Below are 144,179 nucleotides of genomic sequence, written 5' to 3'. Positions count from 1 at the left end.
GAGTGCCAGGCGCGTGGGTGCTGTGGTCGTTGCAGAGTGCCAGGCGCGTGGGTGCTGTGGTCGTTGCAGAGTGCCAGGCGCGTGGTGCTGTGGTCGTTGCAGAGTGCCAGGCGCGTGGGTGCTGTGGTCGTTGCAGAGTGCCAGGCGCGTGGGTGCTGTGGTCGTTGCAGAGTGCCAGGCGCGTGGGTGCTGTGGTCGCTGCAGAGTGCCAGGCGCGTGGGTGCTGTGGTCGCTGCAGAGTGCCAGGCGCGTGGGTGCTGTGGTCGCTGCAGAGTGCCAGGCGCGTGGGTGCTGTGGTCGTTGCAGAGTGCCAGGCGCGTGGGTGCTGTGGTCGTTGCAGAGTGCCAGGCGCGTGGGTGCTGTGGTCGTTGCAGAGTGCCAGGCGCGTGGGTGCTGTGGTCGTTGCAGAGTGCCAGGCGCGTGGGTGCTGTGGTCGTTGCAGAGTGCCAGGCGCGTGGGGGCTGTGGTCGTTGCAGAGTGCCAGGCGCGTGGGGGCTGTGGTCGTTGCAGAGTGCCAGGCGCGTGGGGGCTGTGGTCGTTGCAGAGTGCCAGGCGCGTGGGGGCTGTGGTCGTTGCAGAGTGCCAGGCGCGTGGGGGCTGTGGTCGTTGCAGAGTGCCAGGCGCGTGGGGGCTGTGGTCGTTGCAGAGTGCCAGGCGCGTGGGGGCTGTGGTCGTTGCAGAGTGCCAGGCGCGTGGGGGCTGTGGTCGTTGCAGAGTGCCAGGCGCGTGGGGGCTGTGGTCGTTGCAGAGTGCCAGGCGCGTGGGGGCTGTGGTCGTTGCAGAGTGCCAGGCGCGTGGGGCTGTGGTCGTTGCAGAGTGCCAGGCGCGTGGGGGCTGTGGTCGTTGCAGAGTGCCAGGCGCGTGGGGGCTGTGGTCGTTGCAGAGTGCCAGGCGCGTGGGGGCTGTGGTCGTTGCAGAGTGCCAGGCGCGTGGGGGCTGTGGTCGTTGCAGAGTGCCAGGCGCGTGGGGGGCTGTGGTCGTTGCAGAGTGCCAGGCGCGTGGGGGCTGTGGTCGTTGCAGAGTGCCAGGCGCGTGGGGGCTGTGGTCGTTGCAGAGTGCCAGGCGCGTGGGGGCTGTGGTCGTTGCAGAGTGCCAGGCGCGTGGGGGCTGTGGTCGTTGCAGAGTGCCAGGCGCGTGGGGGCTGTGGTCGTTGCAGAGTGCCAGGCGCGTGGGGGCTGTGGTCGTTGCAGAGTGCCAGGCGCGTGGGGGCTGTGGTCGTTGCAGAGTGCCAGGCGCGTGGGGGCTGTGGTCGTTGCAGAGTGCCAGGCGCGTGGGGGCTGTGGTCGTTGCAGAGTGCCAGGCGCGTGGGGGCTGTGGTCGTTGCAGAGTGCCAGGCGCGTGGGGGCTGTGGTCGTTGCAGAGTGCCAGGCGCGTGGGGGCTGTGGTCGTTGCAGAGTGCCAGGCGCGTGGGGGCTGTGGTCGTTGCAGAGTGCCAGGCGCGTGGGGGCTGTGGTCGTTGCAGAGTGCCAGGCGCGTGGGGGCTGTGGTCGTTGCAGAGTGCCAGGCGCGTGGGGGCTGTGGTCGTTGCAGAGTGCCAGGCGCGTGGGGGCTGTGGTCGTTGCAGAGTGCCAGGCGCGTGGGGGCTGTGGTCGTTGCAGAGTGCCAGGCGCGTGGGGGGCTGTGGTCGTTGCAGAGTGCCAGGCGCGTGGGGGCTGTGGTCGTTGCAGAGTGCCAGGCGCGTGGGGGCTGTGGTCGTTGCAGAGTGCCAGGCGCGTGGGGGGCTGTGGTCGTTGCAGAGTGCCAGGCGCGTGGGGGCTGTGGTCGTTGCAGAGTGCCAGGCGCGTGGGGGCTGTGGTCGTTGCAGAGTGCCAGGCGCGTGGGGGCTGTGGTCGTTGCAGAGTGCCAGGCGCGTGGGGGCTGTGGTCGTTGCAGAGTGCCAGGCGCGTGGGGGCTGTGGCCGTTGCAGAGCGCCAGGCACTGTAGCAGGAGCAGAGCGCCAGGCGCGTGGGTGCTGCGGCCGTTGCAGAGCGCCAGGCGCGTGGGTGCTGCGGCCGTTGCAGAGCGCCAGGCGCGTGGGTGCTGCGGCCGTTGCAGAGCGCCAGGCGCGTGGGTGCTGCGGCCGTTGCAGAGCGCCAGGCGCGTGGGTGCTGCGGCCGTTGCAGAGCGCCAGGCGCGTGGGTGCTGCGGCCGGTGCAGAGCGCCAGGCGCGTGGGTGCTGCGGCCGGTGCAGAGCGCCAGGCGCGTGGGTGCTGCGGCCGGTGCAGAGCGCCAGGCACTGTAGCAGGAGCAGAGCGCCAGGCGCGTGGGTGCTGTGGCGGTTGCAGAGCGCCAGGCGCTGTAGCGGGAGCAGAGCAGCTGCAGACACGTATTGCCTATGTTATTGTGAATATCTGTTCAGCTGGGGGAAACCTGTGCCAGACATTGATTATATGCCATCCTCCACACCCATTGTGGCTGCACTTCTACCAGCCCAATACTGCGCACCTCCAATGGTGTGTCAGGCAGTATTATTGATGTGGATAGATGCAATGTGCTGTTATTGTCATATTGAATCCCCCCCCCCCCCCCTCTCGTATTGATAACTGACATGCTGTGCTTTACCATATTAGCTTTTTGTCATAGTACAGATGCCCTTTATACACGGTCTGAGGGTCTGTGATGGGGGGGGGGGGGGGGGGGTCTATGAAGTAGTATAAAGTGTGTGTCTGTAATGTCAGAGTCCCACAGGGTTTCGTTGTATAACAGATTGCGGGTTTGCGGTGTCCGGTTGCAAATTTCTGAGAAATCGGCCAATTGCTGCTTATTATGTGATTTATAAATAACAACTCCGCCTACAAAATGGCAGCACCCAGGCAAGGTGATAGGTCACTTACTGAATTGATAGGGACTTTCAGGCTGTAGTCTATAGTGCTAGTATGTGGGGTGTAGTGTGACACAGACCTATTTCTGCTTTTGCAGTTCCTGTATGTGTGTGATTGGCCTTCCCCCCCCATTACACACGTTCCACCATCTGTGCCTCATGCCTCTACTATAGGGGAAACTATCAGCAGTGTAATGTGTGATCAGCGTCCCTATTACACACATTCCCCCGTCTGTGCCTCATGCCTCTACTATAGGGGAACACTATCAGCAGTGTAATGTGTGATCAGCCTTCCCCCCATTACACACATTCCCCGTCAGTGTTCCCCTATAGTAGAGGCATGAGGCACAGACGGGGGGGAATGTGTAATAGGGACGCTGATCACACATTACACTGCTGATAGTGCCTCATGCCTCTACTATAGGGGAAACTATCAGCAGTGTAATGTGTGATCAGCGTCCCTATTACACATTCCCCCCCGTCTGTGCCTCAATACCTCTACTATAGGTACCTTTAGATACCTGGGCCTTATAGTGTCCATCAGAACAGCTCCTCTACAGGCCTGATTCGGAACTGCGGTGGGGCACTGGTAAGGCTCAGGTGGTCTGAGACATAATGATTAAAATCAGAATTGAGTCATGCGGAAGATTAGAATAACTCTGTAGCGTTTGTCCATTGGAGTATGAATCGTCCTGTACAGGGATGTCACCAGGCACCGCAGGCTACACGAGACTGCTATGTGTTACACAGGTGTCAGACACAAGCTGCCATATGGAAAAGGAGGGATTTCTACGTATACTACATAAACCCTTATCTTGTGTTTCCACTTGAATTGCTCCAACAGGCACCATCTACTGGCCTTTGGTATGCACAACATTTGAATCCCCCTCATGGAGGTGGGGCGCATTCTTTTAATCATATTGTATGATGTGGACGTAGACTGAATGGGGTTATGTGCAAATTTCCATTAAACATAAAGATGCTGCCACAATGACGAGGCTCTCCGTGGCTGTGGTACCTTAGACCCAAGTTGCTGACACAATGACGAGGCTCTCCGTGCCTGTGGTACCTTAGGCCCAAGATGCTGCCACAATGACGAGGCTCTCCGTGCCTGTGGTACCTTAGGCCCAAGATGCTGCCACAATGACGAGGCTCTCCGTGCCTGTGGTACCTTAGGCCCAAGATGCTGCCACAATGACGAGGCTCTCCGTGCCTGTGGTACCTTAGACCCAAGTTGCTGCCACAATGACGAGGCTCTCCGTGGCTGTGGTACCTTAGACCCAAGTTGCTGCCACAATGACGAGGCTCTCCGTGCCTGTGGTACCTTAGGCCCAAGATGCTGCCACAATGACGAGGCTCTCCGTGCCTGTGGTACCTTAGGCCCAAGATGCTGCCACAATGACGAGGCTCTCCGTGCCTGTGGTACCTTAGGCCCAAGATGCTGCCACAATGACGAGGCTCTCCATGGCTGTGGTACCTTAGGCCCAAGATGCTGCCACAATGACAAGGCTCTCTCTGTGGCTGTGTTACTTTAGGCCCAAGATGCTGCCACAATGACGAGGCTCTCCGTGGCTGTGGTACCTTAGGCCCAAGTTGCTGCCACAATGACGAGGCTCTCCGTGGCTGTGGTACCTTAGGCCCAAGATGCTGCCACAATGACGAGGCTCTCCGTGGCTGTGGTACCTTAGACCCAAGTTGCTGCCACAATGACGAGGCTCTCCGTGGCTGTGGTACCTTAGACCCAAGTTGCTGCCACAATGACGAGGCTCTCCGTGGCTGTGGTTTCTTAGGCCCAAGATGCTGCCACAATGACGAGGCTCTCCATGGCCGTGGTACCTTAGGCCCAAGATGCTGCCACAATGACGAGGCTCTCGCTGTGGCTGTGTTACTTTAGGCCCATGTGTTTCCTATGACTGTAGGTTATCTCTGATCCCTCTGGGAATGGCTGGCTGGGAATTTGAAGTATCGCTATTTGGGTCTAAGAGTGGTCTTTAGTTTTAGTGTTTCCACCAGGCAAGACGCACTTTGGTTCTAGTTGACCTGATTTTGTGACCTTTCCAGACCTAGTCCCCCTATGTACGGTGCTTTCCTGTGATGGGACGAATGGACTCTGTGCTAAACCCAATCCAACCATGCTTTTGTGAGCATAATATGGCGTTTCTTGACCCTCCATTTATTTTCACTAGAACACTTGCAAAGGTTGTTAGATCTGTTGCGGCTACAGGCAGCCGGGGGAACGAAGAGCTGATGAATCACCTAGAACATGAGTATTCCCTGGAAAGACCTCTTTGGGGGTGAGAAGAGCCTTTTTGCTGATGGCCATGAGGATCTAATTCACACATTCCACCTGAAAATGTCAGGCCTGGACTAACCTGTGGGGTCTTCTCCGGTACAGGACAGCGTGAGGACCTCCTGAGAGTTGGGTTTTGGACCAGGAACAATCTGGAGTAAAAGCACTTTCATTCATCAAGGTCCCTACAGAACCGTAAAGGTTCTAAATCGATTGTCCGATATATCGGCCGATAATCGACAATAATTGGCCGATTATCGGTAAAAATCGTCCGATATATCGATCGATCGGAAATCGGACAATCTGCCAAAAATTGTTCTAGTGTGTGGGGGCCTATAGAGACGTTGGGGGGGGGGGGGGGGGTGCTAGTCAGCCATTGAGAAACCCACATTGTCCTCCAATCCGCTTTAGAGACTGTTTATAATTCCCCCACCCCCTCTTTCCAAATTACCAAATATGGCATGGGGTTGTAGAAGTAGCCGCCTAGTGCAGTGATGGCTAACAGCTGGAGTGTCAAAGGTTAGCCATCACTGGCCTAGTGGCACTTAGTTTATATGCTAGCGATGGCATTTATGATTGTAATAATAGTAATTTATAAATTGTACATGTATAAAAGTGTTACACGTGTACGCGGCTCTCCTGTGTGCACCCTGTAGTATAATCTGGGGAGGTGCTGGTATGTGTATACGTAGTATGTTACACGTGTATGCTGCTCTCCGGTGTGCACTCTGTAGTATAATCTGGTGGAGGTGCTGGTACGTGTATACATAGTGTGTTACACGTGTACGCGGCTCTCCTGTGTGCACTCTGTAGTATAATCTGGGGAGGTGCTGGTACGTGTATACATAGTGTGTTACACGTGTACGCGGCTCTCCTGTGTGCACTCTGTAGTATAATCTGGGGAGGTGCTGGTATGTGTATACGTAGTGTTACACGTGTACGCGGCTCTCCTGTGTGCACTCTGTAGTGTAATCTGGTGGAGGTGCTGGCATGTGTATACGGCTCTCCTGTGTGCACTCTGTAGTATAATCCGGATGCAGCGCGGTTTCCATGGAGATGACACGCCTGGAGGAGTGTGAGTCACACTCAGCCTCTGCAGCGGGATTCCCCTTCCTCCTGCTGTTACAGCACCTGGCTATGGAGTGTAACCTCTCTGTGACTGGGGCGGCAGGAATGAAGCTGGGGAGAGGAGCCAGGACACCCTTGCTGAGCCAGTCGGTGTCTAATAAAATGTGAGCCCAATGGCTGCCCTGCGTATTGTCCCAGTCAGGCAGCTAGTCACCGTATTGTCCCCAGGAGCTGCAGCTCTGTCCCCGGTGTCTCCGGCAAGCTTAGTGAGCGCCTCACACAGCACCGGTAACCGCCAGATCCCCTGCGCTGCATCTGCCTGAGACACACGAGTGTCACATACGTTTGTGCGTCTCAGTAATTATTGCGGCAGGGTACGGCAACCCTTCCCATGTCCGCTTCAGGGAGACGGACAGAGTTAGGGGTTCGGTAGTGTGTGCGTCTCGTGCACAAAGGGGGGTGCGGTCGCAAGAGCATCTCATGCACAGTAAAGGACGCATTTGCCAGTTCTCCATGTTACTTACTGGCAAATGCCTCCATTTCATACCCCCACTATCCACATCTAGTGTTCATTCTAGCACCCGCTATCTTTGAAAATCCATGTAGTTCCTCTTCCCTGCCTGGGGTGTCGCTGTCTGCTGTGGTGTTTCTAGCACAGATCTGGTTTGCATATCAGTGCTGATTTACAGACCACACTGTGCTAGAAGCACTACAGAAGACAGCGACACCCCAGGCAGGGAAGAGGAACTGCACGGACATGCTGGGGTACTTCAAAAAGGCATGTTATGAGGCACAGGTGTCATTCTCATGGGTATAGGTTCAGTGCATAAAATGGCCGCCATCAGTGTGTCTGAGATTGAAACACTTTAATACATTTTCTTTTAAGGTCCTTGCGTACCCCAAATGCTCCCTATATGTCTTGTTATGGAGTATATGGCTGTAATAGGGTCCTATATCATCATGGCTACAGGCCGACAACATGGCCGCCACTTCTATATCCGTTACAGCATCACTCTATATGCAGTGTGACTGAGTGAGAAGATGGGGCACAGTAATGGGGTTAGGGGTCACTACCACTGTGGCTGCGGCAGTAAAAAGGGTTAGGGGTCATTACCGCTGTAACCATGGCAGCGTGACGGATGGCACTGCATATGGCAGAATGTGCTCCCCAGATGTGTGTCCTCCTCTGTAAAATCTGTAATGTAGGATATTTCTGATGTATGAAGCGTAATATCCGCCGCTGCTTATGTTTATAATATTTGGCGGCTGATTTATGGTTCTCCGTCTCTTCATTGCAAAACAGCTGGCCCGGGCCTGGGGCGGCTTCCTGTGAGTAAGTGGGGTTATACAGAAATGATAGAACTAGTCCCAGATTACCCCATCACCATGACTGAGTGGTTACTGGCCCTGGGATTACCCCATCACCATGACTGAGCTGTTATTGGCCCCTGTCCCTGGGATTACCCCATCACCATATCTGGGAGCGGTTATGGCCCCTGTCCCTGGGATTTACCCCATCACCATGTCTGGGAGTGAATATTGGCCCCTGTCCCTGGGATTACCCCACCACCATGTCTGGGAGCGGTTCTGGCCCCTGTCCCTGGGATTACCCCACCACCATGTCTGGGAGTTGGTTATTGGGTACCTGTCCCTGGGATTACCCCACCACCATGTCTGGGAGCGGTTATTGGGCCCCTGTCCCTGGGATTACCACATCAGCATGTCTGGGAGCGGTTCTGGCCCCTGTCCCCTGGGATTACCCCACCACCAAGTCTGGGAGTGGATATTGGCCCCTGTCCCTGGGATTACCCCACCACCATGGTCTGGGAGTGGATATTGGCCCCTGTCCCTGGGATTACCCCATCACCATGTCTGGGAGTGGATATTGGCCCCTGTCCCTGGGATTACCCCATCACCATGTCTGGGAGCGGTTCTGGCCCCTGTCCCTGGGATTACCCCATCACCGTGATGGAGCCATTAATTTTCCGCTCACCATCTCAGCACTGAGATACAGACTAGACTGTGCTAGAAGCACCAGAGCAGGGAGTGACAGAATGAACACTAATATACCTGGGTGGTAGGTGTTCCTGGGCCGGAGACCCCTTGTCCTGGGGTACCCGCATTGGAGTATTTGGCAGATGTTAGAAACTGACTGAGCAATGTAACTGTTCGCTGGGAGCCATTGCCTTGTAAATAATGATTGTGATGTCACAGCGTGTTCTGGTGAATGGATGGCGTGGCTCCCAATGGCTGCCACCACCTTGGTGCCCTTATTCTGTCTGCGCAGATGATGAATGTATGACTGGAGCTGAGGGCATCTGTGTGCAATGGTCCAGGTCACAGTCATATGAGCATCTCTGGTCAGGCTGTGTGGGGCTGCTGAGGCTTATGGGAAGTGCTCTGTCACTACACGACGCCATTGGTAAATGCTGTGTTTTGTTTGCAGGGCCGGTGGGGCGGTAGCCGCAGGGCAGAATGCCACCTGGAGTTTACTGCCCAGTGGACTTCTGGGCCAAAGAGGAGAAGCAGAACATTTCAGTGGATTTCCTGCTGCCGACTGGCAATTTACCTCAACTTTCCTGTGCCATGTAACGCCAGCCTAGGGAATATCAAGAAGGTAGGACGTCCGCTGCCCTCATCATTATGTCCTAAATCCGTATACGGGTGGCTCTACCACACGCTAACAGTGGTAAGGTGCCTGTTACACACTGTGGTCACCGGCTAACACACCGTAGTAACTACCGTATATCTGGCGGCTCTACCACACGCTAACAGTGGTAAGGTGCCTGTTAACACACCGCGGTCACCGGCTAACACACCGTAGTAACTACCGTATATCTGGCTGCTCTACCACACGCTAACAGTGGTAAGGTGCCTGTTACACACTGCGGTCACCGGCTAACACACCGTAGTAACTACCGTGTATCTGGCGGCTCTACCACACGCTAACAGTGGTAAGGTGCCTGTTACCGCGGTCACCGGCTAACACACCATAGTAACTACCGTATATCTGGCGTCTCTACCACATGCTAACAGTGGTGAGGTGCCTGTTACACCACTGCGGTCACCGGCTAACACCGTAGTAACTACCGTATATCTGGCGGCTCTACCACATGCTAACAGTGGTAAGGTGCCTGTTACACACCGCGGTCACCGGCTAACACACCGTAGTAACTACCGTCTACCTGGCGGCTCTACCACACGCTAACAGTGGTAAGGTGCCTGTTACACACTGCGGTCACCGGCTAACACACCGTAGTAACTACCGTATATCTGGCGTCTCTACCACACGCTAACAGTGGTGAGGTGCCTGTTACACACTGCGGTCACCGGCTAACACCGTAGTAACTACCGTATATCTGGCGGCTCTACCACATGCTAACAGTGGTAAGGTGCCTGTTACACACCGCGGTCACCGGCTAACACACCGTAGTAACTACCGTCTACCTGGCGGCTCTACCACACGCTAACAGTGGTAAGGTGCCTGTTACACACTGCGGTCACCGGCTAACACACCGTAGTAACTACCGTATATCTGGCGTCTCTACCACACGCTAACAGTGGTGAGGTGCCTGTTACACATTGCGGTCACCGGCTAACATACCGTAGTAACTACCGTATATCTAGCGGCTCTACCACACGCTAACAGTGGTGAGGTGCCTGTTACACACTGCGGTCACCGGCTAACATACCGTAGTAACTACCGTATATCTAGCGGCTCTACCACACGCTAACAGTGGTGAGGTGCCTGTTACACACCGCGGTCACCGGCTAACACACCGTAGTAACTACCGTATATCTGGCGGCTCTACCACACGCTAACAGTTGTAAGGTGCCTGTTACACACCGCGGTCACCGTCTACACACCGTAGTAACTACCGTATATCTGGCGGCTCTACCACACACTAAAGGTGCATACCACACCATACCATTTTTTTGACCAATTTGGTTAAAAGACCTGTCCATTGAACTCAGTGTCCTGGACGAAAGATGTTGACGAAAGATATTAACGACAGACGAAAGATCTAGCTACAGTTTATAGGCTCTTTTTGAAAGATATTCAAATTGAGCTGCGCGCACAGTTGACGAACAATCTTGATGAACAACTGGCGGGTATGGGCATCATCATTCATCGTTTGTTTGTTGTCAATATCTTTTGTCAACATCTTTCAACCAGGACACTGGGTTCAATGGAAATGTCTTTCAACCAAATTGGTCAGTGTGTATGCACCTTAACAGTGGTAAGGTGCCTGTTACTGTGGTCACCGGCGAACACACCGTAGTAACTACCGTATACCTGGCGGCTCTACAACACGCTAACAGTGGTAAGGTGCCTGTTACACACTGCGGTCACCGGCTAACACACCGTAGTAACTACCGTATACCCGGCGGCTCTACCACAAGCTAACAGTGGTAAGGTGCCTGTTACTGTGGTCACCGGCTAACATACCGTAGTAACTACCGTATACCCGGCAGCGCTACCACGCGCTAACAGTGGTAAGGTGCCTGTTACACACTGCGGTCACTGGCTAACATACCGTAGTAACTACCATATACCCGGCAGCGCTACCACATGCTAACAGTGGTAAGGTGCCGGTTACACACAGATGTTGCTGGGTTCCGGTGATATATAACAGCTTCACATCCGCCAGTGGCCAGGCAGCAGCGCCCGGCTCAGTCAGTCTCCCTCATGAATGGTGCTCATCCTTGTCCGTTAGATGTTTTAAGCAGCCATATTTATCTCAGTCCTGACATTCGCCTTGTGGTTTTGTTCATGTCCTCAGTTACTATGGCAACAGGCGCAGCAGGAACCCCTCTTCCAAACACTTGGGTCCCCCAAATCCTACGTCTTCACCTGCATCAACCAGACAGCTGAGCAGCAGGAGCTGGAGGATGAGCAGAGGCGTCTGTGTGACATCCAGCCCTTCCTACCCGTCCTGCGGCTGGTGGCCAGGGAGGGCGACCGGGCCGAGAAGTCTCTTAACTCCCAGATCAGCCTGCTCATCGGCAAAGGTGAAATACGGCAGAGTGGTATATGGAGTGTGAGTGGGTACACATCCACAGTGAGTATCTAGTGAGGTTGGCGTGTGTGTTCCGCTATCCGGGAACTAGTCTCAGCCTGGCTTTGTCATGCTCAGTACTGCGGCTGAGTGTGTGTGTGTGTGTGTGTCCCGCTGTCCGGTAACTAGTCTCCGCCTGGCTCCGTCACGCTCAGTACCGCGGCTGAGTGTGTGTGTGTGTGTGTCCCGCTGTCCGGTAACTAGTCTCCGCCTGGCTCCGTCACGCTCAGTGCCGCGGCTGTGTGTGTGTCGCTGTCCGGGAACTAGTCTCCGCCTGGCTCAGTCATGCTTGGTGCCGCGTCTGTGTGTGTGTGTGTCGCTGTCCGGGAACTAGTCTCCGCCTGGCTCAGTGCCGCGGCTGTGTGTGTGTCGCTGTCCGGGAACTAGTCTCCGCCTGGCTCAGTCATGCTTGGTGCCGCGGCTGTGTGTGTGTGTCGCTGTCCGGGAACTAGTCTCCGCCTGGCTCAGCCATGCTTGTGGCCGTGGCTGTGTGTTGCTGTCCAGGAACTAGTCTCCGCCTGGCTCCGTCACGCTCAGTACCGCGGCTGAGTGTGTGTGTCCCGCTGTCCGGTAACTAGTCTCCGCCTGGCTCCGTCACGCTCAGTGCCGCGGCTGTGTGTGTGTCGCTGTCCGGGAACTAGTCTCCGCCTGGCTCAGTCATGCTTGGTGCCGCGTCTGTGTGTGTGTGTGTGTCGCTGTCCGGGAACTAGTCTTCGCCTGGCTCAGTGCCGCGGCTGTGTGTGTGTCACTGTCCGGGAACTAGTCTCCGCCTGGTTCAGTCATGCTTGGTGCCGCGGCTGTGTGTGTGTGTGTGTGTCGCTGTCTGGGAACTAGTCTCCGCCTGGCTCAGCCATGCTTGGTGCCGCGGGTGTGTGTGTGTGTCGCTGTTCGGGAACTTGTTTCCGTCTGGCTCCTTCATGCTTGGTGCCACGGCTGTGTGTGTGTCGCTGTCCAGGAACTAGTCTCCGTCTGGCTCAGTCATGCTTGGTGCCGCGGCTGTGTGTGTGTCGCTGTCCGGGGACTAATCTCCGCCTGGCTTGTCATGCTTGGTGCCATGGCTGTGCTGATAAACCTATAGATAATTTTAATTTCTGACTTTCAGGTCTCCACGAATTTGACTCTCTAAATGACCCTGAAGTGAATGATTTTCGCTGCAAAATGCGCCAGTTCTGCGAGGATACGGCCGTGCTGCGGGCGCACATGAGTTGGGAGAGCTGGATGGAGTCAAATTTTCCTCTGCAGCTGGAGCATTCCTCCAAAGTCTTCACCAAATCCCCCCAGAGCACCAAGACCCTCATGATCAACATCAAGTTCCAAAGCAGTGAGGTGAGCAGGGTCCCGCGGACTACGTTCTGTCGCATGTTCCTTCACCAACCTCGAACACAAGTGATGTCCCAAATACACACACCTGCCACCCTCTGGTTGGTATCACAGATGGCCCCATTGTAATCTGGCTAAGCCACGAGCAAGGGCATGCTGGGATGTGTATTTTAACAGCTGGGGGGCCGAAGGTTCCTCATCCTTGCTATAGAGTGTAAGCCTACGAGTTGCTCCCTCCCATCCGCTCTGTGCTGGCGACATAACAAGACATAATTATTTACCCCGTCGCTCCGCACAACGTATCCAGCCGCTGTATAATTTTAGGTTGGACGGTTTGAACTGGTGTAAAGTGCCACGAACACGTTTCATTGTGTTCTACACAACCTGGTCAAAGGGAACCTCTGGTAAAGAGACTGTTGATAAAGTTGTGCAGAGAAACGAAACGCGTTAGTGGCACTTTTTAGACGCGTGAGGAAACTTCAATACTACCCCGGCTTCAACCAGCTCCAATCCTCCACCTTCTATTGGGGAAAAGACGCCCCGGACCATCCTCCATCTGGGGTTTCAACATTTCACCGTTATCCATCCGCACATTTGTGAGGTCGCAACTGCGGCTATTGCCACCCATAAGCCTGGTTAAGGATTCCAGTGATACCCTAGATGGGTTTTTTTAAACTTTTTTTTTTTTTTTTTTTATTCTCCATGTGTCCAGTTTTCTGTGAACGTTTTAGATGTGTATATGTAATATTAAATACTATATTATATGATACCAGTTGATCCAGCAGCATCATTTAGTGATATTCTGTCTTCCTTTTGCTATTTAATCTTAGGATATGTACAATTTGTGTATTTAATGTGTGACGAGGCACATCGGGTATTTACCGGGATTTGGCAAAGATTAGGTTTATTACTTAAAAATGTGATTTATTACTATAGCCCATACTGTATCTCTGGGAGCTGACCCGGGAACCTGTGGGCTAGCCGTGTGCTTACCGCAGAAACAGTGGGCTTATAACAGAATAGCTGGGAGCTGACCCGGGAACCTGTGGGCTAGCCGTGTGCTTACCGCAGAAACAGTGGGCTTATAACAGAATAGCTGGGAGCTGACCCGGGAACCTGTGGGCTAGCCGTGTGCTTACCGCAGAGACAGTGGGCTTATAACAGAATAGCCGGGAGCTGACCCGGGAACCTGTGGGCTAGCCGTGTGCTTACCGCAGAGACAGTGGGCTTATAACAGAATAGCTGGGATCTGACCTGGGAACCTGTGGGCTAGCCGTGTGCTTACCGCAGAAACAGTGGGCTTATAACAGAATAGCTGGGAGCTGACCCGGGAACCTGTGGGCTAGCCGTGTACTTACCGCAGAAACAGTGGGCTTATAACAGAATAGCTGGGAGCTGACCCGGGAACCTGTGGGCTAGCCGTGTACTTACCGCAGAAACAGTGGGCTTATAACAGAATAGCTGGGAGCTGACCCGGGAACCTGTGGGCTAGCCGTGCGCTCACCGCAGAGACAGTGGGCTTATAACAGAATAGCCGGGAGCTGACCCGGGAACCTGTGGGCTAGCCGTGTGCTTACCGCAGAGACAGTGGGCTTATAACAGAATAGCCGGGAGCTGACCCGGGAACCTGTGGGCTTATTACAGAATAGCCGGGAGCTGACCCGGGAACCTGTGGGCTTATAACAGAATAGCTGGGATCTGACCCGGGAGCCTGTGGGCTAGCCGTGCGCTCACCGCAGAGACAGTGGGCTTATAACAGAATAGCCGGGAGCTGACCCGGGAACCAGTGGGCTTATAACAGAATAGCTGGGATCTGACCCGGGAACCTGTGGGCTAGCCGTGCGCTCACCGCAGAGACAGTGGGCTTATAACAGAATAGCCGGGAGCTGACCCGGGAACCTGTGGGCTAGCCGTGTGCTTACCGCAGAGAAAGTGGGCTTATAACAGAATAGCCGGTAGCTGACACGGGAACCTATGGGCTAGCCGTGCGCTCACCGCAGAGACAGTGGGCTTATAACAGAATAGCCGGGAGCTGACCCGGGAACCTGTGGGCTTATAACAGAATAGCTGGGATCTGACCCGGGAACCTGTGGGCTAGCCGCAGAGACAGTGGGCTTATAACAGAATAGCCGGGAGCTGACCCGGGAACCTGTGGGCTAGCCGTGTGCTTACCGCAGAGACAGTGGGCTTATAACAGAATAGCCGGGAGCTGACCCGGGAACCTGTGGGCTAGCCGTGTGCTTACCGCAGAGACAGTGGGCTTATAACAGAATGGCCGGGAGCTGACCCGGGAACCTGTGGGCTTATAACAGAATAGCCGGGAGCTGACCTGGGAACCTGTGGGCTAGCCGTGTGCTTACCGCAGAGACAGTGGGCTTATAACAGAATAGCTGGGATCTGACCTGGGAACCTGTGGGCTAGCCGTGTGCTTACCGCAGAAACAGTGGGCTTATAACAGAATAGCTGGGAGCTGACCCGGGAACCTGTGGGCTAGCCGTGTACTTACCGCAGAAACAGTGGGCTTATAACAGAATAGCTGGGAGCTGACCCGGGAACCTGTGGGCTAGCCGTGCGCTCACCGCAGAGACAGTGGGCTTATAACAGAATAGCTGGGATCTGACCCGGGAACCTGTGGGCTAACCGTGTGCTTACCGCAGAGACAGTGGGCTTATAACAGAATGGCCAGGAGCTGACCCGGGAACCTGTGGGCTTATAACAGAATAGCCGGGAGCTGACCCGGGAATCTGTGGGCTTATTACAGAATAGCCGGGAGCTGACCCGGGAACCTGTGGGCTAGCCGTGCGCTCACCGCAGAGACAGTGGGCTTATAACAGAATAGCCGGGAGCTGACCCGGGAACCTGTGGGCTTATAACAGAATGGCCGGGAGCTGACCCGGGAACCTGTGGGCTTATAACAGAATAGCCTGGAGCTGACCCGGGAACCTGTGGGCTTATAACAGAATAGCCGGGAGCTGACCCGGGAACCTGTGGGCTAACCGTGTGCTTACCGCAGAGACAGTGGGCTTATAACAGAATGGCCAGGAGCTGACCCGGGAACCTGTGGGCTTATAACAGAATAGCCGGGAGCTGACCTGGGAACCTGTGGGCTTATAACAGAATAGCCGGGAGCTGACCCGGGAACCTGTGGGCTAACCGTGTGCTTACCGCAGAGACAGTGGGCTTATAACAGAATGGCCAGGAGCTGACCCGGGAACCTGTGGGCTTATAACAGAATAGCCGGGAGCTGACCCGGGAACCTGTGGGCTAGCCGTGTGCTTACCGCAGAGACAGTGGGCTTAGAACAGAATAGCTCTGAGCGTGGCCCCTGCAGTAATGGAATCGGCCCCTTGTTGTGTCGATGGATTATCGGACGCGTTAATGACCGTTGTGTAATGTGTGATCGGCAGGAGAGCTTCACGCTACAAGTGTCCCCCAGAGACTTTCCCATATCTGTGGTCCGCATGGCACTAAGGAAGAAATCCAACGTGTCCGGCCAGCCGTGCCCAGGGCGCCCCGAGGAATACACCCTACAGATCAATGGCTTGCTGGAGTACGTGTATGGAAAGTACCCCCTGTGCCAGTTCAAAGTAAGTGTCCGAAGTACCAAAAATTGTGAAATCCTCCTGAGAACCTGTAAATGTTTTACTGAAAATAAGTTAATTTAGTCAAATAAAGAACACAAAAATATCATCCCTCTTCACTAATGGATAGAATTAATTTCCGGTCATTTTCTTTTCCCTGCGCCCCAAACACGTAGCCTCCTCCTTCCGATTACTATCGGTACTGGCATGCGCAGCGCGATGGAATCATGGTGCCGCCATTATCGGGGAGTCATTTGTGTCCTCTTGTGTTTCAGTACATCAACCAGTGCATTAAAACGAACTGCACAGCGCACCTCACCCTGGTCACCACCATCTCTACGTTACCCAACCAGCAGGGAGACCCCACAATCCTCAGCTCCAAGATACGACACAAACCCCCACCACTACCTACGAAGAAGGTAAGTCTCCGGATCCGGTGACAGTCGGTAGCTCAGGAGAAGCCGGGGCCTGCGGTCTCCCCGCTCCCTTTCTGGCGGCCCGCCTCTCCCTGACATGTTCCTGTATTCTCCCTTCACAGCCGCATCAGTGTTCTCTGTGGAAACTGGAGAAGCCATTTTGTCTGAAGCTCCTGTACGCATATAACGTGAATGCAGATGAAGGTTTGAAGGTGAGGGGCCGGGTTATTATATGTGTGACTACTGGTGAGTGCGCAGTCTTGGCGGTGCGCTATTTGTCCTGTCTGTGAGGCTGCGTTATAGATCCAGTAATAAGTGTTCATAACGCTGTATATAGCATACACTATTGTGTCGGTATGATGACATTACTCTACTGCTTCTAGTTCTCACGCCGACACGGTTTACTATAAAGTACTACTGTGTCGACATTGTCCTGTTGGCATTTGGCTGTGGACCTATGTATTGTACATAGGAACAATCGCCCACCGTCTAACATCCACGTTCCGTGTCCCCTACAGCTATTGGTCCAGTGTGGCCTCTACCACGGCAATGAGCTGCTGTGTAAGACAATGGCCAGTACTGAGGTCAGCGCCTCCTCGGAGCCACAATGGCAGCAGACCCTGGAGTTTGACATTGCGGCGTGTGACCTTCCGCGCATGACCCGGCTCAGCCTGGCGCTGTACGCCGTCGATAAGTCCAAAAAAGCCAAGTCCACCAAGAAGAAGTCCAAGAAGACGGTGAGTTCCCGCTGGCGTGGGGTCGGCTGGCGTGGGTGCCGTGGTTTCCGTGGTGACTGTGTCTCTGCTCTCCGTAGGATTACCCCATAGCCTGGGTGAACACCATGCTGTTTGACTACAAGGACATGCTGAAGTGTGGAGAGTACTCGCTCTGTATGTGGTCGTCCTTCCCAGGTAATTGGCGATCTGCCTGGCAGTGTGGGCACCACAGATCTCACACAATCTGTGCCAGTAATCACTGTCACCTCCCCCCCCCCAGTGTGCTAAGGGAAGGGTGTAAGGAGCGATGACAGACCACGCTGTGTGTGACGTATCACTGACGACTTTATACCAACATGATGGGTTCCTCTCCTGGCCTGACCCACCGTCGGGGGGGGTGTTCCTCTCCCGGCCTGACCCACCGTCGGGGGGTGTTCCTCTCCCGGCCTGACCCACCGTCGGGGGGTGTTCCTCTCCCGGCCTGACCCACCGTCGGGGGATGTTCCTCTCCCGGCCTGACCCACCGTCGGGGGGTGTTCCTCTCCCGGCCTGACCCACCGTCGGGGGGGGTGTTCCTCTCCCGGCCTAATCCCACCGTCGGGGGGGGGGGGGTGTTCCTCTCCCGGCCTAATCCCACCGTCGGGGGGGGGGGGGGGGTGTTCCTCTCCCGGCCTAATCCCACCGTCGGGGGGGTGTTCCTCTCCCGGCCTAATCCCACCACCGGGCTAATCAGTCTCCTATTCTTGTGCATGCCCGTTGTTACAGATGGGAAGAGATGGTGTCTGGGCAGTGCCAGTGGCAGACAGTTGGACCGGCTATATGTGCCAACGTACAGTGTCCTCTGCAGGCCATAACACTGGGCTGTCCTAGGGAGGGGACCATGAGTGGTGAGGCCGCTCTGTGGGACCACCTACACCCAAGTCACATCATCCTGCTCCACCTGCACATGTTGTAGGCCTGACCCTCTGCTCTTCTTCCTGCTGTAGATGAAAAGGGAGATTTACTAAACCCAATGGGAACGGTGCAGTGTAACCCGAACACAGAGAGCGCGGCCACCCTGCGGATCTGCTTCTCCAGCATGTCCGACCACCCGGTGTACTATCCGTCTGCTGAGAAGGTAGGCGGGGAAGGGGTGTGAGCAGGGCGGGGCTCTGTTCTCAGGGGGAGGATGCAGCCAATTGCTGAGATCTGTAAGACGCATGTCGTCCTATTCCCAAACTCTGCCCACAAGTCCCCCCTACAGGCCAGGTTTTCAGGATATCCATACTTAGATGATTAAATCAAACTGACATTGTAGTGAAGTCACCTGTGATTCAGCATGGATATCCTGATCACCTGGACTGTAGAGCTGAGAGACGCTACTTTAAAGGGGGATATATAGTATTTGTTGCCAATTTTTGGGAACCGCTGACCCCTTGTTTTCTACAGTCCTGTTGAGTTGTGTCTCTCACAGTGCGGCGCTTTGGTAAATGATTTTGGGAAAGGGGCACATGGCATAATAAGGGATGGGGTCTGACATAGTGAATGTGGCATAAAGCGACATCTTGACAAAACTCACAAAAACACCCCATTCATTACGCTCACCCTGGCAAGCCTCGTAACCCCAGGGCGGCCATGTTGTGTTTTAGCCCTAATCCGCTGCCTCTTTATCTGTTAGATCCTTGACCTGGGCAGGTTTGGAGACGTGAACACTGCAACTCCTGACGAGGTAACGTGGGACCCCTGAAAGGAGGAATCCAGTATTTTGTGTGACATCTGGGGCCTGCTGTCCCCGTGTGTGTGTGTGTGTGTGTGTGTGTGTGTGTGTGTGTGTGTGTGTGTGTGTGGGGGGGGGGGGGGGGTGTTAGGGTTAAACATTTCACACATTTATCCCCTCAGCAGATTGTACACGTTACGCTGCATTTGCAGAAGTCCCGGCACTTGTTCCTTATTCAGTGTTTGCACTCCAGGATTTTTTATTGTTTTATAATGGATTTTCGGTGCCGTATCCTCTGTAAATAGAACATAGTGTAACTGTTACCTGTAGCAGACACCGGGGGCGTGACCTCACTGCTCCCTCCATCCGCCCCCAGAGTCCTCCTAGCCTTGTCCATTGTGTGCCCCAAGGAAGACCTTTAGTATCTCATTGTCTGTCCCTTGCTCCATCCAGCTTATTCCCTACCGTGCCCGATGGTGGTTGCGGCCTGCCAGTGGGGGAGTACGGACAAACCGCAAGGACGTAGACCGCGTACCAGTGCTGTAGGTTCTGCGTTCCAGCAGTGGGATTATTGCACATAACTTACTCACGCGCCACTTTCTGTAAATGTTACTAAATCGGAATATTTAGATTGCTTCTCACTGCGAAATGGATTTACTGGCATTTAGGGGCCCGCCGTGTTCTTTGCACAGTGCAGTCCTGTACGTATGTCTATAACTTGAAGCTGGTTCTTGTCCCGGACTATACTTCGTAACAACTACTCGAACGATACGCCACCCCCCCAGTGTGCACCATGTCCCTGTGTGGTGTCTCTGTGCACCACGTGAATAGACCCCCACATGGCCTGCTGTCTGAGCGGAGAGATCTGGGTCACTCTGAGTGATGACAAACAGCAGGCGTCTGTCCCTCTCTCCCCCTCTGCAGCGCCAGCAGCTCCAGGAGATTGTGGAGCGGAAAGGCCAAGCCGAGCTGTACGAGCACGAGAAGGAGCTGGTGTGGAAACTGCGGCATGAAATTAGAGACCATTACCCAGAGGCCCTCCCCAAATTGCTGCTGACCACCAAGTGGAACAAACACGAGGATGTGGCGCAGGTACGGACCCAAGCAACGCGTGACAGCGACCAAATGTCTGGTAGCGGGGAGAGATGGGGGGGGGGGAAATGTCGTCCACTAATAACGTCTCTTATTGCGTCTTCAAAAGATGGTGTATTTGCTGCAGACATGGCCGGACCTGCCAGTGCTCACTGCCCTGGAGCTGCTAGACTTCAACTTCCCTGATCGATACGTCGGAGCCTTTACAATGAGTTGCCTGAAGAAATTAACGTAAGTGTGGCCGGAGGGCCCTGCCTGGTTGGTCGGGGACTGTAGGGTGGGTGAACGCGGAATGCTGGAGATGAGTAGGTAATGCTAATCTGCCTTCTCTATAGGAACGAAGAGCTTCGTCAGTACCTTCTGCAGCTGGTGCAAGTTCTCAAGTATGAATCGTACCTGGACTGTGAGCTGACCATGTTCCTCCTGGAACGGGCGCTGATCCACCGCAAGATCGGGCACTTCTTGTTCTGGCACCTTCGGTAAGAAGTGGTCTGTGTAGATGATGGGACTTTTGTGGTTGGTGGGACCACTGCAGGTGGGTGGAGGGTCTGTGGAGGTAACATTGGGCATTCGGTTACTAGACAAGCAATGAGAGAGCAGATTGTTCTGCGCACACAGCATTCCAAACCCGTCCTCAAACCTTCATGTATATTCCTTACCTGCCACAACATCTGTGGGTCCAAGTGTCCTCCCCAACCACTCTACTCCTTCCACTGTAGGTCGGAGATGCATGTTCCTGCTGTGGCCTTGAGATTTGGGCTCATTCTGGAAGCGTACTGCCGGGGAAGCACCTACCACATGAGGGTACTAATGAAACAGGTAAATATATATAAAAATACAATATGGCCTTCGTCTTGCGCTAAAGGATTTTTATAAGCTGCTACTCCAATAAGGCTCTCCTGTTAGTGAGAGTCTGACAACAGAGATACACAAAAAGATGGATTTATCGGAGAGCGCTGGACTTGGTACCACCTAGTCAATCCTACAATAATGACTGAACGATAAATCAATCACACTTCATATGAGAATTCTTTGTCCCCTTCCAGAATGACACATGAAATTCGTTCAGGATAAAAGTTCTTTATTGAAACCCAACGCGTTTCCTCAGAACGACTTCATCAGGCGTATGACAAAAAGAATGAATTATTGGGCCTGTGTGGCAACTAATGTTTCATTCGGACAAGATAAAATCAATGAGATTATAGATTTTGGGGAAGCCAATCTGGCTTAGTATTCTAGATATTTCTGTAAGGATGAGGTCCTTAAATATCGGACTTACAGGGCCGTATTCATACGGATGCACCCTATATGATGCCTTATGAAGTCGTTCTGAGGAAACGCGTTGGGTTTCAAAAAAGAACTTTTATCCTGAACGAATTTCACGTGTCATTCTGGAAGGGGACAAAAATGTCATATGAAGTGTGATTGATGTATCGTTCAGTCATTATTGTAGGATTGACTAGGTGGTACCAAGTCCAGCGCTCTCCGATAAATCCATCTTTTTAGGTAAATATGTATATGTACACACTATAGCGTCATTGCTGTGAGGAGGGATAATTACTAATTAGAGGCCTCCCATTATTGTTGGTATAAAAAAAGTCTGAGCTGGCATTGAGTGATTGTGCCATGCGGTATGGTTCATTCCACCGCAACACTCATGTTAAATTGAATTGGCTCCTCCCTCCGCGCTATACTGCCAACGTCGCACTACATGTTTTATGCAGCAGTTTGTGAGATGGACTTGGCAGCACCGGAGTTGCCCCTTAGGGCTTGATTTACGGGATGTAGCTAAAATGCCAACATTCAGGATCCCGGCAGTCCGAATGCTTACTCTTAAGATCTCGACTGCCGACATAACCGTCAGCTGGAATCCCAGCTCACAGGGTCTCTCCCTCGCAGGGGTCCATGACCCCCATAGAGGGGGAATAGAACCCCGTGGTGTGTGGAGAGAGCCACTGTGCCCACAAGGGGCCTCATTGCCGCCGCCCCCCCCCCCACCCCCCCCCCCACGGCCGTGATCACGGCTGTCTGGAAGTCATTCTGAACCCTTTGTTACCAGCCATCGAATAGTTCCCTCTTCTACATTCTAATCGTACATTATAGAAAACCCCGTGCAGCCAATATCTGACAGCGAGAGCAGTTCTGTGTTCTCTGTTACTGCTTTCCATCCCCGTCCCTTGCACCACCAACAGGCCACATGCACAGGAGTTACTCTGTGGCTCGGCCAGTACTGCCACAGACTATCCTGAGGACCTGAGCTGTTGGAGGGTACCTGATGGGGTACCTGAAATAATTGGTGCCTCTCTGCCCCCCGCTGGGCAAATGTTGGGACTGCAACCATGATTTGAATCTATTTAGGAGGAAGATTGTAGTTTCTAATCAAGTCTTTAGGGCAGTTTCTGTGGCAGAGGAGGAGTGGATCGTATGATGCCCCTTATGGGAGTAGTTTTAATCTTCATGGTCTTTTAATCTTCATGGTCCTGCGATAATGACCCCTATGACCTGTGTACTGCAGGGAGATGCTCTGTCCAAGCTTAAGGGTCTCAATGACTTTGTGAGGTCCAGCGTGCAGAAGACCAGCAAGGCCCAAGCCAAGGAGGCGATGCACATGTGTATGAGGCAGGAGACCTACCTGGAGCCCCTGTCCCACCTCTACTCTCCTCTGGACCCGAACCTCATTCTCACAGATGTCTGGTGGGTACAATGGTGATCTGTGCGGGGGGCGTATGGTACAAACAGTGCACTGTTATACGCACAGGATGAAGGCCCCATAGCGCCTGTGCTTTCGTTTATACAGGAAGGCTGTGTTAAACGGGGAGTGAGGTGTGGCCCCTGTCCTCTGGGTCTCCGTTAATGGGGAGTGAGGTGAGGCTTCTGTCCTCTGGGTCTCCGTAAATGGGGAGTGAGCTGAGGCTTCTGTCCTCTGGGTCTCCGCTATACGCACAGCCAGATGCAGCCTCTGTCCTCTGGGTCTCTGTTAATGGGGAGTGAGGTGCGGCCTCTGGGTCTCTGTTAATGGGGAGTGAGGTGCAGCCTCTGGGTCTCTGTTAGCGGGGAGTGAGGTGCGGCCTCTGGGTCTCTGTTAGCGGGAGTGAGGTGCGGCCTCTGGGTCTCTGTTAGCGGGAGTGAGGTGCGGCCTCTGGGTCTCTGTTAGCGGGGAGTGAGGTGCGGCCTCTGGGTCTGTGACAGCGGGGAGTGAGGTGCATCCTCTGGATCTCTGTTAGTGGGGAGTGAGGTGTGTCCTCTGGGTCTCTGTTAGTGGGGAGTGAGGTGGGGCCTCTGTCCTCTGGGTCTCTGTTAGCGGGGAGTGAGGTGCGGCCTCTGGGTCTGTGTTAGCGGGGAGTGAGGTGCGTCCTCTGGGTCTCTGTTAGTGGGGAGTGAGGTGCGGCCTCTGTCCTCTGGGTCTCTGTTAGCGGAGAGTGAGGCGCGTCCTCTGGGTCTCTGTTAGCGGGCAGTGAGGTGCGGCCTCTGGGTCTCTGTTAGCGGGCAGTGAGGTGCTGCCTCTGGGTCTGTGTTAGCGGGCAGTGAGGTGCGGCCTCTGGGTCTGTGTTAGCGGGGAGTGAGGTGCGGCCTCTGGGTCTGTGTTAGCGGGGAGTGAGGTGCGGCCTCTGGGTCTGTGTTAGCGGGGAGTGAGGTGCGGCCTCTGGGTCTCTGTTAGCGGAGAGTGAGGTGCGGCCTCTGGGTCTCTGTTAGCGGGGAGTGAGGTGCGGCCTCTGTTCTCTGGGTCTGTGTTAGCGGGGAGTGCGGCGCGGCCTCTGGGTCTGTGTTAGCGGGGAGTGAAGCGCGGCCTCTGGGTCTGTGTTAGCGGGGAGTGAGGTGCAGCCTCTGGGTCTGTGTTAGCGGGGAGTGAGGTGCAGCCTCTGTCCTCTGGGTCTCTGTTAGCTGGGAGTGAGGTGCGGCCTCTGTCCTCTGGGTCTGTGTTAGCGGGGAGTGAGGTGCGGCCTCTGGGTCTGTGTTAGCGGGGAGTGAGGTGCGGCCTCTGGGTCTGTGTTTGTGGGGAGTGAGGTGCGGCCTCTGTCCTCTGGGTCTGTGTTAGCGGGGAGTGAGGTGCGGCCTCTGGGTCTCTGTTAGCGGGCAGTGAGGTGCTGCCTCTGGGTCTGTGTTAGCGGGGAGTGAGGTGCTGCCTCTGGGTCTGTGTTAGCGGGCAGTGAGGTGCGGCCTCTGGGTCTGTGTTAGCGGGGAGTGAGGTGCTGCCTCTGGGTCTGTGTTAGCGGGGAGGGTACTTGTGAGTTATCCGGGCGTCCGATTTTAAAATCGGGTCGGATCGGGACATCGCATCGCATCGCATGCGACCATCGGATGCGATGCGATGCGATGACCCGATTTTTCCATAGGAATCAATGTTAAAATGGACTGAGTCCATTTTAACATGGAATTCAATGGGAAAAAGGGGTCCTTTTCATACCCCTACTATCCAAGTGGGCATGGAGTTGGATATAAACCTGTGGCGAGCGTAGCGAGCCACCGAGCCCGAAGCGTGGCGAGCGGACACGGAATACCGTCCCCTCGCGGGGCTCGCTTCGCTCGCCACGCTTCGGGCTCGGTGGCTCGCTACGCTCGCCACAGGTTTATATCCAACTCCATGCCCACTTGGATAGTAGGGGTATGAAAAGGACCCCTTTTTCCATAGGAATCATTTTAACATTGATTCCTATGGAAAAATCGGGTCATCGCATCCGATGCGATATCGTATCGCATCGCATCGGATTGTATGCCTTAACTTAAGGCATACAATCAAAAAATCGGGAGCCCGGATAACTCACAAGTACCGCGGGGAGTGAGGTGCTGCCTCTGGGTCTGTGTTAGCGGGCAGTGAGGTGCGGCCTCTGGGTCTGTGTTAGCGGGCAGTGAGGTGCGGCCTCTGGGTCTGTGTTAGCGGGAAGTGAGGTGCGGCCTCTGGGTCTGTGTTAGCGGGGAGTGAGGTGCGGCCTCTGGGTCTCTGTTAGCGGGGAGTGAGGTGCGGCCTGTACGACTGGGCGCCATTGACCCTTATGTTAGACACAGGCCGCTTGCTCTCAGGCGTTAGATGTGGCGAGCAGGTTGTAGGTCCTCGTCCATTATACATCCAGAGACTCAGTCTTCTGTCTCGTTGACAGTGTGGAGCTTTGCACTTTTATGGAGTCCAAGATGAGGCCGCTGTGGATCGTGTACAATAACGAGCTGTCCGGCGGAAGTAGAGTCGGCATCATCTTTAAGAATGGAGACGGTAAGAGCGGTTCCATGGGGCAGTGTGCCACCTAGGAGGGCCCCTGGCCTGTGTCATAGTAATCTGTACGGAATATTCTCTGATTTACACAGACCTGCGGCAGGACATGCTGACTCTACAGATGATTAAACTGATGGATGTTCTGTGGAAGAAGGAAGGCCTGGACCTCAGGTACTTACCTAGAAGGCTTAAGGGGTGGCCCCAACCAGCCTGGGGCCTGCGTCAACCCAAAGTACCATGATCGCCACGTACGGAAAGTTAGAAATGTTTTATAGAGGTGGGAATGAAATACTGCACATATTGTTTCATGATTTGGTGACCGTGCCCCTTGTGGTCAGTCTAGGTGACTGCCCCTTGTGGTCCATCCCTGTAACTATAGGCTTATGTGACCATGCCCCTTGTGGTCCGTCTAGGTAACTACAGGTTTAGGTGACCGTGCCCCTTGTGGTCAGTCTAGGTAACTACAGGTTTAGGTGACCGTGCCCCTCGTGGCCAGTTTAGGTAACTAAAGGCTTTGGTGACCGTGCCCCTTGTGGTCAGACTAAGTAACTGCAGGCTTTGGTGACCGTGCCCCTTGTGGTCAGTCTAGGTAACTAAAGGCTTTGGTGACCGTGCCCCTTGTGATCAGACTAAGTAACTGCAGGCTTTGGTGATCGTGCCCCTTGTGGTCAGTCTAGGTAACTACAGGCTTTGTTGACTGTGCTCCTTGTGGTCAGTCTAGGTAACTACAGGCTTTGGTGACCGTGCCCCTAGTGGTCAGACTAAGTAACTACACTGACAGCCAAAAGCGTGATCCATTATATGGTTGGTGGTTATTTGCCCCTTTGGGGGTTTTGTGATGGCAGCTGGGTGCAGTTTCTAGGGCAGTAAGTAATGTGACGGTCTCTCTCTTATAGGGTGACACCTTATGGATGCCTATCAACAGGGGATAAGACTGGTCTTATCGAAGTCGTCATGCACTCTGACACCATCGCCAACATCCAACGAAACAAAAGCAACATGGCGGCTACCGCAGCCTTTAATAAAGACGCCTTGCTGAACTGGTTAAAGAGCAAGAACCCTGGGTGAGTTCCAGGCGGTAACAGCGGGCATAGGGGCTGTACTAATACCTTGTGGCATCTGATGGTATAGCGACTGGCACTAAACCAGAGCAAAATAAATATTAGAAAACTAATTTAATTGATGGTCCCGAACGCAAAATGTCTACAAGTGCGTGGCTCATACGCAACATGGGTCCATAAACAGGATTATTATGGCAAGAACTGCTACTGACCCAAAGAGTAACCCTTCCCATTGTCCTCCATTGTCTTATGTCTGTGTAACAGGGAAGCTCTGGAGCGCGCCATCGAGGAGTTCACGCTGTCCTGCGCCGGCTACTGTGTAGCGACGTACGTCCTGGGCATAGGTGACCGCCACAGCGACAATATCATGATACGTGAAACCGGACAGGTAGGTGGTCCCGCCGGTGAGCCCTACTTCTACCTGCCCTAACGCCAACATTACTGGAATGCATTTGGATGAGGTTACCCCGGTGTTTGCCCGGTTGGGGCCACTCTGATATTTAGGGATGAGGGTGAAGCTGGGTTCAGTATTCATTTATTAGTGATGTTGTGGCTCATTAGGTGTCAGCGATTCCGGGCCTGTGGCTATTGTGTGATATTAGTTATTGGGGATATACAACACGCCGTCGCAACATGGTTGTAACCTGGGCTGTCCTGGGACTTTCACGCCATTGCCGCAGGAAATAAATAAACAGAGGCGGCTATGGTGTGATTAAACCAGGCTTATACGCTGATCCTATAGCCCTGTCTGCGCTTATCGCAGAGGCAGTGGGGAGCGAGAGGTCGGCCATATTTGGTGCCAGTAAATCAATCAACAAGAATCCATGAGCGGGAGGAGAGTTGTGCAGCGACACCATTACACAACACCCTGCTCCTCACCTATAATAGGATTGAACCCTAAATCTGACAGTCACAATGTTACCTACAGATCCCCCATTAGCCATGCCTCCCCTCACCATGCTAACATCCATGTTCTCCTCTTCCAGCTCTTCCACATAGATTTCGGTCACTTCCTCGGAAATTTCAAGACTAAGTTCGGCTTTAACCGAGAACGTGTTCCCTTCATCCTGACGTACGACTTTGTGCATGTTATCCAGCAGGGGAAGACTAACAACAGCGAGAAGTTCGAGAGGTGAGAGAACATTTAGCCCTGAAACTCCGAATACAGGACCATTACAGGTCGCCCCCTGACCGGTCTGTTGCGTTTCCCTGTCTGCACAGGTTCCGGGATTACTGCGAGAAAGCGTACACGATCCTGCGATGCCACGGGGCCCTATTCCTTAATTTGTTTGCACTGATGAAAGCGGCGGGTCTGCCGGAACTCACCTGTTCAAAGGATATCCAGTATCTCAAGGTGAGCTCCTGATATCCCCATTGTCTGCGTAGGGTATCGAGATCCGCTTTGTTGTGTAACGGCAGGCAGTCCGCATGGGAACCGAGAAGGATGGGGCCTAATACTGATCTGTTCCTCGCGGACTCGCAATGCGCACGATACCAGGTACAAGTGATATAATAAAGGGTCCGGCCGGTCTGTATCCAGTGAGGAGACTTCTCCGTTCTGTGAGAACCACGTCTTTTATTTATTGATGTGTCTATGGCGGGATCTGGATCACTCACAGACGATGTCTAGGTCGACAGTCACAGAAGTTTGATGCATGACCTGGAGCATAGCTAGGCGTTACACTATTAGGGGGTCTACGTGCTCCTGGGTTGACGCAGACAACAAAAAACCCAGAAAAACTTGACCTTTTTGGCTGTCAACCTTTTTGGCTGTCAACCTTTTTGGCTGTCAACCTTTTTGGCTGTCAACCTTTTTGGCTGTCAACCTTTTTGGCTGTCAACCTTTTTGGCTGTCAACCTTTTTGGCTGTCAACCTTTTTGGCTGTCAACCTTTTTGGCTGTCAACCTTTTTGGCTGTCAACCTTTTTGGCTGTCAACCTTTTTGGCTGTCAACCTTTTTGGCTGTCAACCTTTTTGGCTGTCAACCTTTTTACTGTCTACCTAGGTATTGTCTGAGAGGTACTCCGCACCCTTACTTGGTGTCTGTGTTACAGTCGAACAAAAATGGAATAAATGGATGGGAATAGGACTCGTGTACAATGGAGATGGAGGGGACCGTTGAGGCATTAGACGCCTCATGTCTCCGGTCACCTTGAAGTGACACCCACTCTAACCTATCGGACCCCTGCATACCTGTAAACATAGGGCGGTCATTGGGTCATGCCATGTAACGCTGTGAAAAAAAAAAAATACAATTCACATAAATTATTATAGTACAACAATGTGCGTTTTCCCTCCAAGAATAGTTTTTCTTAGCTAGTAGCATCATTGTTGCTATGGCAACCATCTTGCTTCAGGCTGGCTTTAAATGGAATAAGAGACTTCGAAAATTTACTTTGAATTCTGGTGTTTTCAAATGTTAAGAATACATGAAAAACCATACGGGTCACTTCATTTGTAGATCATAATCTGGAAATCGTTTTTAGTAAGTTAAGGGGTGTACACACGGAGCGATTTTTGTCTATGGGCAATATTTACTATACTAGAATTCACATACTTGGTTGGTCTTCGTTGCAGATCGCATGGTGAATATCTCCCTCAGCCGAGAACACCAGCGATTTTGATTAGACAGCCAGTGATCTAGTCCAAATATTCCTGCCTGGCAACTTTTTTTTACTAAGCGATATTATAGGGAGATTTGTCACCGTGACAGATCTTTACTAACCTTCTAAGCGCTTTTGACTACGTAGTCAAAATCGCTTAGAAGGATCGCTCCGTGTGTACACCCCTTAAGTTTACTTTATATAGCGCACTTTCTCCAACAGGACTCAAGGCACTAGTAACATTACTATCCATATTCAAAACACTTTAAGAGTTCTGGCATTCCTAATGAGCACAACCCCAACTGTGTAACGTGAGTTACCTAAAATATTACCTTTCATTTAATCTTGCCAGATTGTTGGGAAAAAAATGAATGATTCCATATTTTCCGAACATTAGACCATACTTAGTCCAAAACCACTAGACATTTATTCAATGCAGTAGCGTTACCAAATAAACGAATAAGCCATATGTGTAACGTGAGTTACCATCGTGGTAACTCACGTTACAGCGTGTTACTGTCAGTGGATTTAATGGTGTAAGTTTTATATTCTCTGGAATCTGTCATTGATCTTTATGTTGTAATTTGGGTTTCCATTGGTCTATCTTTGTTTTGTAACATCTTAACTTCCAAATTATAATAAGAAGTGAGCCTTTTCCCAGCAGCAGCTTGGCATTCTGGAGGATTGCATTCATCTGTAATAGTATCAGATTGTCCATACCAAAGAAACTGTAGTTCCTTAGGGATGCGGTCGAAATACTGATGCCAGAATCCCGACCGACCCAATACCAGCACTTTGTCCCTCTATGGGTGTCCACGACACCCATAGAGGGAGAATAAAATAGTGTGCCGAGCGTGGCGGTTGGGATTCTGACTGCTGGGATTTCGTACTGCTCCCATTCCGTACATGTACACCTTGTTGCAAGCATTGCCTCCAACAGTTACAAATGTAAATATCTGGTTAGACGGTCCGAGCTCCCAGTTTAAAAACAGATATATAGCAGAATCCATGGAACCTTTAGAAAAAGACAAGATTGGGCAAATGTGAGAAATAGGAAGTAAAGTTGTCGACGGATCCTCAAAAGTCCAACCAACTTTATTTTAATCCATTACTACAAATGCCAAACTATTAGAGGGAATAAAGCAACTTCTGTGCACCACCTAACAGAGGAAGACGATGAAATCGCTGGCTTTCTGACAACTGAAAAAGCTGAGCGTTCCCTTCGCCTTCATAGAAACTGATGAATTTGCACCAAGGACCCTTTTCAGCTCCGTTCGTACAGACCCCTTTGTTTGCAAGGCGTCCGATGTTTTGCACATACACAGGGTAATTTCTGCGCCTGCGCCCACGGTGAACAAGCTATTCGCTAGATGCACGCACCCATCCGTGAGGGCGCGGGTGGGGCGGCGGTGCTGTCCATTAGCATATGGGAACGCCCAGCATTTCACGAGCATTCCTATGTGAACACCGGGCATTATCATGCTAATGGGGCGATCGTGCCGGCGGGCAGGAAGCTGACCTCACCGGATGTCAGCTGCCCGCCCACTTCCCTCATCCATCTTAGCAACCTTAGATGTGTGTGTGCCTTCCACATCATTCGATGGTCGGTGACCATCGAATGATGTGGGTGTTCCCCCGCAGGCTACAAATGGATGTTTATTGGCTGGCGTACCACCATTCACAAGGCGGGATCTGGTTGATTCTCAAGGATGCAAATTCGCATACGAGAAATTCAACCAGAATAACCCCCCAAAGCTAGATGACTGGGTGGAAGTACTAAATGATGAGAATTTATTTCCAGGAATTGTTATGAATATAGGAAAAAGGGAATATTGAATATAGGAAAAAGGGAATATCGTGTTAACGTCCTGACAAGAGATGGGAAATACTGGAAATGGCCGTCGGTCAAAGATGAAATTTGTTACAAAAAAAAAAATATGCTGAGAAATTTTAGCACCAACAATTGCTGTGTAAACGTGGTTATATCTTGTGAAATATAAATTTTTTGATTTGTTTAATAAATAATATTTGTATGAAAGTAAAGTAACGTGAGTTACCTTTAATGTAACGTGCTGTAGATATATTTTTTATTTTTGGGGGTTATTTTTCATATGCCATGCCTTGGGACATCATCTGTCAATTTTTTTTTTTTTTTTTTTGTTACAAAAAACATATCCTACATCGGAGAGCAGAGATTTCATAATTGCTAATGTATGTTAAAAAGCAACGACAAAGCTTGTAACGTGCGTTACCCGTAGAAAATCAGTCATTTCTTGAAAACTACCAGAAGGTTTAAAAATATTTTATACTACGTTTGGAGTGTGCCTTAATGTTAATTATAATACAAAATAAAAATAAAAAATTTAATTGTACTTTTTCTGTAACATCCAAATGAGCATACACTTCAGAGTCCATTTGTAACGCGAGGTACCATGGAATGTTCTAGGTTCAGTCATACACTGAGCTTTGTATTGTCACATGTTAAATCCACTCTGACCAAACGCCATTCTCTCCTTTGTTCCGGACAGGATTCCTTAGCTCTTGGGAAGAGTGACGAGGATGCGCTGAAGCAGTTCCGGGTGAAGTTTAACGAAGCGCTGCGCGAGAGCTGGAAGACCAAAGTGAACTGGTTCGCCCACACGGTGTCTAAAGATAACCGGCAGTGAGGGGAGACCTCTCGTGTTCCCATGTACAGCGCCCGGGCACATTCCAAGCACTCGGAACAGAGCGTCTGCACTGGCGCCATCTCTAAACGGTCCTTGATGACCACTGTTGCTTGGGGCTGTAATAGGCTGTCGGCTTACGCTGTTGGTTTGCCGACAGGGAGTTTCAGTCCGACATAATGACATCTCAGTGGTTTTAACAGCTCATTGCAAGGAACAAATGATTGGAATGCTGTGCAATCTAGGGGCCCCAGGGGTCCGCCGTGTCCTTCACAAGCTTCCGGCTGTCCTGGCATGTGAGTGTCTTTTCTACCATCGGACCGATTCTCTGATTCCATCGGCATGTTGGTGTCTCCTCTATCTGTACAGTATGATGGGAGGTGTAGTCCTAGCGCACAGCTGTGCAGGCACCTAGCGCTGGGTCGTGGCTCCACGTCTGTACGGATCTCCGTGCTGGGGCGGTGTCAGGCCAAGCTTGTTGCACTGGGAGCAGAGTCTGAAGCCCATAACTGGCAGTTCTTGCACTGACCTATTCTCAGACTGCCGCTCATTCTCCGCAAGTTTCGGACACAGGAACGCCCTTTTAATGACGCATTGTTGCAATAAAACAATTCCCCTTGTAATTATGTTAATAAATGTGTACACTGTTCGTGTTTGGAAATATAGAATTTTTCTTTTATGTCTTTTAATATATTAAACGTGATCGCAATCTGCTGATATCCTGTACGCAGGGTTATATTGGTACTTGTAGTGCGGTTCTAGCTGTACGGGAGGCCTTCAAGCTGGCGCAGGCCCCGAGACTGAGGCCTCCGAGTGCTGGGACCAGGTAATGTGCAGGTAAGAGGTGTCCTGAGTGCCGGAACATTAGTGTCACAGATCTGGATTGGTCGGTGTGGGGTGACCTGCTGTTGTCACCAGTCTTCCCATTCATACCAGTACAGTAGAAGAAATGATCCTTTTATGCGAAATGATGACAGATCTCGGCCTTTAGCAGAGGTTGTTCTCTCCATGTCCGAGTGTTAGATCTGCACAGAGGGATGTTCCGGTGGAACCCTCTCCGGGGGACAGAACGTGGCCCTTGTCCTCATGGGGACCCTAGTATAGCTCTCACGGTGCCCAGTGTCATAGCCCCTGCTAATGGGGTCCTGTTTAAACAGCCTGTATAACTGGAAAATGTCCAGATCTTAAGGATAGCTAGACTTGAGCACAGGTGGCTTAATTATTACCTCCAGTGACAGCCAGGCTTGAGCAAAGATGGTTAAGTCCTAGTATGTAAGGTAGTATGTAAGCCACCTGTGCTCATGTATAAGGAGACAAACTGCTTCCATTCCTGTGTACTACGGCCCAGGGAGGCGTCACACTGGGAGCTCCTATAGGTGAGTCTGTGCTCGCACTGTGGTAAGATGTGGAGGGATTGTCTAATGTCTGTCGTAGTTTTGGTGTTTTTATTTGTGGCCTGTGTGTGTGTTGTTCTGAACCTTGGGTGTGTTTGTGGTGTAATATTCTGCTTTCAAGGCATTTTTTCTCCTTCATCCATAGGGGACACTGGCTGGTCTTTAGACCAAATGTAAAATTGAAAGTGCCAGCTCCCCAATATAGTTTATACCTCATTGTAAAAACCAGCCAGTGAAATTAGAGAAAGGGATTTATTGGAAAGTATCCAAATCCGGTTTAGTTCCTGGTATGGGTGGTTTTTCTGGCCTGTTTTGAGGTTGTAGTTTGTATCTTTTGTTGGTATAGATTCCTTCATTTTTGTGTGGATGGGTATATATGGATTTTGTGTTTGTAATGTGTGCGCTTTTGGATTTGAGTGATTTTTGGGGTATGGATCATTGGACAGACAGCAACTAGATTGATATGACTTAAGGATGACGTGGGGAAAGTTGACGGGTTTTCACTTTTTGTCACAACAATCGACATGGACACTGATACTTAAACGGAACATGTAGTTTCCCAACATCTGGAGGGCCACAGGTTGGAGACCCATGATGTAGAGCAGTGGTTCCCAACCCTGGTTCTCAAGTACCCCCAACAGTGCACGTTCTCCAGGTCACCCGGCAGGTGCACTCATTATTCAGACACATTTTAAAAGATCCACAGGTGGAGCTAATTGTCACTTGTGATTCTGGGTGGAGACCTGGAAAACGTGCACTGTTGGGGGTACTTGAGGACCAGGGTTGGGAACCACTAATGTAGAGCAACCCTGTCCCAGCTGTTGTGAAAGTACACATCCCAGCATGCCTTGCCATAATCTTAACACTCCCTAATAGCAAAACTGTGGCAAGGCATGATGGGACATGTAGTTTCACAACAGCTGGAGGGCCATAGTTTGGATATGTCCATGTGGTAAGACTTTGCTACTGCACACGTGCTGCCATTGATTATAATAACTGGTGGACATGCTACAGTTATTGGGGGGGGGGGCTGTAGAATGTGCGTAGTATTGTACTGGGTCACAGGCGCAAATACAATACTGTCCGGCTCAGAGCGAGGGGGGATAGAAGCCTGATCCAGCACTGAGGGGCAGATGTATTATGAGCGAGGGGGGGGAGAGAAGCCTGATCCAGCACAGAGGGGCCGATGTATTATGAGCGAGGGGGGGGACAGAAGCCTGATCCAGCACAGAGGGGCAGATGTATTATGAGCGAGGGGGGGGGACAGAAGCCTGATCCAGCACAGAGGGGCAGATGTATTATGAGCGAGGGGGACAGAAGCCTGATCCAGCACAGAGGGGCAGATGTATTATGAGCGAGGGGGACAGAAGCCTGATCCAGCACAGAGGGGCAGATGTATTATGAGCGAGGGGGACAGAAGCCTGATCCAGCACAGAGGGGCAGATGTATTATGAGCGAGGGGGACAGAAGCCTGATCCAGCACAGAGGGGCAGATGTATTATGAGCGAGAGGGACAGAAGCCTGATCCAGCACAGAGGGGCAGATGTATTATGAGCGAGGGGGACAGAAGCCTGATCCAGCACAGAGGGGCAGATGTATTATGAGCGAGGGGGGACAGAAGCCTGATCCAGCACAGAGGGGCAGATGTATTATGAGCGAGGGGGACAGAAGCCTGATCCAGCACAGAGGGGCAGATGTATTATGAGCGAGGGGGGGGATAGAAGCCTGATCCAGCACAGAGGGGCAGATGTATTATGAGCGAGGGGGGACAGAAGCCTGATCCAGCACAGAGGGGCAGATGTATTATGAGCGAGGGGGGGGACAGAAGCCTGATCCAGCACAGAGGGGCAGATGTATTATGAGCGAGGGGGGGGACAGAAGCCTGATCCAGCACAGAGGGGCAGATGTATTATGAGCGAGAGGGACAGAAGCCTGATCCAGCACAGAGGGGCCGATGTATTATGAGCGAGGGGGACAGAAGCCTGATCCAGCACAGGGGGGCAGATGTATTATGAGCGAGGGGGGGGAGAGAAGCCTGATCCAGCACAGAGGGGCAGATGTATTATGAGCGAGGGGGACAGAAGCCTGATCCAGCACAGAGGGGCAGATGTATTATGAGCGAGGGGGGGGAGAGAAGCCTGATCCAGCACAGAGGGGCAGATGTATTATGAGCGAGGGGGACAGAAGCCTGATCCAGCACAGAGGGGCAGATGTATTATGAGCGAGGGGGGACAGAAGCCTGATCCAGCACAGAGGGGCAGATGTATTATGAGCGAGGGGGGGACAGAAGCCTGATCCAGCACAGAGGGGCAGATGTATTATGAGCGAGGGGGGGGACAGAAGCCTGATCCAGCACAGAGGGGCAGATGTATTATGAGCGAGGGGGGACAGAAGCCTGATCCAGCACAGAGGGGCAGATGTATTATGAGCGAGGGGGACAGAAGCCTGATCCAGCACAGGGGGGCAGATGTATTATGAGCGAGGGGGGGGAGAGAAGCCTGATCCAGCACAGAGGGGCAGATGTATTATGAGCGAGGGGGACAGAAGCCTGATCCAGCACAGAGGGGCAGATGTATTATGAGCGAGGGGGGGGAGAGAAGCCTGATCCAGCACAGAGGGGCAGATGTATTATGAGCGAGGGGGACAGAAGCCTGATCCAGCACAGAGGGGCAGATGTATTATGAGCGAGGGGGGACAGAAGCCTGATCCAGCACAGAGGGGCAGATGTATTATGAGCGAGGGGGGGACAGAAGCCTGATCCAGCACAGAGGGGCAGATGTATTATGAGCGAGGGGGGGGACAGAAGCCTGATCCAGCACAGCGGGGCAGATGTATTATGAGCGAGGGGGACAGAAGCCTGATCCAGCACAGAGGGGCAGATGTATTATGAGCGAGGGGGGACAGAAGCCTGATCCAGCACAGAGGGGCAGATGTATTATGAGCGAGAGGGACAGAAGCCTGATCCAGCACAGAGAGGCCGATGTATTATGAGCGAGGAGGGACAGAAGCCTGATCCAGCACAGAGGGGCAGATGTATTATGAGCGAGGGGGGACAGAAGCCTGATCCAGCACAGAGGGGCAGATGTATTATGTGCGAGGGGGGACAGAAGCCTGATCCAGCACAGAGGGGCCGATGTATTATGAGCGAGGGGGGACAGAAGCCTGATCCAGCACAGAGGGGCAGATGTATTATGAGCAGAGGGGACAGAAGCCTGATCCAGCACAGAGGGGCAGATGTATTATGTGCGAGGGGGGACAGAAGCCTGATCCAGCACAGAGGGGCCGATGTATTATGAGCGAGGGAGGAGGGGGGACAGAAGCCTGATCTAGCACAGAGGGGCAGATGTATTATGAGCGAGAGGGACAGAAGCCTGATCCAGCACAGAGGGGCAGATGTATTATGAGCGAGGGGGACAGAAGCCTGATCCAGCACAGAGGGGCAGATGTATTATGAGCGATGGGGGACAGAAGCCTGATCCAGCACAGAGGGGCAGATGTATTATGAGCGAGAGGGACAGAAGCCTGATCCAGCACAGAGGGGCAGATGTATTATGAGCGAGGGGGGGACAGAAGCCTGATCCAGCACAGAGGGGCAGATGTATTATGAGCGAGGGGGGGGACAGAAGCCTGATCCAGCACAGAGGGGCAGATGTATTATGAGCGAGAGGGACAGAAGCCTGATCCAGCACAGAGGGGCAGATGTATTATGAGCGAGGGGGGGACAGAAGCTTGATCCAGCACAGAGGGGCAGATGTATTATGAGCGAGAGGGACAGAAGCCTGATCCAGCACAGAGGGGCAGATGTATTATGAGCGAGGGGGACAGAAGCCTGATCCAGCACAGAGGGGCAGATGTATTATGAGCGAGGGGGGACAGAAGCCTGATCCAGCACAGAGGGGCAGATGTATTATGAGCGAGGGGGGACAGAAGCCTGATCCAGCACAGAGGGGCAGATGTATTATGAGCGAGGGGGGACAGAAGCCTGATCCAGCACAGAGGGGCAGATGTATTATGAGTGAGGGGGACAGAAGCCTGATCCAGCACAGAGGGGCAGATGTATTATGAGCGAGGGGGACAGAAGCCTGATCCAGCACAGAGGGGCAGATGTATTATGAGCGAGGGGGACAGAAGCCTGATCCAGTACTGGCTGTAATAAGCAATAAAAAGAGCAAATGTGAGAGTGATAGCTGCAATTGGATGGATGTTTACTCTTTTTTTAAGGCTTAATACATCTGCCCCTCAGTTAGATACACCTCCACGATAAATCACCCACAATAATGGTGCCCAATAACTCAAAATAAACCTCTCAATTACCAATAGTTCATGATAGTGTCCAGCTATTCATTCTCCTAAAAATCAATACTCTCTTTAGTTTTTAAGATTAAAAAAATAATCAGTCTGACTCCATCTAACCCAGCGTCACCTCGTTGCGACCAGCAGCAATGAGACCCATTACGGCTGTAATGTTGGGGGAACAGTCCTGTAAAGAATAACAGTGGCCGTCACACACCAGTAAGGTGCCTCGTTACTAATCCTAATAACACCTGACCAGATTTCCCCGCCTGACTTGTTGCCATCTATTAATTAGATCTGTTAAAACCCATTTATGTAAAGTTACAGGAAATCTCAGACTGTGTCATTTTCCTTTAACAGCAGCTGGGACGATGATAGGGAACAAACACTCCCACAGATATTAGCCCTTTCCAGAGAGTTCATAGCGTCCCCCACGAACTTCCTCATTAACAGGCTGAGTGCCATCGCTCCAAGATCTAGAACCTTAGAGGTTTGGGGAACTGGGATAACCAGGAATCCTCCAGGACCAGTGCAGCATGCTAAGGACAGATTCAGTATAGTAGGAACATGGAACATAGACCAGCACAGCCTGTTAGTATCACTCCCAAAATACCACCAGAGCTGGGCTCCTACCAGGCGGTTCCCAACCTCCCTCTCCAAGACAACTGATACGGGATCACCAGACGGGAAGAGGAAGCTTACAGAGGCCAGATGTACATATAGTGGTAGATGCTCAATTAGTTCAGTAATACCACTCAGGTGCATGAGGGAGGGGCTAATACTGAGTAAGTAAAACAAGACGTAGTTCCCCCAGCTCACTGAATGGTATTAGTAACCAGTGTAGAACACTACATGATAATAGAATTCAGAGATATTGGTTCCATATACCTGCGTTAATCGTAGACCCAATTTAGAATAACGGTGGGGTGGGGTGGGGTGCCCCTGGACTGGTTGGGCTGGGTGGCTTTAGTGCGGCACATACTAACACTTAGCACATTTTTTTCTTTCACCAACACCAGCTTTCTACTATTTTAATTACATTCAATTGTTTTATTTTAACTCTATATCAGCATCGCTCTATATCTACATCTCTCGATGTAGAGAGATGTTGATGTATCTAGATCTCTATATATATATCTATCTATCTCTATATATATATCTATATATGGCTTCAGCTTCCTATCACTAATTATTAACACTTAGTATCTCACTTGCATGCCGCACTGGGCCTCCTAGCTTATGATAGTTTTTGGGGTGCCGCACCCTGCACATAGATATAGCGCTAGGGACCCCCAATATACAGAGAAGCCTTGACGCGGCTTGGGGGCATAGCATACACCTGCGCAGGTATATGTAACCAATATCTCTGAATTCTATTATCATGTAGTGTTCAAGATTGGTTACTAATACCACTCAGTGTGCTGGGGGAACAATGTCTTTTTCACTTTGTATCAAGGGACAGATGTATCAAGCTTTCAAAATGTAATAAAGTGGAGAGTGAATAACTGCCGCGCAATCAGCTCCTACCTGTTGTTTTTCAAACACAGCCTATAACATGAGAGGTAGGAGCTGATTGGCTGGCTGTTTATCACTTTCCATTTTATCACTTTTTGAAGCTTGATACATCTGTCATCTATGTGCGTGGCAGGATCCTTTGCCTTACAATCCTGATTCCTAGCCTAGAGCTGTAAGACACTATGTCCAGCTTACAGAATTGCCATCAGACTACAGAATGGGAAGAATGCAGATGTTAATTATCGACCATCATTACGCCAGGCCACCGGCTCCACCACATTATGTCAGTCGGTTAGGGTGACATTTCTATAAGGAACCCTGACAATGCAGTAAGTAGAAGCACCCATGGAACACTGGATGGAGGAATACTGCCTGCAGTCGCCCTTCTATTACCCAGTGTAACTCCAGTGACACCTAGTGGATTATGGAGAAATAGAAGCCCCATGGAACGCTGGATGGAGGAATACCGCCTACAGTCGCCCTTCTATTCCCCAGTGTAACTCCAGTGACACCTAGTGGATGATGGAGAAATAGAAGCCCCCATGGAACACTGGATGGAGGAATACTGCCTGCAGTCGCCCTTCTATTCCCCAGTGTAACTCCAGTGACACCTAGTGGATGATAGAGAAATAGAAACCCCCCCATGGAATGCTGGAGGAATACTGCCTGCAGTCGCCCTTCTATTCCCCAGTGTAACTCCAGTGACACCTAGTGGATGATAGAGAAATAGAAACCCCCCCATGGAATGCTGGAGGAATACTGCCTGCAGTCACCCTTCTATTCCCCACTGTAACTCCAGTGACACCTAGTGGATGATGGAGAAATAGAAGCCCCATGGAACACTAGATGGAGGAATACCGCCTGCAGTCGCCCTTCTATTCCCCAGTGTAACTCCAGTGACACCTAGTGGATGATGGAGAAATAGAAGCCCCCATGGAACACTGGATGGAGGAATACTGCCTACAGTCGCCCTTCTATTCCCAAGTGTAACTCCAGTGACACCTAGTGGATGATGGAGAAATAGAAGCCCCCATGGAACGCTGGATGGAGGAATACTGCCTACAGTCGCCCTTCTATTCCCCAGTGTAACTCCAGTGACACCTAGTGGATGATGGAGAAATAGAAACCCCCATGGAACGCTGGATGGAGGAATACCGCCTGCAGTCACCCTTCTATTCCCCAGTATAACTCCAGTGACACCTAGTGGACGATGGAGAAATAGCAACCCCATGGAACGCTGGATGGAGGAATACTGCCTGCAGTCACCCTTCTATTCCCCAGTGTAACTCCAGTGACACCTAGTGGACGATGGAGAAATAGCAGCCCCATGGAACGCTGGATGGAGGAATACTGCCTGCAGTCACCCTTCTATTCCCCAGTGTACCTCCAGTGACACCTAGTGGATGATGGAGAAATAGAAACTCCATGGAACGCTGGATGGAGGAATACCGCCTACAGTCACCTTTCTATTCCCCAGTGTAACTCCAGTAACACCTAGTGGATGATGGAGAAATAGAAGCCCCCATGGAACGCTGGATGGAGGAATACCGCCTGCAGTCACCTTTCTATTCCCCAGTGTAACTCCAGTAACACCTAGTGGATGATGGAGAAATAGAAGCCCCCCCCATGGAATGCTGGAGGAATACTGCCTGCAGTCACCCTTCTATTCCCCAGTGTAACTCCAGTGACACCTAGTGGATGATGGAGAAATAGAAGCCCCATGGAACGCTGGAGGAATACTGCCTGCAGTCGCCCTTCTATTCCTCACTGTAACTCCAGTGACACCTAGTGGATGATGGAGAAATAGAAGCCCCCATGGAACGCTGGAGGAATACTGCCTGCAGTCGCCCTTCTATTCCTCACTGTAACTCCAGTGACACCTAGTGGATGATGGAGAAATAGAAGCCCCATGGAACGCTGGAGGAATACTGCCTGCAGTCGCCCTTCTATTCCTCACTGTAACTCCAGTGACACCTAGTGGATGATGGAGAAATAGAAGCCCCCATGGAACGCTGGAGGAATACTGCCTGCAGTCGCCCTTCTATTCCTCACTGTAACTCCAGTGACACCTAGTGGATGATGAAGAAATAGAAGCCCCATGGAAAGCTTGATGGAGGAATACTGCCTGCAGTCACCCTTCTATTCCCCAGTGTAACTCCAGTGACACTTAGTGGATGATGGAGGAATAGAAGCCCCCAAGGAACGCTGGAGGAATACTGCCTACAGTCGCCCTTCTATTCCCCAGTGTAACTCCAGTGACACCTAGTGGATGATGGAGAAATAGAAGCCCCACGGAACGCTGGATGGAGGAATACTGCCTGCAGTCGCCCTTCTATTCCCCAGTATAACGCCAGTGACACCTAGTGGATGATGAAGAAATAGAAGCCCCCCATGGAATGCTGGAGGAATACTGCCTACAGTCGCCCTTCTATTCCCCAGTGTAACTCCAGTGACACCTAGTGGATGATGGAGGAATAGAAGCCCCCATGGAACGCTGGAGGAATACTGCCTACAGTCGCCCTTCTATTCCCCAGTGTAACTCCAGTGACACCTAGTGGATGATGGAGAAATAGAAGCCCCATGGAACGCTGGAGGAATACTGCCGGCAGTCGCCCTTCTATTCCTCACTGTAACTCCAGTGACACCTAGTGGATGATGGAGAAATAGAAGCATCGATGGAACGCTGGATGGAGGAATAGTGCCTGCAGTCGCCCTTCTATTCCCCAGTGTACCTCCAGTGACACCTAGTGGATGATGGAGAAATAGAAACTCCATGGAACGCTGGATGGAGGAATAGTGCCTGCAGTCACCTTTCTATTCCCCAGTGTAACTCCAGTGACACCTAGTGGATGATGAAAGAAATAGAAGCCCCATGGAAAGCTTGATGGAGGAATACTGCCTGCAGTCGCCCTTCTATTCCACAGTGTAACTCCAGTGACACCTAGTGGATGATGGATGAATAGAAGCCCCATGGAACACTGGATGGAGGAATACTGCCTGCAGTCACCCTTCTATTCCCCAGTGTAACTCCAGTGACACTTAGTGGATGATGGAGAAATAGAAGTGACCATGGAACGCTGGATGGAGGAATACTGACTGCAGTCGCCCTTCTATTCCCCAGTGTAACTCCAGTGACACCTAGTGGATGATGGAGAAATAGAAGCATCGATGGAACGCTGGATGGAGGAATACCGCCTAGAGTCGCCCTTCTATTCCCCAGTGTACCTCCAGTGACACCTAGTGGATGATGGAGAAATAGAAGCCCCATGGAACGCTGGATGGAGGAATACCGCCTGCAGTCACCTTTCTATTCCCCAGTGTAACTCCAGTAACACCTAGTGGATGATAGAGAAATAGAAGCCCCATGGAATGCTGGATGGAGGAATACCGCCTACAGTCGCCCTTCTATTCCCCACTGTAACTCCAGTGACACCTAGTGGATGATGGAGAAATAGAAGCCCCCCCCATGGAATGCTGGAGGAATACCGCCTGCAATCACCCTTCTATTCCCCACTATAACTCCAGTGACACCTAGTGGATGATGGAGAAATAGAAGCCCCATGGAACGCTGGAGGAATACTGCCTGCAGTCGCCCTTCTATTCCTCACTGTAACTCCAGTGACACCTAGTGGATGATGGAGAAATAGAAGCCCCCATGGAACGCTGGAGGAATACTGCCTGCAGTCGCCCTTCTATTCCTCACTGTAACTCCAGTGACACCTAGTGGATGATGGAGAAATAGAAGCCCCATGGAAAGCTTGATGGAGGAATACTGCCTGCAGTCACCCTTCTATTCCCCAGTGTAACTCCAGTGACACTTAGTGGATGATGGAGGAATAGAAGCCCCCAAGGAACGCTGGAGGAATACTGCCTACAGTCGCCCTTCTATTCCCCAGTGTAACTCCAGTGACACCTAGTGGATGATGGAGGAATAGAAGCCCCCAAGGAACGCTGGAGGAATACTGCCTGCAGTCACCCTTCTATTCCACTCTATAACTCCAGTGACACCTAGTGGATGATGGAGAAATAGAAGCCCCATGGAACGCTGGAGGAATACTGCCTGCAGTCGCCCTTCTATTCCTCACTGTAACTCCAGTGACACCTAGTGGATGATGGAGAAATAGAAGCCCCCATGGAACGCTGGAGGAATACTGCCTGCAGTCGCCCTTCTATTCCTCACTGTAACTCCAGTGACACCTAGTGGATGATGGAGAAATAGAAGCCCCATGGAAAGCTTGATGGAGGAATACTGCCTGCAGTCACCCTTCTATTCCCCAGTGTACCTCCAGTGACACCTAGTGGATGATGGAGAAATAGAAGCCCCCATGGAAAGCTTGATGGAGGAATACTGCCTGCAGTCACCCTTCTATTCCACAGTGTAACTCCAGTGACACCTAGTGGATGATGGAGGAATAGAAGCATCCCTGGAACGCTGGAGGAATACTGCCTGAGGCGCATCTGGTCTCCTTACATGTTCTAGTGTAATACGAGGGGACACGCCTTTTGGCAATGGTGTGCATGAATGTCATCCCCCTCACCATTCACAGAAAGTATTCATTCTCTCCATACCCATTGTGTCAGCGATGACATGCACACGGCACAACGTCGGGCCACGGCATCACCGTGGGTGCAATGCAAATAACACGAGACGGGCAGCAGGATTTAGAACCAGATATTTATTGTAGCTTATAGACTGTTCAAACGGACCTATCACCAATATACAAATCTGAGAAGTTAATATCCATTGCGCCTACATACAGCATCAGAGAAAGCTTCAGCGGTTGTGTTACACGGGACGCAGAGGCGATAAAGTCTAAGTACAGCAGCTACGGTGATATTAATGGACAGAGCTACACAACATAAACACAGGACAACTGGGCGGAACAAAGGTAACGTTCCACAGGTTACTCAAGAGCTAGCAGTTATGTCATCACAGAAGTCAGTAAAACATTTCCCCGTATCTTACGTAAAAATCTAAGAATTTACATTTATGGTAAACAAAGCCTAAGCCAGCAGGACTGCGGCGCTACTGTATGGAGGATGAGACCCTGAATCCTGTACACCGCTGACCCCTACACAGACGCTCATTTACTCTACAACGTGCAGCGATCAACTCTCACTTATCTTTCCAGCCATCTAACGCAGCTGTCGTCACACAGACACGGTGCCCCCAGCTGGGCACAGACACTGTGCCCCCGGCTGGGCGTAGGCGACAGCCGCCCCAACTTTTTCAACATCACCATCAAATCATCTAAATCTATGTTATTTTAAAATGACAGCGTACAAATAACGCCATTCCAAATAATGACATCATCAACTTACCTGGCACATAACACCTGTTCCTACTTACACCCACATCCCCCCCCCCCCCTCCCAGTGTCAGGGGCCACACAACCTGGAAGCAGAGACATCCTTTAACACAATGCATGCAGACGTTATGCCTAGCGCGGCGGGGAGCTGGTCGCTTTGTGTAACATTATTATACATTAACCATCACCAGTCAGTAGGGCCAGTTGACAGGAAGTCTGATGTGCGTAGGGTAAAATGCTTCCCCTCAATTAAAATTATCTGCAGTTTTAAAAGGTTCCCCAATCTCTAGCACAATTATCTGTGACTGTTACTAGACGGCCATCTGTACATGCAATGGGTTATACTGTAGAGAAGACATCCTTGGCCTAACCCAGCGATCATTGAGGAGGTCATACATAGATGTCCGCAATGGCGGGCAGGGACTGCGTCTGGGGACGGGCCACCCGGCGGCTGTGCTGCAGCGGAAGCCTGCATGCAATGCTGGGTCTTTTAGTTCCACAAGGAGCAGGAGAACGTGGATTTGTGGATACTATACTCTGCCCCATATGGCTGTTGGCATCTCTAGTTACTTCCAAGCCACAGACAGCTGGCACAGGTGCCCATGAGATGCCAGTCACTCAACAAACCTCTCCACCTCATTTACAGGAGAGTTTGGGTTTGTGTTTTTTTTTCTTCAAGCACAATTTACAGAATTACTTAAAGCCAGTTTGGGAAACCATAAAAAGTTACATGTAAACAATATTGGTAATGCCCAGCTGGCAAATGCTGGGCAGGAGAGGATATCTTGTAGGTCTGGTGCTCTCGCCGGCATCTCTCCACCAAAAATGAGCTCAGGAAACCCCCCCACTGGGGGCTGAAAGGTAGACGTACCCAGATGGGTGTAAGCAGAGAACAGAGGCATCTGGGCTGTACTCTCGCCCCGCTGAGGTCTGGTGCGCTGGTGCCACCATTAGGAATAATTACAGCTCTGTGCTTCCCATATACATGTCACCCAGACGCTGCGGGGCAAGTATTAAAGCTGGCATGCACTACCTTGTTTTCCTGCAGACCTCTGCCAGCCATGGAGAATTGCCTCACTGAGGCTGTACAGGACTGGCACAGGTGCCAACCTGCATTCCATGATCCCAATCCCCTTCACACCTATCCACATGGACATAATTACATTAATTCCAACGTATTTACAACAAAATATTAAAAAGTCTTTTACTACTTTTACGAGTCGCCTTCTACTTGCGCCGCCCTCTGCGGTCAGTGGAGCGCTTTGCAATGTCGCCAGGAGAGACTGGCACCGGACAGAGAGCGGGTTCCTGGGTGAATTCTGCCAATATCGGACATGCAGTAATTTGGGTAAAAACAAACAATAAAATCACCAGTCTACATGGAGTCAGTCAGCCACCATTTGTGCAGCGTTTAGAACAGAAATAAGGAATGACGAATGAAGTGTCCCCCCCGAACACTGAGCGCCGGAGAGAACGTGGAAGGAAAGTGCAAGATGGATCCGAAACACTGGCCCCAATCACCAGGAGGGCAGAAGAGGAGGCGCCGTGTCTCCATGTGTTCCGCAGGAAGATGAGTGTGTGCGGTGGTGACGGGGTGGTGATGGCGGCTGAGATCAGTAGGTCAGGGTGGAATCATCCCACTCCAGCTGCTGCTGCCGGTTCACATTCTGCTGGTCCTCTTCCTGCTCGGCACCCTCTTCTTCCTCGCTGCTCTCCGATTCAGCGCTGGTGATGTCGTCATCTTCCCCGTCCTCGCTCTCCTCATCATCATCATCCTCCTCTTCCTCCTCACTGCTGTGCTGGTCTTCATAGGTCTGCAACAGAAGAGCAGGACACATACGATGAAGGCACGGTGCATCATCCCACATGGGCGAGCCTGGCAGTCAGACGCTGCACAGTACACTGCCCATAGGTACTGCAATCAGTCATTGGTTAAATCTAGCCAGGTGCGTCAGCCGGTAACATCGGCACTCACCTTTCCTAGTTTTGGGGTGCCCTATGGCTTGTGACCACATTGTTTAAACAGACATTGTAGGGGCTCTGCACACACTAAATTAACTGCTAATATAATGCAATCAGCCGGCACTTGCTCTCATCTGCTGCTGTCGGTGCCACGGAGGAAAAGAGGTATGTCTACAGGCGAACTCCGGCACTCGTCTCAGAAAAAATCTCACAGCATCACAATTGCAGCTTGCAACGTTTCGAGCCCTTTATTGGCCCGTCGCCAGGCAGTACTGCAATTGGGATGCTGCGAGATTTCTTCTGAGACGAGTGCGTTTGCCTGTGTATATCTATCTATCTATATCTCATCTATCTATCTCTTGCTATATATCATTGTAATAGATGTACTCGCACTAGAATTCAAAGCCTTAAACCACTCCTGAAAATGGAAACAACGCTCGTTTGTGTTGGTAAGACCACGTGCCTGTTAGTGTGGCCAGGACACGGCAGTACACATCATCCGTGGGCTGGTTATGGATTGTATAGTGCTGCTGTTATAGCTGTAAGACCACGGGCCTATCAGTGTGGCCAGGACACAGCGGCGCACATCATCCGTGGGTTGGTTATGGATTGTATAGTGCTGCTGTTATAGATGTGAGACCACGGACCTGTTAGTGTGGCCTGGACACGGCAGCACTCATCCCTGGGCTGGTTATGGATTGTATAGTGCTGCTGTTACAGCTGTGAGACCACAGGCCTGTTAGTGTGGCCTGGACACGGCAGCACTCATCCCTGGGCTGGTTATGGATTGTATAGTGCTGCTGTTACAGCTGTGAGACCACGGGCCTGTTAGTGTGGCCAGGACACGGCAGCGCACATCATCCGTGGGCTGGTTATGGATTGTATAGTGCTGCTGTTATAGCTGTAAGACCACGGGCCTGTTAGTGTAGCCAGGACACAGCAGCGCACATCATCCGTGGGTTGGTTATGGATTGTATAGTGCTGGCCTCATAGCTGTAAGACCACGGGCCTGTTAGTGTGGCCAGGACACAGCAGCGCACATCATCCGTGGGTTGGTTATGGATTGTATAGTGCTGGCCTCATAGCTGTAAGACCACGTGCCTGTTAGTGTGGCAAGGACACAGCAGCGCACATCATCCGTGGGTTGGTTATGGATTGTATAGTGCTGGCCTCATAGCTGTAAGACCACGGGCCTGTTAGTGTGGCCAGGACACAGCAGCGCACATCATCTGTGGGTTGGTTATGGATTGTATAGTGCTGGCCTCATAGCTGTAAGACCACGTGCCTGTTAGTGTGGCCAGGACACGGCAGCGCACATCATCCGTGGGTTGGTTATGGATTGTATAGTGCTGGCCTCATAGCTGTAAGACCACGGGCCTGTTAGTGTGGCCAGGACACGGCAGCGCACATCATCCGTGGGCTGGTTATGGATTGTATAGTGCTGCTGCTATAGATGTGAGACCACGGGCCTGTTAGTGTGGCCAGGAAACGGCAGCGCACATCATCCGTGGGTTGGTTATGGATTGTATAGTGATGCTGTTATAGCTGTGAGACCACGGGCCTGTTAGTGTGGTCAGGACACGGCAGCACACATCATCCGTGGGTTGGTTATGGATTGTATAGTGCTGCTGGTATAGCTGTAAGACCACAGGCCTGTTAGTGTGGCCAGGACACGGCAGCGCACATCATCCGTGGGTTGGTTATGGATTGTATAGTGCTGCTGTTATAGCTGTAAGACCACGGGCCTGTTAGTGTGGCCAGGACACGGCAGCGCACATCATCCGTGGGTTGGTTATGGATTGTATAGTGCTGCTGTTATAGCTGTAAGACCACGGGCCTGTTAGTGTGGCCTGGACACGGCAGCGCACATCATCCCTGGGCTGGTTATGGATTGTATAGTGCTGCTGTTATAGCTGTAAGACCACGGGCCTGTTAGTGTGGCCTGGACACGGCAGCGCACATCATCCCTGGGCTGGTTATGGATTGTATAGTGCTGCTGTTATAGCTGTGAGACCACGGGCCTGTCAGTGTGGCCAGGACACGGCAGCACACATCATCCGTGGGTTGGTTATGGATTGTATACTGCTGCTGTTATAGCTGTGAGACCACAGGCCTGTCAGTGTGGCCAGGACACGGCTGCGCACATCATCCGTGGGCTGGTTATGGATTGTATACTGCTGCTGTTATAGCTGTGAGACCACGTGCCTGTTAGTGTGGCCAGGACACGGCTGCGCACATCATCCGTGGGTTGGTTATGGATTGTATAGTGCTGCTGTTATAGCTAGAAGACCACGGGCCTGTTAGTGTGGCCAGGACACGGCAGCGCACATCATCCGTGGGCTGGTTATGGATTGTATAGTGCTGCTGTTATAGCTGTAAGGCCACGGGCCTATCAGTGTGGCCAGGACACGGCTGCGCACATCATCCGTGGGTTGGTTATGGATTGTATACTGCTGCTGTTATAGCTGTAAGACCACGTGCCTGTTAGCGTGGCCAGGACACGGCAGCGCACATCATCCGTGGGTTGGTTATGGATTGTATAGTGCTGCTGTTATAGCTGTGAGACCACGGGCCTGTTAGTGTGGTCAGGACACGGCAGCACACATCATCCGTGGGTTGGTTATGGATTGTATACTGCTGCTGTTATAGCTGTGAGACCACGGGCCTGTTAGTGTGGCCAGGACACGGCAGCACACATCATCTGTGGGTTGGTTATGGATTGTATAGTGCTGCTGTTATAGCTGTAAGACCACGGGCCTGTTAGTGTGGCCAGGACACGGCAGCGCACATCATCCGTGGGCTGGTTATGGATTGTATAGTGCTGCTGTTATAGCTGTAAGACCACGGGCCTGTTAGTGTGGCCAGGACACGGCAGCGCACATCATCCGTGGGCATGAGATAAGTCACAGATGCACGGTGTTCTCCTATGTAATCATATTGTATTATATAATTATTGTGGTTTTATATTTAATGTTTCCAAACATGACTCGATACACGTGACCATGACCTTTATATATCATTATACCCAGCACTGTTCTGACAGTCTGTATACGCTACATTAACCAGACATGACTTTACAACATCGCTCAATTTACTAGCAATGCCTGGTGTAGAACCCGTAGTATCAGCACCATGCGTATAGTATTACAGCTGATCATACACCTGGACCATGGAAGCGCAACGCTCACCCTGACTGTCCGGGGTCTATACATAGATAAAAGGCGACGCTCTCCATTCTACAGTTATTCTCTATGGTGATGAAGTAGTTATCAACTATGACCCAACTATGCACAATGCCCATGATATGTGTGTCACCCCAGTGTGTCTTGTGAGAACATGGCCTCCACAAATCTCCCCATCGCCCGTACCATGTGCACCTCTCAGTTACTAAAAGGTGCAGTCTGAAGAAGGGTTAGAAGTAACCCGAAACATACATATATTTATATATGGAAATACTGCTCTCAAGGCATTCTATATAAACTTTTTCTGTGACCGTCTAGTGCTGCCTGCAGCTGGGAGAGTAGCAGATGCTGCAGGCCCCTTGGAGGAGTGAAGATATAATCACCAGAAGAGAATGACTGCTCCCAGAGGGCGCTCCGGCACAGCGCTCGACACAGAGGGGGGTTCCGGCACAGCGCTCGCACACAGAGAGGGGGGGGGGCTCCGGGACACAGCGCTCGCACACAGAGGGGGGGCTCCGGCACAGCGCTCGACACAGAGGGGGGGCTCCGGCACAGCGCTCGCACACAGAGGGGGGGGGGCTCCGGCACAGTGCTCGCACACAGAGGGGGGGGGGGGCTCCGGCACAGCGCTCGCACACAGAGGGGGGCTCCGGCACAGCGCTCGCACACAGAGGGGGGCTCCGGCACAGCGCTCGCACACAGAGGGGGGCTCCGGCACAGCGCTCGCACACAGAGGGGGGGCTCCGGCACAGCGCTCGCACACAGAGGGGGGGCTCCGGCACAGCGCTTGCACACAGAGGTCAGACTCTTACCTCCATGGGATTTACAGTGATGGTGAGAGCAGAGTCATCCCAGTCCATCTCATTCTCCTTGCCGCCCTCTTGGTCCCGGACGGTTCGCTGGTGAGCGGCACGGATGCGGAACACTCCCAGAATGATCATGAAGACAAGGAAACTCACGCAGACCACAATCACAATGGTCGCTGCGCTGGGCACAACTGTGGAGGAGAAGATACAGTAAGCTGCCAGCAGAGCCACTAACCCAACGCCTCATCCATTCCAATGCTGTGTGACTGGAAGTATGAGGATACGTGTATCACTGCGTATGGCCGCGCAGACCCCACAGTCACACAGACCCCAGTCACACCCAGCATACAGCCGCACAGACCCCACAGTCACACCCAGCATACAGCCGCACAGACCCCACAGTCACACCCAGCATACAGCCACACAGACCCCACAGTCACACCCAGCATACAGCCGCACAGACCCCACAGTCACACCCAGCATACAGCCGCACAGACCCCACAGTCACACCCAGCATACAGCCACACAGACCCCACAGTCACACCCAGCATACAGCCGCACAGACCCCACAGTCACACCCAACATACAGCCGCACAGACCCCACAGTCACACCCAGCATACAGCCGCACAGACCCCACAGTCGCATACAGCCACACAGACCCCACAGTCACACCCAGCATACAGCCGCACAGACCCCACAGTCACACCCAGCATACAGCCACACAGACCCCACAGTCACACCCAGCATACAGCCACACAGACCCCACAGTCACACCCAGCATACAGCCACACAGACCCCACAGTCACACCCAGCATACAGCCACACAGACCCCACAGTCACACCCAGCATACAGCCGCACAGACCCCAGTCACACCCAGCGTACAGCCGCACAGACCCGACAGTCACACTCAGCATACAGCCACACAGAACCCACACAGTCACACCCAGCATACAGCCGCACAGACCCCACAGTCACACCCAGCATACAGCCGCACAGACCCCACAGTCACACCCAGCATACAGTCACACCCAGCATACAGCCGCACAGACCCCACAGTCACACACCCAGCGTACAGCCGCACAGACCGCAGAGTCACACCCAGCATACAGCCGCACAGACCCCAGTGTCACACCCAGCATACAGCCGCACAGACCCCAGTCACACCCAGCATACAGCCGCACATACCCCACAGTCACACACCCAGCGTACAGCCGCACAGACCCCACAGTCACACCCAGCATACAGCCGCACAGACCCCACAGTCACACACCCAGCGTACAGCAGCACAGACCCCAGTCACACCCAGCATACAGCCGCACAGACCCCACAGTCACACCCAGCATACAGCCGCACAGACCCCACAGTCACACACCCAGCGTACAGCCGCACAGACCGCAGAGTCACACCCAGCATACAGCCGCACAGACCCCAGTGTCACACCCAGCATACAGCCGCACAGACCCCAGTCACACCCAGCATACAGCCGCACAGACCCCACAGTCACACCCAGCATACAGCCGCACAGACCCCACAGTCACACCCAGCATACAGCCGCACAGACCCCACAGTCACACCCAGCATACAGCCGCACAGACCCCAGTCACACCCAGCATACAGCCGCACAGACCCCAGTCACACACCCAGCGTACAGCCGCACAGACCGCAGAGTCACACCCAGCATACAGCCGCACAGACCCCAGTGTCACACCCAGCATACAGCCGCACAGACCCCAGTCACACCCAGCATACAGCCGCACAGACCCCACAGTCACACACCCAGTGTACAGCCGCACAGACCGCAGAGTCACACCCAGCTTAGATTCACACAGTCCTCACACACACCCAGCGTACAGCCGCACAGACCGCAGAGTCACACACCCAGCGTACAGCCGCACAGACCGCAGAGTCACACCCATCTTAGATTCACGCAGTCCTCACAGTCACACACCCAGCGTACAGCCGCACAGACCGCAGAGTCACACCCAGCTTAGATTCACGCAGTCCTCACAGTCACACACCCAGCGTACAGCCACACAGTCCCCAGAGTCATACCCAGCGTACAGTCACACAGTCCCCAGAGTCCCCAGAGTCATACCCAGTGTACAGCCAAACAGACCTCAGTCACACACCCAGTATACAACCACAGTCCCCACAGTCACCCAGCATACAGCCACACAGACCTCGGAGTCACACCCAGACAGACCTCAGTCACACACCCAGTATACAACCACAGTCCCCACAGTCACCCAGCATACAGCCACACAGACCTCGGTGTCACACCCAGACAGACCTCAGTCACACGGTCCGCATAATCATACATTTCCACTATAAACTATATTGGTTTTTCACTATACACTGCTGCAATGTATAGTTATGTGTCCTGTAACAGTATCAGCCATGTAGATGTCCCATTGGACATCAAGCCTATACAATGGGATTATGTAGCGGGATTATGCAACGGCAATGGGATTATGTAACGGCAGCTGGATACAATGGATCGGGGGCACACACTATATGATGTGTACGATATATCACACAATATATCCCGCCTTTCCCACACTCCGACACCAGCAAGATGTTGCGTAAGACTGTGGACAGTTGGTCAGACGAGACCCTCTGTCTGATCCGACAGGTTCCAAACTCTGTGACACAATCGCTGCATGTCACTGCCATCGCAGCAATTGCTGCACTACATGGTAACAGCAGAGGGCGCCAAAACAGAGCAAGTGAGCCGTTGTCTACAGAACAATAGAACGGGTGAGACCAGTGTATACATCCGGCTGACAGCAGAACAATAGAACGGGTGAGACAGATGTATACCTCCAGCTGACGGGTGAGACAGATGTATACTTCCGGCTGATGGCAGAACAATAGAACGGGTGAGACAGATGTATACCTCCGGCTGACGGCAGAACAATAGAACGGGTGAGACGATGTATACATCCGGCTGACGGCAGAACAATAGAATGGGTGAGACAGATGTATACATCTGGCTGACGGCAGAACAATAGAACGGGTGAGACAGATGTATACATCCGGCTGACGGCAGAACGGGTGAGAACGGTATATACATCCAGCTGACGGCAGAACAATAGAATGGATGAGAACAGTGTATACATCCGGCTGACGGCAGAACTATAGAACGGGTGAGACAGATGTATACATCCGGCTGGCGGCAGAACAATAGAACAGGTGAGAACGGTGTATATATCCAGCTGACGGCAGAACAATGGAACGGGTGAGACCGGTGTATACATTCGGCTGACGGCAGAACTAAAGAACGGGTGAGAGATGTATACATCCGGCTGACGGCAGAACAATAGAACGGGTGAGACCGATGTATACATCCGGCTGACGGCAGAACAATAGAACGGGTGAGACCGGTGTATACTTCCGGCTGACGGCAGAACAATAGAACGGGTGAGACAGATGTATACATCCTGCTGACGGCAGAATAATAGAACGGGTGAGACGATGTATACATCCGGCTGACGGCAGAACAATAGAATGGGTGAGACAGATGTATACATCCTGCTGACGGCAGAGACGGCAGAACAATAGAATGGGTGAGACAGATGTAAACATCCGGCTGACGGCAGAACAATAGAACGGGTGAGACCGATGTATACATCCGGCTGACGGCAGAACAATAGAACGGGTGAGACCGGTATATACATCCGGCTGACGGCAGAACAATAGAACGGGTGAGACCTATGTATACATCCGGCTGACGGCAGAATAGAACGGGTGAGACCGGTATATACATCCAACTGACGGCAGAACAATAGAACGGGTGAGACAGATGTATACATCCGGCTGACGGCAGAACAATAGAACGGGTGAGACAGATGTATAATCTGGCTGACGGCAGAACAGGTGAGAACGGTATAGAACGGGTGAGAACGGTATATACATCCAGCTGACGGCAGAACAATAGAATGGATGAGAACAGTGTATACATCCGGCTGATGGCAGAACTATAGAACGGGTGAGACCGATTTATACATCCGGCTGACGGCAGAACAATAGAACGGGTGAGACCGATGTATACATCCGGCTGACGGCAGAACAATAGAACGGGTGAGACCGATGTATACATCCGGCTGACGGCAGAACAATAGAACGGGTGAGACCGGTGTATACATCCGGCTGACGGCAGAATAGAACGGGTGAGACCGGTATATACATCCAACTGACGGCAGAACAATAGAACGGGTGAGACAGATGTATACATCCGGCTGACGGCAGAACGGGTGAGAACGGTATAGAACGGGTGAGAACGGTATATACATCCAGCTGACGGCAGAACAATAGAATGGATGAGAACAGTGTATACATCCGGCTGACGGCAGAACTATAGAACGGGTGAGACAGATGTATACATCCAGCTGGCGGCAGAACAATAGAACAGGTGAGAACGGTGTATATATCCGGCTGACGGCAGAACAATGGAACGGGTGAGATCATTGTATACATTTGGCTGACGGCAGAACTAAAGAACGGGTGAGAGATGTATACATCCAGCTGACGGCAGAACAATAGAACGGGTGAGACTGGTGTATATATCCAGCTGACGGCAGAACAATAGAATGGGTGAGACTGGTGTATAGATCCAGCTGAGGGCAGAACAATAGAACGGGTGAGACTGGTGTATACATCCAGCTGACGGCAGAACAAAAGAACGAGTGAGACCAGTGTATACATCCGGCTGATGGCAGAACAATAGAACGGGTGAGACCGGTGTATACCTCCGGCTGACGGCAGAACAATAGAACTGGTGAGACTGGTGTATACCTCCGACTGACGGCAGAACAATAGAACGGGTGAGACTGGTGTATACCTCCGACTGACGGCAGAACAATAGAACGGGTGAGACTGGTGTATACATCCAGCTGACGGCAGAACAATAGAACGGGTGAGACCGGTGTATACCTCCGGCTGACGGCAGAACAATAGAACGGGTGAGACTGGTGTATATCTCTGACTGACGGCAGAACAATAGAACGGGTGAGACTGGTGTATATATCCAGCTGACGGCAGAACAATAGAACGGGTGAGACTGGTGTATACATCCAGCTGACGGCAGAACAATAGAATGGGTGAGACTGGTGTATATATCCAGCTGACGGCAGAACAATAGAACGGGTGAGACTGGTGTATACATCCAGCTGACGGCAGAACAATAGAACGGGTGAGACTGGTGTATACCTCCGGCTGACGGCAGAACAATAGAACGGGTGAGACTGGTGTATATATCCAGCTGACGGCAGAACAATAGAACGGGTGAGACTGGTGTATATATCCAGCTGACGGCAGAACAATAGAACGGGTGAGACTGGTGTATACATCCAGCTGAGGGCAGAACAATAGAACGGGTGAGACTGGTGTATACATCCAGCTGACGCCAGAACAAAAGAACGGGTGAGACCAGTGTATACATCCGGCTGACGGCAGAACAATAGAACGGGTGAGACCGGTGTATACCTCCGGCTGACGGCAGAACAATAGAACGGGTGAGACCAGTGTATACATCCAGCTGACGGCAGAACAATAAATGATCTTTTTCAGTTCACAAATCCATTAGCCATTAGTAAAGCGTTTGTATGTAGCAATCACACAACATGGGACCGTATCCACCTGTAACGCACCTGACGTTGGGTGAGGATTGGCCAGGTTGTGTCCGGACAGGTCCACCAAGGAATGATGGACGGGATGGACGAACTGTGGCTGAGCAGCGATGTGATTGGGAGACTCGGCGGGGCTGGCGGTGTGAATCACATTCACCTGCAACAGGAACACACAGCGTTACATAGATTACATCATACGTCATAGCATCACGTGTATGATCAGCAGCTGCTACGGAAGCCGGGTGCACCCTGAAAGCCTTTGTCCCCCCAGTTCTAGAACAGTCTGATATCGGACTAACTCTGTGCATGCGAGTGCATCGTGCAGCAGGCGCTCCGTGTGTACCGTCGTGCAGCAGGCGCTCCGTGTTTAACATTGGGCCCTTAGGCAGCGGGAGAAGGCACAGAGCGGGCCCTTAGGCAGCGGGAGAAGGCACAGAGCGGGCCCTTAGGCAGCGGGAAAGGCACAGAGCGGGGCCCTTAGGCAGCAGGAGAAGGCACAGAGCAGGCCCTTAGGCAGCGGGAGAAGGCACAGAGCGGGCCCTTAGGCAGCGGGAGAAGGCACAGAGCGGGCCCTTAGGCAGCGGGAAAGGCACAGAGCGGGGCCCTTAGGCAGCAGGAGAAGGCACAGAGCGGGCCCTTAGGCAGCGGGAGAAGGCACAGAGCGGGCCCTTAGGCAGCGGGAGAAGGCACAGAGCAGGCCCTTAGGCAGCGGGAGAAGGCACAGAGCGGGCCCTTAGGCAGCGGGAGAAGGCACAGAGCGGGTCCTTAGGCAGCGGGAGAAGGCACAGAGCGGGCCCTTAGGCAGCGGGAAAAGGCACAGAGCGGGCCCTTAGGCAGCGGGAGAAGGCACAGAGCGGGCCCTTAGGCAGCGGGAGAAGGCACAGAGCGGGCCCTTAGGCAGCGGGAGAAGGCACAGAGCGGGTCCTTAGGCAGCGGGAGAAGGCACAGAGCGGGCCCTTAGGCAGCGGGAAAAGGCACAGAGCGGGCCCTTAGGCAGCGGGAGAAGGCACAGAGCGGGCCCTTAGGCAGCGGGAAAAGGCACAGAGCGGGCCCTTAGGCAGCGGGAGAAGGCACAGAGCGGGCCCTTAGGCAGCGGGAGAAGGCACAGAGTGGGCTACGTTATCTTAATGATCATTACCCTTTATGTATATGACATCGCACGGTGCCCGCATTGCATTACTTTACAAAGTACATACACAGAGCAGACTCGCAGGACAGAACATTGTAGGTTGTGTGTGTGATGGTGTAAGTGACGGCCCTGCTCACAAGAGCTTACAATCTACAGGGGAGTTATTACAGGATGGGGCCTGGACTGCACACCCCAGCTACTCATAATGGGATGTGCTACCTGCGACAGGACACCATTATATTGTCATTTATTATATATAATATAGGAGGTTTTTGGTCTAGTATTAGCCTGCCAACCGTCTGTCAAGGTAACACCGTCGGTCAGGTCCTTAACATTATAAGGGATCCCCTCTGGGGTGCAGGGTACCTCCTGACCACCCCGGGCCACACCACAAATAAAAAGTAGAGTGAAGTATTAGAGTGTTAGTGTGACAGACGATGACGGGATGATGAGGTTTTGGTCTTCACCTGTACGGAACACTATGACCGTAAGTCCCCCTCCCTGACAGTAAGGTCCAGCTAGCAGGGAATACAGGCCCCGCACACATCACTCATCGGCCCATAGGCTCACCTCCACCTGGAACTCGTTGCTGGTGTAGCGGCCGTTCAGCTCAGAGCAGACCAGTTTAAACTTCCTATCAAACAGCGAGACGGTGTTCCAGTTCCTGTAGCGGACCAGATGCAGCACCTCCTCGTAATGCGCCATTGTGTCCACACCTGTGAGGAATGAAAGGAGCGTTAGTGTGACTGCCGCCGGTACACAACATGTCCCAAGCGGGACTAATATGTGGGGACACTTACCGGTTATAACCACGCCCTGGTTGGAGCTGGTCATCTCCATCCCCTTCTGCTGCAGGTGAGTCAGGTCCAGCTGCAGACTCTCCCTATTGGGATCCAGGTCCTCTCCCACCACAGTGATCTCACATGTGTCCAGGTTATGCATGATCTCCTCCGACACCAGGGACTCTTGTACTAATGTAGACAGAGGACAAGTCACCGGTTAATGTGTCATATACAGGACCCCCAATATAGCCTGACAGGATGGACACAATGTACCGTTCTGCCCCAGAGGTACAGTGGTGAATGTGGTCGCTACCAGAACGGCCCCAGATTGCAGCAGCCGCCATCACTGGAACGGTTGGCTGCATAAAAGGAGTTACTGTAAATCCATTTCCACTTCAGTCACCCATGTATCAGATCTGCAGCTTATTACACAGCAGCTGGAACCACACAGGCGCCCTCCACCAGAGCCACGTACACACCAGCAGTGGGTGCGCAGATACACTGAGAGCTGAGGGTACCGGGAAGGTGCAGGACCAGCGAGAGGGCTCAGGCAGAGGTTTGTTAGGTGGCCAAAAGGTCCATTGCGATCGACTGATCAACCATAGACACAGGACTAGTCGATCGCAATGGACGCAGTCTGCAGCAGCCAGCCCAGTAATACCAATAAGACTCAGGGTGCTTCTTATTGGATAGCTGCAGCAGCCATGGTTGTCGCTGTAGACAGTGGAACACACGAGCACCAGACAGTGGAACACACGAGCACCAGACAGTGGAACACAGGAGCACCAGACAGTGGAACACACGGGCATCAGACAGCGGAACACACGGGCACCAGACAGCGGAACACACGGGCACCAGACAGCGGAACACACGGGCACCAGACAGCGGAACACACGGGCACCAGACAGCGGAACACACGAGCACCAGACAGCGGAACACACGAGCATCAGACAGCGGAACACACGAGCACCAGACAGCGGAACACACGAGCACCAGACAGCGGAACACACGAGCACCAGACAGCGGAACACACGAGCACCAGACAGCGGAACACACGAGCACCAGACAGCGGAACACACGAGCACCAGACAGCGGAACACACGAGCACCAGACAGCGGAACACACGAGCACCAGACAGCGGAACACACGAGCACCAGACAGCGAAACACACGATCACCAGACAGCGAAACACACGATCACCAGACAGCGAAACACACGATCACCAGACAGTGGAACACACCGGCATCAGACAGAGGAACACACCGGCATCAGACAGTGGAACACACGAGCACCAGACAGTGGAACACACGAGCACCAGACAGTGGAACACACGAGCATCAGACAGTGGAACACACAAGCCTCAGACAGTGGAACACACAAGCCTCAGACAGTGGAACACACGAGCACCAGACAGTGGAACACACGAGCACCAGACAGCGGAACACACGAGCATCGGACAGCGGAACACACGAGCACCGGACAGCGGAACACACGAGCACCGGACAGTGGAACACACGAGCATCAGACAGTGGAACACACAAGCCTCAGACAGTGGAACACACAAGCCTCAGACAGTGGAACACACGAGCACCAGAGAGTGGAACACACGAGCACCAGACAGCGGAACACACGAGCATCAGACAGTGGAACACACAAGCCTCAGACAGTGGAACACACGAGCACCAGACAGTGGAACACACGAGCACCAGACAGTGGAACACACGAGCACCAGACAGCGGAACACACGAGCATCGGACAGCGGAACACACGAGCACCGGACAGCGGAACACACGAGCACCGGACAGTGGAACACACGAGCATCAGACAGTGGAACACACAAGCCTCAGACAGCGGAACACACGAGCACCAGAGAGTGGAACACACGAGCACCAGACAGCGGAACACACGAGCATCAGACAGTGGAACACACGAGCATCAGACAGCGGAACACACGAGCACCAGACAGTGGAACACACGAGCACCAGACAGCGGAACACACGAGCATCGGACAGCGGAACACACGAGCACCGGACAGCGGAACACACGAGCACCGGACAGTGGAACACACGAGCATCAGACAGTGGAACACACAAGCCTCAGACAGCGGAACACACGAGCACCAGAGAGTGGAACACACGAGCACCAGACAGCGGAACACACGAGCATCAGACAGTGGAACACACGAGCATCAGACAGCGGAACACACGAGCACCAGACAGCGGAACACACGAGCACCAGACAGCGGAACACACGAGCATCAGACAGTGGAACACACGAGCACCAGACAGCGGAACACACGAGCACCAGACAGTGGAACACACGAGCACCAGACAGCGGAACACACGGGCCTCAGACAGTGGAACACACGAGCATCAGACAGTGGAACACACGAGCATCAAACAGTGGAACACACGAGCACGGTGTAACTGAGCAACAGCTTGAAGCCTAATATATCTGCATATAAATGAGGTTGGATGCACAAACCTGTAGGATCCTCATCCCCTTCTCCTTCTGCCTCCACCTCACGTGTGATGGTGCTGATGAGATGTAGCTCGGGGAACAGAGAAACACCTTCTGTGCTCTCAAACTCTGAGGCTGAACGGGCAAAGTGGTCGATGCCGCTCAGACTGATCTTGGGCTCCTCCGGCTGCAGCACCATGACGTAACCCTCCACATCCGGGACACTGATGCAGGTCTCCTCGTTGAAGCACCTACGGGAGAACACAAGGAGGCTGCAGTGTGACGGGGGTGCAGCAGTCACCTACAAGGCGGCTCATTCCAGCTTTATCTCATTAAAGGGGTTTTATACGCTCAGATATTAAACATACTTTACAGTGGTGGTGACCTTCAGGCGTCTGATGCCCGGGGTGGGGAACTGACGGGAGTTCAGGTAGGAGATATGCTGCATGGCCTGGTCAAACCGGTCAATGTCATCTCCTTCCAGCGTCAGGCTGGACTGGCTGGGACTCAGATTAATCTGCGAGACGAAATTCAGGTCAGTACACACGGCAGCACCTGGTGACGTTCTAGGTGTATACACTCCCCCCTCTATACCCAGCAGACCACCCTGGTGCCCAACTTTGCTTTACTTCTTCCGGTCAGCCACTTTCCCTAGGCTTCTGGAGAGGGGAATGAGTGCGTAGCTTGGGGTACACGGGATGAGGGGGTGCTATACCATACAGTAACAAGCACTGTGCTACAAGTAATAATTGCATTATCATCTATCATCATTTAATGTGACTTAATAATCACATTTCTACAGCGCTGTCTCTACAATAGGAGACTTCGGATGTTGTAAAGTACAAGTGCGGCCAATATTGGGCTTAGACCAACTACATACATTCAGAATAGCAATGATTTGATCTCAGTATACGAAGGTCATTTGTCCTGTAGGCATTACTGCGCTGTCCCCTTACGTCCTACCAGTACGGTCTCACTGCTCCTAGTGTCTGACTCACCTTCATGCCCTTGCCCACTCCGTCTGCAGGAGGGAAATCCAGGCCCTCTTTGCAGGTATACAGACAGTCTATCACCTTCTTGCTATCCAGCTTCCCAGTGCGGATCATCAGTCCTGCCAGGTTTCCACGGAAAAACTGAGCCATGTGCTGCTCGCCACCTGGACAGAGAGAGGAGACAGCCGTCAGTCAGCTGGTGCCGGCACGGAGGCCACCCGCGGGAGAGGTTACAGTATGGCATGCAGGTTAGTAACGTCCAGTCTCTGCCGGTACCACCAGAGGGGAGAGTCATGCAGATGTGCTCTGGGGAGGATAGATGGAAGCATCGGAGATAGGAGGAGGTATGGATCGGGCAAGCCGTGGCAGCTAACCAGCGGTTCCACCATAAGCCTTGTATGGTAAACTTCTGACAGGTATAAAAAGCCAGTCATAAATAGTTATTACAATGGAATGTGAAAGTGGTCAGTGCTACAGTGAAAGAGGGGGGAGTCAGCAGTGGTGGAACTACAAATCCCAGGAAGCAATGCAGTAACCATTGTTCGCCCATATACTGTAGACTTCCCAGTAATACCGCGGAGATGCACAAAGCGCAAGGTTAGCATTGCACCGGTGTTATATGATAGGGGGGGGTCTAGAACCAAAAGAAGGGCAGCAGAAGGCCCAAAAAATAAAAATAAATGGGGCAAGAGTCATGCACGGATGGGTGACATGTCAGTGTGGTTTGGTGGAGATGGATGGGGAGGAATGGACAGCAGACACCTGCATCGCTGTCTGTCATTGGCTCAGTGACATTCCCACTTCCTGAGTACTCTGCAGAACAGTAAGAGAAGGACAAACAGGGGAAGTGACCACAGGGTTAGGGACATTGGAACAACACAACAGCTTAGGACAACAATGCATCGGCTCATCTCACGGACGTCCCACGTCGGCACCGGGTCTGTTAGGGTCGGCGCGCTCTGTCGGCTTACGAAGCACATTGTATGGCTGGCACATAGACAGCAAGCCCCCCCTCCCCCACGGAGACCTGCCCATATTACTACAGTCTACATGCCTACAACAAAACGCAGGACTCCTCCAAACCAGTTGTGTCCCAGGCGGGATGCGGTCATTTGGTCTACTGCATTATGGTTGACAGTCATTAGGTCGAATCCATTAGGTCGAATCCATTAGGTCGACATGCTAAAAGGTCGACATGACTCTAGGTCGACATGGGAAAAGGTCGACATGATTCTAGTTCGAAAGGTCATTAGTTCAAAAGGTCATTAGTTCGACAAGGTCATTAGTTCGACATTGTCTATGTCGACATTCACAAGGTTGACATGGAGTTTTTCACTGTTTTTTGAGCCAACATGTGCCGACAGGCGGTATTTCATGCCCTACCATCCACTAGGGCGTGGTGGGAGAATAAAATAGTGTGCCGAGCGTAGCGAGGCACTGTGCCCGACGCATAGCGAGCGCAGCGAGCGATGCGAGGGGATGCAGTGCACTTTAAACTGTGTCCATGTCGACTGTGTTGACATTCAGGTAAAAAAACAGTGACAAACCCCATATCGACCTTGTGAATGTCGACATAGACAATGTCGAACTAATGACCTTGTCGAACTAATGACCTTTCGACCTAGAATCATGTCGACCTTTTCCCATGTCGACCTAGAGTCATGTCGACCTTTTAGCATGTCGACCTAATGACTTTCGACCATAATGCAATAGACCAAATGATCCCAACCCGTCCCAGGCATGAATATTCATGAGAAATGCAGCCAATCAATTCATTCGGATCTATTGACCAATGAGGGCCCCAGAGAGTACACTACTACATGGACCCGCTGCATCTGCCAATACAGGTTTAGCTGTTTGTACTACACCATGGTATTTGTTACAGAGGTTGCATTATAATGTGTATATAAACACGCGGCACTTTCTATATGCTGCAGAGTGTACCCTATATGTGCCCTAGATGGGTGCCATTACCTTGCCAGCAAGCTCCGACCATGAGCTGGGTGTCCAGCTGTGTAGGGTGTAGCGGGTAGTCCTCAGTCACCGTGAATGGGTCATACAGAACGCCGTCCACGTAGAGGGTGACTGTGGGGACGTCTACTGTGAGGACATAGTGATGCCATTCCTTGTCGCAGGCCTGTAGAGACAGAACGCGGAAGGCCGGTGGCCTGTTATTAGCACCCGATGGATCCCAGCAGCCAAAACCCCCGCCGATCTGCTGTAGGACAAGCTCAGGATTGTAAGTGTGCAACGTGTAACACCACCAGTCCTAAACAGCCACGGGTGGTACAGGACTCACTACATTAGTAGGCACAGGAAATACACACAAGGGAACTGCTACAGAAGTCACATGACGGCATAAAAAGCCGCATGCTCGCCTGTAGTGCGGCCCAGTGGTCTGTATAGAACCCTGTTCATCCGGTGTCAGCCAGTCAGCACTACAGCCTGCGTATGTAGCCGTCCCCTTACTAACCCCAGCAACCAGTGCACATGGGGGTCTGGCACCAGAGCTGGGAGAGAACGGGATCACTGTGGCCATTGCTGCAGGTCATGTCAGACAGACAAGGGCATTATATAATAACTGGAAAGATGCAGGCATGGGCTAACTAGCCGGAACAGTGCCCACAGGATCACACAACCATCCAGTCCCAATGTAGAGACACACAGACGTCACACCTGACCATTATATATAAGGAGGATCCTGCAGGATCACACAACCAACCAGTCCCAATGTACAGACACACAGACGTCACACAGCGAGCACACGTACACCTGACCATTATATATAAGGAGGATCCCGCAGGATCACACAACCAACCAGTCCCAATGTACAGACACACAGCGAGCACAAGTACACCTGACCATTATATATAAGGAGGATCCTGCAGGATCACACAGCCAACCAGTCCCAATGTACAGACACACAGCGAGCACAAGTACACCTGACCATTATATATAAGGAGGATCCCGCCGGATCACACAACCAACCAGTCCCAATGTACAGACACACAGACGTCACACAGCGAGCACAAGTACACCTGACCATTATATATAAGGAGGATCCCGCAGGATCACAAAACCAACCAGTCCCAATGTACAGACAAAACAGACGTCACATAGCGAGCACAAGTACACCTGACCAGTATATATAAGGAGGATCCCGCAGGATCACACAGCCAACCAGTCCTAATGTACAGACACACAGCGAGCACAAGTACACCTGACCATTATATATAAGGAGGATCCCGCAGGATCACACAGCCAACCAGTCCCAATGTACAGACACACAGCGAGCACAAGTACACCTGACCAGTATATATAAGGAGGATCCCGCAGGATCACACAACCAACCAGTCCTAATGTACAGACACACAGACGTCACACAGTGAGCACAAGTACACCTGACCATTATATATAAGGAGGATCCCGCAGGATCACACAGCCAACTAGTCCTAATGTACAGACACACAGCGAGCACAAGTACACCTGACCAGTATATATAAGGAGGATCCCGCAGGATCACACAACCAACCAGTCCTAATGTACAGACACACAGACGTCACACAGCGAGCACAAGTACACCTGACCATTATATATAAGGAGGATCCCACAGGATCACACAGTCAACCAGTCCTAATGTACAGACACACAGCGAGCACAAGTACACCTGACCAGTATATATAAGGAGGATCCCGCAGGATCACACAGCCAACCAGTCCCAATGTACAGACACACAGCGAGCACAAGTACACCTGACCAGTATATATAAGGAGGATCCCGCAGGATCACACAACCAACCAGTCCTAATGTACAGACACACAGCGAGCACAAGTACACCTGACCAGTATATATAAGGAGGATCCCGCAGGATCACACAGCCAACCAGTCCCAATGTACAGACACACAGCGAGCACAAGTACACCTGACCAGTATATATAAGGAGGATCCCGCAGGATCACACAACCAACCAGTCCCAATGTACAGACACACAGCGAGCACAAGTACACCTGACCAGTATATATAAGGAGGATCCCGCAGGATCACACAACCAACCAGTCCCAATGTACAGACACACAGACGTCACACAGCGAGCACAAGTACACCTGACCATTATATATAAGGAGGATCCCGCAGGATCACACAACCAACCAGTCCCAATGTACAGACACACAGACGTCACACAGCGAGCACAAGTACACCTGACCATTATATATAAGGAGGATCCCGCAGGATCACACAGCCAACCAGTCCCAATGTACAGACACACAGCGAGCACAAGTGCACCTGACCATTGTATATAAGGAGTATCCCGCAGGATCACGCAGCCAACCAGTCCCAATGTACAGACACACAGTGAGCACAAGTACACCTGACCATTATATATAAGGAGGATCCCGCAGGATCACACAGCCAACCAGTCCCAATGTACAGACACACAGCGAGCACAAGTGCACCTGACCATTGTATATAAGGAGGATCCCGCAGGATCACACAGCGAGCACAAGTACACCTGACCATTGTATATAAGGAGGCGGAGTAGCCTTACATTCTCTGGAGTGTAACAATAGGGAGATGGTATAAGAGCCCCATATAAGGAGGTAATATTATACAAGGATGCAATGCGTTACACTCTGCAGCTTGGGGCAGTGACCCAGGAAGATGGGCACCAGCGCCATGCCAGTATGGGCACACACCTCACTGGTGACACGTATGGAATGTGCATGTGGTGGAATATTTTGTGCTTATTAAATTATATCAGTTGTATGATACAATATCTGTGCAGCTTGGAGCCAGTTTCTCCCTCCCGTAAGGTTGGTGCACCAGAGCTTTCCCAGTCACGGTACATTTTGCCCATATTCTAGCCTATTTCATGCGGTAATGTACACGGCCCATCGCACCGCAGGGGGCATCGGATTACTCCAGCTGCAGATGTAGATGTGCCCCACAGCATGTATCACCCTCACAGTAAGGACCGGGGAGGGCTCGCTCTCTGTATCGGAAGGGAACCGCAGCGTCAGGGGAGCAGAACTCGCTCATTATGTTACATTGTGAAGACATGAAGTCTGGTGAAATCAGAGCCATTTATAGCAAAGAGAGAGAAGTATAAGACAAGGTCACCGCAGCTCCCGGGGAGGGACCAGGACTATCCGCATCCGAGGGCATCAGTAACAGTAATGAGAGCTTTCACTTATCGCGACCTAATGGTATTCCTGACGCGGCCGCTGATGTTCCCAGATCACACGTTTATTAATGTTGTATAATAATAAATCTTCATAAAAGTCAGAAAACCAATGCCAGACCCAGTTGGTGCTACAAAGATGCCAGAACCAATAGCTGGTGTTCCGATCAGTTGGTGCAACACCAATGCCAGAACCAATAGCCGGTATCCCGATCAGTTAGTGCAACACAGATGCCAGAACCAATAGCCGGTGTCCCGATCAGTTGGTGCAACACCAATGCCAGAACCAATAGCCGGTGTCCCGATCAGTAGGTGCAACACCAATGCCAGAACCAATAGCCGGTATACCGATCAGTTAGTGCAACACCGATGCCAGAACCAATAGCCGGTATCCCGATCAGTTGGTGCAACACCAATGCTAGAACCAGTAGCCGGTATCCCGATCAGTTAGTGCAACACCGATGCCAGAACCAACAGCCGGTGTCTCCATCAGTCAATGCAACACTGATGCCAGAATCAATAGCCGGTATCCCCATCAGTTAGTGCAACACCGATGCCAGAACCAATAGCCGGTGTCCCGATCAATTAGCGCAACACCGATGCCAGAACCAATAGCCGGTATCCCGATCAATTAGCCAGAACCAATAGCCGGTATCCCGATCAATTAGCGCAACACCGATGCCAGAACCAATAGCCGGTATCCTGATCAATTAGCCAGAACCAATAGCCGGTATCCCGATCAATTAGCGCAACACCGATGCCAGAACCAATAGCCGGTATCCCGATCAATTAGTGCAAAAGCGATGCCAGAACCAACAGCCGGTATCCCCATCAGTTAGTGCAACACCGATGCCAGAACCAATAGCCGGTATCCCGATCAATTAGCCAGAACCAATAGCCGGTATCCCGATCAATTAGCCAGAACCAATAGCCGGTATCCCGATCAATTAGCCAGAACCAATAGCCGGTATCCCGATCAATTAGCCAGAACCAATAGCCGGTATCCCGATCAATTAGTGCAACACCGATGCCAGAACCAACAGCCGGTATCCCGATCATTTAGTGTGTGGTGAGCGTATGGCCAGGGTTTGGTTTAGGTGCTATTGGGGAACTTAGGGATAGCCTGCGGGAGGGGAAGTTTGGATTAAGCTTCTAGAAGGAAGGATTGGGGGGGGAAGTGGGTTTAGGATGCCAGCATCGGTATTCTGACAAACGGTTATTTGTATGTATTCCATCTCGCAACCCAACTGGCATCCTGTGTCGGTACTGTATAGTCTAGCTAACCTGTTGCACTAACTGATCGGGACACCGGCTATTGGTTCTGGCATTGGTGTTGCACCAACTGATCGGGACACCGGCTATTGGTTCTGGCATTGGTGTTGCACCAACTGATCGGGATACCTGCTATTAGTTACATGTTTTATGATACATTGTAACTATATTAAATCTGCACAAATCGCTCACTATGCTGAGTACAGGCCAAGCTTAGTCCAAACTCTGCAACTCAGCCACAAACCATTATTTGTCTGAAGCTTTGGAGACGCCATGAGAACACCAACATCTTCATAACACTTCTTGTGTCAGGTTGTGATTCAACACACGGCAAACCGACACCGTGGTTATTCCAGTCTGCGCCCTGCGCTACAGTGTGACATGAACAAGTGTTTACTGCACAGTAACTTGCAGCCCACACCTCCCACGGCAATCTGCTGGAGGACAGGCATAATTATCACACACACGTGTCTTTCTGCAGCAATCTGGGGCTGCAGCCGCTCCCCTCCCCCCCACACCCCACCTTTCATGCCAACAAACGGCAGACGTGTGGAACATTCTCACTGAGGCGTAAAAAGATAGCAAAATGGGAATATTTCATGGGAAAGTCTATGTGTTCTAGAGCTTGGCCAAATTCCAGTTCTTGCTGAAGGTCATTTCCCTCATCGGTCAACTGGTGCTTGTAATTCATCAAATGGGGGTGTGAGTGACTATGGTTCTATTGGCCATAATAATGCAGAAATATCAGGACTGACTAATGAGAGGGTCCATCAGATCATATACAGAAAGAAGAAGGGTCTCTGCCAATCTCTAGTCCGTCGCTTAGGGCAAAGCCCTGGACATGCGGCAGGGACAGGTACATCTGTCCAAGCCCAATACTGGGCAATACTACCCTCTCCCACTGTCCAGCGGTGCATGGCCGCCACTACAGTGTCCTTCTCAGAGCGCACACATTACAGAACAGCTGCTCCTGATAATCACATGCACCTGGCCTGCAGGGACAGCAGCTCCGCTCACCTGGTTTAACTTCCAGTGGAACTCGGCAGGTTTGTAGGTCTTCTGCTCAGAGGGCTCTTGGCGAAGCAGGAATCCCAGCTTGCAGTTGTGAATGTAGAGCGAGTAGTGGTGACGATTCATGTCTAGATAAAGGGCACAAGCTGTAGTCAACAGTGCAGTGATAACAGCGCGGAGCAGCGCGCCTCCAGCAGCAGAAGCATTGTATACACAGCGTTACCAGTATAAGGGGGATGTAGCTACTGTGCCAGTCAGGATCCCTGTGGTTAGGATGCCAACGCCAAGATCATGACTGCCTACATTACCGCCAGCTGGAATCCCGGTGCACAGGGTCTATTCTGGGGTCAACGACGGGAACAGGGAACGGGGGCAATGGGGGCTTAGAACCTTGCACAGTGCAGTTCGCCTTGTTGCGCTATCCCTCTGTGGGGATCCTACTGAACCCGTATAATAGGCTACCGGTACCTGTCTTGTCAGAATTACACAGGATGGTCTCCTTCTCCCGTCCTCCTGGTCCGTGCCTCATCCAGACCGATATCACAAACGGCTCTTTTAGGTCAGTGGTAACAACACCATCGGGGATCTTCACCGCCTGCGTGCCATTAAACTCAAACACCTGGTCACTGTCATGTCCGTTATCTGTAGACAGCCCCACGGTCCAGTTGGAAGTGGCGCTGGGAGTGGGCAGCAGCTCCGCGGTGTTGGACGTGGCCCCTACATAAACACAGAGATGAACATCAGCTTCTCTTGGGGCTTATTAGACTAAGTTCTGATACCGGTGACCCCCACCCCCCCCCCCCCCCCCACCCCCCACAGGACTGCGCCTTGCGGCACGCGATGGCTCAGCCCAGAGAGGTCTGTACCCGTTCCTACATAGATTCTGTTAGGAATATTGCTACTGTGGAGCTTATAAAACACTCAGCGACTTCATCCAGAGACATCATATAGAGAATGTGGTACTTACCGCACAGCCGGTGTAGGGACTTCTCCGAGTAAGTGTCCCTGTCACACCCTTTGCCAATGTGACTGGTTTCCAGCTGTACAGTTGCTTGAATTGAAGTGATTGGCTCATCACAGGTCTCCAGGTGCATGCCAGGGAACAGTGCCAGCGACCCAGTGCCCGGCTCATACTCTATTCTCTTACTCCAACCTACAGTAATAGTAACAGGACAAGGGGTAATGGTGCCCAACCAAAATGTAGCAGGAGATGCCCACTATGTAACGTGCCCACCTCACCACCCAGGGAACAGTGCCAGCGACCCAGTGTCCGGCTCATACTCTATTCTCTTACTCCAACCTACAGTAATAGTAACAGGACAAGGGGTAATGGTGCCCAACCAACATGTAGCAGGAGATGCCCACTATGTAACGTGCCCACCTTACCACCCAGGGGACAGTGCCAGCGACCCAGTGCCCGGCTCATACTCTATTCTCTTACTCCAACCTACAGTAATACCAACAGGACAAGGGGTAATGGTGCCCAACCAACATGTAGCAGGAGATGCCCACTATCTAACGTGCCCACCTCACCTCCCAGGGACACAGTACAGGCACATGCCAGCACCATGGGTGAATCTGTAGATGCCCGTTACGTACCTTGCCAGCTGGCTTTACATGTTGGTTTGATGTTGATCTTCACCAGTATGTCTTCGGTGGCCCTCTTCTTCCCGCAGTCGTACGCCGTCACCGTCAGTTTATACTGGCGCTCCTTGCCGTAATTCAGCTTCTCCGTGTTTTTGATATAACCTGAGCAGTCAGAATTGGGAAAGTGTCAGGCCAGAGTCATGTGATTTACCCATGCAGGGAACGGGAGGACATAGGGCAGACCACTGACGGCCAGAGGCATGTGACTAACCTATGCTGGGGGAAGACACAGGGTGGACCACTGACGGTCAAGATAATGTGAGTAACCCATGCTGGGAACAGGAGGACACAGGGTGGACCACTGATGGCCTAGAGCCATGTGACTAACCCATGGCGGGAAAGGGAGGACACAGGGCGGACCAATGAGGACATCATCCATTCCATAGCGGATGTTAGATCCAGGTGGCTGATCCCATCCCTATACACTCATACCCACATTATCACCAATACTGGGAGTGTAAGAGTCACCGGTTCTAGGGTGGGACCAGCTATTTATCATGTCCCCCCATAGTCACCGGTTCTAGGGCTTGTGTGGGACCAGCTATTTATCATGTCCCCCCATAGTCACCGGTTCTAGGGCTTGTGTGGGACCAGCTATTTATCATGTCCCCCCATAGTCACCGGTTCTAGGGCTTGTGTGGGACCAACTATTTATAATGTCCCCCAATAGTCACCGGTTCTAGGGCTTGTGTGGGACCAACTATTTATCATGTCCCCCCATAGTCACCGGTTCTAGGGCTTGTGTGGGACCAGCTATTTATCATGTCCCCCCATAGTCACCGGTTAAAGGGGTTGTGGGGGACCAGCTATGTATCATGGCCCCATAGTCACCGGTTCTAGGGCTTGTGTGGGACCAGCTATTTATCATGTCCCCCCATAGTCACCGGTTCTAGGGCTTGTGTGGGACCAACTATTTATCATGTCCCCCCATAGTCACCGGTTCTAGGGCTTGTGTGGGACCAACTATTTATCATGTCCCCCCATAGTCACCGGTTCTAGGGCTTGTGTGGGACCAGCTATTTATCATGTCCCCCCATAGTCACCGGTTCTAGGGCTTGTGTGGGACCAACTATTTATCATGTCCCCCCATAGTCACCGGTTCTAGGGCTTTTGTGGGACCAACTATTTATCATGTCCCCCCATAGTCACCGGTTCTAGGGCTTGTAAGGGACCAGCTATTTATCATGTCCCCCCATAGTCACCGGTTCTAGGGCTTGTGTGGGACCAGCTATTTATCATGTCCCCCCATAGTCACCGGTTAAAGGGGTTGTGGGGGACCAGCTATGTATCATGTCCCCATAGTCACCGGTTCTAGGGCTTGTGTGGGACCAGCTATGTATCATGTCCCCATAGTCACCGGTTCTAGGGCTTGTGGGGGACCAGCTATGTATCATGCCCCCATAGTCACCGGTTCTAGGGCCTGTGTGGGACCAGCTATGTATCATGTCCCCATAGTCATCGGTTCTAGGGCTTGTGTGGGACCAGCTATGTATCATGCCCCCATAGTCACCGGTTCTAGGGCTTGTGGAGGACCAGCTATGTATCATGCCCCCATAGTCACTGGTTCTAGGGCTTGTGTGGGACCAGCTATGTATCATGTCCCCCCATAGTCACCGGTTCTAGGGCTTGTGGGGGACCAGCTATGTATCATGTCCCCATAGTCATCGGTTCTAGGGCTTGTGGGGGACCAGCTATGTATCATGTCCCCATAGTCACCGGTTCTAGGGCTTGTGGGGGACCAGCTATGTATCATGCCCCCATAGTCACCGGTTCTAGGGCCTGTGTGGGACCAGCTATGTATCATGTCCCCATAGTCATCGGTTCTAGGGCCTGTGTGGGACCAGCTATGTATCATGCCCCCATAGTCACTGGTTCTAGGGCTTGTGTGGGACCAGCTATGTATCATGTCCCCCCATAGTCACCGGTTCTAGGGCTTGTGGGGGACCAGCTATGTATCATATCCCCATAGTCATCGGTTCTAGGGCTTATGTGGGACCAGCTATGTATCATGTCCCCATAGTCACCGGTTCTAGGGCTTGTGGGGGACCAGCTATGTATCATGCCCCCATAGTCACTGGTTCTAGGGCTTGTGTGGGACCAGCTATGTATCATGTCCCCATAGTCACCGGTTCTAGGGCTTGTGGGGGACCAACTATGTATCATGTCCCCATAGTCATCGGTTCTAGGGCTTGTGGGGGACCAGCTATGTATCATGTCCCCATAGTCACCGGTTCTAGGGCTTGTGGGGGACCAGCTATGTATCATGTCCCCATAGTCACCGGTTCTAGGGCTTGTGGGGGACCAGCTATGTATCATGCCCCCATAGTCACCGGTTCTAGGGCTTGTGTGGGACCAGCTATGTATCATGTCCCCCCATAGTCACCGGTTCTAGGGCTTGTGGGGGACCAGCTATGTATCATGCCCCCATAGTCACCGGTTCTAGGGCCTGTGTGGGACCAGCTATGTATCATGTCCCCATAGTCATCGGTTCTAGGGCTTGTGGGGGACCAGCTATGTATCATGCCCCCATAGTCACCGGTTCTAGGGCTTGTGTGGGACCAGCTATGTATCATGTCCCCATAGTCACCGGTTCTAGGGCTTGTGTGGGACCAGCTTTGTATCATGTCCCCATAGTCACCGGTTCTAGGGCTTGTGTGGGACCAGCTATTTATCATGTCCCTATAGTCACCGGTTCTAGGGCCTGTGTGGGACCAGCTATGTATCATGCCCCCATAGTCACCGGTTCTAGGGCTTGTGGGGGACCAGCTATGTATCATGTCCCCATAGTCATCGGTTCTAGGGCTTGTGTGGGACCAGCTATGTATCATGCCCCCATAGTCACTGGTTCTAGGGCTTGTGTGGGACCAGCTATTTATCATGTCCCCCCATAGTCACCGGTTCTAGGGCTTGTGGGGGACCAGCTATGTATCATGTCCCCATAGTCATCGGTTCTAGGGCTTATGTGGGACCAGCTATGTATCATGTCCCCATAGTCATCGGTTCTAGGGCTTATGTGGGACCAGCTATGTATCATGTCCCCATAGTCACCGGTTCTAGGGCTTGTGGGGGACCAGCTATGTATCATGCCCCCATAGTCACCGGTTCTAGGGCTTGTGTGGGACCAGCTATGTATCATGTCCCCATAGTCATCGGTTCTAGGGCTTGTGGGGGACCAACTATGTATCATGTCCCCATAGTCATCGGTTCTAGGGCTTGTGGGGGACCAGCTATGTATCATGCCCCCATAGTCACCGGTTCTAGGGCTTGTGTGGAAGCAGCTATTTATCATGTCCCCCCATAGTCATCGGTTCTAGGGCTTGTGTGGAAGCAGCTATTTATCATGTCCCCCCATAGTCATCGGTTCTAGGGCTTGTGTGGGACCAGCTATGTATCATGTCCCCATAGTCACCGGTTCTAGGGCTTGTGGGGGACCAGCTATGTATCATGTCCCCATAGTCACTGGTTCTAGGGCTTGTGTGGGACCAGCTATGTATCATGTCCCCATAGTCACCGGTTCTAGGGCTTGTGTGGGACCAGCTATGTATCATGCCCCCATAGTCACTGGTTCTAGGGCCTGTGTGGGACCAGCTATTTATCATGTCCCCCCATAGTCATCGGTTCTAGGGCTTGTGTGGGACCAGCTATGTATCATGCCCCCATAGTCACCGGTTCTAGGGCTTGTGGGGGACCAGCTATGTATCATGCCCCCATAGTCACCGGTTCTAGGGCTTGTGTGGGACCAACTATTTATCATGTCCCCCCATAGTCACCGGTTCTAGGGCTTGTGTGGGACCAGCTATGTATCATGCCCCCATAGTCACCGGTTCTAGGGCTTGTGTGGGACCAGCTATGTATCATGTCCCCATAGTCACCGGTTCTAGGGCTTGTGGGGGACCAACTATGTATCATGTCCCCATAGTCATCGGTTCTAGGGCTTGTGGGGGACCAGCTATGTATCATGTCCCCATAGTCACCGGTTCTAGGGCTTGTGGGGGACCAGCTATGTATCATGTCCCCATAGTCACCGGTTCTAGGGCTTGTGGGGGACCAGCTATGTATCATGCCCCCATAGTCACCGGTTCTAGGGCTTGTGTGGGACCAGCTATGTATCATGTCCCCCCATAGTCACCGGTTCTAGGGCTTGTGGGGGACCAGCTATGTATCATGCCCCCATAGTCACCGGTTCTAGGGCCTGTGTGGGACCAGCTATGTATCATGTCCCCATAGTCATCGGTTCTAGGGCTTGTGGGGGACCAGCTATGTATCATGCCCCCATAGTCACCGGTTCTAGGGCTTGTGTGGGACCAGCTATGTATCATGTCCCCATAGTCACCGGTTCTAGGGCTTGTGTGGGACCAGCTTTGTATCATGTCCCCATAGTCACCGGTTCTAGGGCTTGTGTGGGACCAGCTATTTATCATGTCCCTATAGTCACCGGTTCTAGGGCCTGTGTGGGACCAGCTATGTATCATGCCCCCATAGTCACCGGTTCTAGGGCTTGTGGGGGACCAGCTATGTATCATGTCCCCATAGTCATCGGTTCTAGGGCTTGTGTGGGACCAGCTATGTATCATGCCCCCATAGTCACTGGTTCTAGGGCTTGTGTGGGACCAGCTATTTATCATGTCCCCCCATAGTCACCGGTTCTAGGGCTTGTGGGGGACCAGCTATGTATCATGTCCCCATAGTCATCGGTTCTAGGGCTTATGTGGGACCAGCTATGTATCATGTCCCCATAGTCATCGGTTCTAGGGCTTATGTGGGACCAGCTATGTATCATGTCCCCATAGTCACCGGTTCTAGGGCTTGTGGGGGACCAGCTATGTATCATGCCCCCATAGTCACCGGTTCTAGGGCTTGTGTGGGACCAGCTATGTATCATGTCCCCATAGTCATCGGTTCTAGGGCTTGTGGGGGACCAACTATGTATCATGTCCCCATAGTCATCGGTTCTAGGGCTTGTGGGGGACCAGCTATGTATCATGCCCCCATAGTCACCGGTTCTAGGGCTTGTGTGGAAGCAGCTATTTATCATGTCCCCCCATAGTCATCGGTTCTAGGGCTTGTGTGGAAGCAGCTATTTATCATGTCCCCCCATAGTCATCGGTTCTAGGGCTTGTGTGGGACCAGCTATGTATCATGTCCCCATAGTCACCGGTTCTAGGGCTTGTGGGGGACCAGCTATGTATCATGTCCCCATAGTCACTGGTTCTAGGGCTTGTGTGGGACCAGCTATGTATCATGTCCCCATAGTCACCGGTTCTAGGGCTTGTGTGGGACCAGCTATGTATCATGCCCCCATAGTCACTGGTTCTAGGGCCTGTGTGGGACCAGCTATTTATCATGTCCCCCCATAGTCATCGGTTCTAGGGCTTGTGTGGGACCAGCTATGTATCATGCCCCCATAGTCACCGGTTCTAGGGCTTGTGGGGGACCAGCTATGTATCATGCCCCCATAGTCACCGGTTCTAGGGCTTGTGTGGGACCAACTATTTATCATGTCCCCCCATAGTCACCGGTTCTAGGGCTTGTGTGGGACCAGCTATGTATCATGCCCCCATAGTCACCGGTTCTAGGGCTTGTGTGGGACCAACTATGTATCATGCCCCCCATGGTTTCGGCATTACTGTGCACCCCAGGCACATAGATAATAAGCCCCGCGTCCACGTTAATGGCTTGTCTTACCATCTTTATCAATGGTGAAAGGCACATCAGGCGTTACGATCTCATAGCTGCAGATCTGGCTGAACTGGGGGGAGCAATCCGCATCCACAGCTTCCACCTTCAGGATGTTGTCGTATTTCTTTCCCTCGATGGCCGTTGCTTTGTACGACTTCTCCTTGAAGACTGGAGCGTACTCATTGACGTCATTCACTTGGATGTGCACCGTGGCCCTGCAGCACATGGATGGCACAATGTGTATAGGAACCAAGCAGGTGATGTGTACCGTATCGGCCGATGGATGGAATGGTGTCTAGACAGAACATGTTTGGGTTGACCACGCCTAGTCAAACCCATCTAGTTAGTGTAGATCGGCAGCAACAAAAAGTTAGATGCAAGCGTTAGATGGACGAGAGTATGATTGACAGTCACAAGGTCGAAATGTTTATTTCCCGTATTTTTGGGTGGCTATGTCAACATTGAAACCAAACAAGTGTGCAGTGTCCCCTCGCACGGCTCACTGCGCTCGTCACACTGTTATCATCTAACTCTATGTCCACTTGGATGGTACAATGTGAACCAAGACAGTCTAAAGCGAGAAAAATTAATGTTGACCTTGTGTCTGTCGGTCACGTTCCGGTCAACGCTTGTGTCTGACTTTCTTTACTGTTGATCGAGACGCTGTCTAACTAGACCGGTTCCACTAAGCGTTGTCGACTATAACATGGTGTAGACACTGTCGACCTGCTGTACCATAACCAATGTGTACATAACTGGGGAACAGGCCAAACCTCCCCTCTCAGTGTGCTGGCGCCCGGGTGAGTCTGCTCCCGCTGGGTGCTGTCCGTGTGTGTGTTGTATCTAGCACCTGCACCACCACCTCGTTCCTCGCATTGCTCTTACTTGTGGGACTTTTTGGCATTGGTGCCATCCGGTCCTTTGCCGCAGTCGTACGCCTGGATGGTAAAGGTGTAGTCTTTCTGCAATTCGCAGTCCAGCTTCTCCGTGGAGCGAATCACCCCTTCCCCGGTGCTCTTATCCACCACCACCGCCTCGAACGGAACGTCCTGCTCGTGAATCTTAAATCCGCAGATCTCCCCTGGAAAGATCGCAGCGACACAGGTTACAGCCGTAGCCGGGGATTTAACCCTTTTACTGCCCAGCTTCATCTCAAAACCGAGAGATGGTGCAGATAAAAGGGTTAACGTGCATACACGGGGTAACACATGGACACCGATATATAGACAACCAAAAAAGAAAGAAAGAAAATATGACTATTTGGCAGCCAGGGTGTGAGGGTTCGTGGGCAAGGCAAAAGCACTGTGCTGTAATAGATGGGGTGACGTCCAGGTACTGTTACTGACAAGAAGCGGATGCCTGCCTCTCAAGCAACTCCAGGATCTTGCATCCAGTCATGCAGGAGAACGGAATATATAGATAGACAGGCATTTCACAGGAGTACTCAGGATTTACACTAGAAGAAAGGAAAAGAAAAGGGAAACAGAAAGAAAGAAAAGGGGGCAGACAGCCGTAGCGGCTGGCATTCACGTTAGTGAGACCCATCTCTGCCAAGCAACTGGGCAATGTGGTTACCATGTGAGGAAGCCTCAGCAGTAATTACTGGAATCAGGGGACAAAGTTGATCTCTCGGGGAAGGGGGGAAATTTAAGAAAAAAAAAAAAAAAAAAAGAAGAACAAAAAAATCTCACAGTAATAAGTCTTCCTGTGCAATGAACCTGGCTAAAGTTAGGGAATCAAGTGCAAAAACGTCATGGGTAAAGTAGAAATATCAATAGTGCAGACATCCATTTCTCCCTGCTCTCCACTGCACCCCCCACACAGCGGGGAACACTCCTGCTACCCGTACTGCTCATTCTAACACCCTATCTTCCCTGCTCTCCACTGCACCCCCCACACAGCGGGGAACACTCCTGCTACCCGTACTGCTCATTCTAACACCCTATCTTCCCTGCTCTCCACTGCACCCCCCACACAGCGGGGAACACTCCTGCTACCCGTACTGCTCATTCTAACACCCTATCTTCCCTGCGAGGGGCTTTGCTCTCTGCTGTGCTGATTGTAGCCTGTACCAGAAACACCCAGACAGTGACAACCCAGGCAGAAAAGAGGAACTGCACAAGTTTTGAAATGTGCAGGGTGCAAGAAGAACTAAATAATGTATTATATATAACCAGCCATCTACATAACACTACTTCACTACGGCCAACACCAGCCTTCCGCCATCACTACTACCGCCCACACCAGCCTTCCGCCATCACTACTACCGCCCACACCAGCCTTCCGCCATCACTACTACTGCCCACACCCGCCTTCCGCCATCACTACTACTGCCCACACCCGCCTTCCACCATCACTACTACCGCCCACACCAGCCTTCCGCCATCACTACTACCGCCCACACCCGCCTTCCGCCATCACTACTACCGCCCACACCCGCCTTCCACCATCACTACTACCGCCCACACCAGCCTTCCGCCATCACTACTACCGCCCACACCCGCCTTCCGCCATCACTACTACCGCCCACACCCGCCTTCCGCCATCACTACTACCGCCCACACCAGCCTTCCCCCATCACTACTACCGCCCACACCAGCCTTCCGCCATCACTACTACCGCCCACACCAGCCTTCCACCATCACTACTACCACCCACACCAGCCTTCCCCATCACTACTACCGCCCACACCAGCCTTCCGCCATCACTACTACCGCCCACACCAGCCTTCCCCCATCACTACTACCGCCCACACCAGCCTTCCGCCATCACTACTACTGCCCACACCAGCCTTCTGCCATCACTACTACCGCCCACACCAGCCTTCCGCCATCACTACTACCACCCACACCAGCCTTCCGCCATCACTACTACCGCCCACACCAGCCTTCCCCCATCACTACTACCGCCCAACACCAGCCTTCCACCATCACTACTACCGCCCACACCAGCCTTCCGCCATCACTACTACCGCCCACACCAGCCTTCCCCCATCACTACAACCGCCCACACCAGCCTTCCACCATCACTACTACCGCCCACACCAGCCTTCCGCCATCACTACTACCGCCCACACCAGCCTTCCGCCATCACTACTACTGCCCACACCAGCCTTCTGCCATCACTACTACCACCCACACCAGCCTTCCACCATCACTACTACCACCCACACCAGCATTCCGCCATCACTACTACCGCCCACACCAGCCTTCCGCCATCAAACTTATGGAAACATATACAGGCAACCGGAAGCTGGAGGACTTCCATCAAGGCTACTTGCTGGATTACTCTATACGCACCAACAGCACTACTAACATATTAGCGGAACCTCCGCAAGACAGGCTAAGGCACTCTGCTACTGGTTTAGCAAGCAGGGTATGATGGGACTTGTAGTTATACCACAGCAGCAGTAGGGAGTTACATATCACTGGACATAAAGCATCACACACATGGCCGTGGCGGCAGGACATAAGGTAACTGAGCACTGTGGGTTACCCGGAACCACCACAGCAGTGTTGGGTTACATGACCACTATAGACCATAATGCAAAGCAGTCTCCCTACACCTGCCTGATTATCTTGTACATGCCCTCTTGCAGCCGTACTGTATCTTTATTGCTACTCTGTGCTGTTCATCAATGTACTTCCACCATCAGGAGACCAGGTGGACAGATAAAGACCCAGGCAAGAGGCCAGAAAGCTAGTCGCTACAGTAACGTAACACACAAGCCAATCACAGGAAGCCCTGGCAAGCCTCATACACGTCAGGGCACCTCGCCCACACACCCTTCACATAACCCTCCTGAAACGGATGTCTGCTCACCAGATATTTCTAACCAATGGGGTGGGGGGTTTGTCACAGAAATTATTTTGACACTAAAATAAATGAAAGATTATATATATAGAAAAAAAAATTAAAAATAAAAGAAGGGATCAGTATCTTCTGTTTAGCCCCTTCAGTGCCGACACATAACGGCAATGGCGCTGAAGGTGCCAAGTGCTGATTCCCCATTATCAGAACCAAAAGTTAGTGGGTTAATAAGTTAAAAGAGGATAGAAAGAACCCGTTATCACCTTCTTTGGTGACTGTCACCTCAAAACTCTCTAAAGGGAGAAAAGATAAACCTGTGTCAGTAAGAGGGGAGAGAAAGCAGAGACACATACATCACAGTTACTCCCAGCCAGTATACCTACCGATACCTCTGCTGACGGACACTGGGGGACGCTGGGGGACCTGGGCATATAGAGGAACACATCACAGGCGGCCAGTACACAGCCTTAGTATATACCCAGTACAGCGCGGCCTCAGTATATACCCAGTATAAGGTCACATCTACTCCTATATACCACAGAAGCAGCAGAGACACATACATCACAGTAACCCCAGCCAGTATACCTACCGAAACCTCTGCTGACGGACACTGGGGGACGCTGGGCATATAGAGGAAAACATCACAGGTGGCCAGTGCACAGCCTTAGTATATACCCAGTACAGCACGGCTTCAGTATATACCCAGTATAAGGTCACATCTACTCCTATATACCACAGAAGCAGCAGATACACATACATCACAGTTACTCACAGCCAGTATACCTGCCGATACCTCTGCTGGCAGACACTGGGGGACGCTGGGGACCTGGGCATATAGAGGAACACATCACAGGTGGCCAGTGCACAGCCTTAGTATATACCCAGTACAGCACGGCCTCAGTATATACCCAGTATAAGGTCACATCTACTCCTATATACCACAGAAGCAGCAGAGACACATACATCACAGTAACCCCAGCCAGTATACCTGCCGATACCTCTGCTGACGGACACTGGGGTACGCTGGGGGACCTGGGCATATAGAGGAACACATCACAGGTGGCCAGTGCACAGCCTTAGTATATACCCAGTATAAGGTCACATCTACTCCTATATACCACAGAAGCAGCAGAGACACATACATCACAGTAACCCCAGCCAGTATACCTGCCGATACCTCTGCTGACGGACACTGGGGTACGCTGGGGACCTGGGCATATAGAGGAGCACATCACAGGTGGCCAGTGCATGGCCTCAGTATATACCCAGTATAAGGTCACATCTACTCCTATATACCACAGAAGCAGCAGAGACACATACATCACAGTAACCCCAGCCAGTATACCTGCCGATACCTCTGCTGGGGGACACTGGGGGACGCTGGGGACCTGGGCATATAGAGGAACACATCACAGCCAGCCAGTGCATGGCCTCAGTATATACCCAGTATAAGGTCACATCTACTCCTATATACCACAGAAGCAGCAGAGACACATACATCACAGTTACTCCCGGCCAGTATACCTGCCGATACCTCTGCTGGGGGACACTGGGGGACGCTGGGGACCTGGGCATATAGAGGAATACATCACAGCCGGCCAGTGCATGGCCTCAGTATATACCCAGTATAAGGTCACATCTACTCCTATATACCACAGAAGCAGCAGAGACACATACATCACAGTAACCCCAGCCAGTATACCTGCCGATACCTCTGCTGACGGACACTGGGGGACGCTGGGGACCTGGGCATATAGAGGAACACATCACAGCCGGCCAGTGCATGGCCTCAGTATATACCCAGTATAAGGTCACATCTACTCCTATATACCACAGAAGCAGCAGAGACACATACATCACAGTAACCCCAGCCAGTATACCTGCCGATACCTCTGCTGACTGACACTGGGGGACGCTGGGGACCTGGGCATATAGAGGAACACATCACAGCCGGCCAGTGCACGGCCTCAGTATAAGGTCACATCTACTCCTATATACCACAGAAGCAGCAGAGACACATACATCACAGTAACCCCAGCCAGTATACCTGCCGATACCTCTGCTGACGGACGCTGGGGGACCTGGGCATATAGAGGAACACATCACAGGTGGCCAGTACACAGCCTTAGTATATACCCAGTACAGCACGGCCTCAGTATATACCCAGTATAAGGTCACATCTACTCCTATATACCACAGAAGCAGCAGAGACACATACATCACAGTAACCCCAACCAGTATACCTGCCGATACCTCTGCTGACGGACACTGGGGTACGCTGGGGACCTGGGCATATAGAGGAGCACATCACAGGCGGCCAGTGCACAGCCTTAGTATATACCCAGTACAGCACGGCCTCAGTATATACCCAGTATAAGGTCACATCTACTCCTATATACCACAGAAGCAGCAGAGACACATACATCACAGTAACCCCAGCCAGTATACCTGCCGATACCTCTGCTGACGGACACTGGGGTACGCTGGGGACCTGGGCATATAGAGGAGCACATCACAGGTGGCCAGTGCACAGCCTTAGTATATACCCAGTACAGCACGGCCTCAGTATATACCCGCTTTCACCTACGCAACATCTCACGCATCAGACCATTCCTCTCCACTGACGCGACCAAAATTCTCATTCACTCTCTTGTCATCTCCCGCCTTGACTACCGCAACATCCTTCTCTCTGGGCTACCTCTCACCCGCCTCGCACCTCTCCAATCCATTCTTAACGCTGCTGCTAGGCTCATCTTCCTCTCCCGCCGCTCTACCTCCGCCTCCCCCCTCTGTTTATCTCTTCACTGGCTCCCCATTCCTTTCCGAGTTCTCTTTAAACTCCTTACCACCACCTACAAGGCTCTCTCCTCCTCCACCGCTCCTTACCTCTCTTCACTGATCTCTATCCACACTCCCTCCCGACCTCTTCGCTCCATCGCTGACCGCCGACTGACCTCTCACCTAATCACCTCCTCCCACTTCCGTGTCCAAGACTTCTCTCGCGCTGCCCCCCTGCACTGGAACAACCTCCCGCCACCCATCAGGCTATCTGATTCCCTTACCTCCTTCAAGCGCTCCCTCAAAACCCACTTTTTTCGACTAGCCTATCCCTCCTCCTAACCTCTTTTGATCCTCCTATCCTGCCTCCGTTCCCCTCCGTTCCTACTTATCCTATTGTATTTCGTTCGTCCACCCACCTATTTTTAGTATGTTAACTCTTATGAGCAGGGTCCTCCTTCCTCACGTACTCACCCTACCTCATTACCTCACCAGTGCTCCTGCCCTGTTCTTCCCTTCCTCTACTTCATCTTCAGTCTCCTCGACAATTTTGACACCTACTTCTGAACTGATGCTGATTTTAGTTCTACCAGCTATACCCCTATTTATACTGTATCTTTCAACACACCCTGTACGTTACCTTGTCATTTGTTTTTTGTTTGCTATGCACGGCGCTGCGGACACTTTGCGGCGCCTTATAAATAAACGTACTACTACTACTACTATAAGGTCACATCTACTCCTATATACCACAGAAGCAGCAGAGACACATACATCACAGTAACCCCAACCAGTATACCTGCCGATACCTCTGCTGACGGACACTGGGGTACGCTGGGGACCTGGGCATATAGAGGAGCACATCACAGGCGGCCAGTGCACAGCCTTAGTATATACCCAGTACAGCACGGCCTCAGTATATACCCAGTATAAGGTCACATCTACTCCTATATACCACAGAAGCAGCAGAGACACATACATCACAGTAACCCCAGCCAGTATACCTGCCGATACCTCTGCTGACGGACACTGGGGTACGCTGGGGACCTGGGCATATAGAGGAGCACATCACAGGTGGCCAGTGCACAGCCTTAGTATATACCCAGTACAGCACGGCCTCAGTATATACCCGCTTTCACCTACGCAACATCTCACGCATCAGACCATTCCTCTCCACTGACGCGACCAAAATTCTCATTCACTCTCTTGTCATCTCCCGCCTTGACTACCGCAACATCCTTCTCTCTGGGCTACCTCTCACCCGCCTCGCACCTCTCCAATCCATTCTTAACGCTGCTGCTAGGCTCATCTTCCTCTCCCGCCGCTCTACCTCCGCCTCCCCCCTCTGTTTATCTCTTCACTGGCTCCCCATTCCTTTCCGAGTTCTCTTTAAACTCCTTACCACCACCTACAAGGCTCTCTCCTCCTCCACCGCTCCTTACCTCTCTTCACTGATCTCTATCCACACTCCCTCCCGACCTCTTCGCTCCATCGCTGACCGCCGACTGACCTCTCACCTAATCACCTCCTCCCACTTCCGTGTCCAAGACTTCTCTCGCGCTGCCCCCCTGCACTGGAACAACCTCCCGCCACCCATCAGGCTATCTGATTCCCTTACCTCCTTCAAGCGCTCCCTCAAAACCCACTTTTTTCGACTAGCCTATCCCTCCTCCTAACCTCTTTTGATCCTCCTATCCTGCCTCCGTTCCCCTCCGTTCCTACTTATCCTATTGTATTTCGTTCGTCCACCCACCTATTTTTAGTATATTAACTCTTATGAGCAGGGCCCTCCTTCCTCACGTACTCACCCTACCTCATTACCTCACCAGTGCTCCTGCCCTGTTCTTCCCTTCCTCTACTTCATCTTCAGTCTCCTCGACAATTTTGACACCTACCTCTGAACTGATGCTGATATTAGTTCTACCAGCTATACCCCTATTTATACTGTATCTTTCAACACACCCTGTACGTTACCTTGTAATTTGTTTTTTGTTTGCTATGCACGGCGCTGCGGACACTTTGCGGCGCCTTATAAATAAACGTACTACTACTACTACTACTATAAGGTCACATCTACTCCTATATACCACAGAAGCAGCAGAGACACATACATCACAGTAACCCCAGCCAGTATACCTGCCGATACCTCTGCTGACGGACACTGGGGGACCTGGGCATATAGAGAAACCCATCACAGGCGGCCAGTGCACGGCCTCAGTATATACCCAGTATAAGGTCACATCTACCCCTATATACCACAGAAGCAGACGGGGTCCCGACAGTCGGGATCCCGACAGTCATTTAGCCGACGTCGGGATCACGATTGTTAAAACACCGACAGATGGGTTCCCGGCAGCATCCGGCTATTCTCCCTCATGGGGGTCCACGACTCCCATAGAGGGAGAATAGAATAGGTGGCGAGTGTGGTGAGCGCAGCGAGCCCGCAAGGGGCTTTGTTGCGCTCACCACGCTGTCTGAGTCCGGCCAGTCAGGATCCCGACGTCAGGCTAATGACTGTCGGGATCCCGAATGTCGGAACCCGATACCACACCCATGCCAGCAGGCCTACCCTACCGGCAGTAATGACAATTAATGGAGCATTCAGAAGGGGGATATTTCTACTGGATTTGGAAGTGATTTGGCTAATTGCTTAGGAATGAAGCACATATTGGGTGTAAAGGACCCAAATCGTATAAGTGTATGTCCACAAAGCCAACGCTCATTTCTTTATCTAGGGACATAATGGTGATGTCTGCTGTCAGAAGTCATCGCTACCGCCACATAACGGGCACTACCAAACCGGCAATTTATTGTCCCCCCCACCACCTTCCAGCCATCATGGTGCTGGGCACGCGGGAGATAGTCCATGCCAGCAGTGCCCCTCCAGTGAGATGCCAATTAGCTGTAATGAAGCCCAACTTCTACTACTTGCATTAGCCGCGCAGAAAATAACTAAGTGTAATCTAACCCCAGGATGTCCCAGCTTTATATGAAGCAATGAGGGGAATGTCCGCCGCCGGGAAGACGCGGTGTGCTGACGTCGCAGTAATCAGGTTTATTGTATTGCCCAAAAGGCATTTAGCTGCCTCATTTCTCCCATGTACCAGTAATAACAGGTGGGGAGACTGGGACAGGCCAGGACCTGCAGCAGCAGCAGCCACAGCTCCCATTGTTCTCCTGATGGGGGGGGGGGGTTTGTTGGAACAGGCCAGGACCTGCAGCTCCCCCCAGCAGAGGCCAGAGTTCCCATTCTCACGCTGATCACTGGGTACCTTCCATTGTACTGCTGTATGGTCATCTCTCTGTGTGGCTCAGACTTGTTATAATGCAAATAGCATCAGCGGCATCTCATCCAAGCCTCTGATTAGTGAGACGCCGGGGTTACCCCATTACATGATCTGCGGCTCTGTGCCTCAATGATAGCCAGCGTGTGTGCAGCAGCTCCCCTCACCAGGCATGGCCGGCTCTTACTGGGGGGATTGCTGTGACAGTACAAGACATGGTGCTGCATGGCTGTGTATGGGAGGCTGTCTCCAGTCCCAGGGGAGACCCCAGAACGGACATGCACTATATGAGGATAATCTGTGGGGTGTGCTGCCATAATTAGCTGGGTAAATAGAAGCCAGACACAGGGGGCGGTTCCCACAGGCCCCCAGACACTGGCTGCTCTGCAACCTCAGCGCTGTCTCACTGCGGATCAGCAATCTCATTGTCGGCCCAATTTAGCCCTAATTACCCGAGGAGTGAATGGAACAAATGCTGTATAATAGGTAGAGCAGGTGTTTAGTGCGGTGATAAATCACCAGGATGGTCTGTCGCAGGGCCATCCGCCAGTGCCGCACAACAGCGCAGCATTCACCTCACTATGTAACGTCTATACAGAGGTGACTGACCGGGTGAATGTGGCATTACAGTTATATAACAGGTTTGTCCATACAGGAAGCAGAATATAGTGGGAGGGGCAGGGTCCCCAGCAGCACAGAGTATATCAGGAGATGAGTGATGTGTCAGTGAGGACAGGGCTGCATGTGACAGTGGCAGTGACATGATGTGAGGAGGGGAATGGGGGCAGCAGGAAGCTACAGACAGAGAGTTATATAGTGGGAGGAGCAGGGTCCCCAGCAGCACAGAGTATATCAGGAGATGAGTGATGTGTCAGTGAGGACAGGGCTTCATGTGACAGGGGCAATGACATGATGTGAGGAGGGGAATGGAGGCAGCAGGAAGCCACAGACTGAGGGTTATATAGTGGGAGGTGCAGGGTTCCCAGCAGTACAGAGTATAACAGGAGATGAGTGATGTGTCAGTGAGGAAAGGGCTGCATGTGACAGGGGCAGTGACATGATGTGAGGAGGGGAATGGCTGCAGCAGGAAGCCACAGACAGGGTTATATAGTGGGAGGAGCAGGATCTCCAGCAGCACAGAGTATATCAGGAGATGAGGGCGGTGTCAGTGAGGACAGAGCTGTATGTGACAGGGGCAGTGACATGATGTGAGGAGGGGAATGGCTGCAGCAGGAAGCCACAGACAGGGTTATATAGTGGGAGGAGCAGGATCTCCAGCAGCACAGAGTATATCAGGAGATGAGGGAGGTGTCAGTGAGGACAGAGCTGTATGTGACAGGGGCAGTGACATGATGTGAGGGGGGGGATGGGGGCATCAGGAAGACACAGACTGAGAGTTATATATTGGGAGGAGCAGGATCTCCAGCAGCACAGAGTATATCAGGAGATGAGGGATGTGTCAGTGAGGACAGGGCTGCATGTGACAGGGGCAGTGACATGATGTGAGGAGGGGAATGGGGGCAGCAGGAAGCCACAGACAGGGTTATATAGTAGGAGGAGCAGGGTCCCCAGCAGCACAGAGTATATCAGGAGATGAGGGATGTGTCAGTGAGGACAGGGCTGCATGTGACAGGGGCAGTGACATGATGTGAGGAGGGGAATGGGGGCAGCAGGAAGCCACAGAATGAGAGTTATATATTGGGAGGAGCAGGGTCCCCAGCAGCACAGAGTATATCAGGAGATGAGGGATGTGTCAGTGAGGACAGGGCTGCATGTGACAAGGGCAGTGACATGATGTGAGGAGGGGAATGGGGGCATCAGGAAGCTACAGACTGAGAGTTATATATTGGGAGGAGCAGGGTCCCCAGCAGCAAAGAGTATATCAGGAGATGAGGGATGCGTCAGTGAGGACAGAGCTGCATGTGACAGGGGCAGTGACATGATGTGAGGAGGGGTATGGGGGCAGCAGGAAGCCACAGACTGAGAGTTATATATTGGGAGGAGCAGGGTCCCCAGCAGCACAGAGTATATTAGGAGATTAGTGATTATGTCAGTGAGGACACTACTGCACTATTGGGACAGAATATTTAGCACGCATACAATAGGACATGGTAGAACTACTAGAATGCTGCTGCAATATGAAGAGGCTCTGGAATAATTTTATATCTTGCATACGAAACAAGAAGTTGTAAAGGAAACAGCCAGCACCTGCTTTGTTATACGGGATGGAACAGCTACATTATCACCCCAAACACCCCCCCGTCGCTCTGTTATTAGGTGCAGACAGGTTTATCCCAGGTGCACAGCTCACAGCATCCAGATAGGGGGGGGGGGGGGGGGGATAGGGATGGGGATGAGGAGCGGATCCCTGGTGGCTTACGGGAGCCTTTGATTCTCACATCACATGCCCCAGCCTGCAGTAAGACCGGCAATAATATCCAGTCTCATTTACATTCCAGACGCGGCCTCCCTTCCGCTCCCAGCTTGTTCTCCAAGTCCTCTGCTCGATCATTTCAAGGAGATCGTCTTCTATATCTTATTACACTTGTATCACCGGTGAGCTTTGGGGGAAGGGCTGGCAGAATCTGTGCCACCTTAATGCCCTGTCCCAGCAGTATCAGTGTCACAGCACAGGAATCACCAATACGCTGTATTACAGCAGATGAACCAAGGCCTTGTATAAATAGAAAGGGAATGGCGGCTTGGGAAAACAAGCACAGCGATAGCATCTCTAATGGAAACACGCAGGTTATATATATCCCAGGAAAACCCACACAGTGCCCAGAGGTGGAATTCTGCCTGCCATGGCTTTATACGGACGCTGGATGCTGGAACCACAGGGGAGATTACTGGAATTGCAGCCCTGGGTGTGACGCGCTATTATTTGTGTCGGGCCGTAATGTAATACTGCAGCTAGAATTAAGCACACAGGCCCTTATTCTGGTTCACGTACAGAGGCAAATTCCTTCTCAAATGGACAAAACCGTGTGCACTGCAGGGGGGCAGATGTAACAGGTGCAGAGAGAGTTAGATTTGGGCGAGTTATTTTGTTTCTGTGCAGGGAAAATACTGACTGCTTTATTTCTACACTGCAAAATCCCACCCAAATCTAATTCTCTCTGCACAAGTTACATCTGCCCCACCTGCAGTGCACATGGTTTTGTCCATCTAAGAAGGAATTTGCCTCCGAGAGTGAACCAGAATAAGGCCCACAGTCCGAGTGCATGGAACACTTCCATGTAATCTGGGTTTGCAGCGGCAGAATCAGTCTGATTTGTGGACGTACAGGGCAGAGTACACAACAGGTATACTCTGTACTTAGCGCCGCCGGTGCTGTACCTGCAGGTCTGTGGTACTCACACACTTGGATGGGTCAGAACCAGATACAGAAGCTGCTACTCCAATAAATGCCACAGGACATTCCAGTGAGCAGCAGACAGCAGGCCAGTCCTACAAATACATTTCTGGGCACCATGGCTGCCTGGCACCAGGACACAAATATCTCTGCTCCCCGGTACCAGACGGGTGCCTGAATTCATCCCATGCCATGGGTGGTGAGATAGACCCATGAATTATACATGAACGTGGAGATCTAGCACACAGCCACATTCCCAGGGAACTGAAACCCGGGGCTGCTTCTGTTCCAGCACGGCTATGGTCATTAACTATTATTCCACAGCAGCCTGGAACCCACATGTGAGCCACGGCTAAACCAAAGACTTCTCTAATGTGGCGAGAAGCATCTAAGCAGCTTAACATGTCTGTGCAACCGGATCCCGCAGGAAAACATTTCCACCGAACGTAATGGGCATTCAACAAAAACACCTACTGGAGAGGCTAGGACAAAGGGCTGGCTATCTGCTCTGATGGGGGAGGGACAGAACAAGGCCTTTCTGTTTACTGCAGTGATATGAGCAGTCCCTGTGACGCAGCTATCAGGGAATGTGGCCTGAGCCAGCGCCAAGCGTGTGTGGACTAAAGATCCATAGTCGCTGGGTGCTCTGTATGCGTCAATGCTGCAGTCCATCCAGTGCTGGCCAACAGCTGCGCTGCTGCAGCGGGCATATCACTAATATAGAAAAGGTGTGCGCCAGTGGTGTCCAGGTGTGCACCACTGGCGCAGCACCTCTAGAGCCCCCCCCCCCACCTTCGCTCCAGTGATCAGTACGCCGGAGCTCCGTTGATCCGCCCGCCAGCCAGCGTCACTCATTTTACAGTGATGTCGGTCGCAGGCTCTGGTATGGTCGGCGCGGCTCGGTGGCGCTCAGGCATCAGAGTCCTCCCGAGCCGCCGCGGACATCCCCAGTCCTGCCGCCGACATCACTGCTGAATGTAACAGGCGGCTTAGGCAGGGGGGACAGCGGCAGCACTGCAGGTAAGCTCCGGCGTACTAACGCCGGAGCGGAGGTGAGGGGGCGCTTACAACTTTAAGTGGTGGGTTTTGCAGGGGCAGGACAAACCTGCCCTGATAGATTTGTCCTGCCCCAGCAAAACCCACCACTCAAGGGATTAATGTGCTATACACTTAAATGACATATAATGTCATTTATTTAGGCCCCCCCCCCCCCCCCCACTATCCACGTCATCCCGAAGTGTGGCGACCGCCCGACCTTTTCATACCCCACTATCCACGTGGTCATGGATTTGATGTTATATAGTGTGGCGTAATACATAATACGCGTGCGCTCACCAGGCTTTGGGCTCGCTGCGCTCGCTAAACTATATAAAATCAACTCCACACCGACGTGGATAGTGGGGGTATGAAAAGGTCGGGCGGACGCGTACGGCTGCACTCGCCACGGTTCGGGATGACGTGGATACTAGGGGGGGGGGGTGCGTAAATTAATGACATAGGTCATTTAATGGTATAGTACATTACATGCCATTATAACAGGTAAAATCGCATCTCATCGCATGCCATACAATAATGGCATGCGATGCGATTTCACTACGTTTGCGTATGTAATAAAATCGGGCGTCGTGATAATACACAAGTACCAAATTAAGTTACAATAACTCCACAAAATACTACGATTGGGGCAAACGGAAACTGTCTCCTCTTTGTGCTAGCTGGCATCAGCAGACCCCACGGGTATATCCGGTTACACCCGGCGACATCATGTCTGAGTGGCAGAGATTTGGCCCTATTGCTGTGCCCATGTATTAAGGTGTCTTGTATCCCGGAGTGTCAGCAGGTTGTCAGTGTAAGTGAGCGATGGTGGTAAATACCACATTATATAGCGGGGCAGAGTATGTGAGGGGGGAATACCGCATTATATAGTGGGGCAGAGTATGTGAGGGGGGGAATACCGCATTATATAGTGGGGCAGAGTATGTGAGGAGGGGAATACCGCATTATATAGCGGGGCAGAGTATGTGAGGGGGGGAATACCGCATTATATAGCGGGGCAGAGTATGTGAGGGGGGAATACCACATTATATAGCGGGGCAGAGTATGTGAGGGGGGAATACCGCATTATATAGCGGGGCAGAGTATGTGAGGGGGGAATACCGCATTATATAGCGGGGCAGAGTATGTGAGGGGGGAATACCGCATTATATAGCGGGACAGAGTATGTGAGGGGGGAATACCGCATTATATAGCGGGACAGAGTATGTGAGGGGGGAATACCGCATTATATAGCGGGGCAGAGTATGTGAGGGGGGAATACCGCATTATATACCAGGGCAGAGTATGTGAGGAGGGAATACCGCATTATATAGCGGGGCAGAGTATGTGAGGGGGGAATACCGCATTATATAGCGGGACAGAGTATGTGAGGAGGGAATACCGCATTATATAGCGGGGCAGAGTATGTGAGGGAGGAATACCGCATTATATAGCGGGGCAGAGTATGTGAGGTGGGAATACCACATTATATAGCGGGGCAGAGTATGTGAGGGGGGAATACCGCATTATATAGCGGGGCAGAGTATGTGAGGGGGGAATACCGCATTATATAGCGGGGCAGAGTATGTGAGGGGGGAATACCGCATTATATAGCGGGGCAGAGTATGTGAGGGGGGAATACCGCATTATATAGCGGGGCAGAGTATGTGAGGGGGGAATACCGCATTATATAGCGGGGCAAAGTATGTGAGGGGGAATACCGCATTATATAACAGGGCAGAGTATGTGAGGGGGGAATACCGCATTATATAGCGGGGCAGAGTATGTGAGGGGGAATACCGCATTATATAGCGGGGCAGAGTATGTGAGGAGGGAATACCGCATTATATAGCGGGACAGAGTATGTGAGGGGGGAATACCGCATTATATAGCGGGGCAGAGTATGTGTGCGGGGAATACCGCATTATATAGCGGGGCAAAGTATGTGAGGGGGAATACCGCATTATATAACAGGGCAGAGTATGTGAGGGGGGAATACCGCATTATATAGCGGGGCAGAGTATGTGAGGGGGGAATACCGCACTATATAGCGGGGCAGAGTATTTGAGGGAGGAATACCGCATTATATAGCGGGGCAGAGTATGTGAGGGAGGAATACCGCATTATATAGCGGGGCAGAGTATGTGAGGGGGTAATACCACATTATATAGCGGGGCAAAGTATGTGAGGGGGGAATACCGCATTATATAGCGGGGCAGAGTATGTGTGCGGGGAATACCGCATTATATAGCGGGGCAAAGTATGTGAGGGGGGAATACTGCATTATATAGCGGGGCAGAGTATGTGAGGGAGGAATACCGCATTATATAGCGGGGCAGAGTATGTGAGGGGGGAATACCGCATTATATAGCGGGGCAGAGTATGTGAGGGGGGAATACCGCATTATATAGCGGGGCAGAGTATGTGAGGGGGGAATAATGCATTTGGTTGACCACTGAAGAATGACAGGGCTTAGGTCGACATTCATTTTTCACATTTATTTTTGAGCCGACATGTGCCGACAGGTGGTATTTCATGTGCTGCCACCCACTACGGTGTGGGGAGAATGCCTGCAGCTAGGCACCATGCCCGAAGCATGGCGAGCGCAGCGAGGCACCGTGCCCGAAGCATGGCGAGCGCAGTGAGGCACCGTGCCCGAAGCATGGCGAGCGCAGCGAGGCACCGTGCCCGAAGCATGGCGAGCGCAGCGAGGCACCGTGCCCGAAGCATGGCGAGCGCAGCGAGGCACCGTGCCCGAAGCATGGCGAGCGCAGTGAGTAAACTTTGACCATGTTAAGTATGTTGTCAATTGGGACAAAAAAAATGTAGAAAAACTCATGTCACCTTGCCATTGTCGACCTTAGCCACATAAACATATTTTAGGGGTCGACCCACACCCCTATGTAGGCAACTCCCAGCCCAGCAACACAGGCAGAAAGTAGCCGCAGGGTCAGGTCGGCTGTGGGAGGTCTGCTCTCGCCCTCCTGGAAGAATATTATTATTAATGCACAACCAACAGGACACATACTAAGAGCCAACCGCGCCTGGTCACACACACCACAGGGAAGCGCCGCGGTCACACACACTACAGGGAAGCGCCGCGGTCACACACACCACGGGGGGGCGCGGTCACACACCACATGGGGGGGCGCGCCGCGGTTACACAGCACATGGGGGGGCGCGCCGCGGTCACACAACACAAGGGGGGAGCGCCACGGTCACACACCACAGGGGGAGGCGCCACGGTCACACAGCACATGGGGGGGGCGCTCCGCGGTCACACAACACAAGGGGGGAGAGCCACGGTCACACACCAAAGGGGACGCGCCGCGGTTACACACCACAGGGGGACGCGCCGCGGTCACACCACAGGGGGACGCGCCACGGTCACAGCACATGGGGGGGGCACTCCGCGGTCACACACCACAGGGGGACGCGCCGCGGTCACACAGCACATGGGGGTGGGGCTCCGCGGTCACACACCACAGGGGGGGGGGGGCCGCGGTCACACACCACAGGGAGGGGGGCGCCGCGGTCATACAACACAAGGGGGGAGCGCGACTGCCCCACACCACAGAGGGACGCGCCGCGGTTACACACCACAGGGGGACGCGCCGCGGTCACACAGCACATGGGGGTGGGGCTCTGCGGTCACACACCACAAGGGGGGAGTGCCACGGTCCCACACCACAGGGGGACACGCCGCGGTTACACACCACAGGGGGACGCGCCGCGGTCACACAGCACATTTACACTCCGCAGCAATCTACAGGAAAGATGAAACGAGTGTAACACAAGCACACACACACGTCCTACACGCCTGTCCTCTCACATGTGTCTCCCCGACACAAGGAAGAGCTGCCAAGCTAAATTATATGAACAATTTGATAACAAATGGAGTGGAACAAGTGCTGAGCTGTGAGGTGCTGTCTGACAGGACGGGCTCGGAATACCCGGGGGGGCGAGGAAGGCGCTGAGGCAGAATCTGGCCAGCAAATGATGAGATGCCTGTGGATGGTACGCGGGACTAACAGCCAAGGTCATTATACCATAGACTGTGCATCCCCAGACAGTATACAGCTCCTATATACTACACACACATCAGCCGCTCATACCTGCGTAACGGAGGGGGGCATCTTTATCTAGGGCTATTAGAGGAGGGTCCAGCAGAACAGCATTATCGTTTTCCGTTACTAGTCCGTGATACGTTGTTTCAATCCATGGTTTATGTTTATTAACTGCAGGAAAAGGGAAGAAAACAATAAGAACAATTAGAGCGAAGACAAACAATGAATTCCTTATAGATATAAGTGAGTGCGTCACTGTGCGGAACACGATACGTGGTGTGGTCACAGACATAACGGGGGGCAGCCTCACTCTCTAGGTGACCCACAGCAGGACAAGTCCCGGGGTGAAGGGGTCACTAAGTTATCACTGCTGCTATGGCATCGAGTACGAGGGCATATACCAGGGCTGGGAAATTGCGGCCCTCCAGATGTTGATGAACTACACATCCCAGCATGCCTTGCATCAGTTTCAGCATGGCCACATAGCAAAATCAATGCAAAGCATCCTGGGATGTGTAGTTCATCAACATCTGGAGGGCCGCAATTGCCCAGCCCTGGCATATACTGAGCATACCGCATAGAATAGTCCCTGCACGGCTTCCTATGCTGCGGTCCCCTATATGCAGGTAATTAGCAGACCCTCTGGTAATGTAATATCCAGTGCAGGACGCTCCAGGCTAATCATGCTGAGGCCTTTATCTGCTGTAATCTGCTTATCTGTCCTTGTACATTCCAGCAACTGCTGCACCAGACCAAACACAGCAGCAGCAGCAGGTACCGGTGACCTGTCTGAGGCCCCCACTGAGCCGCACTGCAGCCAGTAACACACATACATACATACTGCACTGCAGCCAGTAACACACACACACACACATAAACACTGCACTGCAGCCAGTAACACACACACACACACATAAACACTGCACTGCAGCCAGTAACACACACACACACACACACACACACACATAAACACTGCAGCCAGTAACAAACACACACACACATAAACACTGCAGCTAGTAACACACACACACACACATATACATACTGCACTGCAGCCAGTAACACACACACACACACACACACACACATATATACGCTGCACTGCAGCCAGTAACACACACACACACATACATACATACATACATACATATACATACTGCACTGCAGCCAGTAACACACACACACACACACATATATACGCTGCACTGCAGCCAGTAACACACACACACACACACACACTGCAGCCAGTAACAAACACACACACACATACATACTGCACTGCAGCCAGTAACACACACACACATACATATACATACTGCACTGCAGCCAGTAACACACACACACATATATACGCTGCACTGCAGCCAGTAACACACACACACATATATACGCTGCACTGCAGCCAGTAACACACACACACACACACACACATAAACACTGCACTGCAGCCAGTAACACACACATATACACTGCAGCCAGTAAAACACACATATACACTAAACGCAGACCAAACACAGCAGCAGCAGGTACCGGTGACCGGTCTGAGGCCCCCACTGATCTGCGCTGCAGCCAGTAACACACACACACACACACACACACACACTGCACCCAGTAACACACACACATATACATACTGCAGTGCAGCCAGCTATCACACATACATATACATACTGCACTGCAGCCAGCTATCACACATACATATACATACTGCAGTGCAGCCAGCTATTACACATACATATACATACTGCAGTGCAGCCAGCTATCACACACACATACATATACATACTGCAGTGCAGCCAGCTATCACACATACATACTGCACTGCAGCCAGCTATCACACACACACACACACACACATAAACATACTGCACTGCAGCTAGCTATCACACATACATATACATACTGCACTGCAGCCAGCTATCACACATACATATACATACTGCAGTGCAGCCAGCTATCACACATACATATACATACTGCAGTGCAGCCAGCTATCACACATACATATACATACTGCACTGCAGCCAGCTATCACACATACATATACATACTGCAGTGCAGCCAGCTATCACACATACATATACATACTGCAGTGCAGCCAGCTATCACACATACATATACATACTGCACTGCAGCCAGCTATCACACATACATATACATACTGCAGTGCAGCCAGCTATCACACATACATATACATACTGCACTGCAGCCAGCTATCACACACTCACACTCACACTCACACACACACACATACACACACTGCAGTGCAGCCAGCTATCACACATACATATACAAACTGCAGTACTAGGAACAAGTGAGACTCTATATTTATCCACAACCCCACACTCTGGTCCATCTTTATAGGGGTGACTATTGCCCATTTTATTACATATTGATTAATATGGTTTTTATTGTGCATACTATATACGTTCTTATACATAAGTTGTGATTTTACTGTATCTATGTGCTAATTATATATTAAAATTGTTTATCATTTGTAATACCCAATTGGTCAGAAATATAAATTTTTAGCGCTCCACCATCCATTTTTCTTTCTTCTAGTTCTAGCATATATAGGGGTCTAACCACCCCCAGGTGTGAGCAGCTCAGCAAACAGACACTCATCTCACTAAGCACCTTTTATATCCCCTGCCATCTAGGTGGTAGAGTATATATATATCTTTTTTCTTCATAATAGGATGATGTACTTGGGTAATGGCTCATGTATAGACATGTGTATCACTCTCCCATGCACCATGTACATTCCCCGCAGCTATGTATACATCAGACAGCCTTTACTCCGTACTGCTCTCTGGTGATACAGAACAGCCACGTGGCCTGTACAAGTAGGAGCCTGATGCTCCGTGTCCTCTGCTCCTTTATAGCAAGGATTCTGGTGAGAACTCCTCCTAGGGATGGGACATGATGTCGTGGTCTCATGACGTATCATGGAAGCCAGAGAAAGGCTCCTTTAGCTAGAGTGAAATGCCACCCTTCATTCATCTTGGAAGAACAGGAAAACATGTACAACAATGACTGAGGGGACTATAGGAGTCCTGACCAGAGCCCGTCATGCTGGAGACACGCACTAAGCTCCTCACAGGGAACTCCTGAGTTAGAGAACTCCTAACCAGAGCCCATCATGCTGGAGACACGCACTAAGCTCCTCACAGGGATCTCCTGAGTTAGAGAACTCCTGACCAGACTCCGGCATGCTGAATACACACACTAAGCTCCTCATAGGGATCTCCTGCATGAGGGGACTATAGGAGTCCTGACCAGAGCCTGTCATGCTAGAGATACACACTAAGCTCCTCATAGTGATCTCCTGCATGAGGGGACTATAGGAGTCCTGACCAGAGCCCGCCATGCTGGAGATACACACTAAGCTTCTCATAGTGATCTTCTGCATGAGGGGACTATAGGAGTCTTGACCAGAGCCCGCCATGCTAAAGAGACACACTAAGCTCCTCATAGTGATCTCCTGCATGAGGGGACTATAGGAGCCTGACCAGAGCCCGCCATGCTGGAGATACGCACTAAGCTCCTCATAGGGATCTCCCGAGTTAGAGAACTCCTGACCGGAGCTGTCACGCTGGCGATACACACTAAGCTCCTGCATGAGGGGACTATAGGAGTCCTGACCAGAGCCGTCATGCTGGCGATACACACTAAGCTCCTCATAGGGATCTCCTGAGTGAGAGAACTCCTGACCAGACTCCGGCATGCTGAATACACGCACTAAGCTCCTCATAGGGATCTCCTGCATGAGGGGACTATAGGAGTCCTGGCCAGAGCCCGCCATGCTGGAGATACACACTAAGCTCCTCATAGTGATCTCCTGCATGAGGGGACTATAGGAGTCCTGACCAGAGACCGTCATGCTGGAGATACACACTAAGCGCCTCATAGTGATCTCCTGCATGAGGGGACTATAGGAGCCTGGCCAGAGCCCGCCATGCTGGAGATACACACTAAGCTTCTCATAGTGATCTCCTGCATGAGGGGACTATAGGAGCCTGACCAGAGCCCGCCATGCTGGAGATACACACTAAGCTCCTCATAGTGATCTCCTGCATGAGGGGACTATAGGTGCCTGGCCAGAGCCCGTCATGCTGGAGATACACACTAAGCTCCTCATAGTGATCTCCTGCATGAGGGGACTATAGGAGTCCTGACCAGAGCCCGTCATCCTGGAGATACACACTAAGCTCCTCATAGTGATCTCCTGCATAAGGGGACTATAGGAGTCCTGACCAGAGCCCGTCATGCTGGAGATACACACTAAGCTCCTCATAGTGATCTCCTGCATGAGGGGACTATAGGAGCCTGGCCAGAGCCCACCATGCTGGAGATACACACTAAGCTCCTCATAGTGATCTCCTGCATGAGGGGACTATAGGAGTCCTGACCAGAGCCCGTCATGCTGGAGATACACACTAAGCTCCTCATAGTGATCTCCTGCATGAGGGGACTATAGGAGTCCTGACCAGAGCCCATCATCCTGGAGATACACACTAAGCTCCTCATAGTGATCTCCTGCATGAGAGGACTATAGGAGCCTGGCCAGAGCCCGCCATGCTGGAGATACACACTAAGCTCCTCATAGTGATCTCCTGCATGAGGGGACTTGAGGAGTCCTGACCAGAGCCCACCATGCTGGAGATACACACTAAGCTCCTCATAGTGATCTCCTGCATGAGGGGACTATAGGAGTCCTGACCAGAGCCCGCCATGCTGGAGATACACACTAAGCTCCTCATAGTGATCTCCTGCATGAGGGGACTATAGGAGTCCTGACCAGAGCCCGTCATCCTGGAGATACACACTAAGCTCCTCATAGTGATCTCCTGCATGAGGGGACTTGAGGAGTCCTGACCAGAGCCCGCCATCCTGGAGATACACACTAAGCTCCTCATAGTGATCTCCTGCATGAGGGGACTTGAGGAGTCCTGACCAGAGCCCGCCATCCTGGAGATACACACTAAGCTCCTCATAGTCTCATCTCCTGAGTGTGAGAACAATAGAACAAGCCCTGACCAGAGCCCATTATGCTGGAGTGGTGGGAGTTCTATTGAAGCTGGGATGTTGCCCATAGCAACCAATCAGATTATATTATCTTCTAGAAGGCGCTAAATATAGTAGATTCTGATCTGAATGGAAAGCCTCTCTCAGTATATTTACCCCATAGAGCACGACCACAAGGCAGTAATAATACACAACTATGTACAGCACACACAGCATCCCACATGGCTCACACTAGCAGACATGTTATCTCCACCAGTACATAGAGGGGGAACATAAAGCAAGTCCATTCTATGCAGAGGGGTAATTGTGACGACATTATACACTACTGACATGGGGTTATTCAGACCTGATCACACGGCCCCGCGATCAGGAAATCGCCGCCCAGCGACAGTGAAATCCCGCCCTGTGCCAGGCTGCGTAAGGCTTGCACAAACATCGCAGACCTGCGATTAGCTGCCCATGGAATGATTTTCCCACGTGTGCAGTCTGTGCATAGCCCTGGACCTACTCCAAGGGTTCTAGAATAACCTGTGACTGCAGCGCAGGCTGTCGCTGTACACGGAGAATAAATAGGACACTATGCAAACACTGCACAAAGCAAACTGAAGACTTTATTGACACTGGGAAATAGGACTGACAACAGCAGAGCTGGGGAACGGCTGTAATTAGGAGCCTGAGGATACATTACCGCACAGCTGTACAGCAGATTGTACGCAGATCTGAAATCACAATAATCCATTTGACAGTGGAGCTTTTATGATCATCAGATTTTCGCCTTGTTTAAAACTACATTCTGCATTGGATACTGTGACTGGAGGCAGCTCCAAAACAATGTGTGAGAACAAGGGCTGTGACTGCAGAGAGAAATGACGGCTGGGCACACAATGGCAGAAGCACTTGCCACGCACAGAGCCTGTGATTACAGCGATGCTGCAGGCCGCCATGCCATCCCACCATGCCAGGCACCTCTCCCCTCGCGCCCAGCACGTCAGGCGCCTCTCCCCTCTCGCGCCCAGCACGTCAGGCGCCTCTCCCCTCGCGCCCAGCACGTCAGGCGCCTCTCCCCTCGCGCCCAGCACGTCAGGCGCCTCTCCCCTCGCGCCCAGCACGTCAGGCGCCTCTCCCCTCGCGCCCAGCACGTCAGGCGCCTCTCCCCTCGCGCCCAGCACGTCAGGCGCCTCTCCCCTCGCGCCCAGCACGTCAGGCGCCTCTCCCCTCGCGCCCAGCACGTCAGGCGCCTCTCCCCTCGCGCCCAGCACGTCAGGCGCCTCTCCCCTCGCGCCCAGCACGTCAGGCGCCTCTCCCCTCGCGCCCAGCACGTCAGGCGCCTCTCCCATCGCGCCCAGCACGTCAGGCGCCTCTCCCATCGCGCCCAGCACGTCAGGCGCCTCTCCCCTCGCGCCCAGCACGTCAGGCGCCTCTCCCCTCGCGCCCAGCACGTCAGGCGCCTCTCCCCTCGCGCCCAGCACATGTGAAACGGACGCACTGTCATCAGGACGGCCGCCACTCACAGCATGCAGATATACGGAAACACCAATGTGCTGATAGACAAGAGACACAGGTTAAACAGACTCTCATCAGGACTGACACCACTCACAGCATGTAGGATATTTATTATTTATTTACAGTGTCTTATATAGCGCAGCAGATTCCATTGCACTTTACAATTGGAAACAGTGATTAAACAAACTGGGTAGATACAAACCGACATGGAGGTAGGAGGGCCCTGCTCGCAAGTCTATAGATATATGGAAACAGCAATGTGCTCAGACAGAAGACACAGGCGAAATGGACTACTGTCATCAGGACTGGCACCGCTCACAGCATGCAGATATACGGAAACAGCAATGTGCTCATAGACAGAAGACACAGGCGAAATGGACTACTGTCATCAGGACTGACGCCACTCACAGCATGCAAATATATACAGAAACACCAATGTGCTGATAGACAGAAGACACAGGCGAAATGGACTACTGTCATCAGGACTGGAACCACTCACAGCATGCAGATATACGGAAACACCAATGTGCTCAGACAGAAGACACAGGTGACATGGACTACTATCATCAGGACTGGCGCCACTCACAGCATGCAGATATACGGAAACACCAATGTGCTCATAGACAGGAGACACAGGCGAAATGGACAACTGTCATCAGGACTGGCGCCACTCACAGCATGCAGATATACGGAAACAGCAATGTGCTCGTAGACAGAAGACACAGGTGACATGGACTACTGTCATCAGGACTGGCGCCACTCACAGCATGCAGATATACGGAAACACCAATGTGCTCATAGACAGGAGACACAGGCGAAATGGACTACTGTCATCAGGACTGGAACCACTCACAGCATACAGATATATACAGAAACACCAATGTGCTGATAGAAGACACAGGTGAAATGGACTACTGTCATCAGGACTGGAACCACTCACAGCATGCAGATATATACAGAAACACCAATGTGCTGATAGAAGACACAGGTGAAATGGACTACTGTCATCAGGACTGGAACCACTCACAGCATGCAGATATATACAGAAACACCAATGTGCTGATAGAAGACACAGGTGAAATGGACTACTGTCATCAGGACTGGAACCACTCACAGCATGCAAATATATAAGGAAAATCTAATGGGTCATTCCATGATAACAAACATTACAGTTTAACTAAAAAGATCATGTGAAATATATTTTTGAAGCGCGTGTTTGGAATAATCTGTGCAAAGTAAGGATATGCTTTCATTTTCATGCAAAGCTGCTCATGAATATTGGTAACAAACGTTACATAAAAAAAAGGTAATTTTCATGGAATGACCCTAATGTGCTGACAGACAGAAGACACAGGCATAATGGACTCACATCAGTCAGTAGTGCTGGCATCACAGTGCAATACATCCCGGCACACTACCACAGCACTGATTATGAGAGTAGGAAGCCTGGTTGTATGGCTAGTACCCAGTATATTATACATGACTAGTTTCCAGCCTGTCAAAATGACAGCACAGCAAAACCATCATTTCAGCACCAGCAGCTAAATGCTTGAATTCCCACCATAGAGGTGAGGAGCAACATTAGCCTTTTATATATTCTCATAGTATAGCTAGTATTACTAGCAAAGTAACCTGTACTATACAAACTTCAGCCAATCTAGTAGAGCTGGTACGGGAAAGTCCCCGGACTCACATCCCATTGCCCTGATGTAGTCCCCGGACCCTCACTGCCACTCATCTATTTGGGACACTGCAGTGACTGCCATGCCCTATGCGGTGGACACTCTGCTTTTAGAGCGCACTATAATCTCAGTGTATTCATAGTATAAGCTATGCCAGCTAAATAGAATGGAATCTGGCAGCGCCATGTCCAATTTATATAAAAAGCACAGAACACAAATGCCAGGGTGATGATGGGCACCAGATTGTGGCTCCGTCCTCTGTAATACATCCACAGACAGCTGCCGAAGTTATTTGTGCAATTCAGCTACCAACTTATAATACATTGCACATAATACTGTATATGACATGTAGAACACACACGGGCACTAGCCACCTATATATTGTGACACAACATTCAGAAATCTCACAAGGCAGACTGCAGTGAATGGTTCGTCTGTGCACCTGTGGAACGCTGTATCAGGACAGGTGTATGAGACTGTTCCAGTCCACATTGTACAAGCACAGCTGTGGGAACAGTACGGAGCGCCAACATAAACCACACTGCGGTCTGACAACAAGGTGCTGCACTGACATACAATGCCAGGAATAACTCCTTACCGCTACTTAAGACTCATTGTACATATCGTAATGCTCAGCTGAACCCGCTCTAGGTTCCCACAATACACCGATTGGCCTTAAATGCACCGGAGAGACAAAAGGGCACTCCTAAATCCAGACTGCGCCCGGGACGTTAAAGTGCCACCAGCAAACTCTAGTAACAGCAGTAAAGGTTTGGGGGTGCGCATTGGTTTCCGATGTCACAACCAAGCTCCCACGCGGTTTACTAGCGATAACAACTATGTATATGTGTGTACACAAATAATCTATCTGCAGGGGGGGGGGGGGGGGGGCGTTATCTCCAACATCCATCTAGATGAGTCACTATATACACCCCCATCGCTGACCGTCTCCAAGGTGACATTAAACCTCACAATAATGTACAGGTCTTGGGTATAAGAGGAGAAATGCGACTATGGAGGATATGTGGGGGGTGGTCATTTATGTGCCCAGCTAATTCGACTGGTGAATCCGCTCAATGCTGCACTTTAGAGGGGACATTAGGACAAACAGGAGCGTGAATCAATAATACAAAAAGGGGCGAGTTGGGTTCCCGACAATTTAATACTGCAGCACCGGCAACTCACCCCCTTCACCTGCAATGGAATCCCGATGCTAATGCAGTCAATGTGAGTAGTCCAATAACACCATGACAGATCCCACCATTGTGTCAGTGACACCTGTAAGAGGTACAGTAATACCTCAAAGTTCCTACAGTACAACACACACAGGAGGAATGCTGGCCTGATCAATCGCTGTAGTCCCTGTATACTGGGTGCACCACATGATGGGGGTTGTAGTCCCTGTATACTGGGTGCAGTGAGTACATCACTAGTACTACTCTATGTAATGTATGAGTGCTCAGTGTACACCACATGATGGGGGCTGTAGTCACTGTATACTGGGTGCAGTTAGTACATCACTAGTACAATTACATGTGATGTATGAGTGCTCAGTGTACACCACATGATGGGGGCTGTAGTCATTGTATACTGGGTGCAGTTAGTACATCACTAGTACCATTACATGTAATGTATGCGTGCTCAGTGTGCACCACATGATGGGGGCTGTAGTCACTGTATACTGGGTGCAGTTAGTACATCACTAGTACAATTACATGTGATGTATGAGTGCTCAGTGTACACCACATGATGGGGGCTGTAGTCACTGTATACTGGGTGCAGTTAGTACATCACTAGTACAATTACATGTGATGTATGAGTGCTCAGTGTACGCCACATGATGGGGGCTGTAGTCACTGTATACTGGGTGCAGTTAGTACATCACTAGTACCATTACATGTAATGTATGAGTGCTCAGTGTACACCACATGATGGGGGCTGTAGTCACTGTATACTGGGTGCAGTTAGTACATCACTAGTACCATTACATGTAATGTATGAGTGCTCAGTGTGCACCACATGATGGGGGCTGTAGTCACTGTATACTGGGTGCAGTTAGTACATCACTAGTACTATTACATGTAATGTATGAGTGCTCAGTGTACACCACATGATGGGGGCTGTAGTCACTGTATACTGGGTGCAGTTAGTACATCACTAGTACCATTACATGTAATGTATGAGTGCTCAGTGTACACCACATGATGGGGGCTGTAGTCACTGTATACTGGGTGCAGTTAGTACATCACTAGTACCATTACATGTAATGTATGAGTGCTCAGTGTACACCACATGATGGGGGCTGTAGTCACTGTATACTGGGTGCAGTTAGTACATCACTAGTACCATTACATGTAATGTATGAGTGCTCAGTGTACACCACATGATGGGGGCTGTAGTCACTGTATACTGGGTGCAGTTAGTACAGCACTAGTACCATTACATGTAATGTATGAGTGCTCAGTGTACACCACATGATGGGGGCTGTAGTCTCTGTATACTGGGTGCAGTTAGTACATCACTAGTACTATTATATATAATGTATGCGTGCTCAGTGTACGCCACATGATGGGGGCTGTAGTCACTGTATACTGGGTGCAGTTAGTACATCACTAGTACTATAACATGTAATGTATGAGTGCTCAGTGTACACCACATGATGGGGGCTGTAGTCACTGTATACTGGGTGCAGTTAGTACATCACTAGTACCATTACATGTAATGTATGAGTGCTCAGTGTACACCACATGATGGGGGCTGTAGTCACTGTATACTGGGTGCAGTTAGTACATCACTAGTACCATTATATGTAATGTATGAGTGCTCAGTGTGCACCACATGATGGGGGCTGTAGTCACTGTATACTGGGTGCAGTTAGTACATCACTAGTACCATTACATGTAATGTATGAGTGCTCAGTGTACACCACATGATGGGGGCTGTAGTCACTGTATACCGGGTGCAGTTAGTACATCACTAGTACTATTATATGTAATGTATGAGTGCTCAGTGTACACCACATGATGGGGGCTGTAGTCACTGTATACCGGGTGCAGTTAGTACATCACTAGTACTATAACATGTAATGTATGAGTGCTCAGTGTACACCACATGATGGGGGCTGTAGTCACTGTATACCGGGTGCAGTTAGTACATCACTAGTACTATTACATGTAATGTATGAGTGCTCAGTGTGCACCACATGATGGGGGCTGTAGTCACTGTATACTGGGTGCAGTTAGTACATCACTAGTACTATTACATGTAATGTATGAGTGCTCAGTGTACACCACATGATGGGGGCTGTAGTCACTGTATACTGGGTGCAGTTAGTACATCACTAGTACCATTACATGTAATGTATGAGTGCTCAGTGTGCACCACATGATGGGGGCTGTAGTCACTGTATACTGGGTGCAGTTAGTACATCACTAGTACCATTACATGTAATGTATGCGTGCTCAGTGTACGCCACATGATGGGGGCTGTAGTCACTGTATACTGGGTGCAGTTAGTACATCACTAGTACTATTACATGTAATGTATGAGTGCTCAGTGTACGCCACATGATGGGGGCTGTAGTCTCTGTATACTGGGTGCAGTTAGTACATCACTAGTACTATAACATGTAATGTATGAGTGCTCAGTGTACACCACATGATGGGGGCTGTAGTCTCTGTATACTGGGTGCAGTTAGTACATCACTAGTACCATTACATGTAATGTATGCGTGCTCAGTGTGCACCACATGATGGGGGCTGTAGTCACTGTATACTGGGTGCAGTTAGTACATCACTAGTACTATTACATGTAATGTATGAGTGCTCAGTGTACACCACATGATGGGGGCTGTAGTCTCTGTATACTGGGTGCAGTTAGTACATCACTAGTACCATTACATGTAATGTATGAGTGCTCAGTGTGCACCACATGATGGGGGCTGTAGTCACTGTATACTGGGTGCAGTTAGTACATCACTAGTACTATTACATGTAATGTATGAGTGCTCAGTGTACACCACATGATGGGGGCTGTAGTCACTGTATACTGGGTGCAGTTAGTACATCACTAGTACCATTATATGTAATGTATGAGCGCTCAGTGTACACCACATGATGGGGGCTGTAGTCACTGTATACTGGGTGCAGTTAGTACATCCCTAGTACTATTATATATAATGTATGAGTGCTCAGTGTACACCACATGATGGGGGCTGTAGTTCAGACAGTCCCTACAGTGCTTCTCTGCTTCTGTCCAGCAATGTGTCCCTGCAGATTATTTGCAGCCTGGGGCGGTGCTGGGAAAAGAAGTGACTGAATGGAATAGCTCACCCCTTTTAGCTGCATGTCTTTGAAACAAGCCATCAATCTCGGCCAGAGGAATCCAGACAAGCAGATCGCTTACAGCAACACAAAGCTGTGAGCTCAGATCTATACACTGCACAGCAGCTGGGGAGAGAACTGCAACATCCCTGTCCTACCAGCTGTATGGTCCCAGCACATCCTGCAGCATGAGAACACGGGCCTATCATGCAGTACAGCCCCAAACATAACACAGATACACCTGTCCAGGTCACACGCAGCAGGGGACATCCATGTGAGCAGCCTCCTCCAGCATGAGAACACGGGCCTATCATGCAGTACTGCTCTGTGGCATGTACATCAGGAATACAGCCCCAAACATAACACAGATACACCTGTCCAGGTCACACGCAGCAGGGGACATCCATGTAAGCAGCCTCCTCCAGCATGGGACCACGGGCCTATCATGCAGTACTGCTCCGTGGCATGTACATCAGGAATACAGCCCCAAACATAGCACAGATACACCTGTCCAGGTCACACACAGCAGGGGACATCCATGTAAGCAGCCTCCTCCAGCATGGGACCACGGGCCTATCATGCAGTACTGCTCCGTGGCATGTACATCAGGAATACAGCCCCAAACATAACACAGGTACACCTGTCCAGGTCACACGCAGCAGGGGACATCCATGTAAGCAGCCTCCTCCAGCATGGGACCACGGGCCTATCATGCAGTACTGCTCTGTGGCATGTACATCAGGAATACAGCCCCAAACATAGCACAGATACACCTGTCCAGGTCACACGCAGCAGGGGACATCCATGTAAGCAGCCTCCTCCAGCAGGAGAACACGGGCCTATCATGCAGTACTGCTCCGTGGCATGTACATCAGGAATACAGCCCCAAACATGACACAGATACACCTGTCCAGGTCACACGCAGCAGGGGACATCCATGTAAGCAGCCTCCTCCAGCATGGGACCACGGGCCTATCATGCAGTACTGCTCTGTGGCATGTACATCAGGAATACAGCCCCAAACATAGCACAGATACACCTGTCCAGGTCACACGCAGCAGGGGACATCCATGTAAGCAGCCTCCTCCAGCATGGGACCACGGGCCTATCATGCAGTACTGCTCTGTGGCATGTACATCAGGAATACAGCCCCAAACATAACACAGATACACCTGTCCAGGTCACACGCAACAGGGGACATCCATGTAAGCAGCCTCCTCCAGCATGGGACCACGGGCCTATCATGCAGTACTGCTCCGTGGCATGTACATCAGAAATACAGCCCCAAACATAATACAGATACACCTGTCCAGGTCACACGCAGCAGGGGACATCCATGTAAGCAGCCTCCTCCAGTATGAGAACACGGGCCTATCATGCAGTACTGCTCCGTGGCATGTACATCAGGAATACAGCCCCAAACATGACACAGATACACCTGTCCAGGTCACACGCAGCAGGGGACATCCATGTAAGCAGCCTCCTCCAGCATGGGAACACGGGCCTATCATGCAGTACTGCTCCGTGGCATGTACATCAGGAATACAGCCCCAAACATAGCACAGATACACCTGTCCAGGTCACACGCAGCAGGGGACATCCATGTAAGCAGCCTCCTCCAGCATGAGAACACGGGCCTATCATGCAGTACTGCTCCGTGGCATGTACATCAGGAATACAGCCCCAAACATAGCACAGATACACCTTCCAGGACACACGCAGCAGGGGACATCCATGTAAGCAGCCTCCTCCAGCAGGAGAACACGGGCCTATCATGCAGTACTGCTCCGTGGCATGTACATCAGGAATACAGCCCCAAACATAACACAGATACACCTGTCCAGGTCACACGCAGCAGGGGACGTCCACGTAAGCAGCCTCCTCCAGCAGGCACAGTACGGAAAACGCAGCCACTAATGGCTCTAGCACTTTGCTATTATCGTCCGTCAATAATACGCACTCCAGAAATAAAGCCATTTCCAGAGTATTGTCTTACTAGGGCTCAGTATATTTATATACACGTCTTCCTACAGATATAGCAGCACCGGTCCACCACTCTATGGGGGAAGTTTACAAAGATGGGAGTTTTATTTTACATGAGATGTTGCCATGGGCAACCAGATACTATTATCTTCTAGTAGGTGCTTAATAAATAAGAGGTATATTCTGATTGGGTACCCATGGCAACATCCCATGTAAAATAGAACTATTTCCCCCTATGTATCAGCACTACACACAGTGGGGGAAATTTACTAAAGGAAATTTGTCAAAAAATAGGTGTATTTGTATTTAGAAATACACTTATTTTTTACATTTACTATCCTGAAAATACGGCAATTCGTATTCGTATTGATATGCTATCAATACGAATAGCCGTATTTTCGGGATAGTAAATGTCAAAAATAAGTGTATTTCTTAATACAAATACACCTATTTTTTACAAATTTCCTTTAGTAAATTTCCCCCAGTGTATCAGATACATAGATAATGGGAGCAGATCACCTGGTTGTGCAACTATATATCAGCAGTACAAACAGTGTATCAGCACTACACACAGTGTATCAGATACATAGATAATGGGAGCAGATCACCTGTTTGTGTAACTATATATCAGCACTACACACAGTGTATCAGCACTACATACAGTGTATCAGATACATAGATAATGGGAGCAGATCACCTGTTTGTGTAACTATGTATCAGCACTACACACAGTGTATCAGATACATAGATAATGGGAGCAGATCACATGGTTGTGTAACTATGTATCAGCACTACACACAGTGTATCACAGCGTGACGGTGTTATATGGGCACCAGCAGGGTGATGATTACAGGGTGAGGTGACCCCTGGAGCTGGGGGGGGGGGGGGTGTCAGTGTAGGATGGGCACCAGCAGGGTGATGATCACATGGTGAGGGGACCCCTGACATTGGGGGGGGGGGGGGGGGGGGATCAGGGTGTGATGATCACATGGTGAGGGGACCCCTGACATTGGGGGGGATCAGGGTGTGATGGGCACCAGCAGGGTGATGATCACATTGTGAGGGGACCCCTGACATTGGGGGTGATCAGGATGAGATGGGCACCAGCAGGGTGAGATGGGATCAGCAGGGTGAGATGGGCACCAGCAGGGTGAGATGGGATCCAGCAGGGTGAGATGGGATCCAGCAGGGTGAGATGGGCACCAGCAGGGTGAGATGGGCACCAGCAGGGTGATGATCACATGGTGAGGGGACCTCTGACATTGGGGGGGATCAGGGTGAGATGGGCACCAGCAGGGTGAGATGGGCACCGGCAGGGTGATGATCACATGGTGAGGGGACCCCTGACATTGGGGGGATCGGGGTGAGATGGGCACCAGCAGGGTGAGATGGGCACCAGCAGGGTGATGATCACATGGTGAGGGGACCTCTGACATTGGGGGGAATCAGGGTGAGATGGGCACCAGCAGGGTGATGATCACATGGTGAGGGGACCCCTGACATTGGGGGGGATCGTGGTGAGATGGGCACCAGCAGGGTGAGATGGGCACCAGCAGGGTGATGATCACAGTGGTGGGGGGAGGGGGGGTAATACGAGGACCAGGACTCCATTCTCCTTCTCTCCCCTCCCGGTTCTCGCTCAGCACCCCACACAAGTCACACCCAGAGAGCCCCGTGTAGCCCCTCCTCACCTCGGGCGGCCCATGCACCGCACACTAGCCCGGTGACAAGCAGCAGGCAGGCCGGGGAGCACCGCCACATCCCCGGCATCTTCTCCGCCCTCCCTTGGTCCTGGTGATGGGAGGGCTGACAGGCGTCGGTGCCGAGCTCCTCTGTGCGGTGAGCGCGGTGGTCCCGGTACCCGGTGCAGAGATAAGATGGCGGATGCTGCTGTCTCTGTGTCTGCGGGCACCGCGGTTACCGGCCCCGCCCCTCGCCGCATCACTACAGCCAGCACCGTCACCACGCCCAATACTGCCCCGCCCGCGATGATGATTGGCTGACCGACCTGCCGCTGCTTCCCGCCCATTCTGTGTTGCATTCCTCCCACATTCCAGACCCGCCCACTGCCTAAGAGGAAGGATGCTGACCGAGATACCCAATGGCAGTGGTCAGGGATCTCGGTCCTCATTAACCCACACGGTGCATGTTTTCCTGGTAACCCAGCAGGTGCACAGGTGTACTAATTACTCACAGACACATATTATAAGGTCCGCAGGTGGAGCTAATTATTTCACTTGTGATTCTGTGAGGAGACCTGCAAAACATGTACTGCATGGGGTAATGAGGACCGAGATCCCTGACCACTGCCCTATGAGATGGGGAGATGTGGTAGGATACCCTGTGGGAGGGGGAGATGGGGCAGGATACCTTATGGGAGGGGGAGATGGGGCAGGTCATCCTATGGGAGGGGGAGATGGGGCAGGTGATCCTATGAGAGGGGGAGATGGGGCAGGTGATCCTATGAGAGGGGGAGATGGGGCAGGTGATCCTATGGGAGGGGAGATGGGGCAGGTGATCCTATGGGAGGGGGAGATGGGGCAGGTCATCCTATGGGATGGGGAGATGGGGTAATATACACTATGGGAGGGGGGGATGGGGCAGGTCATCCTATGGGAGGGGGAGATGGGGCAGTATACACTATGGGAGGGGAGATGGGGCAGGATACCCTATGGGAGGGGGAGATGGGGCAGGTCATCCTATGGGAGGGGGAGATGGGGCAGGTCATCCTATGGGAGGGGGAGATGGGGCAGGTTATCCTATGGGAGGGGAGATGGGGCAGGTGATCCTATGGGAGGGGGAGATGGGGCAGGTCATCCTATTGGAGGGGGAGATGGGGCAGGTCATCCTATGGGAGGGGGAGATGGGGCAGGATACCTTATGGGAGGGGGAGATGGGGCAGGTGATCCTATGGAAGGGGGAGATGGGGCAGGTGATCCTATGGGAGGGGGAGATGGGGCAGGTCATCCTATGGGAGGGGGAGATGGGGCAGGTCATCCTATGGGAGGGGGAGATGGGGCAGGTCATCCTATGGGAGGGGGAGATGGGGCAGGTCATCCTATGGGAGGGGAGATGGGGCAGGTGATCCTATGTGAGGTGGAGATGGGTCAGGATACCCTATGGGAGGGCGAGATGGGGCAGGTCATCCTATGGGAGGGGGAGATGGGGCAGGTGATCCTATGGGAGGGGGAGATGAGGCAGGGTCATCCTATGGGAGGTGAAGATGGGCAGGTCATCCTATGGGAGGCGGAGATGGGGCAGGTCATCCTATGGGAGGGGGAGATGGGGCAGGTGATCCTATGGGAGGGGGATATGGGGTAGGTCATCCTATGGGAGGGGAGATGGGGCAGGTGATCCTATGGGAGGCGGAGATGGGGCAGGTCATCCTATGGGAGGGGGAGATGGGGCAGGTTATCCTATGGGAGGGGGAGATGGGGCAGGATACCCTATGGGAGGGGGAGATGGGGCAGGATACCCTATGGGAGGGGGAGATGGGGCAGGTCATCCTATGGGAGGGGGAGATGCGGCAGGATATCCTATGGGAGGGGGAGATGGGGCAGGTCATCCTATGGGAGGCGGAGATGGGGCAGGTCATCTTATGGGAGGGGGAGATGGGGCAGGATACACTATGGGAGGGGGAGATGGGGCAGGATACCCTATGGGAGGGGGAGATGGGGCAGGTGATCCTATGGGAGGGGGAGATGGGGCAGGTCATCCTATGGGAGGGGGAGATGGGGCAGGTTATCCTATGGGAGGGGGAGATGGGGCAGGATACCCTATGGGAGGGGGAGATGGGGCAGGATACCCTATGGGAGGGGGAGATGGGGCAGGTCATCCTATGGGAGGGGGAGATGGGGCAGGTCATCCTATGGGAGGGGGAGATGGGGCATGTTATCCTATGGGAGGGGCAGATTGGGCAGGTCATCCTATGGGAGGGGGAGATGGGGCAGGTGATCCTATGGGAGGCGGAGATGGGGCAGGTCATTCTATGGGAGGGGGAGATGGGGCAGGTTATCCTATGGGAGGGGCAGATGGGGCAGGTCATCCTATGGGAGGGGGAGATGGGGCAGGTGATCCTATGGGAGGGGGAGATGGGGTAGGTCATCCTATGGGAGGGGAGATGGGGCAGGTGATCCTATGGGAGGGGGAGATGGGGCAGTATACACTATGGGAGGGGGAGATAGGGCAGGATACCCTATGGGAGGGGGAGATGGGGCAGGTCATCCTATGGGAGGGGGAGATGGAGCAGGTCATCCTATGGGAGGGGGAGATGGGGCAGGTCATCCTACGGGAGGGGGAGATGGGGCAGGTCATCCTATGGGAGGGGGAGATGGGGCATGTTATCCTATGTGAGGGGGAGATGGGGCAGGATACCCTATGGGAGGGGGAGATGGGGCAGGATACCCTATGGGAGGGGGAGATGGGGCAGGTCATCCTATGGGAGGGGGAGATGGGGCAGGATACCTTATGGGAGGGGGAGATGGGGCCGGATACCCTGTGGGAGGGCGAGATGGGGCAGATCATCCTATGGGAGGGGGAGATGGGGCAGATCATCCTATGGGAGGGGGAGATGGGGCAGGTCATCCTATGGGAGGGGGAGATGGGGCAGGTCATCCTATGGGAGGGGGAGATGGGGCAGGTCATCCTATGGGAGGGGGAGATGGGGCAGGTTATCCTATGGGAGGGGGAGATTGGGCAGGTGATCCTATGGGAGGGGAGATGGGGCAGGTGATCCTATGGGAGGGGGAGATGGGGCAGGTCATCCTATGGGAGGGGGAGATGGGGCTGGATACCTTATGGGAGGGGGAGATGGGGCAGGTCATCCTATGGGAGGGGGAGATGGGGCAGGTCATCCTATGGGAGGGGGAGATGGGGCAGGTGATCCTATGGGAGGGGGAGATGGGGCAGGTCATCCTATGGGAGGGGGAGATGGGGCAGGTCATCCTATGGGAGGGGGAGATGGGGCAGGTCATCCTATGGGAGGGGAGATGGGGTAGGTCATCCTATGGGAGGCGGAGATGGGGCAGGGTCATCCTATGGGATGGGGAGATGGGGTCATATACACTATGGGGGGGGGATGGGGCAGGTCATCCTATGGGAGGGGGAGATGGGGCAGGTCATCCTATGGGAGGGGGAGATGGGGCAGGTTATCCTATGGGAGGGGGAGATGGGGCAGGTGATCCTATGGGAGGGGGAGATGGGGCAGGTGATCCTATGGGAGGGGGAGATGGGGCAGGTTATCCTATGGGAGGGGAGATGGGGCAGGTGATCCTATGGGAGGGGGAGATGGGGCAGGTCATCCTATGGGAGGGGGAGATGGGGCAGGATACCTTATGGGAGGGGGAGATGGGGCAGGTCATCCTAAGGGAGGGGGAGATGGGGCAGGTGATCCTATGGGAGGGGGAGATGGGGCAGGTGATCCTATGGGAGGGGGAGATGGGGCAGGTCATCCTATGGGAGGTGGAGATGGGGCAGGTTATCCTATGGGAGGGGAGATGGGGCAGGTCATCCTATGGGAGGGGGAGATGGGGCAGGTCATCCTATGGGAGGGGGAGATGGGGCAGGTGATCCTATGGGAGGGGAGATGGGGCAGGTGATCCTATGGGAGGGGGAGATGGGGCAGGGTCATCCTATGGGATGGGGAGATGGGGTAATATACACTATGGGAGGGGGGGATGGGGCAGGTCATCCTATGGGAGGGGGAGATGGGGCAGTATACACTATGGGAGGGGAGATGGGGCAGGATACCCTATGGGAGGGGGAGATGGGGCAGGTCATCCTATGGGAGGGGGAGATGGGGCAGGTCATCCTATGGGAGGGGGAGATGGGGCAGGTTATCCTATGGGAGGGGAGATGGGGCAGGTGATCCTATGGGAGGGGGAGATGGGGCAGGTCATCCTATTGGAGGGGGAGATGGGGCAGGTCATCCTATGGGAGGGGGAGATGGGGCAGGATACCTTATGGGAGGGGGAGATGGGGCAGGTGATCCTATGGAAGGGGGAGATGGGGCAGGTGATCCTATGGGAGGGGGAGATGGGGCAGGTCATCCTATGGGAGGGGGAGATGGGGCAGGTCATCCTATGGGAGGGGGAGATGGGGCAGGTCATCCTATGGGAGGGGGAGATGGGGCAGGTCATCCTATGGGAGGGGAGATGGGGCAGGTGATCCTATGTGAGGTGGAGATGGGTCAGGATACCCTATGGGAGGGCGAGATGGGGCAGGTCATCCTATGGGAGGGGGAGATGGGGCAGGTGATCCTATGGGAGGGGGAGATGAGGCAGGGTCATCCTATGGGAGGTGAAGATGGGCAGGTCATCCTATGGGAGGCGGAGATGGGGCAGGTCATCCTATGGGAGGGGGAGATGGGGCAGGTCATCCTATGGGAGGGGGAGATGGGGCAGGGTACCCTATGGGAGGGGGAGATGGGGCAGGTCATCCTATGGGAGGGGGAGATGGGGCAGGTGATCCTATGGGAGGGGGATATGGGGTAGGTCATCCTATGGGAGGGGAGATGGGGCAGGTGATCCTATGGGAGGGGGAGATGGGGCAGTATACACTATGGGAGGGGGAGATGGGGCAGGATACCCTATGGGAGGGGGAGATGGGGCAGGTCATCCTATGGGAGGGGGAGATGGGGCAGGTCATCCTATGGGATGGGGAGATGGGGCAGGTCATCCTATGGGAGGGGGAGATGGGGCATGTTATCCTATGGGAGGGGCAGATGGGGCAGGTCATCCTATGGGAGGGGGAGATGGGGCAGGTGATCCTATGGGAGGCGGAGATGGGGCAGGTCATCCTATGGGAGGGGGAGATGGGGCAGGTTATCCTATGGGAGGGGCAGATGGGGCAGGTCATCCTATGGGAGGGGGAGATGGGGCAGGTGATCCTATGGGAGGGGGAGATGGGGTAGGTCATCCTATGGGAGGGGAGATGGGGCAGGTGATCCTATGGGAGGGGGAGATGGGGCAGTATACACTATGGGAGGGGGAGATAGGGCAGGATACCCTATGGGAGGGGGAGATGGGGCAGGTCATCCTATGGGAGGGGGAGATGGAGCAGGTCATCCTATGGGAGGGGGAGATGGGGCAGGTCATCCTATGGGAGGGGGAGATGGGGCAGGTCATCCTACGGGAGGGGGAGATGGGGCAGGTCATCCTATGGGAGGGGGAGATGGGGCAGGTCATCCTATGGGAGGGGGAGATGGGGCAGGTCATCCTATGGGAGGGGAGATGGGGTAGGTCATCCTATGGGAGGCGGAGATGGGGCAGGGTCATCCTATGGGATGGGGAGATGGGGTCATATACACTATGGGAGGGGGGGATGGGGCAGGTCATCCTATGGGAGGGGGAGATGGGGCAGGTCATCCTATGGGAGGGGGAGATGGGGCAGGTTATCCTATGGGAGGGGGAGATGGTGCAGGTGATCCTATGGGAGGGGGAGATGGGGCAGGTGATCCTATGGGAGGGGGAGATGGGGCAGGTTATCCTATGGGAGGGGAGATGGGTCAGGTGATCCTATGGGAGGGGGAGATGGGGTAGGTCATCCTATGGGAGGGGGAGATGGGGCAGGTCATCCTATGGGAGGGGGAGATGGGGCAGGATACCTTATGGGAGGGGGAGATGGGGCAGGTCATCCTAAGGGAGGGGGAGATGGGGCAGGTGATCCTATGGGAGGGGGAGATGGGGCAGGTCATCCTATGGGAGGGGGAGATGGGGCAGGTCATCCTATGGGAGGTGAAGATGGGCAGGTGATCCTATGGGAGGGGGAGATGGGGCAGGTCATCCTATGGGAGGGGGAGATGGGGCAGGTCATCCTATGGGAGGGGAGATGGGGCAGGTGATCCTATGGGAGGGGGAGATGGGGCAGGTCATCCTATGGGAGGGGGAGATGGGGCAGGGTCATCCTATGGGATGGGGAGATGGGGTAATATACACTATGGGAGGGGGGGATGGGGCAGGTCATCCTATGGGAGGGGGAGATGGGGCAGTATACACTATGGGAGGGGAGATGGGGCAGGATACCCTATGGGAGGGGGAGATGGGGCAGGTCATCCTATGGGAGGGGGAGATGGGGCAGGTCATCCTATGGGAGGGGGAGATGGGGCAGGTTATCCTATGGGAGGGGAGATGGGGCAGGTGATCCTATGGGAGGGGGAGATGGGGCAGGTCATCCTATTGGAGGGGGAGATGGGGCAGGTCATCCTATGGGAGGGGGAGATGGGGCAGGATACCTTATGGGAGGGGGAGATGGGGCAGGTGATCCTATGGAAGGGGGAGATGGGGCAGGTGATCCTATGGGAGGGGGAGATGGGGCAGGTCATCCTATGGGAGGGGGAGATGGGGCAGGTCATCCTATGGGAGGGGGAGATGGGGCAGGTCATCCTATGGGAGGGGGAGATGGGGCAGGTCATCCTATGGGAGGGGAGATGGGGCAGGTGATCCTATGTGAGGTGGAGATGGGTCAGGATACCCTATGGGAGGGCGAGATGGGGCAGGTCATCCTATGGGAGGGGGAGATGGGGCAGGTGATCCTATGGGAGGGGGAGATGAGGCAGGGTCATCCTATGGGAGGTGAAGATGGGCAGGTCATCCTATGGGAGGCGGAGATGGGGCAGGTCATCCTATGGGAGGGGGAGATGGGGCAGGTGATCCTATGGGAGGGGGATATGGGGTAGGTCATCCTATGGGAGGGGAGATGGGGCAGGTGATCCTATGGGAGGCGGAGATGGGGCAGGTCATCCTATGGGAGGGGGAGATGGGGCAGGTTATCCTATGGGAGGGGGAGATGGGGCAGGATACCCTATGGGAGGGGGAGATGGGGCAGGATACCCTATGGGAGGGGGAGATGGGGCAGGTCATCCTATGGGAGGGGGAGATGGGGCAGGATATCCTATGGGAGGGGGAGATGGGGCAGGTCATCCTATGGGAGGCGGAGATGGGGCAGGTCATCTTATGGGAGGGGGAGATGGGGCAGGATACACTATGGGAGGGGGAGATGGGGCAGGATACCCTATGGGAGGGGGAGATGGGGCAGGTGATCCTATGGGAGGGGGAGATGGGGCAGGTCATCCTATGGGAGGGGGAGATGGGGCAGGTTATCCTATGGGAGGGGGAGATGGGGCAGGATACCCTATGGGAGGGGGAGATGGGGCAGGATACCCTATGGGAGGGGGAGATGGGGCAGGTCATCCTATGGGAGGGGGAGATGGGGCAGGTCATCCTATGGGAGGGGGAGATGGGGCATGTTATCCTATGGGAGGGGCAGATTGGGCAGGTCATCCTATGGGAGGGGGAGATGGGGCAGGTGATCCTATGGGAGGCGGAGATGGGGCAGGTCATTCTATGGGAGGGGGAGATGGGGCAGGTTATCCTATGGGAGGGGCAGATGGGGCAGGTCATCCTATGGGAGGGGGAGATGGGGCAGGTGATCCTATGGGAGGGGGAGATGGGGTAGGTCATCCTATGGGAGGGGAGATGGGGCAGGTGATCCTATGGGAGGGGGAGATGGGGCAGTATACACTATGGGAGGGGGAGATAGGGCAGGATACCCTATGGGAGGGGGAGATGGGGCAGGTCATCCTATGGGAGGGGGAGATGGAGCAGGTCATCCTATGGGAGGGGGAGATGGGGCAGGTCATCCTACGGGAGGGGGAGATGGGGCAGGTCATCCTATGGGAGGGGGAGATGGGGCATGTTATCCTATGTGAGGGGGAGATGGGGCAGGATACCCTATGGGAGGGGGAGATGGGGCAGGATACCCTATGGGAGGGGGAGATGGGGCAGGTCATCCTATGGGAGGGGGAGATGGGGCAGGATATCCTATGGGAGGGGGAGATGGGGCAGGTCATCCTATGGGAGGCGGAGATGGGGCAGGTCATCTTATGGGAGGGGGAGATGGGGCAGGATACACTATGGGAGGGGGAGATGGGGCAGTATACCCAATGGGAGGGGGAGATGGGGCAGGTGATCCTATGGGAGGGGGAGATGGGGCAGGTCATCCTATGGGAGGGGGAGATGGGGCAGTATACACTATGGGAGGGGGGGATGGGGCAGGATAACCTATGGGAGGGGGAGATGGGGCAGGTGATCCTATGGGAGGGGGAGATGGGGCAGGTCATCCTATGGGAGGGGGAGATGGGGCAGGTCATCCTATGGGAGGGGGGGATGGGGCATGTTATCCTATGTGAGGGGGAGATGGGGCAGGATACCCTATGGGAGGGGGAGATGGGGCAGGATACCCTATGGGAGGGGGAGATGGGGCAGGTCATCCTATGGGAGGGGTAGATCGGGCAGGATACCCTATGGGAGGGGGAGATGGGGCAGGTCATCCTATGGGAGGGGGAGATGGGGCAGGTGATCCTATGGGAGGGGGAGATGGGGCAGGTCATCCTATGGGAGGCGGAGATGGGGCAGGTCATCCTATGGGAGGCGGAGATGGGGCAGGTCATCTTATGGGAGGGGGAGATGGGGCAGGATACCCTATGGGAGGGGGAGATGGGGCAGGGGCACATTTATCAGGATCGCATTGTAAAATGCGATCATATCACCGGGATGTATGACCTGCTGTGCGCAGGGACAGGGCTCCGAAAGGAGCCCGTCCCTGGGATGCCCAGAGCCAAAAGCCGGGGGGTCTGCGCATGCGCAGTTGCGCGCTGACACACACACACACCCCCGCTGACCGCACTGCCGCTCGGGCTACAATGGGCTATCGCCATATCAGAATGGCAATAGCCCAGCGGTGCGATGCCGGGCTGCCCGATGTTGATACATCGGGCAGCGTCGCATCCCCCGTAGAAACCTATAGGGGATGCGGTCGGCGGCGCTGCTGCGTGGATCGCAGCAGGGATCGGAGATTCCTGCTGCGGTCCCCCTTTAATACATTTCAGTGCTACTTAATATTTCCGTTTTCGGGGATTTAGCCGCAATAATGCTTGATAAATGGGCCCCATAAAAATATATCCAAGCAATTGAGAATGCCAATCAGCAGTGTTCAAACTCTAATTAAGAAGTGGAAAATTAGGGATTCTGTGGAAACCAAACCACGATCAGGTAGACCAACAAAAATTTCAGCCACAACTGCCAGGAAAATTGTTCGGGACGCAAAGAAAAATCCACAAATAACTTCAGCTGAAATACAGGACTCTGAAAAAAGTGGTGCGGTTGTTTCAAGATGCACAATAAGGAGGCATTTGAAGAAAAATGGCTGCATGGTCGAGTCGCCAGAAGAACGCCGTTACTACGCAAATGCCACAAAGCATCCCGCTTACAATACTCCAAACAACACAGAAACAAGCCTCAAGACTTCTGGAACAAAGTCATTTGGAGTGATGAGACCAACATTTTACTTTTTGGCCACAACCATAAACATTACATTTGGAGAGGAGTCAACAAGGCCTATGATGAAAGGTACACCATTCCTACTGTGCAACACGGAGGTGGATCGCTGATGTTTTGGGGATGTGTGAGCAGGGCAGGCGACAGGGGGGGTCAAAGGGGACACCTGTACTGGGCCCAAGCTTCTGAGGGGCCCCAAGGTTCTGAGGGGCTCAGGGGCTGTAAGCATGTCTGCAGCAGTGCAGTGCCTAGCAATGGTTTATAAAGGCACCCGCCTGGATTCCTGTAAGGGTACTTGCCTGGAACCCCCCTCCAGTATTAGTGAATATTAATTTTGTTTCTTTATTAACAATAAAAAAAAACATGTTCAATATGCAGTGTACTAAAAGGGGCGGGGTATTGGGCATCTCGAATATATCAGTGTACCGGGCCCCAAGATTTCTGTTGCCAGCCCTGTGTGTGAGCTACAAAGGCACTGGAAACCTGATCAAAATTGATGGCAAGATGAATGCAGCCATGTTCTCAGAAAACACTGGAGGAAACTTTGCACTCATCAGCCCGGAATCTGCGCATGGGACGTACTTGGACGTTCCAACATGACAATGATCCAAAACACAAGGCCAAGTCGACCTGTCATTAGCTACAGCAGAATAAAGTGAAGGTTGTGGAGTGGCCATCTCCGTCTCCTGACCTCAGTATCATTGAGCCACTCTGGGGAGATCTCACACCTGCAGTTCATGCAAGACAGCCCAAGAACTTACAGGAGCTGGAGGCTTTTTGCCAAGAAGAATGGGCAGCTTTACCATCTGAGGAAATAAAGAGCCTCATCCACAACTACCACAAAATACTTCAAGCTGTCATTGATGTTAAAGGGGGCAATACACAGAATTGGGGTATGTAAACTTTTGATCAGGGTCATTTGGGTAGATTCTGTTGTCATTATGATTTAAAAAGAGTAAACACAGTTGTTTGACTATAAATGGCGTCACCCAACCACTGACCATGAGTGACAGAGAAGTGTGTGAGTTATCATTCATATTCTCTGACAAACGGCCAGAAAATCACACATTCTGCTGCTAGGGTATGTAAACTTATGAGCACAACTGTATATATATATATATATATATATATATATATATATATATATATATATATAATCTTCCCCTCTATAGATAGCTGCAGTTATATATAGCAGGCAGTGTAGGCTTCTGAAGACTTGCCGAGGTCCCAGCCACATTACAGCACATTCCATCTGTCTGGGGCAGCTCTACCCCTGGCCTAGTCCAATATTCCTTTCCCCATCTATAAATGACCAGCTGCCTGTCCTCAGTGCCCGTCCTATCACACCGCAGTCTTTCTTGCCCCGCACAATCAGAGCTCGCCGCCGTCTGTGTATAAAAGGTCTGCGCAACAGCCGGTAGGTTAATGGGACATTTACAGCCCAATAAAGAGGATCCTTCCTTAGTAATCTCCTGCCACAGCTTGTGTAACCCTTTCAGTAACGTCACAGACCTGGTGGCAGCTGCCCCACACCACTGTTCAGAGGGCACATGATGTGTGAATCACAGGAGGGCACCCACACTTTATAACACTACATGGTTGTGATGTAAGGGTTTTGCTGTCAGCCATTTGTGGCTCTGCTAACGGATGCTGAGCTCCTCTATCTGCCATAGCTGGGGTGCGCAGGGCCATAGCTGGGGTGCGCAGTACTGTCAATGATCCACAGCCCCTGCTTCTGGCTAGCCAGGTGCCTGCCGGTAGTATCGCTGCGGCAGTGCCACCAGTGTGTCCTTAATGCAGGTGCCTTCAGCCTGTACAGCTGAGAGGAGGATGTTCCCCCATGTGAGTGGATTAGTGACGTCACGGCTTTGAGCACTGAGGGAGGGAGCATGGGGCGTTTATGGCATCAAGCAGCGACAATGCGAATATTGTTGGTGGTTGGCTGAGCCTTTCTTACTTGAAAGCAGCAGTGATGCACATAGGGCCTTATTCAGATCTGATTGCAGTACAAATTTGTTTGGAAAATGGGCAAAACCATGTTCACTGCAGTTGGGGCAGATGTAACATGTGCAGAGAGAGTTAGATTTGGGTGGGGTGTGTTGAAACTGAAATCTAAATTGCAGTGTAAAAATAATTCAGACAGTATTTACCCTGCACAGAAACAAAATAACTCACGGAAATCTAACTCTCTGCATATGTTACATCTGCCCCACCTGCAGTGCACATGGTTTTGCCCATTTTCCAAACAAATTTGTACTGCGATCAGATCTGAATAAAGGCCATAAGGTGATGCACAGGTAGGGTGATGAACAGGTAGGGTGATGCACAGGTAGGGTGTGGCACAGGTAGGGTGATGTACAGGTAGGGTAATGGACAGGTAGGGCTATTCACAGGAAGGGTGATGCACAGGTAGGGTGTGGCACAGGTAGGGTGATGCACAGGCAGGGTGATGCACAGGTAGGGTAATGCACAGGTAGGGCTATTCACAGGTAGGGTGATGCACAGGTAGAGTGATGCACAGGTAGGGTGATGCCCATGTAGGGTGAAGTACAAGTAGGGTGATGCACAGTTAGATTGATGTACAGGTAGGGTGATGTACAAGTAGGGTAATGTACAAGTAGGGTCATGCACAGGTAGGGTGATGTACAGGTAGGGTAATGTACAAGTAGGGTCATGCACAGGTAGGGTGATGTACAGGTAGGGTAATGTACAAGTAGGGTCATGCACAGGTAGGGTGATGTACAGGTAGGGTAATGTACAAGTAGGGTCATGCACAGGTAGGGTGATGTACAGGTAGGTTAATGTACAAGTAGGGTCATGTACAGGTAGGGTGATGTACAGGTGGGGTGATGCACAGGTAGGGTGATGTACAAGTGGGGTGATGCACAGGTAGGGTAATGTACAGGTAGGGTGATGCACAAGTGGGGTGATGCACAGGTAGGGTGATGTACAAGTGGGGTGATGCACAGGTAGGGTAATGTACAGGTAGGGTGATGCACAAGTGGGGTGATGCACAAGTGGGGTGATGTACAAGTGGGGTAATGCACAGGTAGGGTGATGTACAGGTAGGGTGATGTACAGGTAGGGTGATGCACAGGTAGGGTGATGTACAAGTGGGGTGATGCACAGGTAGGGTGATGTACAGGTTGGGTGATGCACAAGTAGGGTGATGTACAAGCAGGGTGCTGTACAAGTAGGGTCATGCACAGGTAGGGTGATGCACAGTTAGGGTGATGTACAGGTAGGGTGATGCACAGGTAGGGTGATGTACAAGTGGGATGATGCACAGGTAGGGTGATGTACAGGTAGGGTGATGCACAAGTAGGGTGATGCACAGGTAGGTTAATGCACAGATAGGGTGATGCACAGGTAGGGTGATGTACAAGTAGGTTGATGCACAGGTAGGGTGATGCACAGGTAGGGTGAGGCACAGTTAGGTATAAGCACAGGTAGGTGAGGCACAGGTAGGGTGATGCACAGGTGGGATGATGTACAGGTAAGCTGATGCACAGATATGCGGATGCACAGGTAGGGTGAGGCACAGGTAGGGCGAGGCACAGGTAGGGTGCGGCACAGGTAGGGTGAAGCACAGGTAGGGTAATGCACATTTAGGGTGATGCACAGGTAAGGTTCTGTACAGATAGGACGAGCCACAGGTAGGGCGATGCGCAGGTAGGGCGATGCACAGGTAGAGTAAAGCACAGGTAGGGTGAGGCTCAGGTAGGGTAAAGCACAGGTAGGGTGAGGCACAGTTAGGGTGAAGCACAGGTAAGGCGCTGCACAGATAGGACGAGCCACAGGTAGGGCGATGCGCAGGTAGGGCGATGCACAGGTAGGGTAAAGCACAGGTAGGGTGAGGCTCAGGTAGGGTGAGGCTCAGGTAGGGTGAGGCACAGTTATGGTGAAGCACAGGTAGGGTGAGGCACAGTTAGGGTGAAGCACAGGTAAGGCGCTGCACAGATAGGACGAGCCACAGGTAGGGCGATGCGCAGGTAGGGCGATGCACAGGTAGGGTAAAGCACAGGTAGGGTGAGGCTCAGGTAGGGTGAGGCTCAGGTAGGGTGAGGCACAGTTATGGTGAAGCACAGGTAGGGTGAGGCACAGTTAGGGTGAAGCACAGGTAAGGCGCTGCACAGATAGGACGAGCCACAGGTAGGGCGATGCGCAGGTAGGGCGATGCACAGGTAGGGTAAAGCACAGGTAGGGTGAGGCTCAGGTAGGGTAAAGCACAGGTAGGGTGAGGCACAGTTATGGTGAAGCACAGGTAAGGCGCTGCACAGGTAGGACGAGCCACAGGTAGGGCGATGTGCAGGTAGGGCGATGCACAGGTAGGGTAAAGCACAGGTAGGGTAATGCACAGGTAGGGTGAGGCACAGTTAGGGTGAAGCAGAGGTAAGGCGCTGCACAGGTAAGACGAGGCACAGGTAGGGCGATGCACAGATAGGATGAGGCACAGTTAGGGCGATATACAGGTAGGGTGATGCACAGATAGGTTGATGCACAGGTAAGGTGCTACTCAGGTAGGGTGAGGTACGGTCAAGGCACTGCACAGTTAGACAAGGTAAGAATGGATGTGGGTGCACTGAAAGTCAAAAATAATGATCCATAAAATATAACTTTTAATAATCTTCAGTAAAATGGTGAAATATTCAAATATACTAAGTAAAGATAATGAACAGAAAATATAAGATTTAAAGGTACTTGTTTAGTTTCACGGCGGCAGCGTCTCAGTCGCAGCAGCGTCTGTGTCCCCACATTACGGGCTCGCCACACTATCTAAAGATCAACTCCATGCCAATGTGGATAGTGGGGGTATGAACTATTCATGGACTTTATTTTACAAAGTTTTACGCGCGCCGACCCCGGAAGTAGCGGGCTGCCATGCTGCCGAAGTGAAACTAAACAAGCACCGATTTTAAAATACACGTGGCTGCTGCTGATCTATGTCCAGTGCCTGCAGGGGTAAGTTGTCCCTGTATGCCTGTAATGTGTGAGAGCTGCTGTATATCTTTCTTATATTGACTCAAATAATCACTTGCTTTATGTCTAGCCCTGCAGTGATACAATGGGCCTTATTCTAGTTCACTCTTTCTGAAAAAATCCTTCTTAGAGGGATAAAACCATGTGTACTGCAGGTGGGGCAGATGTAACATGTGCAGAGAGAATAAGATTTGGGTGAGTTACTTTGTTTCAGTGCAGGGTAAATACTGACTGTTTTATTTTTACACTGCAATATAGATCTCACTTTGAAGTAAAACCCCACCCAAATCTAATTCTCTCTGCACATGTTACATCTGCCCCCCTGCAGTGCACATGGTTTTGTCCATCTAAGAAGGATTTTTTTCAGAAAGAGTGAACTAGAATAAGGCCCTAAGTATCTACGACACTATGGTAAGTGCTGCACAGGTAGGGCGAGGCACAGGTAGGGTGATGCACAGGTAAGGAGTTGCACAGGAAGGGTGAGGCACAGGAAGGGTGAGGCACAGGTAGGGCAATGCACAGGTAGGATGAGGCAAATTTAGGGTGAGGCACAGCTAGGGCAATACATAGGTGGGGTGAGGCAGAGGTACTGAGATACATAGGTATGGTGATGCACAGGTAAGGTGTTGCACAGGAAGGGTGAGGCACAGGTACGGCAATGCACAGGTAGGATGAGGCACAGGTAGGGCAAGGGGCAAGTAGGGTGAGGCACAGGTAGGGTGAGGCACAAATAGGGCGATGCACAGGTGGGGTGAGGCACAGGTAGGGCGATGCACAGATAGGGGAATGCACAGGTAAGGTGTTGCATAGGAAGGGTGAGGAACAGTTAGGGCAATGCACAGGTAGGGTGAGGCACAGGTAGGGCGAGGCACAGTTAGGGTGAGGCACAGGTAGGGCAATGCACAGGTAGGGTGAGGCACAGGTAGGGCGAGGCACAGGTAGTGCTGGTATAAGTAGATGCCTCCTACATGTATGATAATCTGCTGTCTACATGGATGCAACAACGGATCACCTATGACACTATGGTAAGGCGCTGCTCAGGTAGGATGATGCACAGGTAGGATGATGTACAGGTAAGCCGAGGCACAGGTAGGGTAAACCACAGGTAGGGCGAGGCACAGGTAGGGGTATTCACAGGTAAGGCGCTGCACACGTAGGGCGAGGCTCAGGTAGGCCGAGGCACAGGTAGGGTGTGGCTCAGGTAAGGCGCTGCACAGGTAGGGTGTGGCACAGGTAAGGCGTTGCACACGTAGGGCGAGGCTCAGGTAGGCCGAGGCACAGGTAAGGCGATGTACAGGTAGGGTGTTGCACAGGTAGGGTGAGGCACAGGTAGGGTGCTGCACAGGTAGGGGAGGCACAGGTAGGGTGAGGCACAGGTAGGGTGAGGCAAAGTTAGGGTGAGGCACAGGTAGGGTGATGCATGCTCTAGCCTATAGGTGTTTGCAGGGTGATCATTATGGGTGCATTGTGTAGCCCCACAACTGGGGGCCTGCTGGTGATGTGACGGTGCCCACTTGGAGTGCCCGCCAACGTCACTGCCTGCTGAATTATTTGAATGGATACTTTCATATAAATAAGGACTCAGGACTTGGTAGTGCCCACGGGGAACATAACGGCCACTAATATGACACCAGCAGAGTGTGCTCTGACCACGGGCGTCTTTAGTGCATACAAGTGTTGGGGGCAGCTTGGCGATGGCCAGAAGTGGCCGGTAAGAGGTGCCCGTGTTCCCTGACTGGTAACAACATGGGGCACCTGTAGCTGGCATTGTGCAGTCACAGCAGACAACAAATGACTCAGCGGAGGAGAATCTCTAATGAAATGGCGCTAATTGCTAGTGGCACAACCAGTTGCGTGGCTGGGTGTCTCCTGGCACAGCGGGAGGGGAGGGATGCTGGTAAACCCCCGTCTTTGTTCTGCTGTCACACTGAGCCCACAGCCAAGACTTTGTCAATTATCACAATTATAGTAATGAAGGCGTTGTGTCCATCTTCATTCTGCCTCAGCAGGAGGAACATTCTGCCCCCAGTGCCAGGATCCAAAGTAATGTCTGCCCTTCTCCTGCACCGCTAACATGTCATATACTGGCTGTAGTGCAGTCACATATTAACCCCGTAACTCCCAGTGCACTGCTAGAACGTATGAACCCTGGAATTCCTAATGCAGTGCCATCACTTAGGGCCCAATTCAGACCTGATCGCTGGGCTGAGAGATGTCAGAGGTAAATGCCACCACTCCCATGTCTTGCAGAGCTCGCAGCCGCACACATGAAGGGAAAACCGTTCAAAACTACTCGCCATGGAACGGTTTTCCTCTCTGTTTGCAGCACCGAGTAATCGTCTGATTCAGCGCTGTGATGGCTGTGGGGAGAAGGAGGACGCTGATGACGACAGCCGGGGACGCCTTTGTTTTGGGAACACTCCTGGAAAATGCAGTGTTACTACACCAAAACACCTGCAGGGTGTCAATCACCCTGCAATGGCTAGCCATTGTGGCCTCCCGTCCCACAGACTAGCCATCGCAGGGTGAGGGGCCCCTTTGTACGCATGAACAGTTGGGACAATAATCACCTGTGCTGTGAAAATGCAGATGTGTGATTGGGTCTGAATAAGCCTCTTAGTTACCCAGTAACTCCCAATGTAATGCTATCACTTAGTAACCCTGTAACTCCTGATGTAATGCTAACACTTAGTAACCCAGTAACTCCCAATGTAGTGCTAACACTTAGTAACCCGTAACTCCAAATGTAGTGCTAACACTTAGTAACCCCGTAACTCCCAATGTAGTGCTAAAATTTAGTGACCCCGTAACTCCCAAATGTAGTGCTAACACTTAGTAACCCCGTAACTCCTGATGTAGTGCTAACACTAAGTAACCCGTAACTCCCAATGTAGCTCTAACACTTAGTAACCCCGTAACTCCTGATGTAGCGCTAACACTTCGTAACCCAGTAACTCCCAATGTAGTACTAACACTTAGCACTACATCGGGAGTTACGGGGTTACTAACTGTTAGTACTGCATTGGGAGTTACTGGGTTACGAAGTGTTAGCGCTACATCAGGAGTTACGGGGTTACGAAGTGTTAGCACTGCATCGGGAGTTACGAGGTTACTAAGTGTAAGCACTACATCGGGAGTTACGGGGTTACTAAGTGTAAGCACTACATCGGGAGTTACGGGGTTACTAACACTTAGTAACCTCGTAACTCACGATGCAGTGCTAACACTTAGTAACCTCGTAACTCCTGATGTAATGCTAACACTTAGTAACCTCATAACTCCTGATGTAGTGCTAACACAGCACAACATTGGGAGTTACGGGGTTACTTAGTGTTAGCACTACATAAGGAGTTACAGGGTTACTATGTGATAGCACTACATTGGAAGTTCCGGGGGTTACTATCACTTAGTAACCCCTTAACTCCTGATTTAGCGCTAACACTTAGGGGGTTATTCTAGTTCATTCTTTCTGACAAAATCCTTCTTAGATGGACAAAACCATGTGCACTGCGGGTGGGGCAGATGTAACTTGTGCAGAGAGAATTAGATTTGGGTGGGGTTTTTCTTCAAAGTGAGATCTATATTGCAGTGTAAAATCATGCAGTCAGTATTTTCCCTGCACAGAAACAAAAAAACTCACCCAAATCTAATTCTCTCTGCACATGTTACATCTGCCCCCCTGCAGTGCACATGGTTTTGTCCATCTAAGAAGGATTTTGTCAGAAAGAATGAACTAGAATAAACCCCTTAGTAACCCCGAAATTCCCGATGTAGTGCTAACACTTAGTGACCCTGTAACTCCTGATGTAGTGCTAACACTTAGTAACCCCATAACTACCGATGTAGTGCTAACACTTAGTAACCCAGTATCTCCCAATGTAGCGCTAACACTTAGTATTCCCCGTAACTCCAATGTAGTCCTAACATTTAGTAACCCCATCACTACCAATGTAGCGCTAACACTTAGTAACCCCGTAACTCCCAATGTAGCGCTAACACTAGTAAACCCATAACTACCGATGTAGTGCTAACACTTAGTGACCCTGTCACTCCAGATGTAGTGCTAACACTTAGTGACCCCCTAACCACAGAGGTAGTGCTAACACTAAGTAACCCCGTAACTCCCAATGTAGTGCTCACATTTAGTACCGCCATAAATCCCAATGTAGTGCTAACACTTAGTACACCCTGTAACTCCCGATTTCGTGCTACCACTTAGTAACCCCGTAACTCCCAATGTAGTGCTAACACAGCACTACATTGGAGTTACGGGGTTACTAAGTGATAGCATTACATTGGGAGTTACGGGTTACTATCACTTAGTAACCCCTTAACTCCTGATGTAGCGCTAACACTTAGTAACCCCGAAACTCCTGATGTAGTGCTAACACTTAGTAACCCCATAACTACCGATGTAGTGCTAACACTTAGTAACCCAGTATCTCCCAATGTAGTGCTAACACTTAGTATCCCCCGTAACTCCAATGTAGTGCTAACATTTAGTAACCCCATCACTCCCAATGTAGCACTAACACTTAGTAACCCCGTATCTCACAATGTAGCACTAGTAAACCCATAACTACCGATGTAGTGCTAACACTTAGTGACCCCCTAACTCCAGATGTAGTGCTAACACTTAGTAACCCCGTAACTCCCAATGTAGTGCTCACATTTAGTAACGCCATAAATCCCAATGTAGTGCTAACACTTAGTACACCCCGTATCTCCCGATTTTGTGCTACCACTTAGTAACCCTGTCACTGGAGTTCCTGCCTGCCAGATTATCCTCCTGTCCCTGTGTGGCACAGCCCCCGGAGTTCCTACCTGCCAGATTATCCTCCTGTCCCTGTGTGGCACAGCCCCCGGAGTTCCTACCTGCCAGATTATCCTCCTGTCCCTGTGTGGCACGGCCCCCGGAGTTCCTACCTGCCAGATTATCCTCCTGTCCCTGTGTGGCAAGGTTACCGGAGTTCCCACCTGCCAGATTATCCTCCTGTCCCTGTGTAACAAGGTCACCGGAGTTCCTACCTGCCAGATTATCCTCCTGTCCCTGTGTGGCACGGCCCCCGGAGTTCCTACCTGCCAGATTATCTTCCTGTCCCTGTGTGGCACGGCCCCCGGAGTTCCCACCTGCCAGATTATCCTCCTGTCCCTGTGTGGCAAGGTCACCGGAGTTCCTACCTGCCAGATTATCCTCCTGTCACTGTGTGGCACAGCCCCCGGAGTTCCCACCTGCCAGATTATCCTCCTGTCTCTGTGTGGCACAGCCCCCGGAGTTCGCACCTGCCAGATTATCCTCTTGTCTCTGTGTGGCAAGGTCACCGGAGTTCCCACCTGCCAGATTATCCTTCTGTCCCTGTGTGGCACAGCGACCGGAGTTCCCACCTGCCAGATTATCCTCCTGTCCCTGTGTGGCAAGGTCACCGGAGTTCCTACCTGCCAGATTATCCTCCTGTCCCTGTGTGGCACAGCCCCCGGAGTTCCCATCTGCCAGATTATCCTCCTGTCTCTGTGTGGCAAGGTTACCGGAGTTCCCACTTGTCAGATTACCCTCCTGTCCCTGTGTGACAAGGTCACCGGAGTTCCCACCTGCCAGATTATCCTCCTGTCCCTGTGTGACAAGGTGACCAGAGTTCCCACCTGCCAGATTATCCTCCTGTCCCTGTGTGGCAAAGTCACAGGAGTTCCTACCTGCCAGATTATCCTCCTGTCTCTGTGTGGCAAGGTCACCGGAGTTCCTACCTGCCAGATTATCCTCCTGTCCCTGTGTGGCAAGGTCACCGGAGTTCCTACCTGCCAGATTATCCTCCTGTCCCTGTGTGGCACAGCCCCCGGAGTTCCTACCTGCCAGTGGCGGATTCAGGGGGGGGCACCTGGGCACGTGCCCCCCCCTGTAATTTCATTTGTAGCTGAGGACCAGGGCTTTCCAACGAGCCCAGCCCCATGTCTCTAGCCCCCCGGGAACCAAAGATATCGCCTGGCAAAGCTGTAACGTTTTTTCCCCATAGGATAATATGGGACCCGGCAATTCCGACCCCCACCTAGTTTCGACGGCTGCCATCACAGAAGCTTATGGTTGATCTCATTCAATTCCAAATCGCTGGGCCTTCAATATGGTCCATATCGGTAAATCGGTTCCAGAGATATTGCATGTAAACCAATTTTTTTATTTTTGAAATGTAATTTCATGGCTGTTCATGTTCTTTGAGGGTAGATTACTCTGGAACCAAACGTTCCAGTTTCACTGGACCAAAATCATTCAAAGCCCACTCAAAAGTTCTTCAATATAATACTTGTCTCATGTAAATGGGTCAGTTGGTTCCGAAGATATAGCCGGTTAAATGAGATAACTGGTTACAGAGGGGAAGGGGTGGTTTTCTCTCCCCCTCACACCAGAAAATGCAGGGACTAGGCTGGTGTAAAGGGGGCAAACCTGCCGGGAATGCATTTTCTGGTGTGAAAGGGGTATTATTTCAAATAGCCAGGCCCTGCAGTGCTCTGAATACAGCCAGGTTCTGCCACTGTCAGTGGCTATCACTTCTGACTGGCGGCGGCTGTCCCCCATTTACCGCGAGCATGTATTCTCCCTTGGGAATGAGCATGTAATCCCACATGGCAACGAGCATGGAACCTCTGGCAATGAGCATGGAACCCTTGGCAATGAGCATGTAGATAAGCAGCACTTATGTAGCATAATTTTTAATAGGCATTATGGTGTTTGGCATAATACATAATGGACATAATGGCGTGTAACTTAACGTGTAATGGACATTATGGTGTAAATGTTTAATGCGAGCCTTTGATGGACAATGTCCCTGTTTATGAAGCATATTGGGAATTTTGGCTTAATCTGTGTGGCATTATGTGAATTCTGGCTCAATACGTGTGGCATTATGTGAATTCTGGCTCAATCCGTGTGGCATTATGTGAATTCTGGCTCGATGCGTGTGGCATTATGTGAATTTTGGTTCAATCCTAGTGGCATTATGTGAATTTTGGCTCAATCCGTGTGGCATTTTTTGAATTTGGCTCAATCTGTGTGGCATTATGTGAATTTTGGCTCAATCCATTTGGCATTATGTGAATTTTGGCTCAATCCATTTGGCATTATGTGAATTTTGGCTCAATCCATTTGGCATTATGTGAATTTTGGCTCAATTCATGTGTTATTATGTGAATTTTGGCTCATTACGTGTGGCATTATGTGAATTTTGGCTCAATCCATGTGGCATTATGTGAATTTTGGCTCATTCCATTTGGCATCATATGTAATGGGCAAGTATAGTGGGGTCTAGTATTTTGTTGCATAATGTGTAGAAGTTGTATATGGTGTTGTACACTACACTCAAGGACACGCCCCTTGTTGAGTGACCACACCCCTTTTCCAGAGCGCGCCTTTGGCGCGCGCACAACTGCGTCCTTCAATTTTGTCGCCATGGGGAGCCTGCGTAATTTAAATGCCAGGGCCTATTTTTAATCCCATTCCCACCCTCTCTCTGCCGCTCTCTTAGCATGTACACTGGCATTACAAACACCGCCCCTCCCCTACCTAAACCTTCTTTTATCATGGTGCCCCCCCTGTCATTTTATCCTGGATCCGCCCCTGCTACCTGCCAGATTATCCTCCTGTCCCAGTGTGACAGTGCCCCTGTTCGGTGTGGTGCAAGATGGCGTACCTTAATCTGGAGCTGGTGACGGCGGCGGCTTCTGGATTCTTTGCGGCTTCTGCTGGAGAACCTGTGGCAGGGAACGGCACAACCCAAGGGACCCACAAAAGACAACGCTACTTCGGTTAGCAGCGACAAATATTTATTAAAGGAAAACAACTGCACTAGTCGCTGTGATATACTCGTACACATATGCAAACATCAATAAGAAAGATAAAAAAACACAAAGACAATGACATCAAACAGAGCAATATTAAAGACAATAATATGACATCACTAGAATACTATACCGCACATATAACACAATACTGCACATATAACACTATACTGCACATACAACACTATACTGAACTATAGTCCCTGGTGCAAGGAAAACAGTCAATGAAGAAACGGTCCCACGCAGGAAGATCCTCACAAGTACAAGGGTAGGCCCTACCTTAGTGTGCACACTACTATATAAAGGCCAGAAAATATTAATGGTCCCCTATAGCGGGGTACAGGCGAGTCCCCGTTACATAGGGCAACTCCCTGCTAGACATACAACACAGGCTGTAGATATAGGCTTGGCAGTGGTGGCAAATCTGGCATGCAGCCAGAGGGGCGTTGCAGGTGTCTCTGGGCTGGTAATGTCGCAGGGTGATCAGCACCCCAATAACAGTTGTCCCCTATGCAGTGGAGAGCCACTTCAATAGCTGGGTAAAGTGGGCCAATGTGGGGTGCAGGCCAGCCTGGGGGTAGGGGAGCTCCTGTACCTTAACTCTCAGCTGCAGATGCCAGCTCCTGCTGGTCATGACTCTTCAGGGTCTCTCACTCCTCTCTGGGTCTCACTCTGCCTGGCACCTATCAGCAGCACCTGATCTCCTCTTCAGTGCAGGACAGGGGAACAGCTTCTCCATTCACTGCACACACACTGCTGGGCTTTCTCCTCTCTCTGCCTGAGCCTCTCCCTGCTCCAAGCATGTCTTCTCACTCTCTCTCTCTGTGCACAATCTCTGCCTTCTCTCCACTGCAGCAAGTTTTCTCTGTCCCGTTCTGCTGGCTGAGTTCTGCTGGCTGACCCCTGACCTCTCAGCTTCCTGTCTTCACACACTCCAGGGCAGCCAATCAGGGGAATGTCAGGTTCTCTGCACGTGGATGTGAGCTGGGTCTGTTAACCCCTCACATCCCTGCAGTGTCTATGAAGCTGCAGTCTTTCCTAATAGCAGCATTGGCTGCCATTAAGCCTTTTTGAGGGCACAGGGGCACTCAGAGTGGATTGCCACATACCTCCCTGCTGGAAATTTGCCTGTCCGCAGGCAACTTAACCTGGGTCAGTAGGTTCCTGCCAAAAACCTCTCAATGTCCATGACAAGACATTTAACGATGAGAAAGAAAACAGGTGAGTACACATACATTCACCACAAATACAAATTACTGCCTCCCTATCACCTGATATCCAATGTGGGCTCCCCGGGTCAACCATCCCTCCGCCACAGGACTCCATCCCTCTGCGGTCCAGCTTCTCCACTGCTGTCAACGGATGGCGCCCACTCTCACGACTTGCACTCAGCTTTAGGCACGTCTCGCCTCTCGATCTTGCTTCTTGGATCGCAGAATCGCCTGCTGTATCTGGAAGGCAAATTCTTCCCCGGAGATGGTCGTGTACTCGCCGTCCGTTACAGGCTTCCCATTGATGAAACAGGTCTCAGCCTTTTCAACTCTCTCTGCTGGTTCTATCTTGGCCTTGGGTTCAGGCAACGGTATAGCTGGTTCCACTTCTGATGGCTCCACGGTCTCTGTCACAGCCATATGGACCACAATTTTGGAGTTTCTCTCCGGTTCAGCCATTCTGACATTTCTTGGCCCTAGGTTCGCCGCTCGGTAACCGGCATCATCCATTCTAGGGACGTACTCTCTTGTTGGCTCTGCAAGTTGAGGCCTAGTCACTGCTTGCTGCCTCTGGTGAACTGCCTCACTCCACATGACCGGTTTCTCGCTTGTCCTTGTGATCTCAGGTTCTGGTGGGCGGGGCATCTGTCCTGGTCGAGGGCGTTTGACGCTAACCCTTTCATTCTCGCACTTGATCTCCCTTGGTTCGGCTCTACTTCCACCATGGCTGTACTCTTGCTGATAGTACGGTGGAGGCTCTCGATGGCGTGGATAGTGCTCTGGAGCGCGTCTGTTACGTTGCACTGGTGTACCATCTGGCCCGGTCACGTTGGCGGCCTTGGTGCCTTTCTTCCCGCTTGTCAATTCGAATTCTACAGCCTCACCGTTGCTCAGGCTCCGGAAGCTATTTTGGGGATCGGCATGCTGAATGGCGGTATAGTGCACATACACGCTACGGCCGGTATCTGCGCGTTTAATGAAGCCATACCCGCGTGGTACATCAAACCACAGGACACGACCTGCAATTCTTCTTGGGCTGGCTCGTGGTCTACCCCTCGACGATATCACACCGGATGCTCTTGCCGTGTTCTGAAACACTGCCGGTGGACCTCCTGTCCTGTGTCTTCTCACGGTCTGTGGGCATACATTGGTTCGGTCAGTGGGTAGTTGTCCTGACCTCCATGGGGGATTCCGCTTCTGTCTGCGCCTTCCGCCACATTCACGTCGCTGTCTTTTCTTTTCATCCTCCGCCCATTCCTGACGCATCTCGCGGATCATCCTGGTCATTTCGGTCATCGCTTCGATGATGGCCCCAATCGAGTTCTGATTGGCTTGGGCTGGTGGAGTGGCGGTTCTTCGCATCTCCTGCGGTTCTGTGTACTGTGATTGCCACATCTTGCCGTTCACAGGGGTCTTGTGCAATCCTGTTCGTAGACGCCAAGTGTGACAGTGCCCCTGTTCGGTGTGGTGCAAGATGGCGTACCTTAATCTGGAGCTGGTGACGGCGGCGGCTTCTGGATTCTTTGCGGCTTCTGCTGGAGAACCTGTGGCAGGGAACGGCACAACCCAAGGGACCCACAAAAGACAACGCTACTTCGGTTAGCAGCGACAAATATTTATTAAAGGAAAACAACTGCACTAGTCGCTGTGATATACTCGTACACATATGCAAACATCAATAAGAAAGATAAAAAAACACAAAGACAATGACATCAAACAGAGCAATATTAAAGACAATAATATGACATCACTAGAATACTATACCGCACATATAACACAATACTGCACATATAACACTATACTGCACATACAACACTATACTGAACTATAGTCCCTGGTGCAAGGAAAACAGTCAATGAAGAAACGGTCCCACGCAGGAAGATCCTCACAAGTACAAGGGTAGGCCCTACCTTAGTGTGCACACTACTATATAAAGGCCAGAAAATATTAATGGTCCCCTATAGCGGGGTACAGGCGAGTCCCCGTTACATAGGGCAACTCCCTGCTAGACATACAACACAGGCTGTAGATATAGGCTTGGCAGTGGTGGCAAATCTGGCATGCAGCCAGAGGGGCGTTGCAGGTGTCTCTGGGCTGGTAATGTCGCAGGGTGATCAGCACCCCAATAACAGTTGTCCCCTATGCAGTGGAGAGCCACTTCAATAGCTGGGTAAAGTGGGCCAATGTGGGGTGCAGGCCAGCCTGGGGGTAGGGGAGCTCCTGTACCTTAACTCTCAGCTGCAGATGCCAGCTCCTGCTGGTCATGACTCTTCAGGGTCTCTCACTCCTCTCTGGGTCTCACTCTGCCTGGCACCTATCAGCAGCACCTGATCTCCTCTTCAGTGCAGGACAGGGGAACAGCTTCTCCATTCACTGCACACACACTGCTGGGCTTTCTCCTCTCTCTGCCTGAGCCTCTCCCTGCTCCAAGCATGTCTTCTCACTCTCTCTCTCTGTGCACAATCTCTGCCTTCTCTCCACTGCAGCAAGTTTTCTCTGTCCCGTTCTGCTGGCTGAGTTCTGCTGGCTGACCCCTGACCTCTCAGCTTCCTGTCTTCACACACTCCAGGGCAGCCAATCAGGGGAATGTCAGGTTCTCTGCACGTGGATGTGAGCTGGGTCTGTTAACCCCTCACATCCCTGCAGTGTCTATGAAGCTGCAGTCTTTCCTAATAGCAGCATTGGCTGCCATTAAGCCTTTTTGAGGGCACAGGGGCACTCAGAGTGGATTGCCACACCTGTGTGGCAAGGTTACCAGAGTTCCTACCTGCCAGATCATCCTCCTGTCTCTGTGTGGCAAGGTCACCGGAGTTCCTACCTGCCAGATTATCCTCCTGTCCCTGTGTGGCAAGGTCACCGGAGTTCCTACCTGCCAGATTATCCTCCTGTCCCTGTGTGGCACAGCCCCCGGAGTTCCTACCTGCCAGTGGCGGATTCAGGGGGGGGCACCTGGGCACGTGCCCCCCCTGTAATTTCATTTGTAGCTGAGGACCAGGGCTTTCCAACGAGCCCAGCCCCATGTCTCTAGCCCCCCGGGAACCAAAGATATCGCCTGGCAAAGCTGTAACGTTTTTTCCCCATAGGATAATATGGGACCCGGCAATTCCGACCCCCGCCTAGTTTCGACGGCTGCCATTACAGAAGCTTATGGTTGATCTCATTCAATTCCAAATCGCTGGGCCTTCAATATGATACCAGGCTGGTCCATATCGGTAAATCGGTTCCAGAGATATTGCATGTAAACCAATTTTTTTATTTTTGAAATGTAATTTCATGGCTGTTCATGTTCTTTGAGGGTAGATTACTCTGGAACCAAACGTTCCAGTTTCACTGGACCAAAATCATTCAAAGCCCACTCAAAAGTTCTTCAATATAATACTTGTCTCATGTAAATGGGTCAGTTGGTTCCGAAGATATAGCCGGTTAAATGAGATAACTGGTTACAGAGGGGGAGGGGTGGTTTTCTCTCCCCCTCACACCAGAAAATGCAGGGACTAGGCTGGTGTAAAGGGGGCAAACCTGCCGGGAATGCATTTTCTGGTGTGAAAGGGGTATTATTTCAAATAGCCAGGCCCTGCAGTGCTCTGAATACAGCCAGGTTCTGCCACTGTCAGTGGCTATCACTTCTGACTGGCGGCGGCTGTCCCCCATTCACCGCGAGCATGTATTCTCCCTTGGGAATGAGCATGTAATCCCACATGGCAACGAGCATGGAACCTCTGGCAATGAGCATGGAACCCTTGGCAATGAGCATGTAGATAAGCAGCACTTATGTAGCATAATTTTTAATAGGCATTATGGTGTTTGGCATAATACACAATGGACATAATGGCGTGTAACTTAACGTGTAATGGACATTATGGTGTAAATGTTTAATGCGAGCCTTTGATGGACAATGTCCCTGTTTATGAAGCATATTGGGAATTTTGGCTTAATCTGTGTGGCATTATGTGAATTCTGGCTCAATACGTGTGGCATTATGTGAATTCTGGCTCAATCCGTGTGGCATTATGTGAATTCTGGCTCAATGCGTGTGGCATTATGTGAATTTTGGTTCAATCCTAGTGGCATTATGTGAATTTTGGCTCAATCCGTGTGGCATTTTTTTAATTTGGCTCAATCTGTGTGGCATTATGTGAATTTTGGCTCAATCCATTTGGCATTATGTGAATTTTGGCTCAATCCGTGTGGCATTATGTGAATTTTGGCTCAATTCATGTGTTATTATGTGAATTTTGGCTCATTACGTGTGGCATTATGTGAATTTTGGCTCAATCCATGTGGCATTATGTGAATTTTGGCTCAATCCATTTGGCATTATGTGAATTTTGGCTCAATTCATGTGTTATTATGTGAATTTTGGCTCATTACGTGTGGCATTATGTGAATTTTGGCTCAATCCATGTGGCATTATGTGAATTTTGGCTCATTCCATTTGGCATCATATGTAATGGGCAAGTATAGTGGGGTCTAGTATTTTGTTGCATAATGTGTAGAAGTTGTATATGGTGTTGTACACTACACTCAAGGACACGCCCCTTGTTGAGTGGCCACACCCCTTTTCCAGAGCGCGCCTTTGGCGCGCGCACAACTGCGTCCTTCAATTTTGTCGCCATGGGGAGCCTGCGTAATTTAAATGCCAGGGCCTATTTTTAATCCCATTCCCACCCTCTCTCTGCCGCTCTCTTAGCATGTACACTGGCATTACAAACACCGCCCCTCCCCTACCTAAACCTTCTTTTATCATGGTGCCCCCCCTGTCATTTTATCCTGGATCCGCCCCTGCTACCTGCCAGATTATCCTCCTGTCCCTGTGTGGCAAGGTTACCAGAGTTCCTACCTGCCAGATTATCCTCCTGGCCCTGTGTGACAAGGTCACCGGAGTTCCTACCTGCCAGATTATCCTCCTGTCCCTGTGTGGCAAGGTTACCAGAGTTCCTACCTGCCAGATTATCCTCCTGTCCCTGTGTGACACAGCCCCCCGGAGTTCCTACCTGCCAGATTATCCTCCTGTCCCTGTGTGGCACGGCCCCCGGAGTTCCCACCTGCCAGATTATCCTCCTGTCCCTGTGTGGCACGGCCCCCGGAGTTCCCACCTGCCAGATTATCCTCCTGTCCCTGTGTGGCACAGCCCCCGGAGTTCCTACCTGCCAGATTTTCCTCCTGTCCCTGTGTGGCACAGCCCCCGGAGTTCCTACCTGACAGATTTTCCTCCTGTCCCTGTGTGGCACAGCCCCCGGAGTTTTGATTTACCAGATTATTTTTATTTATTTTCCTGCAGCAACAGATCAGACCTTTCACTTGAGATATGCCGATATTTTATATTCAGTTCTCTGGCACTCGAGCAGCTGGGGATTGGCCTATAAATACCTAATGATAGTTAAAGGTGCAATCAATAGCTTTGAAATGCAGATGCGAGTGGTGCGGTTAGGAAGCCGGGGACAGGGACCAGCAGGCCTCGGGCATCTCTGCCAACGTCTCTTTCAACGTTTAGATCATGAAGATGTTGGAGCTGCAGAATATGCTGGAAAATTGTTAGGAAAAATATTATATACACACAGAAATAGATACAAAAGAACAGAATACAATGAAATGCAGGGGACATAGATTTACACCATATAACATATACCACATACCATAGATGGGGAATATGATTGTGCTACTGTGTGATGTCATCTGAACTGCTGTACTGTTGTGTGACCACGCCTCCTTTTTATGAGATCACTGTCCCGTTATAAAATATGGGAGGTAGGGCACATACTTATAGTTTCCAGGGACAAGTCTGCCGATAAGGGGGGGAGCGGGTACTAATTATCAGGGCCCAGGCTTGCTGGAGGGGCCCGGCTGGGGGCCCTGGACTGACCCCCCCCCCCCTCTATCCCTCCCGGGTAGCAGCAGCAGACACCTCTACAGCATGTGCTGTGCTGACGGCAGGCTCAGCAGGAGCACAGCACCTGCTGCAGGTAGGTGTGTGCTGCTGCTGCTGCTGCTGCTGAGGGGGGGCACAATAACACTCCCCCTTGACTTTAGAGCGTTTTTTTTCACCCCCTAAACATTTCGGGGGCGTGGCCTAATTGTGGGAGATGGTCCCACCTCCTACAATTAGGTCACACCCAGTAGCGGTTTTTACCTATATAGGTACTGCGCACGCGCTGGTCCCGGTGCCTGTAACTTACATTGTACAGGCACCGGGACCAAGATTGCTTCTATGGGCTGCTGCCCAAGCATGTGTGTACTGCGCATGCGCCAGTCCCAGCGCCTTTCACTCATCACAGCACAGGCGCCGGGACCAGGAAGGGAGAGGAGGCAGCAGCGGCGGCGGCAACAGGGGGAGGGGGTGCCTGAATCGCGGCACCCCTGCTGCGGCCAATAAGGTACGAGCCGCCGCTGCTAACACCCCACATTTTGCCGAGGCCAGGCATACCTCTCGGCTGTGCAGGGGGATGCCGAAAATCCTGGCACTTGCCCAGGTTCTGCCTATTGTGTGTGTGTGTGTGTGTGTGTGTGGGCACCACCTGCCCAGGACCATTTTAAGTCGCGAGTATTTGCATACAATGCCATCACAGTACCTGGTGGTGTATTGGCCAGGCGTAAGAATAAATCTGTTCATACAGTGGGCGGTATTCAATGTGAATACCGGCGAGGTGCAGCGAATCCTGTTTAGGATTCGCTGCACATTCGCCATGGGTCGCCGCGTTCTGGAGCCTCCCCGGCTCCGGGATTCAACGAGTCAGGGGCTCGCTGCCCCTGACCGGGGAATATGAGCTCCTGCGGCAAACGCCGCAGGGTGCCTGAGGACGGTGGCAGGCAGGGAGATGGAAGTCTCTCTGCCTGCCCCAGAGCATATGTGGGGGGGAGGTGGGCTCCCCGGGTGCCAGGCAGCACAGGCTGCCCGCCGGGGGTGCCAGCAGGGGACCGGGTATATTCACTACACCCGATCATGCATATGTAACGATCGGGTGCAGTGAATATATGAATATCTAATGAGCGGCTCGGCTCCGGCGTCCCCTGCTGGCTGGTCAGTGTAAAAAAAAAATATATATATATATATATATTAAATATATATTCATGTGCTTACAGCACATGAATAAAAATAGCATGCCCCTCCTCAGAATAAAATTCCTGATTTTTTTACACCAAATGTAAAAAACAAAACACTTTATTTTAAAAGTTCACATTCCACTTCACCATAAAAAGATAGCGATTGCTACTCGGTGAATCATGGCGAAAAAAACCTTGAAATGTATTCGCCATCTGGTCATTGAATAGGGTGATTCACCGTTTTAGTCAAAAATTCGCCAAACAGCACAAATTCGCCATAAAAACCTGGCGAATCAGCCTCATTGAATACCGCCCACTGTCTCGTTACATATATCTGCCATCGGCTGTGCTACACTGCTGACATGATATGTCGACGTGTTGTAGTCATATTGCTGATACACACTGACCTACGGATGGCTATACTTGAGCACGAGAATTATTATGGTTTAACCATATGTGCTCACGCCTGGAAATCACAACAATCTGGACAGCTGGTGAGGGCCATTCTGATGGAGCAGCTCTCATTGCTGACGCCTGGGAGAGAGATCAAGGGACCATTCATCAATAAGGTTTAGCTTTTTAGAACTCATTGCGTATGATAAATGGTGCTCCAGCCAATCATGACAGTGGGGTGCTGAACACATGACAGTTGGGAGCTGTTTGGCTGGAGCACCATTTATCATATGCACCGAGTTTTAAATAAATAAAACTTATTGGGGCAGATGTATTAAGACTGAAGAGATAAATGCCAGGGTGACAGAGAGAGCTAAACGTCCAGCCAATCACCTGTTAATTGCCATGATACAGGCTGTGTTTGAAAAAGTCAGTGAGGAGCTGATTGGCTGGACGTTTATCTCTCCTTATCACACATTTATCTCTGGTGAAGGCTTAATACATCTGCCCCATTAATAGACGGTCCCTTTATCTCTCTTCAAAGTTTAAAACATCTCCCCTAAACAGGTAACAATTGGCCTAATTCAGACATAATCTCAAAGCAGATTTTTTCTCAAATGGGCAGAATCATGCGGTGCTGCAGTTGGGGCAGATGTAACCTGTGCAGAGAGTTAGATGTGGGTGAGTTATATTGTTTCTGTGCAGGGTAAATACTGGCTCAGTGGCGTAACTATAGCTCAGCAGCCCCCGCGGTGGTGGGGAGGCGCAGAGCAAGTTTGGGCGCCGGGGGTCTGCGGGGCTATAGTTACCCGCTGCTGTCTGCAGTACCTGCCTGCCGTCACAGTCCCGTCTCTCCTAGCGCTGGCTCCTGCTTCTATAATGAAAACGGACACTTAGAAAATGGCTGCCCCCATACTGCAGACAGTTTTCTGTTTGCAATATGGGGGCAGCCATTTTCTAAGAGTCACGTTTCATTATTAGCAGCAGGAGCCAGCGCTACGGGACCGTGGCGGCACGGCAGGCAGGCAGGTACCGCAGACAGCAGCGGGTGGACAGGGGGGCGATTGTTTTTTAGTGGCGGGGGGGGCGCATAATAAGTAGCTACGCCACTGTACTGGCTGCTTTATTTCTAGACTGCAATTTAGATTTAAGTTTGAACACACCCCACCCAAATCTAAAGCTGGCAATACATCAGGACGACCCGCATCCAATCCAGATGGTGTCACGATTTCCCCTAAACTCCCCGGCAGCTTCCCTAGCTCTCTCCCTCTCTGCACATCTGTTACATCTGCCTCCCTGCAGTACAGCATGTCTTTGTGATCAAGTCTGAATTAGACCTAATACACCGCACGGATATCTTACGAAATGTGACCTGAAATGAGGCCCTTTGTCCCCTCGGACCCTTCTCTCTCGTGGCGCTTACACACCCGCAGAGCATGCCTGGGGATGAGTTAATGCAGGCTCTCCCTGTACAATGATCACTGGATTCACATCCTGATCCTCTCCGTCAGCCTCTGCTCCTCTATACGTGACTCACTGACCACATACAAGTGACCCAGCCGCTGCGTCATCAGTCACAGACTACACAGCACCCACTGGGAGACTCTGAGGGTGTGGACAGGACAGACGTCAGCTCAGACGGGAAACTTACAGTATGTGTAACTAGTGAGCCCGCTCAAAGCAAATCGAAATCTAGTCTGCTACCTTGTGATTGCCTCTGTGTTTGTGCATGTGTGAGGGAAAAGGGATGTAGTGTCACTCGCTGCCAACAGACGGTGGTGTTTCGAAGACACACACAATCAGACATATATATATATATATGTATACATATATATACAGTATATATATATATATATATATATGATGTGTAGAAGCACAGACAGACATAATGAAGCCAAATAGTCTGTACGTGAGAAGAGTTTTAGCTGCGTATGATAAATGGGGCCTCAGCCAATCGGCTCCCAACTGTCAGATTGCCCCTTTAAAAAACAGTCTGCGTTCGGCCTACCCCCAGCACGTCTGCCGAACCTGGAGCGCATTACATCCGGCCCCCTGCGTTACTGATGCTGGTTCTGCACCAGTATATTCATTATTTTATACAGCCATTAAAAAATCAACCCCCCCCCCCCCCCAAAAAAAAAAAACTCATTGAAGAAGCTCTGAGTATATTGTCATTCTACTGTTCAATTATGACATATTTTAGGCATTTTACTTTCTATTCATTACAATGGGCAATTCATTTCAGTGGGGCTATGTCTCTTGCATTGTGTATTTCTTTTCTCTCGGCAAGCAGCTCTGAATAACCCCCGTCGTGACTACACCTTACCCTGAGGCTACAACTGCACATAAATCCTCATTAGCTGGATGCACAATAAATTGGTTTGTGTGATCTTTTCCTGGGAGAACGCCCTGTTGTTCTCCTGTCAGACTTACCATGTGCTGCGGCTGTATCGTTACTAGTACCGACACCTGCAGAATCCGGCAGTTGCAGGTGGCGTTACCTATACACACAGCAGGGACAGCTCCGTCCCTGGCCTCAGCGGCTGCCACGCCACGTGTGGGTGCTTGGGAAACTGGCAAGGTGGAGTGGACACTAATGCGTTAGATCAGGTCCTCAAGGCACACCAACAGTGCGGGTTTTTAGGTGCCCATACACGGTGTGTTTGCACCACGCTCCTGCGGGCATCTCATCGCACAGTGCTGCACATACTTTTTGTACTGCCCTCGCATCGTACGC

At 52.0% G+C, this 144,179-nt stretch overlaps 2 protein-coding genes across 7 annotated transcripts in view; one reads left to right on the top strand and one right to left on the bottom strand.

The window, feature by feature from the left end:
• PIK3CD (phosphatidylinositol-4,5-bisphosphate 3-kinase catalytic subunit delta) overlaps nt 1–32,221 on the top strand; it is a 44,807-nt gene extending 12,586 nt beyond the window's left edge. Inside the window, exons 2-23 of one of the 3 annotated variants that reach the window (XM_083163503.1) lie at nt 8,605–8,775; nt 10,943–11,171; nt 12,321–12,544; nt 15,946–16,125; nt 16,395–16,538; nt 16,658–16,747; nt 17,054–17,272; nt 17,350–17,446; nt 18,238–18,368; nt 18,909–18,959; nt 19,872–20,039; nt 20,149–20,270; nt 20,375–20,518; nt 20,759–20,858; nt 22,555–22,733; nt 25,136–25,245; nt 25,338–25,416; nt 26,142–26,309; nt 26,571–26,694; nt 27,293–27,438; nt 27,528–27,660; nt 31,438–32,221. In XM_083163503.1, coding sequence (XP_083019629.1) covers nt 8,605–8,775; nt 10,943–11,171; nt 12,321–12,544; nt 15,946–16,125; nt 16,395–16,538; nt 16,658–16,747; nt 17,054–17,272; nt 17,350–17,446; nt 18,238–18,368; nt 18,909–18,959; nt 19,872–20,039; nt 20,149–20,270; nt 20,375–20,518; nt 20,759–20,858; nt 22,555–22,733; nt 25,136–25,245; nt 25,338–25,416; nt 26,142–26,309; nt 26,571–26,694; nt 27,293–27,438; nt 27,528–27,660; nt 31,438–31,575 — 3,147 coding nt within the window. In that variant the 3' untranslated portion in view covers nt 31,576–32,221. Of the gene's footprint in view, nt 1–8,604; nt 8,776–10,942; nt 11,172–12,320; nt 12,545–15,945; nt 16,126–16,394; nt 16,539–16,657; nt 16,748–17,053; nt 17,273–17,349; nt 17,447–18,237; nt 18,369–18,908; nt 18,960–19,871; nt 20,040–20,148; nt 20,271–20,374; nt 20,519–20,758; nt 20,859–22,554; nt 22,734–25,135; nt 25,246–25,337; nt 25,417–26,141; nt 26,310–26,570; nt 26,695–27,292; nt 27,439–27,527; nt 27,661–31,437 lie in introns of those variants that run through there. The other 2 variants (XR_014464121.1, XR_014464120.1) reach the window with 2 other exon arrangements.
• Nucleotides 32,222–43,435: 11,214 nt separating this feature from the next.
• Nucleotides 43,436–110,601, bottom strand: CLSTN1 (calsyntenin 1). 4 transcript variants are annotated; one of them, XM_083163499.1, is made up of 19 exons: nt 110,352–110,600; nt 94,191–94,313; nt 79,887–79,916; nt 76,699–76,894; nt 75,820–76,028; nt 70,087–70,236; nt 69,455–69,640; nt 68,956–69,204; nt 68,494–68,615; nt 63,000–63,162; nt 61,788–61,838; nt 61,032–61,189; nt 60,402–60,550; nt 60,058–60,284; nt 57,592–57,762; nt 57,362–57,507; nt 55,684–55,819; nt 50,040–50,224; nt 43,436–45,897 (listed from the first exon to the last, which is right to left on the bottom strand). In XM_083163499.1, the coding sequence occupies exons 1-19, from the start codon at nt 110,428–110,430 to the stop codon at nt 45,697–45,699; spliced, it is 2,931 nt and encodes a 976-aa protein (XP_083019625.1). In that variant the 5' UTR covers nt 110,431–110,600; the 3' UTR covers nt 43,436–45,696. The 4 variants fall into 4 exon arrangements, with proteins under 4 accessions (XP_083019625.1, XP_083019627.1, XP_083019626.1 ...); XM_083163501.1 differs by lacking the exon at nt 61,788–61,838 and having other exon boundaries at nt 110,352–110,601; XM_083163500.1 differs by lacking the exon at nt 79,887–79,916.
• Between the last annotated feature and the right edge of the window lie 33,578 nt (nt 110,602–144,179).

This window comes from Crinia signifera, chromosome 19 (genome assembly GCF_055691185.1).
Source record: "Crinia signifera chromosome 19, ASM5569118v1, whole genome shotgun sequence".
NCBI lineage: Eukaryota > Metazoa > Chordata > Amphibia > Anura > Myobatrachidae > Crinia > Crinia signifera.
The sequence above is the reverse complement of the archived record's forward strand: the minus strand, read 5'-3'. Positions and strand labels throughout refer to the sequence as shown.

Coding starts and splice junctions, on each gene's coding strand:
- CLSTN1 (XM_083163499.1), bottom strand. CDS start 110,430: ATGCCGGGGATGTGGCGGTGCTCCCCGGCCTGCCTGCTGCTTGTCACC. Junction 94,314..110,351: donor CGGTGCATGGGCCGCCCGAG/GTGAGGAGGGGC, acceptor CTTTTCCTGCAG/TTAATAAACATAAACCATGG. Junction 69,205..69,454: donor GTCCCTACACCGGCTGTGCG/GTAAGTACCACA, acceptor GTGTTTATGTAG/GGGCCACGTCCAACACCGCG.